The sequence below is a fragment of the Microcaecilia unicolor genome, unplaced genomic scaffold (genome assembly GCF_901765095.1).
Source record: "Microcaecilia unicolor unplaced genomic scaffold, aMicUni1.1, whole genome shotgun sequence".
Taxonomy (NCBI): Eukaryota; Metazoa; Chordata; class Amphibia; order Gymnophiona; family Siphonopidae; genus Microcaecilia; species Microcaecilia unicolor.
The window spans coordinates 243017-381897 of record NW_021963914.1 but is presented as its reverse complement, the minus strand read 5'-3'; the positions used below and the strand labels follow the sequence as shown (position 1 = coordinate 381897).

Sequence of the window (138881 nt, the reverse complement as noted above, 5' to 3'; positions counted from 1 at the left end):
ATGTCCAGCATTTCTTCTCTCTCCCCTCCTCTCCCCTGCATGCACCCATGTCCAGCAGTGACCCTCCTCTCCCCTGCCCTGTATGCACCCATGTCCAGCAGTGACCCTCCTCTCCCCTGCCCTGCATGCATCCATACCAAGCGACCCCCTCCATCCACCCATGCCCAGCAGTGACTACCTTTCCCCCCTGCCAACCCCTCCCGAGTTGTTTCGCAAATTCTTCTCCTCCCTCCCCGATCCCTCACCGCCTGCTTGTTTTTTGAATTCTTCGGGGCAGTCAGTCTTGCCTGCCTGCTTCCAGCGCTGACTGTGCTCCCTTGCCGATTCGCGCTTCAAAATTGCCGCCGACACTTTAGCCGAAGCCTCGCGAGGCCGCCTCTGGCAGTCTCGGTGGCCATTTTTAAAGCGCGAATCGGCAAGGGAGGACAGTCAGCGCTGGAAGCGGGCAGGCAAGACTGCCTGCACCGAAGAATTCAAAAAAACAAGCAGGCGGTGAGGCGGATCAGGAGGGAGGGAGGAGAGCCAGAGCTGGCTCGCTATTTTCAACAACCGGCTCGCAAGCCGGAAGAAAATTTAACAACCGGCTCTTGCGAGCCAGCTCCAGCACACAACTGTACTGTAACCACCTTTGAAGAGAAGCTGCAGCTTTGTGTTTTATACCAATAAATGCTTGTTAAAGTTAATGAAATTTTCTAGCCATTTACAGTGGTTTAATTATTTTCAGGTATAGGAGATGCCTGGCATCCCCTGTTAAGGCTTTTCTGGCCTTAAGATGAGAAATGCTATCCTTGGTGGTGGGGGTGTCATTTTTGCTGGCATATCCTTGTTAATGTATGATAAAATACCTGGGTGCAAAATATATGTATTTTCTGCCAGAGCAATAAAGAACCATACTGGACTTAAATTAAATCACAACAAGAGAGTTAATTCTCGCTAAGGCCTTTTGGTGTTATTTAGAAAGTTACATATATAATCTCCTTATCAATTTGTTACTCCCCTTTCCTTTTTATGGGCTGAAAGGATTTGATACATTTTTTTTCTTGTGGAGATTGCTTTCTTTCCTTGTTTTATGTTTTGTTTTAGCAAGTGTTAACTTGTACATTATTTTCTATGAATGCACCCCAGGCAACACTTGAGCACCTAAACTAGGGTTTTGATTATTAAGACAACAAACGTTTAATAGGTTTAATACCAGGATAGTGCAGGATAGTATGTGCTAGTTCTCTTCGGTTAGATCCGTTTTTTTTAATGAGAATTTTCCCAGGGAAGAACCGATGAGGAACAGTGTCGTTTTACACCTTTTAAAAAATTGTTCCAGAGAGTTTATATAAATGTAGAGCCAGAGATCGCTTTAATTTTCACAAATCAAAATATTTGTTTTATTTTTTGGGAGCTGAAGAAGACTGAAGGAAGCAGTTAGTGCGCTCTTTTCAACGTTATTAGCCCACATCTAGATCACAAACCACGGTTTCTCCACACTGTAAACTCTTCTTTTGAGATCCGAATGAGAATGTTTGTGGAAATGAAAGTCATTTTGTTATAAAAACATAATTTCGGGTGCTGAAGAAACACAGAGCTAGAAGAGCTGTAGACTAGTGACTGTAGTATGCAGGCATTGAGTGGGCAGCCAATCAGAAGGCGGCTGCTACTATAAATAAGAGGAAGAGCGGGGCGGTTCTAGTTCAGCAAGTGAAGTGAAGGAAACGCGGAGCTTTAGTAATTTGCTTTTTCTAGAAGTCCGACTCCTTTTATTTTGTTGTTAAAAAGGGAGAATGGCAGAAACGGCTCCAGCGGCAACAGCTGCACCAACGGCGGCTCCAGGCGCGGCCAAGAAAAAGGTGAAGAAGCCGGCTGGAGCGGCGAAAGCGCGCAAGTCATCATCGGGCCCCAGCGTCTCCGAGCTGATCGTGAAGGCCGTGTCAGCTTCAAAGGAGCGCAGCGGCATGTCCCTGGCTGCCCTGAAGAAGGCTCTGGCGGCGTCGGGCTACGACGTGGAGAAGAACAATAGTCGCTTGAAGCTGGCCGTCAAGAGCCTGGTGAGCAAGGGTAGCCTCCTGCAGACCAAGGGCAGCGGAGCTTCGGGCTCCTTCAAACTGAACAAGAAGAAGCCGGAGAGCACGAAGAAGAGCGCTCCCAAAAGCAAGAAACCGGCCGTGAAGAAGCCGAAAAAGGGGGCATCGGTGGGAGTGAAAAAGAGTCCGAAGAGAGCCAAGAAACCGTCAGCAGCCGCTACCAAGAAAGTAGCCAAGAGCCCCAAAAAGCCCAAAGCGGTTAAAGCCAAGAAAGTAGCTAAAAGCCCGGCTAAAGCAGTAAAACCGAAGGTGAAAAAAAGTCCAGCAAAGGCTGCGAAACCCAAAAAGGCCGGAAAGGGGGCGCCTAAGAAAAAGTGAAGCTTTCAAAATGTGTTCATTCTCATATAAACCCAAAGGCTCTTTTCAGAGCCACTACCACACAGATCAAAGAAAGAGTAAGATGAGTTTGGTTCTTATTAAATGACATGGAAAAGCCCAAAGCGGTTAAACCCAAGAAAGTGGCTAAGAGCCCGGCTAAAACTAAAGCAGTGAAACCGAAGATGAAAAAAAGCCCAGCAAAGGCTGCCAAAGCCAAAAAGGGGACACCTAAGAAAAAGTGAAGCTGTGCGTCTTTCTTGATTCTCTTATAAACCCAAAAGGCTCTTTTCAGAGCCACTACCACACAGATCAAAGAAAGAGTAAGATTCTTACTAAATGGCTTGGAAAAGCCTGCTTCTGCACAGTTATGTATTATAGAAGCGGAGCTTCGGTACACCAAAGGATATGCGTAGTCACCACCAAGTTGGTTTAATTCAGCAGAAGCAGGTACTCTCTGAATAAAAGTTACGCTCCTTTGGCCTTTTCTCTGCACAAAAAAAAAACCCATTGCCACAATTCAGTAGACGAGAACAGCCCAAGGGAGGGAGCAGGGCTTGTTCAATACTGTAGTTGGGAAGGGGGGGGGGGGGAAGAGAGATTGCAAGATGCTGCCTACAATCCTTAAACCTCCAACAGCCTGGAAATCGGGAGCTTAGTAACCATAGAGCAGACTGACTCGTCAGCTCTTTTTGTGTAGGGATGTGGTGGCTCTTAAAAGAGCCTTTTGGTTGTGTGTAGCTGGAGCATAGTGCTTTTTAAGCCCTCTCACCACGAATACGACGGGCCAGCTGGATATCTTTGGGCATGATGGTGACTCTCTTGGCGTGGATAGCGCACAGATTGGTATCCTCGAAGAGCCCCACCAGGTAAGCCTCGCTAGCCTCCTGCAGGGCCATGACAGCCGAGCTCTGGAAGCGCAAGTCGGTCTTGAAATCTTGCGCGATCTCTCGCACCAGGCGTTGGAAGGGCAGCTTGCGAATAAGTAACTCAGTAGACTTTTGGTAGCGGCGGATTTCCCGCAGCGCTACAGTACCCGGTCGATAGCGATGAGGCTTCTTCACACCGCCTGTGGCTGGGGCGCTTTTACGAGCGGCCTTGGTCGCCAACTACTTACGAGGAGCTTTTCCTCCAGTCGACTTACGGGCAGTCTGTTTAGTACGGGCCATGCTGGACACAAGCTCTTCTGAATGCTCTTCTGCTTTCAAAAGATACCAACCACTGTATAAAAGCAGATCGCACCGTTCTGCTCTTTTATAGGTTGCTCCATGGCTGCTGATAGGCTCCGAGAACCGTTAATGAAGGTATGAAAAGCCCGCCCTGTAGCGGGATTGGTGCTGTGCTTAGTGGTGCATCTCGCCCTTGTAGAACGCGGCTCAGAAACCATGGTTTGGGTTCACGTTTGGTATGCTTTTTGTTTTTAGTGAACCTGATAAAAGAGCGTCTTACTTAGTTTTTTTTTTTTTTTTTTTTTTTGGGGGGGGGGGGGGGTCGTTTTTGTTTCGTATTCTCCACATTCTTATATTAAGGTAACCATTTTGAAATCTTGTAAACGAATGAGTAGGCCGAACCCGAGGTTTGAAATTCCCGCCCTTTGCAGGGATCGGAAAGAATCTCTTCTCAGTTACCAGCCGCAAACCTGAATCCCGGGGACCAACATATGTTCAAACGTCTTGGGATGTTGCTGTTAAGTATGCTTACCGAAGGGATTTTTCTTATTTTAGGTCGTGGCGGGGAGGTGGTTGCACCTGGACATAAAAATGAAGTCTTGACAACTATCTTATTCGCTACAACAGTGTTAGAAGAGGGAATTGGTTGTTAAAATGTGCAAAAGTTGTGCACAGAAGCAAAGTCTGCCTTGTCTTCCCCTGATACCCTTTTTTTCCGGGCTCAGTTCTAAAACAGATAAGGAAGGCTCTACAAGCAAAATTCACAGACCCTATCTGCAAAAGTTGTGCACAGAAACCGTGTTTCTACGAAGTATACTTGGCATGCACCCTACTTTATTTGCACTGGCCCCATTCAGCTTTTGGCAAAAACTAGCCTTTGGACCAGCAGAAGCCAAGCTTGCCTTGTCTTCCCATGATACCCCTTTTTTTCCGGGCTCAGCTCTAAAACAGATAAGGAAGGCTCTACAAGCAAAATTCACAGAAAGGGACTTTCTGCTGGATAGCAAATCAAGGCTGTTAGATGGTAGGTATGACCCTATCTAGCCCATTATATGGGCTGAAGCCAGTAGGTGGAGATTGCCACCATTTTCGCTTCCCCAAAACAATAGCAAAAGATTACTAGAAATAAGGGGCTTCCTATATGTAGATATTTAATTTTTTATTTCATGATATTTATATCACCACAGCTTAAGATATTATTGTAGCTGGTAGAAACAGCAGTTATAAACTCTGTATTTTGTGCTCATTTTTCTACACTGTTCAATACAATACAGATAGCGAAATGTCATTGAGGATATCCTGTTTACTGATGGGTTCATCTTAACAATTGTTGTAATCTACCTTGGGAAGCCTGTATTATAAAGATGGAATATATGAAATGGAAGTAAAATTAAACTCTCCTTTCATTGGGACACATGGAATCACAACCACAGCTAATGAAAACTGAAACTAAAAACCAGAGTGTTCTTTTACAGTGGCTGACTTTGCTTCACAATCCAAGTCACAGCTGATTTCATAACTTCATGCCAAATTTAGGACTCCTTTTACAAAGCCATGATAGCGATTCTGGCATGTTAAATGCGACGAAGACCATAGGAATGAAGTGGGCTTCTTCACATTTCTGCCCTGGAATCACTAGTGTGGCTTTGAGAATGGAGCCCTGAAATTCCTGCTACAATTTTGTATCAAAGCAATGATTTGGAGCACTCTATTTAACAAACTATTGTGCGAGATTAAACCGGCATTACTTAAAAATAAATACAACCCCACCACCCCACAAGAATACAAAGAATAGCCCCACCCACCCTGGACTACTTTATAATCTCAGGTGGTATAGTCAGGGCAGGAGCGATTTTCCAGCTCCAGTAGACATTTTGAGTGCAGAGTCAGAATGGGCAGGAGTAAATGGGGATGACCCCTTCCCCAACAACACCCTTAGACTACCAGGGATTGTAAAATAGACCAAAGGGGCTTACAGATAACGGAGGGGGAGGATGAAGGGAGACAATCGGGACAAAGCATATATTTCCGGTCAGAACTGAAATTAACCGAAAATTAAAATAACACCTTAAATTGAATCCCTTGTCTCATTCACACCCCTGATGAAGCTCCTCCATAGACTCTTGTTTATCACTTTCATATACTCTTTGATCTTTTTGTTCACAACCCACTGCCCTTGGAATATCTTGTCATTCTCTTCTTATCTCCGTCCTGTCCTCATTTATAGGTGCCCCGTATCCCCCAGAGCCCTAAACATGACCTTTCACGGACACACTGCCTCTCCTAGCCCGACTATGCTGTTTCTCTATTCCTCTCCTTTTATGCACTGCTGCAATGTAGCACAATATCCCACCCATTGCACCTTGCTGGGACCACGGTAATAAACAAGCAAGGCAGATGCGCGAGACTGTGGGTCTCTACCTGCTGCTACTACCGTTTCCTGCGCCTGTCTTGCTTCCTTTGAGGTAAACCTCAGGGGCCTGCACAGTAAGCTGTAGTGGCAAGCAGAGACCAGCGGTACCTCACCTCAGGCTTGCTCATTTATTAGCGCAGACCCGGCGAGGTACAATAAGTGAAATGGGAAATCTGGAATAAGGGGAGAAAGAGAGTAATATTAGATTGAGGGAGGTGAGGGAGAGATAGACAGTGCAATACTGATGGGGAAACACTAGATGTGCTGGAGAGCAAGAGACAGAGGGACAGTACTGCACAGTAGGAGGGACAGAGGTGTATTTCTGGATGCGGTGGAATAGATTGGCATATGCAATTCTAAATGATTGAGTTGTGTGTGTGTGTGTGTGTGGGGGGGGGGGGGGGGGGGATGAAAACAGAGACATGAGCATTGCTGCATGCCAGAGGTTGAGAAACAGGTAATGTTGGATGGGCTGGCGAGAGGCTGCAGAGAGAGGAAATACTGCATAGGAGGGGAAGGGGGCAATGTTACCTGAGGAAAGAGAGATAGGCAGTATCAATGCTGAATGGTGGGGAGAGTAGAGAGGGGCAGGGAAGAAGACAGGGTCAGGGGAATCTCCATTGAAAAAAAGAGACAGATAAATAGGTAATGCTAGTTGATGGGGATAGGGTGGGGGAGAGAAGGACAGGGGATATATTGCATGGGGGGGGGGTGAGAGAGAAAGAGAGATAGGGCAATGCTTGATGTGCGGAGAGAGAGAGGGCAATACTGAATGGTGCACTATTCAGCATTGCTACTTCCTATCTCTCTTTACCCTTCATGGAGTATAGGAGCAGCACAAGGCCTCTACTGCATTTTGATCCCCCTTCTCCAGTGGGGCTTGGGGTGAAATGTCCTGCCTTTGTGCCCAATTGGGTGGCAGAAGGTGAAGAGGATTGTGGCAGAGGCAGTGGAAGGAAAAGAGATGAGTAGAGAAATTCCCAGTCTGTCAGCCACTAACTCCGCCTGCTGTGTACCATGAGTTCAACTGGCATCTCATCTATGTAATGTGATCAAGGCTGATGGGGTCTTTTTTTGCACATAATTTTCTGTGACGTGCTCTGGGCAAAGTAGTACACATTCATAAACCACCCTAGAGGGCTCCTTCCGCAGTAGGGGTGAATTAACAGAAGGTTTTGAGGTAAAGGGCCAGTGAACTCTCAACCTGATAGAAGAGAAGCCTACAAATCAGGAGAGTAAGTTGATCTTATGTAAACTCTACACTAGAGGGTATCACGTTTATACCTCTCATTCTCTGGATATTGGCACATTTTGGTTCAGACTTTTTAAAGTCATTTTCATCTACGCTGGGCCTCTACCACTTTGGAAGCTTGAAAGCTGGTCTGAAATGTGGTATGGAGATGCTACAGCTGGAAGAATCTCTTCAATCCCCTAAGGCGCGCCTCTAAAATCCAGCAGTAGGAAAATACTGTGACATTAACAATGTACATATGACACCCAGAGGCGGGGCTGGTGTTTGGGGGGCGGGGATAGTGCTGGGCAGACTTATAGGGTTTGTGCCCTGAAAAAGACAGGTACAAATCAAGGTAAGGTTTACACAAAAAGTAGCACATATGAGTTTATCTTGTTGGGCAGACTGGATGGACCGTGCAGGTATTTTTCTGCCGTCATCTACTATGTTACTTTGTATGAAAGGAAATTTTTAAAGAAAGCCTTAAATGTGATGAAGGATTTGTCTTCAGGTAGAAGCTTATGGAGTTGGTTCCATATAAGCTTTGCCAGGAAATAAAAAACACTCTGCTGTGTAGTAGCAAGCCATACCAACAATGGGGATGGAAAAACAAGGTGATGGTCATTGAGAGGGTCAGTACTGCAGAGGGAACAGTTCAGGAAGCCAAATAACTGGGGGAGTAATCACAAAAAGTCCTGAAAGAAGAAGAAGCTGGTACTGTAATCAAAAGACAATGGATAACCAAAGCAGACCAGCAAATAGGGAAGAGACACACTCAAATTTACAGGCACCTCATAAGAAACATAAGAATAACCACACTGGGTCAGACTAATCATCCATCTAGCCCAGTTTCCTGTTTCCAGCAGTAGGCAATCCAGGTCACAAGTATCTGGCAGAAACCCAAATAGTAGCATCATTCCATGAGACCAGTTCCAGGGCATGCAGTGGCTTCGCCATGTCTGTCTCAATACCAGACTATGGACCTTTCCTCCAAAAGTTGTCCAAAACTTTTTAAAACCCAGATATCTAGTTTTGCAAGTAGGTGAACATTAAGGCCTGTGGTTTACTGCACACAATACTGGTTGTGCTCTAAATCCGAACGTGACATTAGAGATATGCTTTCTTGGATTGCTGCACCCCCAGTTGCAGAGTCCTCTTGGCATTTAAATCGTGGCCTCCCTGCTCTGTGGAGTGTCTTTTGTGAGGCAAATTTGATATGATTGGCATTACCAATTTTTATTCCACATTTTTCCTGAAAGCAGATAATAGTCTGCTAATACCACATTTGAGAATATTGGAAAAATAAATCAGTTTAAAGCAGCAATGGGAAAAACAAGTAGAGAACAACAAAAGAAGTTTTAGTATGGAATGAGTGGAGACTGAGGAAGGGCAGGTTAGATGGTACTTTATATGTCCCTACTCGTCCTCATATTCCATGTAAATATCCTTCACGAGGCTTCTAATATAGCAACATTTTATGTGAACGGTATGTACACATAAAATAGACATACGGCATTGGATCAGTTAAGTTCATTTCTCTTCTTCTCACATGAAACCTTGAAGAAGTTGAAGAATGAACAAAGAGTCGGAGGCACGAATTGTGGGGGAGGGGAGGATTCAGCAGTCCCGCCTTTGTTTCAGGATTCAGTTCTCCATAAGGTCCGCTTCACCTCTATATTAGTGGCAGTTGGAAGTTTCTGTTTGTCATTTCTGTAGAGCTTTTCAGTTTGCAGGCTTAAAATGTCTGGTCGTGGTAAAGGTGGGAAGGGTTTAGGGAAAGGGGGTGCTAAGCGCCATAGAAAGGTGTTACGCGATAACATCCAAGGGATCACTAAGCCCGCTATCCGGCGCTTGGCTCGCCGAGGCGGAGTCAAGCGTATCTCCGGTCTCATCTACGAAGAGACTCGTGGGGTGCTGAAAGTTTTCTTGGAGAATGTTATCCGAGACGCCGTCACCTATACTGAGCACGCCAAGAGAAAGACAGTAACAGCTATGGATGTGGTGTATGCCCTGAAGCGCCAGGGCCGTACCTTGTATGGTTTCGGAGGCTAAAGGACCTGACTCTTATTTGAATCTATCCAACCAACCCAAAGGCTCTTTTAAGAGCCACCCACACATTCAGTAACAGAGCTGTGATGTTAGCTTTTTCTTTAAAAGCTGTTATATTCAGAGTGGGGTTTGGGAAAGTAAAAAACTCTTCCTCTTCAGCAATAAGGTAAAGGAGTAGTGCTAGTGTTAGCTTTTTCTTAATTTTGTCCGTATGTATGTTGAATAATTTTAGAACACAGTTACGATTTCATGTGTAGCCAGTTCTGAGGCCTAAAGGGAAAAGTTTGTTATATTTGTGGTGTGTGGGAAATATATCTTTTTTTGCTCTATAATAAAAGCTGTTAGAGAGTGGGGTGTGGGAAAGATATGTTTGGAAAGTGAAAAACTCGATCTCCTTTCCTCTTTAGCAATAAGGTAAAGGAGTAGTGCTAGTGTTGGGCCAGCTCTACTCGGTCGTGCAGCAAAATTTTAGCGCTTTAGATAGAGTAAATTGGGTGGCTCTGAAAAGAGCCTTTGGGTTGTGTGTGTGCGGAAGCTGTAGGCTGAGCCCGCCATTACTTGGAGCTGGTGTACTTGGTGACGGCCTTGGTACCCTCGGACACGGCGTGCTTGGCCAGCTCACCGGGTAGCAGCAGACGCACTGCGGTTTGAATTTCCCTGGAAGTGATGGTAGAGCGCTTGTTATAGTGAGCCAGGCGGGAGGCTTCTCCAGCGATGCGCTCAAAGATGTCATTCACGAAGGAATTCATGATATTCATGGCTTTGGATGAAATGCCGGTGTCGGGATGAACCTGCTTCAGCACTTTATACACATAGATAGCATAGCTCTCCTTCCTGCTTCTCTTGCGCTTTTTCCCGTCCTTTTTCTGGGTCTTGCTAACGGCTTTCTTCGATCCCTTTTTGGGCGCGGGAGCAGATTTGGCTGGTTCAGGCATGGCCACAAGCTCAAAGTCGCTATCTAAAATAGACAAAGCAAAGAATCGTACTAGTAGTGGAAAAGCTTGTTCGGATGGCAATTTATAGGGTCCCCATTCAAATTGCTGGCGCTGAGTTTCTCTCCTTGCTTTTTGGTCTAGACCAATGAAACGTCATCAGACCGCCTGGCAGCCCTGGGATTGGCCTATTTGCCTGCCCATTATGATAATAGCGGAGACAGGCAGGTTTCAGGACGGTTGGTTCTTAACCAATCGCGAAGGAGTGTAAGAAACAGTGGTAGAGAGTATAAAAGCGGTTCGATCTGTGAAAGTTTCAACTATTTCTTCTAAAAACTGATCGAAATGTCTGGACGTGGCAAGCAAGGGGGTAAAGCTCGGGCCAAGGCTAAGACTCGCTCGTCCCGAGCGGGGCTGCAGTTCCCCGTGGGGCGTGTGCACAGACTGCTGCGGAAAGGTAATTACGCTGAGCGTGTGGGCGCCGGCGCCCCAGTCTATCTGGCGGCAGTGCTGGAATATCTGACCGCCGAGATCCTCGAACTGGCTGGTAATGCTGCGCGCGATAACAAGAAGACCCGCATCATCCCCAGGCACTTGCAGCTGGCCATCCGCAACGACGAAGAGCTGAACAAACTGCTGGGGAGAGTCACCATCGCGCAGGGCGGCGTCCTGCCCAACATCCAGGCGGTGCTTCTGCCTAAGAAAACCGAGAGTCACAAGGCGGCCAAGAGCAAGTAAAGCTGCCCCGCAGAGAGGACGAAACCAGGAACCCAAAAGGCTCTTTTCAGAGCCACCTACTTTTTCTCGTAAAGTGCCAGATTTCAGCTGATTATTCTCTAGGTTAGGTATTCCCCTTAGAGGCTGGTGATAATAGCCCTGAGTACCTGACTAGGGGGAAAAGAAATCAATGATTTGAGAACACACGGAGTTTAAAAAAAAAAAAAAAAAAAAAAGGTATGCCGGGAGTTCTGAGACGACCAGTGAAGACAGAAAATTTGAAATAAAAGCTCCTAATACAGCTTTTGGACAGGTCCCCTCCGCGCTCTCCTAACTCCCAGCATTTTTAAGATCTCGACCTGGAAAGATTTTCTGACCAATCCCTGCACAGGGCGGCCTTTTCAAACTTTGCCACTTTTTCGCTCTGCATATATGAAACAACTGTGTGTGTGAGTGAGAGAGAGAGAGAATCCAGAGAACGAATGTACATGTGATGACATTTCAAACTGTGTGCAGAATTGCCTAATTACTCTGATCAAGGGATTAAAAGATATAGCATAGTGAGAGAAAACTTGCATTGGAAAATCATGTAATTTGATCTTCTGTGATCCAGCCAGCCTCCGGAATTTTAGGTCAAATGCCAATTCTCGCCAGACCCTCTTGACCCCATTGGGCACGTGTCCTTAAGGGGTGGGCTGTGGGGCAAGAATACTTAAGCAGCCCACTCTGTGGATCAGGGCTTTCCAGCTCCTTGAAGGAGGCTTGCCCACCCCCCCTCCTTTTGTCCTGGGCCTGGTTTCTGAACTGATGGGAAGGGTGTGGGTGTGTATGTGTTTAGGTGTGTGTGTGTGTGTGTGGGGTGGGGGGGGGGGGGTTAGGTTTGTCACAATGGGTGGACACCAGAGTTTATAGGGGTTGTGACTCATGAGCTACCAGTGATAACAAGAAGGGAGGTACAAGATATGTTTTATTATGGTGGGTCGCAAGACCCATTACCAGGCATGGGGTCCAATGCCTGCTCCAGGACTTTTGCTGTCAAGGTGGAGCTATGAAATTCAACTGGCAAGTTGAGAATCCAGTGTGTATGAATGTCTGTGTCATAATATTTTAAGTGTAGCTGGGGTTGCTACTATTCAAATTTTCTTGTTACCAATTTCTACAATTGGTAATAAATGAAACTGAGGCCAATTAGTGTGCTGAAGAAGAAAAGCTATGAGTGGGTGAGGGGTTCACGTTAACCTAAGGTGTGTAATAGTGGGGGTTACAGTAAACCGTAGGTAAGTCAGTCCCAGCTCCACAGGTTAAATACTTTATGGGAAGAGGTTGAAGGATCCCCACTGACCAAATAAGAGAACAATGGGAGGAGAAAGTTGCACCCTGAGAGACCTCACAAGCTCTGTATGTGATAACTCACAAGTGACGTCCCATATGAATGGTGGACTGCTCGGAGATGCAGAGATGGGAAAAGCGCGTGATGCCTTTTCATCGCTAAACCGGGAACTTATGCACTTTGCTGTTCATAACAGGGGCGTAGCCACGGGTCAGGCCCGCCTAGCAGCACAGCGATTCCGGAGGCTCCGGTCCCCATCATCATCCATTCCCCCGTGGTGCCGCAACTTTCACCCCATCTTCCCTCATCCTCGCAGGCCCGCCCAGCAGCGATTCCGATCGCAGGCAGCTCCTTCGGCTCGCACACGCTGCCTGCCAGCTGCCGCTCAAATCTCCTTGCAGCTACTAGCAGCGCTAACCCGGAAGCTCAGAGGAGAGGCATGAAAAGGTAAATAAATGAGATATTTTCCCATAATTCTTCTTCGCACAAAAAGTAGTAGTAACCACGATTGTGTAGACTAATGATGTGCATCAGACAAAGAGCTTTCAATGAACCATCTAGGCTGATGAACTGTCAGGTCGTCCAGTAGCAATCTGCTATGGGTCTGTCTTGTTTACTGACAAATTCTCTCTTATGGAGACAGCAGACCATAATTGGAGGTTTGACCCCCCAGAATTATGTAATAGCCAAATCCCTGACTAAGAAGAGGCTATTCAACACCATTTCTTGGTCACCAGAAGGTAAAGCGCTCTTTTCAGCTCCAAAGACCTGCATTGGTGACTGCTCCAGTACTGGCTAATGCTGAACTTCATCTTAAAACTCATGTGATATACACTTGCAGCTGAGATTATGCCATTAGAAAGTGCACTTGGGCAAACAAACCGATATGGAGAAGAGCATTCTGTTGTGTACCTGAGACACAAAATAGAGGTACCCTTGGTCGCTATTGAGAAAAGTGACTGTCCTTGATGCGACCAGACTGAAAAGCGTTTACCTGCTGGTCCTCCATAATCTTTATAAGGAAAGGACTATGCTTGGTGAGTCCAGTAAACCCTGCATCTCCCGTGAACTGCCTTTCTGTGCGACGAGGAGAGGATTTGCAAATTATGTACGAGTCCTAGGTGGGACTTTAAAGTGCCAGCACAAACAGGACAGACCATAGATCAGTAGGGAGATAAATGTATCCCCCCATCTCCTCCCCACCCAAGGTCATAAAACATGGTGCTAAAGCCGTACAGTTTAGCACTAGTATTTTCGCTCTTCAAAATTTGGTACGCGGTTAGCTGCCTATATTTGAATTCAGGTCTGAGGACTCCACCCTTTGCTGCTAGAATGTGAGACACTCATTTGTGGTTTTTCACATTTAGGGCTCTGTCTATTTTCAATTTCTTTCCTTTTTTTTTCTTTTGTGGTGGAGAGTTCTGGCTCTGACTCATTTCATCTAATAAACCTTTTTTGTGTGTGTTTATTTAAAAACAAAACAAAAAGGTTATGTCTAGGAAATTGATCCATTACGGCAAGGACACTTCATTAGAGGAGTCCATAAAAGGTACCCTAGGCATTTAAAACTCATTCAGAACCAAAAGAAACTATTAGTGTCGCTCTGTCCAAAACCTCAAAGATGTTTCTTATATTGCTGACAAAACAGCACAGAGAGGTTTCAAAGCACAAGGCAAAGTCCAAAAAACAAAAAATGCACCAAGAGCCTCCAAAATCGGGATAAATTCTTTAATTCCACAGCAAAGATCTAAATGGTACATCAATTTCCTACAGGGGTGGTTGGATATATGGTTTCTAATGATAAAGAACCAGCTGGAAAGCTTAGGTTCATCAATAAAGAGGAATTTATCCCAGCGTAACTGAAGCCGAATAGGGCCAGGAATCTGCTGACACATTTAGAGCCTCCGATCCAATCTGTCTAACTCCATCGATGTTCTTCTTGGCATTTCTTTCGAGAGAATATAGTAAAAGCAGTGATGAGGCTGTTCTTTCAAAATTCTGAGACTTTAACCAAACAAACACAAGAGCGTAGAATAAGGGCGATTGGCCAGTCTGGGACCCGCAGTCGATGGGGGTGGATTGGGGCGGTGTGAGCATCTCTTTATCTCTGACAACAGCCTAGGTGGATGCGGAGGTATCCGGCTTAAGACCTCGCTTGCCCAGGCAACTGGAAGAGTAGCATGTGTCAGGGATGGGATAGTATCGTTCAAGCTGGCAACACCCTCGAATAGCGGCTGTTTCATATATGCAGAGCGAAAAAGTGGCAAAGTTTGAAAAGGCCGCCCTGTGCAGGGATTGGTCAGAAAATCTTTCCAGGTCGAGACCTTAAAACTGCTGCCTGGAGTTAGGTTAGAGCGGAGGAGACCTCTCCAAAAGCTGCTGCTCTGTATTAGGAGCTTTTATTTCAATTTTTCTGTCTTCACTGGTCGTCTCAGAACTCCCGGCATACCTTTTTTTTTTTTTTTTTTTTAAACTCCGTGTGTTCTCAAATCATTGATTTCTTTTCCCCCTAGTCAGGTACTCAGGGCTATTATCACCAGCCTCTAAGGGTAATACCTAACCTAGAGAAACACTTAATAAAGGATTCCTTATTTTATTTTAAGGCGATACTCCGCTGAAATCTGGCTCTTTACGAGAAAAAGTAGGTGGCTCTGAAAAGAGCCTTTTGGGTTCCTGGTTTCGTCCTCTCTGCGGGACAGCTTTACTTGCTCTTGGCCGCCTTGTGACTCTCGGTTTTCTTAGGCAGAAGCACCGCCTGGATGTTGGGCAGCACGCCGCCTTGCGCGATAGTGACTCTCCCAAGCAGTTTGTTCAGCTCTTCGTCGTTGCGGATGGCCAGCTGCAAGTGCCTGGGGATGATGCGGGTCTTCTTGTTATCGCGCGCAGCATTACCAGCCAGTTCGAGGATCTCGGCGGTCAGATATTCCAGCACTGCCGCCAGATAGACTGGGGCGCCGGCGCCCACACGCTCAGCGTAGTTACCTTTCCGCAGCAGTCTGTGCACACGCCCCACGGGGAACTGCAGCCCCGCTCGGGACGAGCGAGTCTTAGCCTTAGCCCGAGCTTTACCCCCTTGCTTGCCACGTCCAGACATTTCGATCAGTTGTTTTTAGAAAAAATAGCTGAAGCTTTCACAGATCGAACCATTTTATACTCTCTACCACTGTTTCTTACACTCCTTCGCGATTGGTTAAGAACCAACCGTCCTGAAACCTGCCTGTCTCCGCTATTATCATAATGGGCAGGCAAATAGGCCAATCCCAGGGCTGCCAGGCGGTCTGATGACGTTTCATTGGTCTAGACCAAAAAGCAAGGAGAGAAACTCAGCGCCAGCAATTTGAATGGGGACCCTATAAATTGCCATCCGAACAAACTTTTCCACTAGTACGATCGATTCTGTGTTTTGTCCGTTTTAGATAGCGGCTTTGCTGAGCTTGTGGTCATGCCTGAACCAGCCAAATCTGCTCCCGCGCCCAAAAAGGGATCGAAGAAAGCCGTTAGCAAGACCCAGAAAAAGGACGGGAAAAAGCGCAAGAGAAGCAGGAAGGAGAGCTATGCTATCTATGTGTATAAAGTGCTGAAGCAGGTTCATCCCGACACCGGCATTTCATCCAAAGCCATGAATATCATGAATTCCTTCGTGAATGACATCTTTGAGCGCATCGCTGGAGAAGCCTCCCGCCTGGCTCACTATAACAAGCGCTCTACCATCACTTCCAGGGAAATTCAAACCGCAGTGCGTCTGCTGCTACCCGGTGAGCTGGCCAAGCACGCCGTGTCCGAGGGTACCAAGGCCGTCACCAAGTACACCAGCTCCAAGTAATGGCGGGCTCAGCCTACAGCTTCCGCACACACACAACCCAAAGGCTCTTTTCAGAGCCACCCAATTTACTCTATCTTAAAGCGCTAAAATTTTGCTGCACGACCGAGTAGAGCTGGCCCAACACTAGCACTACTCCTTTACCTTATTGCTAAAGAGGAAAGGAGATCGAGTTTTTCACTTTCCAAACATATCTTTCCCACACCCCACTCTCTAACAGCTTTTATTATAGAGCAAAAAAAAGAAATATTTCCCACACACCACACATATAACAAACTTTTCCCTTTAGGCCTCAGAACTGGCTACACATGAAATCGTAACTGTGTTCTAAAATTATTCAACATACATACGGACAAAATTAAGAAAAAGCTAACACTAGCACTACTCCTTTACCTTATTGCTGAAGAGGAAAGGAGTTTTTTACTTTCCCACACCCCACTCTGAATATAACAGCTTTTAAAGAAAAAGCTAACATCACAGCTCTGTTACTGAATGTGTGGGTGGCTCTTAAAAGAGCCTTTGGGTTGGTTGGATAGATTCAAATAAGAGTCAGGTCCTTTAGCCTCCGAAACCATACAGGGTACGGCCCTGGCGCTTCAGGGCATACACCACATCCATAGCTGTTACTGTCTTTCTCTTGGCGTGCTCAGTATAGGTGACGGCGTCTCGGATAACATTCTCCAAGAAAACCTTCAGCACCCCACGAGTCTCTTCGTAGATGAGACCGGAGATACGCTTGACTCCGCCTCGGCGAGCCAAGCGCCGGATAGCGGGCTTAGTGATCCCTTGGATGTTATCGCGTAACACCTTTCTATGGCGCTTAGCACCCCCTTTCCCTAAACCCTTCCCACCTTTACCACGACCAGACATTTTAAGCTCGCAAAGTGCAAACTGAAAAGCTCTACAGAAATAACAAGCAGAGACTTCTAACTGCCACTAATATAGAGGTGAAGCGGACCTTATGGAGAACTGGATCCTGAAACAAAGGCGGGACTGCTGAATCCTCCCCTCCCCCACAATTCGTGCCTCCGACTCTTTGTTCATTCTTCAACTTCTTCAAGGTTTCATGTGAGAAGAAGAGAAATGAACTTAACTGATCCAATGCCGTATGTCTATTTTATGTGTACATACCGTTCACATAAAATGTTGCTATATTAGAAGCCTCGTGAATGATATTTACATTGAATATGAGGACGAGTAGGGACATATAAAGTACCATCTAACCTGCCCTCCCTCAGTCTCCACTCATTCCATACGAAAACTTCTTTTGTTGTTCTCTACTTGTTTTTCCCATTGCTGCTTTAAACTGATTTATTTTTCCAGCATTCTCAAATGTGGTATTAGCAGACTATTATCTGCTTTCAGGAAAAATGTGGAATAAAAATTGGTAATGCCAATCATATCAAATTTGCCTCACAAAAGACACTCCACAGAGCAGGGAGGCCACGATTTAAATGCCAAGAGGACTCTGCAACTGGGGGTGCAGCAATCCAAGAAAGCATATCTCTAATGTCACTCTGGATTTAGAGCACAACCAGTATTGTGTGCAGTAAACAACAGGCCTTAATGTTCACCTACTTGCAAATCTAGATATCTGGGTTTAAAAAAGGTTTGGACAACTTTTGGAGGAAAAGTCCATAGTTTAGTATTGAGACAGACATGGCGAAGCCACTGCAAGCCCCGGAACTGGTCTCATGGAATGATGCTACTATTTGGGTTTCTGCCAGATACTTGTGACCTAGATTGCATACCACTGGAAACAGGAAACTGGGCTAGATGGATGATTAGTCTGACCCAGTGTGGCTATTCTTATGTTTTTTATGAGGTGCCTGTAAATTTGAGTGTGTCCCTTCCCTATTTGCTGGTCTGCTTTGGTTATCCATTGTCTTTTGATTACAGTACCAGCTTCTTCTTCTTTCAGGACTTTTTGTGATTACTCCCCCAGTTATTTGGCTTCCTTAACTGTTCCCTGTGCAGTACTGACCCTCTCAATGACCACCACCTTGTTCTTCCATCCCCATCGTTGGTATGGCTTGCTACTACACAGCAGAGTGTTTTTTATTTCCTGGCAACGCTTATATGGAACCAACTCCATAAGCCTCTACCTGAAGACAAATCCTTCATCACATTTAAGCCTTTCTTTAAACATTTCCTTTCATCTCTTTTCCTGCTACTGCCTCTGCCACAATCCTCTTCACCTTCTGCCACCCAATTGGGCACAAAGGCAGGACATTTCACCCCAAGCCCCACTGGAGAAGGGGGATCAAAATGCAGTAGAGGCCTTGTGCTGCTCCTATCCTCCATGAAGGATAAAGAGAAATATGAAGTAGCAATGCTGAATAGTGCACCATTCGGTATTGCCCTCTCTCTCCGCACATCAAGCATTGCCCTATCTCTCTTTCTCTCTCACCCCCCCCCCCATGCAATATATTCCCTCTCCTTCCCTCCCCCACCCCATCCCCATCAACTAGCATTACCTATTTATCTGTCTCTTTTTTTCAATGGAGATTCCCCTGACCCTGTCTTCTTCCCTGCCCCTCTCTATTCTCCCCACCATTCAGCATTGATACTGCCTATCTCTCTTTCCTCAGGTAACATTGCCCCCTTCCCCTCCTATGCAGTATTTCCTCTCTCTGCAGCCTCTCGCCAGCCCATCCAACATTACCTGTTTCTCAACCTCTGGCATGCAGCAATGCTCATGTCTCTGTTTTCGTCCCCCCCCCCCCCCCCCACAACTCAATCATTTAGAATTGCATATGCCAATCTATTCCACCGCATCCAGAAATACACCTCTGTCCCTCCTACTGTGCAGTACTGTCCCTCTGTCTCTTGCTCTCCAGCACATCTAGTGTTTCCCCATCAGTATTGCACTGTCTATCTCTCCCTCACCTCCCTCAATCTAATATTACTCTCTTTCTCCCCTTATTCCAGATTTCCCATTTCACTTATTGTACCTCGCCGGGTCTGCGCTAATAAATGAGCAAGGCTGAGGTGAGGTACCGCTGGTCTCTGCTTGCCGCTACAGCTTACTGTGCAGGCCCCTGAGGTTTACCTCAAAGGAAGCGAGACAGGCGCAGGAAACGGTAGTAGCAGCAGGTAGAGAGCCACAGTCTCACGCATCTGCCTTGCTTGTTTATTACCGTGGTCCCGGCAAGGTGCAACGGGTGGGATATTGTGCTACATTGCAGCAGTGCATAAAAGGGGAGGAATAGAGAAACAGCATGGTCGGGCTAGGAGAGGTAGTGTGTCTGTGAAAGGTCGCGGTTGGGGCTCTGGAGGATATGGGGCACCTATAAATGAGGACAGGACGGAGATAAGAAGAGAATGACAAGATATTCCAAGGGCAGTGGGTTGTGAACAAGAAGATCTAAGAGTATATGAAAGTGATAAACAAGAGTCTATGGAGGAGCTACATCAGGGGTGTGAATGAGACAAGGGATTCAAATTAAGGTGTTATTTTAATTTTTGGTTAATTTCAGTTCTGACCGGAAATATATGCTTTGTCCCGATTGTCTCCCTTCATCCTCCCCCTCCGTTATCTGTAAGCCCCTTTGGTCTATTTTACAATCCCTGGTAGTCTAAGGGTGTTGTTGGGGAAGGGGTCATCCCCATTTACTCCTGCCCATTCTGACTCTGCACTCAAAATGTCTACTGGAGCTGGAAAATCGCTCCTGCCCTGACTATACCACCTGAGATTGTAAGGTAGTCCAGGGTGGGTGGGGCTATTCTTTGTATTCTTGTCGGGTGGTGGGGTTGTACTTATTTTTAAGTAATGCAGGTTTAATCTCACACAATAGTTTATTTGTTAAATAGAGTGCTCCAAATCATTGCTTTGATACAAAATTGTAGCAGGAATTTCAGGGCTCCATTCTCAAAGCCACACTAGTGATTCCAGGGCAGAAATGTGACGAAGCCCACTTCATTCCTATGGTCTTCGTCACATTTAACGTAAAGGAATCACTATCATGGCTTTGTAAAAGGAGTCCTAAATTTGGCATGAAGTTATGAAATCAGCTGTGACTTGGATTGTGAAGCAAAGTCAGCCACTGCAAAAGAACACTCTGGTTTTTAGTTTCAGTTTTCATTAGCTGTGGTTGTGATTCCATGTGTCCCAATGAAAGGAGAGTTTTGTTTTACTTCCATTTCATTTCAGTATATTCCATCTTTATAATACCAGGCATCCCAAGGTAGATTACAACAACTGTTAAGATGAACCCATCAGTAAACAGGATATCCTCAATGACATTTTGCATCTGTATTGTATTGAACAGTATAGAAAAATGAGCACAAAATACAGAGTTTATAACTGCTGTTTCTACCAGCTACAATTGTGCTTTTTTTGTGCCGGTACGCAACGGTACGGCGTACCGGCACCTTTTTTTTTTTTGCTCCCCCCGCCCCGTGAGTCCATGTCCCGCACGCAGTGCCAGCCCCCATTTCCGGCCGCTGCTGCTTCTCCTGTTGAGCAGCAGCGGCCGCTACACAAAGAAAAAGATTTTAAAAATAACTTCAAACCTGGCTGAAACGCGGCACCCCGGCACTGTAGACAGCCATTAGGCATTGGCTGTTGCCCCGCAGCCGCTCCTCCTCTTGCCTCTACGTCACTGCGCTCCTCCGGGGTCTTCCTCCAGGGGCAGTGACGTAGAGGCAAGAGGAGGAGCGGTTGCGGGGCAACAGCCAATGCCTAATGGCTGTCTACAGTGCCGGGGTGCTGCATTTCAGCCAGGTTTCAATTTTTTTTTAATCTTCTTTTTCTTTGTGTAGCGGCCGCTGCTGCTCAACAACAGGAGAAGCAGCAGCGGCCGGAAATAGGGGCTGGTGCCGCGTGTGTCGCGTCTTCGCGCCGTTCGCGCCAAACATGGCAGGGAGAGGGAAACCAACAGAGGGAAGGATTGGGGAGAGAGAGAAAGAGGGAAAACAACAGAGGGAAGGATTGGGGAGAGAGACAAAGGGAAAACAACAGAGGGAAGGATTGGGGAGAGAGAGAAAGAGGGAAACCAACAGAGGGAAGGATTGGGGAGAGAGAGGGAAAACAATAGAGGGAAGGATTGGGGAGAGAGAGAAAGAGGGAAACCAACAGAGGGAAGGATTGGGGAAAGAGGGAAACCAACAGAGGGAAGGATTGGGGAGAGAGGGAAAGAGAGAAACCAACAGAGGGAAGGATTGGGGAAAGAGGGAAAACAACAGAGGGAAGGATTTGGGAGAGAGAGGGAAAACAACAGAGGGAAGGATTTGGGAGAGAGATGGAAAACAACAGAGGGAAGGATTGGGGAGAGAGAGGGAAAACAACAGAGGGAAGGATTGGGGAGAGAGAGGGAAAACAATAGAGGGAAGGATTGGGGAGAGAGAGAAAGAGGGAAACCAACAGAGGGAAGGATTGGGGAAAGAGAGAAAGAGGGAAAACAACAGAGGGAAGGATTTGGGAGAGAGAGGGAAAACAACAGAGGGAAGGATTGGGGAGAGAGAAAGAGGGAAACCAACAGAGGGAAGGATTGGGGAGAGAGGGAAACCAACAGAGGGAAGGATTGGGGAGAGAGGGAAAACAACAGAGGGAAGGATTGGGGAGAGAGAGAGAGAGAGAGAGGGAAAACAACAGAGGGAAGGATTGGGGGGAGAGAGAGAGAGAGAGAGAGAGAGGGAAAACAACAGAGGGAAGGATTGGGGAGGGAGAGAAAGAGGGAAAACAACAGGGAAGGATTGGGGAGAGAGAGGGAAAACAGATGGAAGGATGGGGATAGAGAGAGAGGGAAAACAGGGAAGGATTGGGGAGAGAGAGAAAGGGAAAACAACAGAGGGAAGGATTGGGGAGAGAGGGGAAAACAGATGGAAGGATGGGGAGAGAGGGAAAAACAGATGGAAGGATTGGGGAGAGAGGGAAAAACAGATGGAAGGATTGGGGAAAGAGAGAGGGAAAACAGATGGAAGGATGGGGAGAGAGAGGGGGAAAACAGATGGAAGGCTGGGGAGAGAGAGAGGGAAGATGCTGGATGGAAGAATGCAGAAAGAAATAGGGGAGACACTGGAAGGATGGGGAGAGAAAGCAGAGCTGCTGGATGGAAAAGGGGAATTGAGAAAGACTGGCGAATAAGAGGAAGGGGCATGGGGAGAACAAGGGTGAGGAAAAGATGAAAAGCCACAGGTAGATGAAGGAAATTAAAGAATGGATAGTAAGGTAAAATTATGTATAATCATACCTGATAATTTTCTTTCCATTAATCATAGCTGATCAATCCATAGACTGGTGGGTTGTGTCCATCTACCAGCAGGTGGAGATAGAGAGCAAACTTTTGCCTCCCTATATGTGGTCATGTGCTGCCGGAAACTCCTCAGTATGTCGATATCAAAGCTCCATCCGCAGGACTCAGCATTTAGAGAATTACACCCACGAAGGGACACTCTGCCCAGCTCACCACCGCCGAAACGGGGGAGGGGAATTAACCCAGCTCATCCCCACACAAGTGGGGGAGGGGAATCCGTCCAGCTCATCCCCGCGGAGCGGGGGAGGGACACCACACCCGCCGATGCGGGGGGATCTGGCTTATCCTGCAACCGCAACCGCGGGAGGAGCTGACTGACCCTAACACCGCCGAAGCGGGAGGGGTACAAAGCTGCCCTACAGCCGCACGAAGCGGGAGGGAGTGCCGGCAGAATTTATGTCTCAATCCAGCCCCGTAAAACGGAGGGGAGAGGAATGCAGCAGCTCACTAACACAAACTCGTCTCAACTCTTGAAGAATCCAAGTGAAAGAAGAACTTGAACACGAAGTCCTCCTGAAGTAACTGAAGGCTAAACTTGAACCTAAAATTCAACCAGAATATAAACAGTACAGATATCTGGGAGGGGCTATGGATTGATCAGCTATGATTAATGGAAAGAAAATTATCAGGTATGATTATACATAATTTTACCTTCCATATCATCAAGCTGATCAATCCATAGACTGGTGGGATGTACCGAAGCAGTACTCACCCAGGGCGGGACATAGAAATCCCTGACCTCAACACTGAAGCTCCAAACCGGGCCTCCGCCCGTGCAGCCACAGTCAAACGGTAATGCTTGGAGAATGTATGAGCCGAAGCCCAAGTTGCCGCCTTGCATATCTCTTCCAAGGAGACGGATCCGGCCTCTGCCATTGAGGCCGCCTCTCGTGGAGTGAGCCTTCAGCTGGATAGGCAGCACCTTCCCCGCGGCCACATAAGCCGCTGCAATGGCTTCCTTGACCCATCTTGCCACTGTAGGCTTAGCAGCCTGCAGACCCTTACGAGGACCTGCAAACAGGACAAACAGATGATCCGATTTCCGGAAATCATTGGTCACTTCCAAGTATCTGATGATGACTCGTCTCACATCCAGATATTTAAGAGCAGAGTACTCCTCTGGGTAGTCCTCCCTACGAAAGGAAGGGAGACAGAGCTGCTGATTCACATGGAAGCGAGAACCAATCTTGGGCAGGAAGGAAGGCACTGTGCGAATAGTCACTCCTGCCTCAGTGAACTGTAGAAAAGGCTCTCGACATGAGAGCGCCTGGAGCTCGGAAACTCTTCTGGCTGAAGTGATAGCCACCAAAAAGACTGCTTTCAACGTCAGGTCTTTCAGAGATGCCCTTGACAAGGGTTCAAACGGCGGCTTCTGCAATGCTCTTAGCACCAGGTTGAGATTCCACGCAGGCACCACTGAGTGCAGAGGAGGGCGCAGGTGATTAACCCCCTTGAGAAAGCGCACCACATCTGGCTGCGAAGCCAGGGAAGCACCCTTCAGGCGGCCCCTGAAGCAAGCCAGAGCCGCTACCTGGACCTTAAGGGAACTGAGCGACAGGCCTTTGTCCAGACCTTCTTGCAGGAACGCCAACACTGAAGAAATTGGAGCAGTGAAAGGAGAAAGAGAGCCTGCTTCACACCACGCTGCAAAGATACGCCAAACCCTGGCGTAAGCAGTAGAAGTAGAGCGCTTCCTCGCTCTCAGCATAGTGGCGATGACCTTGTCTGAGAAGCCCTTCTTCCTCAGACGCTGCCGCTCAATAGCCAGGCCGTAAGACCAAAGGGGGAGGGATCCTCCATCACCACGGGACCCTGATGTAACAGGCCCTGCTCCACTGGCAACCGCAGAGGATCGTCGACTGAGAGCCTGATCAAGTCCGCATACCAGGGACGCCTGGGCCAATCCGGACCCACCAGGATTATCCTGCCGGGATGCTTTGCCACCCGGTCTAGTACCCTGCCCAACATGGGCCAGGGCGGGAACACATAGAGAAGCTCTTGTGTCGGCCATTGTTGGAGAAGAGCATCTACTCCCAGGGATCGAGGGTCCCGTCCTCTGCTGAAGAAGCGCGGCACTTGGCAATTGGCCGATGACGCCATCAGATCTAGGCTCGGCTGGCCCCAGCGCTTCGTGATGTCCAAGAACGCCTGAGCAGATAGCTGCCACTCTCCGGGCTCCAAGGTATGGCGACTGAGAAAGTCCGCCTTGACATTCATGACTCCGGCAATGTGGGCCGCTGACAGCTGTTCCAGGTTCGCTTCCGCCCACTGGCATAGACTCATAGCTTCCTTGGCTAGAGGGGCGCTCTTGGTACCTCCCTGGCGGTTGACATAGGCCACAGCCGTGGCATTGTCCGACAGGACCCGTACAGGCTTCAACACCAGTACCGGGATGAACTCCAAAAGCGCCAACCGAATGGCTCTGAGTTCCAGGAGGTTGATAGACCACTTTGCCTCTGCAGGAGACCAGAGCCCCTGCGCTGTCCTTCCCAAGCAGTGGGCTCCCCAGCCCGATAACGAGGCGTCCGTCGTGACGACAATCCACTCTGGGGACACCAGAGGCATTCCCGCAGACAACTTGTCTGTCTGCATCCACCAGCTCAGCGCCTTGCGCACTGCTGGATCCAAGGGAAGACGCACCGCATAATCCTCCGACATCGGAGTCCAGCGCTGCAGCAGAGAGTGTTGTAGTGGTCTCATATGAGCCCTGGCCCAGGGCACTACTTCCATCGTGGCCGTCATAGAGCCCAACAGCTGCACATAGTCCCAAGCCCGAAGAGGAGAGGCTACTAGGAACTGGTCCACCTGAGCCTGAAGCTTGACAATCCGATTGTCTGGCAGGAACACTCTGCCCACTTGGGTGTCGAATCGAACTCCCAGATACTCCAGGGACTGAGTCGGGCGCAGCTGGCTCTTCTCCCAGTTGATGATCCATCCCAGGGAGCTCAAAAGAGCAACTACCCGGTCCACAGCTTTGCCGCACTCTGCATAAGAGGGGGCTCGGATCAACCAGTCGTCCAGATAAGGATGGACTTGTACTCCTTCCTTTCGCAGGAAGGCCGCTATGACCACCATTACCTTGGAAAAGGTCCGCGGAGCAGTAGCCAACCCGAACGGGAGGGCTCTGAACTGGAAGTGTCGGCCCAGGACTGCAAAACGCAGAACGCGTTGATGAGGAGGCCAGATGGGAATATGCAGGTACGCTTCCTTGATGTCCAAGGATGCCAGGTACTCCCCTGCCTTCACTGCCGCTATAACAGAGCGGAGAGTCTCCATGCGAAAGTGCCGCACTTTCAAGGCCCGATTGACCCCTTTGAGGTCGAGGATAGGCCGGACAGAACCTCCTTTCTTTGGTACCACAAAGTAAATGGAGTAACGCCCCTTGCCAAGCTGACTTTCTGGCACCGGAACGACCGCACCCAGGCGGATCAGATTGTCCAAAGTCTGCTGCACTGCCACAGCTTTGACCGGAGACTTGCAGGGAGAGAGTACAAACCCGTCTCTTAAGGGTCGGCAGAACTCTAGCTTGTAGCCGTCTCTGATGACTTCCAGCACCCAAGCGTCTGAAGTTATTGTGGTCCACTCGCCCAGAAACGAGGACAGCCGTCCTCCAATCTGCACTGGGGCGTGGACCAATACCCCGTCATTGGGTACGAGACCCTGGGGGAGGACCGGAGGGAGCACCTCCGGGACGGCGGTCTCTGCGAAAGGAATGCTGCTTGGGGGAGAAATTCCTCTTAAAGGAAGAGGGGGCAGAAGCACCCGACCTGCCCGGGCGGTACCGACGGGCTTCCTGAAACCGTCCTCTGGAGGTACCGGGACGAGCACTAGCCCGAGCCCTGATCTCCGGTAACTTCTTGCCCTTAGACGTACCGAGATCAGTCACGATTTTGTCCAGCTCGACCCCAAAGAGCAGCTTGCCTTTAAAAGGCAATCTAGCCAGGCGGGATTTTGAGGCGTGGTCAGCAGACCAATGTTTCAGCCAAAGCCACCGCCGCGCAGAGACAGTCTGAGCCATGCCTTTAGCTGAGGCTCTCAAGACATCATACAGCAAGTCTGCCAAATAGGCTAAGCCCGATTCCAGGGCTGGCCAATCATTCCTCAAGGAATGATCCGAGGGGGAAGCCCGCTGCACCATAGTCAGGCACGCCCTGGCCACATAGGAGCCGCAAACTGAGGCCTGCAAACTTAAAGCAGCCGCCTCAAAGGACGACCTTAAGGCCGCCTCCAATCTCCTGTCTTGGGCGTCCTTTAGGGCCGTGCCACCTTCCACCGACAATGCCGTTTTCTTAGTCACCGCAGTGATTAAAGAATCCACGGTAGGCCACAGATAGGCCTCACGTTCACTCACAGCCAAAGGATAGAGGCGGGACATAGCCCTAGCCACTTTAAGGCTCGCTTCTGGGACATCCCATTGAGCCGAAATTAAGGTGTGCATGGCATCATGCACGTGGAAGGTTCTAGGCGGGCGCTTCGTCCCCAGCATAATGGCAGAGCCAACAGGGGCTGAGGGAGAGACGTCCTCCGGAGAGGATACCTTCAAAGTGTCCATGGCCTGTAACAACAGGTTGGGCAAATCCTCCGGGCGAAAAAGCCGCGCTGCAGAGGGGTCATCCGCTCCATCCGAGCGGGGGTCCGTCTCCTCCAAGGAATCCGCAAAGGACCGTTGGGAGACCTCAGACACGCTGCCCTCATCTACATCGGAGGAGACAAATTCCTCCAAGGCCTGGGAATCAACCCGAGGGCGTTTACCTCTGGGAACCTCAACCTCTTTACCAGAGGAGGGAGCGGGGTCAGCGTTGTGCATGAGGAAGGCCCGATGCAGCAGCAAAACAAACTCGGGGGAGAAACCCCCCAGACTGTGTACTTCCGCAGCCTGAGCAACAGCCCTAGGCGCGCTCTCAACCGGCGCTCGCAACAGCGGGGGAGAGACATGCTGCGCATCCAAAATGGCGTCCGGCGCGAAACTCCGCGAAGGAGCCGCGCGGGAAGAACGGCTCTTAACTTTAGCCGCTTCTGTGCCGTCGCCCAAATTAAGGGCGTTCATGGCATTAATGTCTCCAACCTCAAGGGCGGCCCAAGAAGAAGCCGTCCGAGCCGCGTGGCCGGCCAAGATGGCGGAGGCGAGGAGCGGGGGATGGGCGTTTATGGCGGGAAAAACCGCCACGCCGGAGGAGGGACCGGGACATGCATTGGTCGCGAAACTGTCACCCACCAAGGGCGAATCCGGCTTGAAGACCCCCGCATCCCCTCTAGAAGCGCTCGAGCGACCCGGGGAGCGACCCTTTGCGCCCTCGCCCTCCGACGCCATGTGCCACGAGGAGAAGAATCGGGGAACCCCCGCCCGCTATAAAAAGGTAAAATTACCTGCTGTCCGCTCCGAGTTGTAACGACCTGGTGTCTCAGTGAGTAGCTGCAATAGACGCTTAAATAAACGTCGAAATAAACGCCTTTAAGGCCGTTCAAAATTTTTTTTTTTTTTAACGGAGCCAGCGGGAGGGGGGAGAAAAGGAGGGACCTGGCACCACCAGGTTTGCACTTGCTCAAAAGAGCCCTCAACCCCAGGCACTCAACAAAACCTAAAAATTAGGCTTGGAGGCCTAGCCAGAGCTGCTGCTGTGTGTGACCACCACCTGCTGAGATAGAGAACATACTGAGGAGTTTCCGGCAGCACATGACCACATATAGGGAGGCAAAAGTTTGCTCTCTATCTCCACCTGCTGGTAGATGGACACAACCCACCAGTCTATGGATTGATCAGCTTGATGATATGGAAGAATGAATTAAATCTGGACAGAGAGAGAGCCTGAAAAATATTGAAGAAAGCAAAGAAAAAGGAGACAAAAATGACAAATGGCACAGAAGAGTTAAGCGAAAAGAAAAGAAAGCAGAATCACAGACTGGGACCAATATGGAAAGAAAAACAGTCACCAGACAAAGGTAGAAAAAAATCATTTTATTTTCATTTTAGTGTTTGTAATTATGTCCAATTTGAGAATTTACATTGGCTGTCTTATTTTGCACTGGGTATACTGGAGCTGTAAGAGCTTACAGAGATTATTTATAATGAAAAAAATCACGTTATTTTTTTCTCCTATAGTACTATAATATTTTCAATGATGTCTGTTTATATGCGCCATGGCTGGTATAGGGGGTGTGGTTAATGTGGGTGTGGCTATCAGGGGTGGAGCCATATGTGGTGACCCCGCCCATAATGAGTACCGGCACCTTTTTTTCTACAAAAAAAGCACTGTATAAATATCATGAAATAAAAAATTACATATCTACATATAGGAAGCCCCTTATTTCTGGTAATCTTTTGCTATTGTTTCGGGGAAGCGAAAATGGTGGCAATCTCCACCTACTGGCTTCAGCCCATATAATGGGCTAGATAGGGTCATACCTACTGTCTAACATCCTTGACTTGCTATCCAGCAAAGTCCCTTTCTGTGAATTTTGCTTGTAGAGCCTTCCCTATCTGTTTTAGAGCTCAGCCCAGAAAAAAGGGGTATCAGGGGAAGATAAGGCAGGCTTGGCTTCTGCTGGACCAAAGGCTAGTTTTTGCCAAAAGCTGAATGGGGCCAGTGCAAATAAAGTAGGGTGCATGCCAAGTATACTTCGTAAAAACACGGTTTCTGTGCACAACTTTAAGGAGGCAAGCGAAGCGAATGCGGAGCAGCCGGACATAACATGGCGGCTGCCGCATGCTTGCCCCCTGGTCCGAATCGCCCCCCGCTTCCGGCTTCCCCGCCATCCCAGGTGACGTAGCGGGGTCACAGCGGGTGGGCTCCAGACATAGGTTAAAAGACTGCCGAGGGGGCCTGAGCGGGTCTTTTGAAGCAGACGGTACACAAGTTTTTCTTTTTGTTCGGTACATGGGCGTACAGCATCTTTGTTCTTTGTTTCCCCACGTGCAGTGAAGGCACCGGGAGTGAGACCAGCAGACTTCGATCGCAGCAGCTCAGCAAGTAAAGAATTTTACTTTCGTTTTCAGCTGAGCCCCGTGGCAGATCGGCAGGAAAAAGGTTTTCTTTTCCTTGCAGCTCAGCAAGTAAAGAATTTTACTTTTGTTTTCAGCTGAGCCCCGTGGCAGATCGGCAGGAAAAAGGTTTTCTTTTCCTTGCAGCTCAGCAAGTAAAGAATTTTACTTTCGTTTTCAACTGAGCCCCGTGGCAGGTCGGCAAGTAAGAGGTTTTCTTTTCCTTTTGAGTGTCTGGCTTTGTGCGCCCGTGCTAGACCTTAGACTCGCGTTTTTTGTTTAGTTTTGTTTTGTTCGAGTGTTTAGTCGACGGGCATTGCGCATTGCTGTTGGACTTTCTTTAGAGGAGCCCTCAGACTTTTCTGGACTTTCTTTAGAGGAGCCCTCAGACTTTTCATTGCACCATGCCTCGACGTGTGCAAGCTACTCAGCCACCCCCAAGTCGGGCAGAGGAGGGACTACCCGAGGCAGCAGTCACATCTCCCCGCATATCAACGAGACGCCGGAGGCACCCGGAGAGATACATTGATTTAGCTGACCTGCCCCTGCCACGTGCATCCGCGCCTGCTTTGCCACTACAACCTGCGGAGCTATCCTTCCCAGAACTGCCTGACCTGCACAGCACGGACAATGCTGCTTCAGCCTTGACATCTCCAGGCAGACGGGGGGGGGGTGGGGGGGGACACGGCGCAGAAGATGGTCCTTCTCCAACAGCAGTTCAGATGGGTCTCGGCGTACCGATCAGCATCCCCAAGTTCAGACCCCCCGCCTGCTTCAGGGTGCAAGATCCAGCAGATCCAGGAGCAACACAGGGAATCACAGATCAGCCGAGCGGCCCAGGAGCCAACGATCCCGCTCCCGTCCTAGACGGAGTAGATCACCGTCGTACTGCAGGCTCCGACACCACTGTGGATACCACCCAGCTTCACGCCTGTCACGGGGACGACCATTGCAGGTCACCTCCTGCTTGCTTTGCCCCCTGTGGACATGCACCTCATCGCGGACTCCTAACGACAGCTACCCAGTCTGAGGGAGACAAGGTGGCACATGGACCTACTGCAGACCCATGACTGATGACGCCCGTATGGTACGACACGACCCCCGGCGCACACCGGGCCGCGAGGCGGTGCAGGAAGTAGCGGGGACATCAAGCAGCCACCAGGTGGCCCCCGGAGTGACTCCCAGGGGCCGCACCCTATCTGATGGAGACAGCAACCTCCACTTAGCAACACGGAAGCACCGGGAGGTCAAACGGAGGAAGAAAGGTAAGAAACGTAGGCGATCTGGTCGCTCCAGTTCCACATCGTCTTCTGACTCCTCCTCCTCTTCTTCCTCGTTTTCTTCATCTTCTTCCTCTGTCTCCCCTACCGGAGACACTAACGCGCTCACCCACGGTGTCCCCACAGAGCGGCTATGGCAGAGAGTTCCCAAGTCCCTTCGAAAAAAGGTCATGCGTCGGAGGTATTTCGACATTTTCAAGCTGGTAGAGGACGGACGCAGGCGACATGCGAAGAAGCGAGCAAAAAGGGGCGACCTGTTACCAGACCACACCAGAGAGCTCCCACGGAACCTTGCGTGCTGTGTAATATCCTATGCACGCATGATGAGCATCGTGTACAGGAAGCAGCGTGATCAAATGGACCCCATGCTCTGTTACCTAGAAACAGTTTTAATCATCTACCGTGAACACGAGGGTTATGCCTGGTTAGCATATGACGAGCACTTTAGGGACAAGATGGAGGCAAACCCTAGGAAGGCTTGGGATAGACGACGGCGGCTTGTGGCTGCGGAATGTCCTCACACGACCCCACAACGCACCGAGGCATGCCCCCCAGCACAAAGCACCCATGGCAGGGAACAGGAATGGGAGGCCTACCACGCTTTCTCGAGAGGTCTGTTGGAAGTACACAAAGGCACCTGCAACATTCACGACTGCAAATTCAAGCACCTGTGTGCCACATGCGGAGCCCCGCACCCCCTTGCCGTTTGCCCAAGAAAACCAACACAAAGGCAAGGAGGCCAGCAAAAACCTTGAGCTATTCACCAGGGCCCCCACCCCCACCAGGCTGAATGCCATGATGCCTTGATTGGAGAGGTACCCCAAGCGGCAGGCCGCAACATTACTTTTGCAGATTTTATAGACCAATTCCCTCTTCTAACACTGCTGTAGAGAGTAAGATAGTTATCAAGACTTCATTTTTATGTCCAGGTGCAACCACCTCCCGGCCACGACCAAAAATGAGAAAAATCCCTTTGGTAAGCATACTTAACAGCAACATCCCAAGACATTTGAACATTTGTTGGTCCCGGGATTGGCTGGTAACTAAGAAGAGTTTCTTTCCGATCACTGCACAGGGGGGAATTTTAAACCTCGGGTTCGGTCTACTTATTCGTTTACAAGATTTCAAAATGGTTAACTTAATCTAAGAATGTGGAGAATATGAAACAAAAACGAACCCCCACCCCCTCCAAAACTAAGTAAGACACTTTTTTTTATCAGGTTCACTAAAAACAAAATGGATACCAAACGTGAACTCAAACCACGGTTTCGAGCCGTGTTCTACGAAGGCGGCCATTTTCTAGCAAGAGAAAGAGATGCGCCTCTATGTAAAGCACCAATCACGCCACAGGGCGGGCTTTTCATTCCTTCATTAACGGTTCTCGGAGCCTATCAGCAGCCATGGAGCAACCATAAAAGAGCAGAACGGGGCGTTGATTGGTATCTTTTCTGTTCTGGCGCTTTACCCAGTGGTATCTTTTTGAAAGCAGAAGAGAACTAAGAAGAGCTTGTGTCCAGCATGGCCCGTACTAAGCAGACTGCCCGTAAGTCTACTGGAGGAAAAGCTCCTCGTAAGCAGTTGGCGACCAAGGCCGCTCGTAAAAGCGCCCCAGCCACAGGCGGTGTGAAGAAGCCTCATCGCTATCGACCGGGTACTGTAGCGCTGCGGGAAATCCGCCGCTACCAAAAGTCTACTGAGTTACTTATTCGCAAGCTGCCCTTCCAACGCCTGGTGCGAGAGATCGCGCAAGATTTCAAGACCGACTTGCGCTTCCAGAGCTCGGCTGTCATGGCCCTGCAGGAGGCTAGCGAGGCTTACCTGGTGGGGCTCTTCGAGGATACCAATCTGTGCGCTATCCACGCCAAGAGAGTCACCATCATGCCCAAAGATATCCAGCTGGCCCGTCGTATTCGTGGCGAGAGGGCTTAAAAAGCATTCTACTCAAGCAACACACCCAAAAGGCTCTTTTAAGAGCCACCACATCCCTACACAAAAAGAGCTGACGAGTCAGTCTGCTCTATGGTTACTACTTAGCTCCCGATTTCCAGGCTGTTGAAGGCTTAAGGATTGTAGGCAGCATCTTGCAATCTCTCTTCACCGCTCTCTTCCCCCACCCCCTCCCAACTACAGTATTGAACAAGCCCTGCTCCCTCCCTTGGCCTCTTCTCGTCTACTGAATCGTGGTAACGCCGCCCCCCCAAACCGCTGTTCAGGCTGCATTATTGAAACACCCGTGTTCCCTTGCTCTGTTCTCGTCTGCTGAATTGTAGCAATGGGGATTTTTTTTTTTTTTTTTGCGCCCAGAAAAGGCCAAAGGAGTGCAACTTTTATTCAGAGCGTACCTGCTTCTGCTGAATTAAACCAACTTGCTGGCGGCTACGCCTATCCTTTGGTGAAGCTCTGGCTTCTATAATACATAACTGTGCAGAAGCAGGCTTTTCCATGCCATTTAATAAGAACCAAACTCATCTTACTCTTTCTTTGATCTGTGTGGTAGTGGCTCTGAAAAGAGCCTTTGGGTTTATATGAGAATGAACACATTTTGAAAGCTTCACTTTTTCTTAGGCGCCCCCTTTCCGGCCTTTTTGGCTTTGGGTTTCGCAGCCTTTGCTGGACTTTTTTTCACCTTCGGTTTCACTGCTTTAGCCGGGCTTTTAGCTACTTTCTTGGCTTTAACCGCTTTGGGCTTTTTGGGGCTCTTGGCTACTTTCTTGGTAGCGGCTGCTGACGGTTTCTTGGCTCTCTTCGGACTCTTTTTCACTCCCGCCGATGCCGCCTTTTTCGGCTTCTTCACGGCCGGTTTCTTGCTTTTGGGAGCGCTCTTCTTCGTGCTCTCCGGCTTCTTCTTGTTCAGTTTGAAGGAGCCCGAAGCTCCGCTGCCCTTGGTCTGCAGGAGGCTGCCCTTGCTCACCAGGCTCTTGACCGCCAGCTTCAAGCGACTATTGTTCTTCTCCACGTCGTAGCCCGACGCCGCCAGAGCCTTCTTCAGGGCAGCCAGGGACATGCCGCTGCGCTCCTTTGAAGCTGACACGGCCTTCACGATCAGCTCGGAGACGCTGGGGCCCGATGATGACTTGCGCGCTTTCGCCGCTCCAGTCGGCTTCTTCGCCTTTTTCTTGGCCGCGCCTGGAGGAGCCGCCGTTGGTGCAGCCGCTGGAGCCGTTTCTGCCATTCTCCCTTTTTAACAACAAAGGAGTCAGTCGGACTTCTAGTGCAGAGAAAAAGCAAATTACTAAAGCTCCGCGTTTCCTGCACTTCACTTGCTGAACTAGAACCGAACCGCCCCGCTCTTCCTCTTATTTATAGTAGCAGCCGCCCTCTGATTGGCTGCCCACTCAATGCCTGCTTTCTACAGACTCTAGTCTACGGCTCTTCTAGCCCTGTGTTTCTTCAGCACCCGAAATTATGTTTTTATGACAAAATGACTTTCATTTCCACAAACATTCTCATTCGGATCTCAAAAGAAGAGTTTACAGTGTGGAGAAACCGTGGTTTGTGATCTTGATGTGGGCTAATAAAGTTGAAAAGAGCGCACTAACTGCTTCCTTCAGTCTTCTTCAGCTCCCAAAGCCATAAAACAAACATTTTGATTTGTGAAAATTAAAGCGATCTCTGGCTCTACATTTATATAAACTCTCTGGAACAATTTTTTAAAAGGTGTAAAATGACACTGTTCCTCATGGGCTCTTCCCTAGGAAAATTCTCATTAAAAAAATCTGATCTAACTAAAGAGAACTAGCACATACTATTCTGCACTATCCTGGTATTGAACCTATTAAACGTTTGTTGTCTTAATAATCAAAATCCTAGTTTAGGTGTTCAAGTGTTGCCTGGGGTGCATTTATAGAAAATAATGTACAAGTTAACACTTGCTAAAGCAAAACATAAAACAAGGAAAGAAAACAATCTCCACAAGAAAAAAATGTATCAAATCCTTTCAGACCATAAAAAGGAAAGGGGAGTAACAAATTGATAAGGAGATTATATATGTAACTTTCTAAATAACACCAAAAGGCCTTAGCGAGAATTAACTCTCCTGTTGTGATTTAATTTAAGTCCAGTATGGTTCTTTATTGCTCTGGCAGAAAATACATATATTTTGCACCCAGGTATTTTATCATACATTAACAAGGATATGCCAGCAAAAATGACACCCCCCACCAGCGCCACCAAGGATAGCATTTCTCATCTTAATGCCAGAAAAGCCTTAACAGGGGATGCCAGGCATCTCCTATACCTGAAAATAATTAAACCACTGTAATTGGCTAGAAAACTTCATTAACTTTAACAAGCAGCCCTCAGGGTAGCAATCCACATTTGCATGACCTGCACGATGAAGGTAGCTCTGTGCATCGGGAGCCCTTGGGGCTTCTTAAGCAAGAATGAGCAAGCATTAATAGAAAGGTGAGAAAGGGTAGCAGCTGAGTCATAAAAGGGGGAAGGAATATGGGTATAGTATAGCCAATGATTTGTCAACCGTATGCATGCAAATCACACAGCAGGCAACCGGGTAATCCAGCCTCTGCCGCAGCACTTGAGGTGGAGACATGCGCGTGTTATAAAGTGAACAGTATCACAAAGAGCAGCAGTGGGATATGAAGCCGCCACCTTTGTACTGCAAGACTTGTGCTCTAACCAAAGATCACAAGGAGCAGCAGTGCGCTATGAACCCGCTACCTCTGAATTGCAAGACCGGTGCTCCAACCAAAGGTCACAAGGAGCAGCAGTGCGCTGTGAACCCGCTACCTCTGAATTGCAAGACCATTGCTCCAACCAAAGGGGACAGGAAGGAATACGGGTATAGCACGATTTGTCAACTGTATGCCTGTAAACCCACAGAAAGCAACCGGGTCACAGCAAGCCTCGGGCGTAGCACTTGAGGCGGAAACATGAGAGTGTTATAAAGTGTACGATATGAAAGGAACCCCTGCTAGAGATACACCTGTAAATTGGCCCAGATGTAGAGGTGGCTGAAGCAATAGGGAGGGGCTGCATGGGAAAATTTCTGGCATGCAGGAGAATTGCTCCCATGTTCCCATACCAGGCCGAAAGCATGGTGACCCTGGAGAAATACGTGGCAACGGAACATTTATCCAAGTACAGGAATTTATCCAAGTTGGTAATCAATACAGTTACTTCGACGCCCCAACCAGACCCCGAGGCACTGAAATTTATTGTGCCCATCTGGTGAGGAGCCGGCAGGTCGACAGACCTAAGGGCAGGGCCTAATGGCGCCGCATCTAACAAGAGCTCCTGAGCCTTGGGTGGTCACGGTCCTCACCGCGTCTTGGGGACCGCGAGCAAAGAGGGGCGGAAGAGGCAAGCGGCCGTCCTGGACCCTCCCCAAGCACGCGCAGGAGGTGAAGGCACCGGAAAAACAAAACGCAACTTCACTGGAAAGAGCAGGGGGATGAAAGTGCGAACTGAAGCAACTACTACTACTATTTAGCATTTCTATAGCGCTACAAGGCGTACGCAGCGCTGCACAAACATAGAAGAAAGACAGTCCCTGCTCCACCTCACGGTCTGCCACACACGAGGTGGCCCCCCCGGCCAGGCCATGACGGTGGACAAAGCGCGCGACCGGCCTGTGGCACGAGCAGGACGGGGCATGCTGGCCCCAGAGCCAGGTAGGATCGAGGGGCATGCTAGATGGCTGAAAAGGAGGGCTGCAAGGGGAGACCGCTAAAATGCACGACTCGAGACAAATCCACAAAGAAACAGCAAATGGCCGCAATGTACAAAAGCATTAGTGGGATTTGAGCTCACCACCTGAAAACGGGCAAAAGACGCCTGCGGAAACGGGTTGTCGACATACGCGCCCGCGAAGCCGGCCAAAGTGGACGGCATTGGGGAAAACGCCAAATGGCCAACCATGCGAAGAAACCGGCCAGTATAAAGGCGGCTGCGAAACCAGCTGAGCAGAATGGGTGATCGCAACCCCTCTTAACCAACATCTGACCTGATCCAATGCTGACCTGATCACGCGGCCAACGGAGAGCGCAGTGGTGGACACAGCCCGTGACCCACAACCATGTGGCAGGCCAGAAAAAGACCCGACCGCATGGCTGCAGGCAAGGAGCTTGCGGAGCCAGCTGTAGCCGCTGCAAATAAGTGCCCACAACCACGTTGCGGTCTCACGGGACTCCGGTTTTGGGGTGCGGGAGAACTGCGAGCAAATACAACAGGGCCGGATCACCCTGAAGGCTGACTTCGAACCTGCCACCTGAATCCGGCGCTGTTCAAGCCCCGACCCAGTGTCCGGTTACCAGAGGATTAGCAGCACTCACCTGCAGCGACCCAGGCACCGACAACCACGTGAAAGATCTAGTGAAAAGCACGGATCGGTTGAGAGGCATCGGAAGAGCCAGACTAGGCCGACCAACAACGACACGAGTCACATCTACCCGGTAGGGTCTATTCCTAAAGGAGGCACTCGTGCGATCGAGAGTCCAGCCGGAGGACTGAAAGGTCCAAAGCCATGCGATCTGACCGGACTTTTCAGGTCAGCTAAAAATTGGGGCTGAAAATTCCCGCACCGCTAACCGCCGACCAAGAGACTCCCATTGTCTCGTTGGCGACCCTTAAGCAGTGCGAGAGGGCGTCCCCTGAAGCCCTGCCCCTTCCAGCCACCCAGCCAATGACGGGTGAGGTTCTCCCCTACGTCATTCAGAGGGAAGCCGAAAGGGAAGGGTTGCTCGGTTCGGGGAGCTGCTGCGTGGCAGCCGCCATGTTATTGGCGGCTGCTCGGCATACTCCTCGCCGGCCTTCTTTACTGACTGTGTTATAAGAAATGATTTACTTGGGGAAAAGAGCACTAGAGCACTCGCTACTGTTTATAATTTAAGAGCAGGTGCTGTATTTATAAGTTTTAGGATATTAATTTCTCCACCAATCACCAAAGGTGATAATTGCAATAAATTAAATAAATTAAGTATATATAAAAGATACCATATACTCAGAACACAAAGAGACCATATTTTTAGCTTCAAAAAGGTTGAGTTAATATACAATTGCACACGAGAGGTAGGTTTTTTAAAGAGATCTTTACAGATAATCTGTGCTTAAGTAAGGTAAAGTAGAGTAGCAGGTCTAGATCAAAGTTATAACTTACAAAGCAGTCTGTTGCAAAGCATTTTGTGGTCCATTGAAGAGCCATGAGGCAGGTGGACTGCAGATCAGGAGCAAGGCATCTGGATTGGTGCTGAAGAGAGAATCTCCTGGAGGGAGAGTCTTGAAGAGAGAAGAGAGTCTCCTTCTTGGGGAAACAGCTTGTCCTTTTATACTCTTATTTTGCAGGGAAGCAGGCCATGTGCATCTGGTTTCCTGGTTTCCACACGACCCTTGGGCATTTGCAAAGCATTGTGGTATCTTGGTCTCATGTCTTATGACATCACAAGACTTGCTGTCTGGATTTTACTGACAAATGGTTTATTGTAGTGCAGGGTTTGCCCCTGCTTGAATCTCTGTGATCGATATTCTGATAAGATTTGTCTGGGGCGGCCAGCAGGTGTACTTTGTTTTTAGTAGCTGTATTTCATATCTTTCCCACCTGCTTGTCTCCTTGCCTCTACTGGATACCTTTTATATTTGTTGTGTTGATCAGCCAGGCTTTTTTGATCAGAGGAAGAGAGTCAATTTAGCCTTGAGGCAGTCTCTTACTTGAGGAGTCTTTTGTTAAAGGGGGAAGTGAGGTCAGTAGTACTTTTGTCTTTTAAATGTCTTTTAAATATTCCCCAAAGGGAGAGGGAAGAGGGCTTTTGGAATGAAAGCCAGTTCTGCTGCAGTGTCAAATATATATTTTTTAAAAGCTGCACAAATATATTGGTGTATATATAGGTATCTGATCCAACACAACATCATGCTACACATTTAATTCTGATGATTGGCTTATACCATAACAACTGGACCAGGGAAAATCCACAGTGCCAGGAATAGCATCATAGAATGTTGCATGTCTGGAAGCTGGCCAGGTGCCCTTGGAGGGACTGGTCACAGTCGTGGACAGGATGCTGGGCTCGATGCCCCCCTTGGTCTTTCCCATTTTGGCATTACTTATGTACTTATGACTGTCTACCAACCACTATTTTATATTGCAGGGTGAAATGTTGGACACTCGGAAACACATGGTGGGATTGGCCGCCGTCATAGACAGGATGCTGGGCTCGATGGCCCCTTGGTCTTTACCAGTCAGTGTGGCATTACTTATGTACTTACAACTATCTACCAACCACTATTTTATTTGCAGGGTGAGATGTTGGACACGCAGCAACACATGGCGGGATTGGCCGCCGTAGTGGAAAGGGTGCTGGACTCGATGGCCCCTCGGTCTTTCCCAGTGTAGCAGTACTTATGTACTTATGATTATCTACCAACCACTATTTTACATTGCAGGGATAGATGTTGGACACTCAGTAACACATGGTGGGATTGGCCGCCAGTTGTGGCCAGGATGCTGGTACTTATGACTGTCTACCAACCACTACTTTATATTGCAGGGTGAGAAGTTGGACACGCGGCAAAAATTGGGCGGCTCTCGGACCGTACGGCGTAAACTCGGCCTGAACACTGAAGGCGAAGGAGTAAGAACACACGAGACGGGAGTCAGAGGGACATAATGGGCCCAGGGCTATCCCCGTATCCCAGTAATCCAACGCCGGCAGGCCCAGAAAGAAAGTGAATCGGAAAATCGGCATGTGACGCACGATCGGGCAGAAGAGATCTGCCCAGGGTTCTTTCAAAGAGATGGGCCCATCTTATCTGCCAGTCGGAATGACCTGTTGCAGAATGTGCTAGACCCTGTTAATTGGCACAACTGGCCGCAGCGGTGGTGGGGGGGCCCGGGGCAAGCTGTGCTACCCCGGGCTGGTGGCGGGGTACCCAAGCCTGATGGTATAAGCTAGGCAGCTGGGGTAGCAGCGCTTACGGTTGAGCTCCCTTGCTGTGCGGCGGGGAGCTCTGTTTACGATTGGTCAGTCTTGCTATGACGGCGGACTGGGTTTGGATAATGAGCCAGAGGCTGGATCGGCTTGGGTATACCCAGGGTTATGATGTTTTGTATATAAATAAAGCTGCGGCCGAGTTGTGCCATGTTAAATAAATAGGTTACAATTGTGTCATAGCAAAGTGATACAGAAGGAATGTCCAGGGATATTCCCAGTGGTGTGATACGGTGAGGTAGCTGAGATAAGAATGCCTGGGGCGAGTCTTTATTCCCTACACAGTGATACACTGAGATAGGTTGGAAATGCCAGAGGGTGAAGGGTTGGCGGTTTTTTTCGCCACTATAGCATTTTCACAGGACTCCGGAGTCCCAACGTGGGGGGGTACTTTTTCGATCGAGAGTTTTCCTGAGGGTGATTTATCTGGATTAAGTTAAGTATATTGCAGAGGGTTTTCCTCAACACTGTTTAAAATCTACTTAATCTATTTAAAGCTGTATGACAATTGAACTTCAGGTGCCCTTCCCATTAGGGGGCTCATCTAGATAGTCCTTTACTGACTTAGGTCAGTTTTTTAGTGGTAGTTTGGTTTATGGTGTCCGTTTGAATTTATAATTACAATATAGTTTGAGAGAGGTAGTGAGTTTTTTATCCCATACGGTTTTCTCATGTAGCATGAGTTTTTGCGTTGGGGTTTTTTTCTCTTTCCTCTCTCAAACAGAACCTATGATATTATCCTACTCCTATTTATGCAAGTGATTGTGAATACTTTTGTATGGTTCCTTGCTAGGAGATTTGAGGTTCCTTTTGTTAAAACTTAATTGTTTCAAGGGGTGAATTAATTTGTTTTTTCACCAATTTGAAGGGACACCTCCATACTATCGCTATATATTATAGTCAAACTCCTCTTATTAGGTTGATATGTTAAATAAATACCATGTGTCATGTCATTATTGTATGATTATTGTTATATCAAAGAACCTATAGGCCCGAGGGGTCTCGGCTGCCTATGTTATGGGGAACTGGATCCTGAAACAAAGGCGGGACTGCTGAATCCTCCCCTCCCCCACAATTCGTTCCTCCCACTCGGTGTTCATTCTTCAACTTCTTCAAGGTTTCATGTGAGAGGAAGAGAAATGAACCAAGCTGATCCTATGCCGTATGTATATTTTATGTGTACATACGTTCACATAAAATGTTGCTATATTCGAAGCCTCGTGAAGGATATTTAAATGGAATATGAGGATGAGTAGGGACATATAAAGTACCATCCGTGGGAATGAGGGGAAGCTGAACCAGAGCTGGATCATACCTGCTCCTCGGAGGCATGCTGATTGCCCACCTTCACACTCTAGAGTCGAAGGCTGGCTAATGTTGCAACTTTGGGAGGAGGGGTACCCAAGCTAGAAGCACCTTCAAAGGAGGCCCTTTGAAGTAGGCCTTAACATTCACCAGATGGTCAGTGTTAGATCTATGCTCTCAAGTGCAGACCTGGGGGTTCAGGTTTCTTTATTTGCCCTTGCGACCAGGCAAGGTATTTTGGCTAATCCGTGATTAATGTTTTATTGCTCGGAGAAGATACTGTAACCACCTTTGAAGAGAAGCTGCAGCTTTGTGTTTTATACCAATAAATGCTTGTTAAAGTTAATGAAGTTTTATAGCCAATTACAGTGGTTTAATTATTTTCAGGTATAGGAGATGCCTGGCATCCCCTGTTAAGGCTTTTCTGGCCTTAAGATGAGAAATGCTATCCTTGGTGGCGCTGGTGGGGGGGGTGTCATTTTTGCTGGCATATCCTTGTTTATGTATGATAAAATACCTGGGTGCAAAATATATGTATTTTCTGCCAGAGCAATAAAGAACCATACTGGACTTAAATTAGATCACAACAGGAGAGTTAATTCTCGCTAAGGCCTTTTGGTGTTATTTGGAAAGTTACATATATCCTTATCACTTTGTTACTCCCCTTTCCTTTTTATGGTCTGAAAGGACTTGATACATTTTTTTTCTTGTGGAGATTGTTTTCTTTCCTTGTTTTATGTTTTGCTTTAGCAAGAGTTAACTTGTACATTATTCTTTATGAATGCACCCCAGGCAACACTTGAGCACCTAAACTAGGGTTTTGATTATTAAGAGGGGCATAATCGAAAGATCGTCCAAATACGAATTAGGACGTTCTTACGAAAGCGTCCAAAAATAGACATGTAAAACCGAAAAATAGTATGTGCATTTTTCGATAAACGATTATCCCTGTAGCAAAACAATCAAATGAGGAGTGCATAAGCGTGACAAAATTGGGCGCCCTAACACGGTCGATTATTGCAGGTGCAAACGACCAAATCAGAAAGTGTGTAAAAGAATGCACATAGGTGTACCGCAAGTACAGTACATGTTGTTCTGGCCATCTTACTGGAAAATATGAGGAACGCGTATATGTGTCAACTACAGAAATATCATGCTGCTCCACCCATACTTTCATCATATGTGCCCATCTGCATGTCCGGATCTGCATGCACTGTACACCTACTGAACATGCAGCTATATGCATATTGTGTATATGTGAAAAGGGTCGGGTGGGGTGCGTCATACTCATGTATATAAGGCACGTTCCACACACATAACCAGGCATGTGCACGTCAAAGACATCTATGCTTACGAGGGCGTCCACATGCTGATAGGGGCCATATATGGAATGGTCATCCATATATGGAGCTGTGCATGAAACGACGTCCCTCACGCAAGGTCGTCTATATAAGGCACTTGTTTTCCAACACGTGGAAAAATGGCGCAGCGACGGGAGCCGAACTTCGGGCAGGAGGAGAGCCTTTTGCTGGTGCGCCTGTGCCTAAGGCACCGGCACAGGCTCTTTGTACAACACCACCACCTGCCCCCCAGGCTCCAGGCCATGCGAGCCTGGTCCCGCATCAGGGACAGGCTGGAAAGGTAAGGTTATGGGCCAACCCCCCTCCCCTCCTGTACCTACACATATAACAGCTCCGTCATCAATGTTACCACCAGTAACTGGAGTGTCCATGCAAGGATAATGAGTAATATAGGAACATGCACAATCACTAATAAATTGTATGTTATTGAAACGACGACCATTCCCACATCCCTACAAGAATGTATTTCGTTAGTTATGTATGTCTTGCCTGTGAAGGCCACATTTTCCAACCCCTCTTTGCAGCCTCTATGTGGCTTACAACGCATCCGAATAGTGGAAACATGAGACCAATGAAACGTATACCATACTTTATAACATGGTCATGATAACACATATAAAGTAGTTTAACAAGCATACATTATAATGTATACAAACGGTACTTTCTGGCCTCATGCCCACCTCTCTGGCATCATCTGCATAGGAACCAACTCGGTGGCTGCTGTGGGTGCTTGACCACCCCCAATATAAAATAAATGCCTTGTATGTATGGAGGGAGGGGTAATCTCCACTGGGGGTTCCACCCCCCAAAATGGTAAAAAGGTGGCTCCTATGATTCAGTACCAATGGAGGTGGTCCCCCCCCCCCCCCAACACTGTTGACCCTCTCTCTCTGGTATTTGAATAGCTAATGAATGTGTGCAGAGGACAAAAAGGACCATCCCCCCCTGACCCCTGCTCTACAAACTTATATCTTACAGACGCTTTGGAGTGCACCGGGACCTGGAGTCCCTCAGGAGGCGGTTCCGCCGTGTGAGGCGTGAGAGGCCCAACCTCATCCGGGCGGTGCGAAGGCACCTCAGGGCTCGCCGTAAGTATTCAAAAACAGGACACCTGTACAGATTTGTAAATACACTTCTTGAATAATGCGAATGTGTTGTACAATATCAATTCCCATGTGCCTAATAGCCAACTAGTAAGTAATAACATATCTGTCCCAGATCAAGGATGCAGGTTGCAGGGGTTCTCCCATGAGTGTGGCTGCAACTTCCGACCATCCCCCCGAGATGAATGAGATGATATGCCTCACTTTACTATTCCCCTTTCTGTGGTGGCTGATTAGTGTGTCCTGGTAGACCTGCCTGAGGCCCTACTTTTACTGCATGTCATGGCCTAACTCACATAAAAGTTTTGTGCTCAACACCCTTCCCACTGCCCCCCCCCCCAATAAATCCTACAACAACTGCTCATCAACCCCTCGTTGCATCTCACAATGCAAACATGCTGGTCAGCAATGAATTTGGTATGGCAACATGTCCTGTGCGGTGTGTGTCAGAGGAGGTTCCAGGGTTCTTTGTCATGTCATCTGATGCAGCTCATTCCCCATGGGCATAGGCTACGCCTTACCACACCCTGCCCCATCCCCTGCCTCACGCCACCCAGCTACTGCACTATGCAAGCCATGTTGTATGCGCTGATCTCAATCACACTCCTTTTACATACACAGGGCTCCACCACCAGCAAGCCGAGCGGGCAGATGAGGAGGGCCACCACCTCCAGGAGGAGGAGGAGCAGGAGCAGGAAAGCCACGAGGAGGATGAGGAGGCGGCGGCGCCTGCACAGGAGGCGGAGGAGGAGGAGTCGTCGGGCTCGGAGGAGGGGGTCCTCATCATAGATGAGGACTATATGGAGGCCCCCTCCCCACCTGTACCAGCAGCAGAGCTCTCTCCCTCCCCTCGGCCATCCACATCCCCTGCGGCAGCACCATCACCTGCCTCACCGCCTTCCCCTGGGTCTGCTCCGTCCCCTGGGCCTGCTCCAAGCTCTGGGCCTGCTCCAGCCCGTGGGCCACCTCCAGCAGCCCTAGGCACAGGTGCCATGATGCGCCTCCTGCAGCAGCTGGTAGATGGCCAGCAGCAGCTAGTAGTTGGCCAGCACCAGCTGCTGCTGGAGGTGAGAGCCCTACGGCAGGACAATGAGCAGTTCCAGGGCCCACTAAGGGTACTGCTGGGCCTGCTCATTGCCCTGCTACAGAGGGCCTTAGTCAGAGGGCATGCCCGCCCTTGACTTAAATTGGGGGGGGGGGGGGGATTGTTGGGAGTGTGGGGAGTGGGTGGGGGAGGGAATTATTGGGGTTCTGTGTGTGGGGGGCAGGGAATTGTTGGGGTTCTGTGTGTGGGGGGGAATTGGGGTTGTGGGGAGTTGTGGGGGGGAGGAGGGCATTGTTGGGGGTTGTTTTGTAGGGGTGGGGGTGGGGGGTAAAATAAATGTTTTTGTTACACTTTAACTATCAGGGTGTGTTTGTCTCCCTTGTGCATTACATATAAGCAAATGGTGCTGTTGAGTTGAGAGGAAGGAGGCAGCAATATGCATAGCATTAAATGTGCTGTGTGAATGAGAAAGTTGATGTATGTCTGAGAATGTTGGTCATACAGAAGGCCACCTGTTCATGCCAACCTGCATGGCCATATGTGCAGGGGGGTTGGGCCGGGGAGCCTGGATGGATATTTGTGTTCATGAATACAAATGGCCAGCCAGCCTCTCTCTCTCCCTCCCTCCACCATACTGACCCACAACACAGAGTGCCATCAATAAGAGATTAATAGTGTAGCACGTGTGATCTGCCAAGTAGACACTTCTACATAACCCCAGGTAGCACATACACAGTGTTTGCTGTCTGATGGTCACACATCCTTACCCACAAGCCACATTGGTGGGGGGGCCCAAGAAGGACCTACAAACAGCTGGCTCATATTTTCACATTCAATACATCAGCTATGGTATATAATGCTAAGGGGAAACAATGGGAAACCCAATAGATGGATGGTTACTTCATCACAGTTGCAATGTAATACTTGTGTTAGAGAAAGGCAGAAATAAAAATGGTGCTCATTATTTGCAGGTGTGATCACACTTTCTCCAGTAGTAGATCAAGGTGTGTTACATTCAGGTATTCTGGGTTTGTGTTAAAGTTTGTCCCTGAAGTGACTTGCCTTAGGTGGGATTTGAACCAGCAACCTTATGATTATAAGGCTGGTGCTCTAACCACTAGACCACAGCAGCCACCAGGCTTTAGCCACCTGCAGGTACTTTGGGTTGGGACCTGTACACACAACCCTCTCCCTCAACACCATGTCTTAAGGCCTCAGTGGCAGTACCTGTAGCCACCTTGAGCATTTTGTCCAGGCTACCGATTAAAAAAAATGTTCATGTTCCCTACTACCTATGGAGGAATTTAGGAAGGTGTTCCATAATGTCCTAAACACATCCATTGCATAAATCATTCTCCCCTCCCCCTCCTATGGACCTTGAGAATGGGTGGCCACGTCATAAATGGGGACTGGGGTATACCACATAAACAAGGAAGATGGAACCTACCGGGAACCAATACAGCAGTTCCAACAGCTGGCCCACACCACTGAGGACCTGCCAACCCCACAGTACAGTGCACAGGAACCTGGTGAAAAGAGAGCTACCTAAGATCTGACTCCAGACTATATACAGTGAATGCACACTCCTTGACTATGAGCACAAAGAGAAGAGGTGGCAGACAAATGAGAGCTTACCATGAACGTCTGTTTCAAGACTGTGTAGTGCGCCTTTTATCTTCTGGAACATTAGCTGCACATCTCCCTGATTGAAATGACCCTTACCGAGGGGTGCTTGATTTGGGGCGAGTGTAGCAAATTCGTCGCCCCCATAGACTGCCTGCTACAACCAGGCAGAGAGAATGGGAGAAAGGAAGGGAGCATCAGGAGATGTGGAAAAGAGGAAACGGAAGGCATGGTGGCTGAGGGCCAGCAATAATCCCCCCCCCCCCTAAATACACAGGTGTACCCAAGCATACATTGCTAAACACAAACCTTAATATAAGTGAGGGTAAAACCCTGTAAATGATTATTACGAACAACCGGCAAGGTCTCAGTGCAGGAAATGGCAGGTTAAATGGCAATGAAGAAAGGGAAGGCAGGTGGAGACGCCCATACTTATCTACTCATAATCAAAATCATGTGCTCCTAATCGCTATCTCAGCTGGGCACGCTTAGGAATTATGTGTATAATTGAAAAACAAACGCCCATATCAAAAACGCCTATTCCCCTGTCTCAATGGGCGTTCTTGGCGACTATATAAACGCCCACTCCGTATTTTCGAAAACCCCATTGGTACAATGCCGCCGCGTCTGCCCCTGACCCGGAAGGGTAATTTTTCCGAAGGTGAGGTGGAGCTCCTGGTGCAGGAGATACAACAGCGGCACTGGAGTCTGTTTGCTCCCACAGGGCAGAGGCTGGCTGCAACCACGAAGCAGCGGGAATGGGAGGCAGTACGGGACAGCCTGAATGCTGTGTACCATTCTGGGAGAGACGTGGAGGATTGCAAGAGAAAGTGGCGGAAGCTGAGGAGGGATGTCAGGAGGAAGGCGGGGGCCAATCCCCCAGGACATGACACAGCCAACCTCACCCCCATGGAGCTGATGGTGCACTCCCTCCTACCCCAGGAGGGCATCCACGGGATTGGCTCCCTCGACACCTCGGCCCAGGCTGAGGACTCAGGTAGGTGTTTCATTATGCAGTTGGGGTATCTGTTGTGCTGCAGTACACTTGTGTTATAGAAGTTGGGGCCAGGGGGAGGGAGGTGAGGAGTGGGGGGCAGGAGGAGGGAGGTGGGGGGGGGAGTGTCTCTGGCTGTCTTTATGTACATTAACAGGCCACCTTTATGATGGTGTTGTGACCTGGTAACCCCTACTCACTAGCTCTGTACCCTTACTCCCTATCCCTACCGTTGTCATTGGGTTTCCTCTTACTTGTCCTGTGTGCGCATCTTAATTGAATTGTAAGCTCTATTTGAGTAGTGGTAGTGTTCATGTGTGTTATAGGAGCAGACTGGGTGGGTGCTGTGGGTGTGTGAGCACCCCCAATATTGAGGAAAGATCATGTAGCTGTGCAGGGAGGAGTTTTGTGCACTGGGCTTAGCACCCCCAATAATACTTTACAGTTGGTTCCTTTGGGTGTGTGCATGTTACTACTGTGGCACAACTTTGGGGGTCTTCCTTCCCTACTACTCCCTCCTATTTTCCCATCAACAAACTGTGCCTAGTTCCTTCTGTGACCTCTGTGCTCTACTGAGTGTGGGCCACATGCATTCAACTGAAGGAGCCTGTAATGGGGGTCATAAAGCAGTTCTATGCAGTCTACCAAGTCAGTAGTAACACAACACATGCTGAAATGTTGTTCAATTTAACAATTATACAACAAACAGCTTGTCCACAACGTTGTGAGTGGTGTCCTTCTCTTGGCTGATCGTCCACCACCTCTACCCAGCTGCCTGTGGGGCTCTCTCTTTCGCACCCGTGTCAATTCCATTCCTCCTCACCATCTCTTTGCTGGGTCATCAGGTTGGGGGACATGCCAATGTATATGAATGCTGAAAGACAAAAGTGGGTTATTTGCACCAACACTATTCCTCACTCTTGTGCTATACTACTACTACTACTACTACTATTTAGCATTTCTATAGCGCTACAAGGCATACGCAGCGCTGCACCTATACAGGTGATGACTCAGAGGAGGCTGGCCCTAGTGGCCTGCAAGGCCAACGCCCTACACCAGCAGTCCAACCTCAACCTCCACAGCCTGCAGCACCAGCAGTCCAGCCTCCACCACCTGCACCAGCTGTCCAGCCTCTGCCTCCACCACCACCTGCACCAGTCCAGCCTCTGCCTCCACCACCACCTGCACCAGTCCAGCCTCTGCCTCCACCACCTGCAGCAGCAGAACCTGCAGTACAGGCACATCCTCCACCAGCACCATCAACAGAGGCCGCACCTCCAGCACCGGATGACTTTGGTGAGGAGGAGGAGGAGGGGCCAGCTCCTTGCCAGAGGCCATCCAGCCAAAGGAGGCAACTCCTGCAGCTGGCCACGGAATTACTACGCCACAACGTGCGCTTGGAGGAGTACCGGCAGCAGAAACTAGAGCTGCAGCGCCAAGCACTGGAGGCACAGCAGCAAGCCCACCAAGAACTCCTCCAGGCGCAACGCAAAGGCCACCAGGAGGTGCTCCAGCAACTCAAACGGCTGGAGCAGAGCATCCAACACCTGCGCCCTCAGGGCACAGCACCTACTCCAGCTGGAGCAGGGCCTGCCATCAACTTCCTCCTCCACTGACCACCAACCACCAGCTAAGAGGTGGGCGTTGCGATCGTCCGCCTCCACACCCTCTCCTGCAGCACCCACTGTTGGATTATTTGTAGTAAATAATTAGCAGATTTTAGTACACACAGCTTCAGCTTTAGAAATGTTAATTTCTTTCTTCATCTCTCTCTCATTCACCCCTGAATAATTCACTGCTGAGTCACTTTAAAGTTGAAGTAACAAAACATCTGTTTACTCACAGTTTGTAGTTAGATTATAATCAGACAGGCTTATATATACATATTACTATACATTTGTCTTATCAGCTCCTTCCATGTGCTTAGATGGTAATGGATGCTCACACCACCATAGATCCTCTCAGGTTAGGAGAGATCATGAGCTCCATGTGCTCCATGTGCTGCATGTGCTGCATCTGCTGCATCTAACCCCCACAGGAAGTTGCATAGCTGTGTGACCTCTCTAAGTAATTCACATCAGAGGTCACAGAGTAATCACAGAGAAATAATAGGTGACAGGCAATGCATGTAAAATACAATTCATTCCAACAAACCCCTTCTCATGCATAACTGTCATGCAATTATTTATTCATACAAAGTCCAAGCTTTATACGCAGATTCACAAAATGTTCTCTGGGTAACGGTTTGGTCATGATGTCAGCTGTCATCTCACTGGTGTGACAATAGTATAGACTGATGACCCCTTCTTTCGCCAACTCTCGCACGTTGTGGTATTTCGTTGCGATGTGCTTGGTGCGTGACTGAACCTTGTCATTCTGTGACAGTCGGATGCAGCTCTGATTATCTTCCATTATCTGGATTGGTCTCTGTTCAGCTATTCCGAAATCCAGCAAAAGTTTTTCAATCCACATCAGTTCTCTGCACGCTTCCGATACGGCCACATATTCAGCTTCTGTAGAAGACAAACTCACAATACTTTGTTTATGACTGGCCCATGAAATGTGTACATTTCCATACATAAACACATATCCACTTGTGGATTTATAATCAGAATGATCCCCTGCCCAATCTGAATCACAGTAACATATTAGTTTTGGATTACTATTGGCTGAAATCTTTAATTTACAATCAATGGTACCCTTTAAATACCTTACCATCCTTTTAACTGCAGTCCAATCTGATTTGGTAGGTGAGCTGACCCTTCTGCTCAAAATTCCTACTGCATTTGCTATATCAGCCCTGTATGTGGTAGCTAGATATAAAAGCTTACCTATGGCTGATCTATATTGGATGTTATCTGGTAAAGGTTCTCTTACTGTTTCATCCTTCAGAAAATCAGTGATCATGGGAGTGCTTACAACTTGGGCATCTTGCATACCTAAACTTTCAATAAGCTCATTTATTTTCTGCTTCTGGCTTAGAAGATAAGAACCATCATTTTGTTTCTCAATTTCTATACCAAGATAGTATGACACATTACCAAGTTCTTTTATCTCAACATTGAGGTTTAAACACTTTACAATGTCCTTGTACTCTTGCTCACTTTTGCTTGCAATGAGCAGATCATCAACAAAAGCTAAAATGTATGCATATTGTCCATTTCTGCACCTAGTGTACAAACATTTATCTGCTTCACCTTGCTTAAATCCTAAATTTGTCAATATTTCATGCAATTTTTCATTCCAACATTTTGCACTTTGCTTTAATCCATAAAGACCTTTGTTTAATTTACACACTAGCTGTCTTTGTTTTGTATTTATGAAACCTGTTGGCTGTTCCATGTACAAGTCTTCAGTTATTTCTCCATGAAGAAATGCTGTTTTCACATCAATGTGGTTGACTTGCATGCCTTTTGAGACTGCAATGCTCAGAAGTGTTCTGATTGTCGTGTGTTTCACTACAGGTGCAAACACTTCATCAAAATCTTCTCCATATTTTTGAAGATATCCCTTTGCGACTAATCTGGCTTTATACCTTTCCACTTTTCCTTGTGCATTCCTTTTTAACTTGAATACCCATTTGCATCCTATAGCTTTCTTGCCAGGAGGTAATTTTGTAAGAATCCAAGTATTATTTTTATCCAATGCATCAATTTCTTCTTGTGCAGCTTTACGCCATTCAGCAGCTTCTTCTGCTGGCATTTTCTCAATCTCATCCCATGTTAAGGGCTCTTGAGCTTCTGCTGACTTTGTTAGGTAAGACAGTCTTGGGGGTGGAACACCTTTGTTTTCCCTGGATGAGCGTCTGACTACAGGTTGGTCTGACCTTTCCGCATCCTCTAAATCTGAGAGTCCTTCTCCAATTGATTCCCCTTCTCCAACTGTACTGTCTTCTTCAATGATCCTTTCTGTGTCTGCTTCCTCTGCCTGTTCCTCGTTAGATACAGATGAGTTGCTTTCAGACATCTGCCTTGGTATGGCATTTATATACACTGGCATGTCTATTATTGTTCTAGTTTCATATTCTGGATGATAAGGCTCATCTGGGATAATCCAGCCTTTATCAACCCTTTTGTTTTCATCAAAATATGTAACATGTCTTATGCCAACAATGCCAGTTTTCAGATTCAAAATTCTATATCCTTTGTGTCCTGGAGCATAGCCAACTAAAATGCCCCTTTCTGTTGTGGAATCCAGCTTATGCCTTCTTTGCTTTGGTACGTGAGCATATGCTGTACTTCCAAATGTTCTTATGTGTGACAGGTTTGGCTTCCTACCATGCCATGTCTCATGTGGTGTGCGCTCAGCGCCTTTAGTTGGCATTCTGTTTTGTAGGTACACTGCTGTGAGAATGGCTTCCCCCCATAGTCTTTTAGGGAGATTGCTATCTGACAGCATACATCTGGTCATTTCCACAAGTGACCTAAATTTTCTCTCTGCAACAGAATTTTGCTCTGGTGTATAAGCTACTGTTGTGATATGTTGAATGCCTTCTTGTTCTAGAAATGTGCGCATGCTTTGTGAAGTGAACTCACCACCATTGTCGGTCTGAAGAACCTTTGGTTTTCTTTCAAATTTATTGCTCACCATGGCTACGTATTTCTTCAGCATGTCTGTGACTTGACTTTTTTCTTTCAGCAAATAGGCCACACAATATCTAGAGAAATCATCCAAGAATATTAGCACAAATCTGTTATTTCCCAATGATGGGATATTAAACGGTCCACATAAGTCACTGTGTATTAAGTCCAGCACTTTATTACTCCTATTTCCTGTGTATGCAGGAAATGAGGGTCTCACACCTTTTTGAGTAACACAGTCTATGCATTTCTCCATTTTACCAGCATCTGCACTTATCTGAATGCCGGTGGCTAGTTGCTTACTGTAAAGATCCTGGATCACCTTAAAATCACGATGTCCCAGGCGACGGTGCCAGATTTCCAGACTACATTTACCATCATTCTTCCTTACTTGCGCCATATGTGAGGCTTCACCTGAAATGTTCAGCTTATAAACATCATTATGCATAAAAGCTTCAGCATACACTTCATCATTTTTAGAGATTGTGCACTTACTGTTTTCAAAATGAATCACAAATCCCTTCTTATCTAATGTAGATACACTAAGCATATTGCAAACTGCTTGGGGAATATACAAGACATCACTTACAGGAATTTCTTTAACTTCGTTAGACACTTTGCATTTTAAGAATCCAATACCTTTTGCTTGGATCTTAGCAGTCCCTGCGTTTGCAGTTTTAAGAATACCTTCCTCTGGACACATTTCCTGAAAGAAATCCTTAGAATTGGTTAAATGGCATGTGCTCCCTGAATCCAAAATCCAAGTACTTTCATTTGAATTATTATTTACCATAGTCAAAGATTTTTCTGCCATTAGAAAGCCCTTGTGTTTATCTTTGTCCTTCATACATTTCCTGGTTTGAAAATTCTTTAGTTCCATTGGCTTAGGTGAGCTAGAGGGAGTGTTTTGTGTTTCCTTACACCATTTAGATACATGTCCCTCCTTTCCACATGAGTAGCAAATCAGCTTGCCCTTGGGTGGAGTTTTCCCATAGCTCCGCCTTCCTCTGTTCTTTGCCAAGAAATTTGTTTCATTTCTCTCTGACTGACTTTGAGAACACATCTCCTCAGAATCATTTATTATGCATTCCTGCCTTAGTTTTGATGTTGCCTGTTCAAAAGATTGCCCTTCAATGGCCTCATTTACAGACCTAAAAACATCAAACTTCTTTGATAGTGAGGTAAAAAGAAATGCTCTTTTCAATGCATCACACATAGGAATTCCAGAAAGTTCTAACTTTTGAAATGAAGACATAAGATGCATAATGTGATCATTACATTTACTTTTATCCCTTAATTTGGTTTCATTCAACTCTGCCAACCAAATTGGTTGCTGCTTTGCATATGTAGTTGCATACATAGTTCTCAGTTTATATAAAATGTCCTTTGGTGTATCTTTTCCCTCCACTAATATGGCTTGTTTCTCTGAGAGAGCTTCCAAAAGCATGCACTTCACATAATAGTTTGCATTGTCCCATTCAGCCATATTTTCAGCTGTTCTGTCTTGGTCTAAGCATATATTTAATCTTTTTGCTCGAAGGAGACATATGAATCTTAGTTCCCACTTCTGATAATTAAACTCAGTTAATCTAGGCACCTTGAGAGAATAGAAAAATGGTGAATTTCTTCCCTCAGCCATTTTCTTAGCCTTCTGTCTGCTGTGTGGGGGGAGAGAGAGACAGACTGAATCTTTCCTTTAAAACTTAAGAGAAAAATGTGGCCTTTTTTTCTGCCTGGTAATATTTCTCTTCTTTTTCAATTCCTGGCCCCTGGGCCCATAACCCTTTTGTTGGATTATTTGTAGTAAATAATTAGCAGATTTTAGTACACACAGCTTCAGCTTTAGAAATGTTAATTTCTTTCTTCATCTCTCTCTCATTCACCCCTGAATAATTCACTGCTGAGTCACTTTAAAGTTGAAGTAACAAAACATCTGTTTACTCACAGTTTGTAGTTAGATTATAATCAGACAGGCTTATATATACATATTACTATACATTTGTCTTATCAGCTCCTTCCATGTGCTTAGATGGTAATGGATGCTCACACCACCATAGATCCTCTCAGGTTAGGAGAGATCATGAGCTCCATGTGCTCCATGTGCTGCATGTGCTGCATCTGCTGCATCTAACCCCCACAGGAAGTTGCATAGCTGTGTGACCTCTCTAAGTAATTCACATCAGAGGTCACAGAGTAATCACAGAGAAATAATAGGTGACAGGCAATGCATGTAAAATACAATTCATTCCAACACCCACCAAATCTGCTCCCATTCTGGGTCCTGTGGCCAGACTAGAACCAACAAGGTGGCTGGATTTCCACGGTGCAGCCGAAGCCGCAGGCTGCCGTGGGGATACGGAGGAGGACACTGGGAGCAGCACCTCAGAAGAGGGTGAACAGACTTCCCGTGCAGCACCAGCTGCAAAGGAAGGGCGTGGGAGGGGTAGGAGGGGACGGGGGAAGGGAAGGGGAAAGTGATGGGACATGCTGTAGGGTGAGGGTTGGTGGGAGGGGGGGTGGGTATGGGAGGGGGGTGGTGGTGGTGGTGGTGGTGGTGGGGTTGAACACAGTAACACATGCACTTAATGTAAATAAATAAATGTACACTTACTTTCACCTAAATCTTGTTTCAATGAGTCTTTGTCTTACTCTTACGCCAAGCTAGTAGGCATTGAGCTCTGCTCTGTGGGCTGGGGGTGGAGGGGGCTCCTTTTCCAGCTCATCTGGGGCCTCTTCTGGTGGTGGCTTTGGCTCCTCTGGGAGAGGCTGTCCTCTGCGCTGGGCCAAATTGTGTAACATGCAGCACGCCACAAAGATCTTGGCCACCTTTTCTGGACTGTAGAGCAGCTCTCCTCCAGACCGGTCCAGACAGCGGAAGCGGTTTTTCAAGAAACCAAAGGTGCGCTCAATGATCCCCCGGGTGCTGCGATGTCTCCTGTTGTAGGTTTCTTCTGCCCCTGGTTGTGGGTGGATCAGGGGGGTCATGAGCCATGTCCTCTGCGGGTAGCCTCGGTTACCTTTGGAGAAAAGCAGAATGAGATAGATGAGTGTGTATTGCTTGGAGCAGGTACAGGGGGGGGGGCGGGGGGATTTGGATAGTGGGTTGTGGAGTGAGGTGGAGGAAGCCAGGGCGGAGGGTTGCCCAGTGGAGGAGGTATAGTATGGGTACATGCATGTTGCACTTACCTAGTAGCCATCCACTAATGAACTCCCCTCGCTCGAACCCGCGGAAGATGCCCGAGTGCTGTAGGATGTAGGCATCGTGGGTGGAGCCGGGGTACCTGGCACACACGTCTAATATCTCCCCCTGGGCATCACATACAACTTGCATGTTAATAGAATGAAATGCCTTCCTATTTCTGTAGGTGGCTTCGTGTGCCTGGGAGGGTCTGAGGGCTACGTGTGTGCAGTCTATCACACCAATGACCGAGGGGAATCTAGCAAGAGCATAGAAGGCAGCCATGTTATTGTGCAGGGCCTGGGGGGTGGTGGGGAAAGTGATGTAGTGTGAGGTGTGAGTTATAAAGGCATCCAGGAACTGGGTGAGACAGTGTGAAATAGAAGCCTGGGTGAGGCCTGTGTTAGCAGCTAATAGGGATTGAAAACTGCCAGTGGCCAGGACAGAGAGAGAGGAAGTGATTTTGAGGTGGGCAGGGATGGGGTTATTCCTACGTGTCTGGGGCTGAAGGAGGGGTTTCAGCTGCTCACACAGCTGACGAATGGTGGCCCTATCAAACCTGAACCTTGTTAGACACTGCTGGTCAGTGAGTTGTAGGAAGGTGGTGCGGGGCCTAAACACTCGGGGCCGTGAATACCTCCTGCGGTGGGTGGCCTCTTCGTGTAGCATGCATGCCACAAGTGCATTAAGTGCATCCATATCCCCACCACCAGTGCAATTATTAGGACTAGTAGTCAAACACCAACACACACAGATCTGTCACTTCCAGCCACCACGCCCTTGTAAATAAACCACGGTTTTGAGTGATATTTTATATAAAAATTATATTATCTGCAACTTTGACAAAGTGATGTGTTCCGTTGATATTTTGTAAACAATTTATATTATCTGCCGTTTTGATAAAGTTATGTGTTTTAACCTATGTCCTCTGTGTCATGCATACCATAATGATTGTGTTGGGGGTTCTGACAGACATACGGTGAATGAAACGGCAGTGTGCTCCGCTTCCTTGATAATAATTATTTTTGAAACTTATGTGTCTCGCGCCGGCAGCAATCGCCGCGCGAATGTGCTGGGTCCATGTTGTTTCTGGTTGGCTGCGTACAAGTGTGACGTCAAAATCGTGCGCTTGAATATAACGAAGGTGCTCGCGTTTGTGTCACACATTGCAGTGGCAAGCAATCTGGCTTTTAGGGCGACGGCCAATGAAACTGGCAGCGTGCTGCGCTTCCTATTTTCTAAACTTATGTGTGTAGCGTCGCCAGCAAGCACCGCGCGAATGTGCAGGGTCTGTGTTACACGCGAGACAGGGTTGCTTGGCGGCGCATATGTATGACGTACACAGTGCACGCAGGAAACGAACGGTGGATCCTCTTTTGGGCTGTTTGGTGTACCGCTGGAATAAGGAAATGGATGGTGGTTTTTTCCTGGCACAGTTGGACTTTTGCCCTGACATGATTTATGATCACGTCACTGACAGGCAGGGACAGGATCAAAGGGGACCAGATGTTGAACAGCTTCCCCCCCTGTTCCCTCGCCGGCTGCCAAGGCCACGTGTGTTTCGAACACGGCTGGTGTTAGATCAGATATCGGACAGGAAAATCATAGATGACTACCGCCTATCAAGAACAGCCATTTATGAGCTATATCAGGAAATTAGAGAGGATATTGATCCTACCACTGCAAGATCTCACGCAGTACCTGGCATAGTCAAGCTGCTGACTGTTCTGCAGTTCCTTGCAACAGGGACATTCCAGCATGTATTAGGGGGTAACAGTGGCGTTGACCAGTCCACTGTTTCACGACATCTTACACAGGTACAACTCTTTTTTTGCAATTGCCAGTCCCCCAGCCACTGCAAACCACCACTGTGTTCCCTTTCCCACCTCCTATGTAACCCTACCTCCCAAAAATGTTTTTTTCCATTACTGCATTGCCAAACAAACACCTTTGACATATATGTTTCAGGTTCTGCGCGCACTTAAAAAGTGCGTCCGTAAGCACATTGCTTTCCCAATGGGGGTAGAGGAGCATAGGAAGATCAAGACCGGATTTTTCAAGATAGCTGGTATGCCTAACGTCCTGGGAGCTATTGACTGCACACATGTTGCCTTCACCCCGCCGTCCGATCAAGAGATGCAATACCGCAACCGCAAGATGGGATACTCGTTGAATGTGTAGGCGGTCTGCGATGCGAACCTTAAGATCCTGGATGTTGTGACACATTATCCTGGGAGCTGTCATGACTCCTACATTTTGTCTAACAGTGCGCTGGGAAGGAAGTTTGCCGAGGGGCGGATTGCCCAAGGATGGCTTCTCGGTAAGTGCCCGTTTTTGATAATAGACACGTCAGCGGTTCAGGGTGGTTGCATTTTCAAGGTTGCATGGCTGTGTCTCGACTACTTTCGCTATAACCCTGATTCTGATGAGTGCACTTTGCAAAAGTAAAGTGACCTCTTTCACCAGGACATGTTAGGGCACATCCCCAAATATGCAGAAAAAAAAAAAAATTTAACCATGATTGCAATTTATTGTTGTCTCCCTGCTGGGGATGCAGGTTATGGATCAAAAACATGGCTACTTAAACCTATACCGATCCCCCGTTCTGATGCTGAGAAGCGCTACAACGAGTCACACATCTCAACAAGATGTACGATCGAGCGTACTTTTGGAGTACTGAAGAGCAGGTTTTGCTGTTTGCACATTTCCGGTGGATCCCTTCAATATTCCCCAGAGAAGGTTGCTGATATAGTGCTTGTATGCTGTATGCTTCATAACTTAGCGCTGAGGCATAACCTTGACATTGACATCCTGAAGTTGACATAACCCCCTTGGCCACAGGATCAGACGTAAGCAGGGGGAATGCTGTGCGCAGGCAGGTGATCAGGGAATGGTTTTCGCAACCCCGTGAGGCAGTGTAGCCATGTTACAGTTATATGCTTTAACAAACAGTTTGCATATGTGCAGAGCTGTCAAGCTACACCTCCAAGGCGGATAACATCAAGGTATCGTAGAACCGCATCCTTGAGCGTCATCGAACCGGGTGGTAATCATTTAAATGTTTTAAATGTTGGTGGACAGGTCACACATGCCCTTCCCTGCACGTTTTAAAAACTGAAAGTAATCTTCCCGCCGTGAAGGTGTAACATGTCAGCGCCGAATAAGCATAGCCCTTGCAGCCCTGTGCAAATGTTTTTTGGTTGTTATTGTTAGGTAATGCCACCGATAACATGAACAGTTGCACGATAACAATAAAATCTGTTTCAATCAGTATCATGTGTCGATTCAGAGAGTACCGTGTGCTCGAGGCAATACTTGGAATAAAATCCCATTTTTTGTTGAGGAGCAAGAAGAAAGCTATTATGTCTTTCTCACAACCTACATTAAACCCTCCGTTCATGGCCTCTACTGATATGTGGTTAACAAATGTACCCTTTTTTGTTGTACTTGCCCATTTATTCAAGGTCCACGGACTGTCAGCATGTGACCATTTTAATTTGTACATAAGCTTTTAAATATGGAGGAAAATAATACCTTCAAATGATTAAGCTTTGATTCTTTATTACAACATACGTCAAAAAAGAAAAATCGTGTCCATAAGATGTTACGTACACATACATGGCCTGGAAGCCAAGCACAGAAAATGGTTACATAATTCAAACAACCAATTCCAACAATACCAAATAATACCTTCAAATGAATAAGCTTTGATTATTTATTACAGCATACGTAAAAAAAGAAAAATCGTGTCCATAAGATGTTACGTACACATACATGGCCTGGAAGCCAAGCACAGAAAATGCTAATTCCAACATATTACAAATGAGGCTGAACACATGCACCGGCAAGCAGGTAGACTGTGTGTCCTCTAGATGTGTTCTTTGCGCTGGAACACAGGATGCTGCTGTTTCTCTGCATCTATGTGAAAATAAAAGTAATGTTGAGAATTCTTATTTTTCAGTGTGTGCTAATGGGGAGGTTCAGAAGGGGGATGGGAACACCAGTATCGCCCAGGTAATGCACAACAAACACAGAGTAGAACAAAGTTAAAACGTAAGCAATGCATTCTTCCACATTGTTTTGGAGTACATATCTCTACACCTCAAGGACAGAGCTGTGGTAGCCGTGTCATGGTATCGATAGAAATGGAACAAAATAATAGATGCCAACATGAAACTCACCATGCATAGTATGCCCGCCAAACGTGGGAGGAACAAGAGGGTCTCCTGCTGTTCTGTGGCTGCTAGGGAAATCCAAAACAAAACTTGCAATGTAAAACACAAACGTAAAAGTTACACATTATGATACCAAACCCTTCCAGTTTGGACAGTAGAAATTGTATAACAAAGCAGTGAAACATACGTTGGCAAACATTCTATTCCAGTATATCTGTATGCCATACTTACAAATGAGAGGGTGGCTGCCACACAGGGGTGGTAAAGGGGGTTGTCCTGATGTCCCGTTGTCCTGTCCGTGGTGTACTGTGGCACAGCCTGTGTTAAGAAAACAGAATTGAACAGTCAAGTAAATGTGGCCCTCCACCGAGGTATATATACTATACGGGCCGGCGAACAGCAAACACATCGTAACGCGTGACACTTACTCATGAAAGAGGTCCCTCGAGACAATGGTTTGCCCTGTGGCGGCTGCAAAAAGGAAACACAACAATACGTGGGACAGTGAATAAAAAATACAATGGCAGAAACAGAAGAAGCACCTAAAATGTCTACGTACTTTCAAGAGGTGTACTACTGGTATGAGCTGTATGAGCGGCGTGAGTCATGTTGTACAAGGAAGGGAGCGTAGAAGGAACACTTGTTGTCCTTGCTGTAGGACATGAAGTATATGTAACATTTGTGCGCATGCATGTGTAGGATTTGACAGGATTTCACAAGCAGCACCAATACTTACCTGAATGAGAATGGTTTATAGCCCAGGGCAGGCCCGACGTAGAGGCTGAAATGATATAAGGGAAAAAGAAGAGACACATTAGATGGACACATAGTAACCGGGGTGCTGTAGAATATACATCAGAGGCAAACGTATTGTTTTTTTGGGGGGGAATACACGAGGAAAATATACCACCAGCAGCGCGGTAAATGCATGCAGAGTCATCATGCGATATGTCAAGCTCCTTCCCCCCCGAGCTCCTGCCGATACTGCTGGGCAGACTCTCTCATGCGCAGCTCACGCAGATGGGTGTTGTTTTGTTCCATAAGGGCGTTGTTTTGTTCCATAACGGCATACATTTTCTCTAAGAGGGCAATGGTCTTCTCTGATTGGGCGTTGGTGCTCTCCAACACCTTCTGCACCTGCGCACATATTGCGTTAGAGGAATGCTGGAGACCCTCTGCCGCTTTTCCTAGCAGAGAATGTATCCCGTCATTCCACTTGCCCTGCATCTCCCACAAATGACGACGAGCCTGCCATTCTTCCATGGGTGTTCTGCGCGGACGTCCCGTGGGCATCTGATTAGCGGCAGATAGGGGGGTGGCATGACCATCCAGGGGGGGGTGTGACATCAAGTAGGTCTAGTGTGACAGTTTCATCGTCATCCACCTCATCTCCCCCCTGTGTCGGTGTCAACAAACAAACACCTAAAAAATAGAAAAGGGAGAACTGCAACGAAGTTACACAAACGTTCTCATCTTCCCACAACATACAATCAGAAGAAAGTACACACGTGATTCCTCTTCATCGTGTTGCGTGGGACATGGTGTTGCAGGCCCTGTTGAAAATGTAAAAGTTCCCGGCACCGGACGTCGTGTGGCACATGGTGTTGCTGAGGGGAGATATGATAGAAGTTTAAAACCTATGGTGTAATTGGCCATGTAGGATTCAATCGCCTTAAAAAGCCAAAAAAAGAAAAGGAAACAACCAGCACAAAAATTGATAGGACACAACATGCAGTACGGACACAATACTTACGCGGAACCACGTCACTACTAGCCGAGGAAGGGGAAGAGGTGACCCGCCTTGTTCCTGGCTGAGCAATGCCGAAAGAACAGGAAGGTGCAGAGGGGGGTTGGCTTCTCGCACACACTGTAATACAGGGAACAAAAGAACACACGCTCAATGGCCCTCGGTGTCTCCCACTATGGCAATAGTTATATACCTATTTTTCTTTCCAGCACACCAGCTGGACATCACAGCACAACTCACCACTGTCTGTGTCCTCTGGCGTGGGGCCTGATAATGCGGACTCCTCCAGAGGTACACCTGTAAACGTAGACAGAGACGAGGTTGACCCAAACAGTCCACAACGGAAGTTGTCACGCACACACATATCCCATTGCTTGCGCAACATTATACATACTCACCTTCCAGCACACCACTGGCATCCTCCGACGTGTCGCCACCAGCAGGAAGTCCGACAACCTGCGCCTGACCAAGGGTGGACAACACAGCATCCTCCAGGGGGGTCAGCTCCACATCACATGGAGGACCACCCCCTGTACCCCTTGCATGTTCCCACTTCCGCTGTGCCTTCACTTTCACCACGCCCCTGTAGTCGTGCCAACGGTGCCTACATTGCTGTACACTGCGCACACCGAGAGCATTCACCTCTGCCACGATGTTCCGCCATATCTTGTTCTTTTGTCCAACCGTCAGCCTGCCCTTCTTAAAAAGCCTCCCAAATTCGGCACATACACCACGAACCAACACCTCCAGCTCTTCTTCCGTAAATTTTGGAGCACGCTTCCGCTTACCATGCCCCTCACTGCCAACTGTCTCCTGTTCCTCACGGTCGCCACGAGACATTATCCTCCATTGCTTCCAGAGACATAAAATTTTGGAGAAGTTAAGAGCTTGAAATTGAACACTTATCAACCCGCCACCACCCTGCCACACCGATTGAAATGAGAACTGGAAACCAGAAAGGTGAAAACAACAAAAAGGGAGCCACACACCACATCCACACACCACACACACACCGAAAATGATAAATCGGAGTACCTAACAGCAATAGGATGACATGAAAATCACATTGGTAAACAACCATACGCTCATGTGAACTTCTTACCCAAATATTAACACGTGTAAGAAACAGAATGAAAAAGCAAGGTGGCACACAAATAACACCTAAAAAAAAAGTTTAAAACAGAAGGAGGAAAAGACGTTAAAAACTGTTAAATGGGATGAACAGCAGAATTTTTGCTAACAACATTTCACACTTACAGATTGAAAATCTCAATCTCAGGAAAAGCTGCGTGAAATCAGCTCCACTAGTACTCGGCAGGAACCTGTGATTAAAAAAAAACAGTGCAGCGACTTGATTCTTTTACACTGTCGACGCACGCCTATGACATCACAGGCGTGCGACAGCCACGCCTACAACACACGCTTTCCGAATGGACCAGTGCGCATGCGTTCCGTATGCTGCTACGGCACATTAGCAAAACTTTCGGGAATCAGGGTTTGCAATACCGCACCAAACTTTTTGGGGCTGTGTTTTTGGAGCATGCTTCGTTATTTGAGATTCGGTAAAGGTTTTTACGTTTCTGATTTTTTTTTACGTTTGCTTGATGCATCTACCCCAGAGGGACAGTACTGCACAGTAGGAGGGAGAGAGGTGTATTTCTGGATGCTGTGAAATAGATAGGCATATGCAATTCTAAATGATTGAGTTGTGGAATGGGGGGGTGGGTGGGAACGAAAACAGAGACATGAGCACTGCTGCATGCCAGAGGTTGAGAAACAGGTAATGTTGGATGGGCTGGGGAGAGACTGCAGAGAGAGGAAATACTGCATAGGAGGGGAAGGGGGCAATGTTACCTGAGGAAAGAGAAAGGCAGTATCAATGCTGAATGGTGGGGAGAGTAGAGAGGGGAAGGGAAGAAGACAGGGTCAGGGGAATCTCCATGGAAAAAAAGAGACAGATAAATAGGTAATGCTAGTTGATGGGGATGGGGTGGGGGAGGGAAGGAGAAGGGATATATTGCATGGGGGGGGGGGGGGGGTGAGAAAGAAAGAGAGATAGGGCAATGCTTGATGTGCACAGAGAGAGGGCAATACCGAATGGTGCACTATTCAGCATTGCTACTTCCTATCTCTCTTTACCCTTCATGGAGGATAGGAGCAGCACAAGGCCTCTACTGCATTTTGATCCCCCTTCTCCAGTGGGGCTTGGGATGAAATGTCCTGCCTTTGTGCCCAATTGGGTGGCAGAAGGTGAAGAGGATTGTGGCAGAGGCAGTGGCAGGAAAAGAGATGAAAGGAAATTTTTAAAGAAAGGCTTAAATGTGATGAAGGATTTGTCTTCAGGTAGAGGCTTATGGAGTTGCAGTGGCGTACCAAGGGGGGGGGGGGCGGGGGGCGGTCCGCCCTGGGTGTCAGTGGGTGGGGGGTGCTCCATTGCTGACTGCAGTCAGCCCTCATCTCCTCTCCATCCTGTGCCTTTAAAAAAAATTTGAAAAGCAGCATGGCAGGCAGCGCTTCGCGTCTGCCCTGCCTGCTTGTAAAAGAAAGCGCCGGCAAACCTCCTCATCGACGTCGCGTCGGGTCTTCCCTCACTGGGTCCCGCCCTCGAGGGGGCGGGACCCAGTGAGAGAAGACCTGACACGACGTCGACGAGGAGATTTGCCGCTTTCTTTTACAAGCAGGCAGGGCAGACGCGAAGCGCTGCCTGCCATGCTGCTTTTCAAATTTTTCTTAAAGCCCCGGATGGAGGCAGGAGATGAGGGCTGTCGTCGAAGGTGGTAGGTGGGTCGAGTTGGGGGGGGGCTTAGATGGGCGAGGAGGACTGGGGAGGAGGGTTTCAGATGGGAGAAGGGGACTGGAGAGGGGGGCCTCAGATGGGAGAAGAGGGGAGAAGGGGACTGGGCTGGGGAGAAGGGGGATGGGGTCTCAGATGGGAGAAGGGGACGTGGGGAGGGGGGTCTCAGATGGGAGAAGAGGACTGGGCTGGGGAGAAAGGGATGGGGGTCTCAGATGGGAGAAGGGGACGGGGAGGGGGGTGTCAGATGGGAGAAGGGGACGTGGGGAGGGGAGGGGGTCTCAGATGGGAGAAGAGGGGAGAAGGGGACTGGGGTGGGGAGGGGGATCTCAGATGGGAGAAGAGGGGAGAAGGGGGGTGGGGAAGGGGCCATGCGAGAAAATGGGAACCATGCCTGGGGCTGGTGGGAAAATGGGTCGGGCTGAAAAGGGGTCCCTAATGCAAGGCATGTGGATGAAGGGGGCTGGAACTGGGGGCTGAAAAGGAGGGTAGGTGGGATAAGGGGGCTAGTACTGGAACTGAGGGCTGAAAAGGGGCAGGGGCTGAAGCTGGGGGGACTGGGGGCTGAAAAGGGGACAGGGAGAAGTGGCTGGGGCTGAAGCTTGGGACTGGTGAGAGAAAAGGGCTGGGGCTGAAACTGCGGACTGGTGGGATAGTGGGGCTGAAAAGGGGGAGCAAGTGGGAGATGTGGGCTGGGGCTAGAACTAGGGGCAGGTGGGATAAGAGGGCTGGAACTGGGGACTGAAAAAAGGGGCAGAGAGAGAGAGAGAGAGAGAGAGAGGGGACAGACGATGGATGGATGGATGGATGGGGGGAGAGGGAGGGCAGACCCTGGATGGATGGGGGGGGGGGGGAGGGAGGGCAGAAAGTGAATGGAAGGGGGAGAGAGAGGGCAGACAGTGAATGGAAGGGGCAGGGAGAGAGGGCAGACATTGGATGGAGGGGACAGCAGAGAGGGCAGACACTGGATGGCAGAGAAAGAACGAAGACAGATGCTGGATGGAAGGAAGACAGTGAAAAGAAGATGAGGAAAGCAGAAACCAGAGACAACAAACTGTAAATAAAATATATATTTTTGTTTTTTTTTTTGCTTTAGGATAAAGTAGTATTGTAGCTGTGTTAATAAATGTTTATAATAGAACATGTAAATAAGGTAATCTTTTTATTGGACTGATTTTAATACATTTTTGACTAACTTTCGGAGAACAAAACCCCCCTCCTCAGGTCAGGTTAGGACACTGTAACACACTATACTGTATTGACCTGAGGAAGAAGGTGTTGGCCTCTGACAGCTAAATGTATTAGTCCAATAAAATGGTATTTTATTTTCTATATTTGTTTTATTTCTATTTGTTAATTTGTAAAGTGGTGATTGGTATTTGTTAGTTTTTTTCCAAATTTACATCTGCTGTCTTTATATTTTGCACAGTACTAGGGGACATTTTCTGTTTCTGTGGTGTTGCATTGTATGCAGAGTCTGGCATCTTGGGGGTTCAGTTTAATTTTTGACTAAATAGAAAGTTTATGAATCTCTGCTTAAAACTCACCTCTTCAATGCTGCCTTCGGCGCCTAACCGCTTGAGAAATATAGAATGCCCCAATCTATCCACCCTATCAGATTAACTGTTCACTTGTCCTCTAGATTGTACACTTGTCTTTAGATTATTCTCTTGTCTTTTAGATTGTAAGCTCTTTGAGCAGGGACTTGTTTGTGCATTTTGTGCCACGCCTCCAGAGTCTAATCACGGCTGGGCACTACTCACACAAATGCAATCTCCTCGACCACGGCACCTTAAAAGAACCAGACAACTGGTAGCACTACTTAGACTGCAACAAAGACAAAAAGAGACCAAGGAAGCGCTTCCTGGGTTTAACACAGGTTTATTTAATTATCCAGAGATTAGGATAAAAAAAATAAGAAAATATTCAAGTATAGTCTAGTATAGAAAAGAGGAGAAAAAACATGAAAGGACAATGGAAATGATCAGGTCAGGCTCTCCATCCCCTGGCATGGGGCAGAGTGCACTAGACACTGACCAACTTCTTATCTGGCAAAGACATAATATATAGAGTTTCTTTTCCCTTACAAGACAAAAAGGGAGCACAAGGGGGAGGGGTTGTCACACCCCCTTAGTTAGCACCTTACAGTCAGTCAGGATCTCCTGTCATAAGTACATAAGTACATAAGTAGTGCCATACTGGGAAAGACCAAAGGTCCATCTAGCCCAGCATCCTGTCACCGACAGTGGCCAATCCAGGTCAAGGGCACCTGGCACGCTCCCCAAACGTAAAAACATTCCAGACAAGTTATACCTAAAAATGCGGAATTTTTCCAAGTCCATTTAATAGCGGTCTATGGACTTGTCCTTTAGGAATCTATCTAACCCCTTTTTAAACTCCGTCAAGCTAACCGCCCGTACCACGTTCTCCGGCAACGAATTCCAGAGTCTAATTACACGTTGGGTGAAGAAAAATTTTCTCCGATTCGTTTTAAATTTACCACACTGTAGCTTCAACTCATGCCCTCTAGTCCTAGTATTTTTGGATAGCGTGAACAGTCGCTTCACATCCACCCGATCCATTCCACTCATTATTTTATACACTTCTATCATATCTCCCCTCAGCCGTCTCTTCTCCAAGCTAAAAAGCCCTAGCCTTCTCAGCCTCTCTTCATAGGAAAGTCGTCCCATCTGTCAATAAAGAAATACATAGCATCTGTTTTGAGAAAAACATCTGGTCTGTTTGTCCATCTTTACAGCTTTTCTCAAACAAGGATATATTTCTCAGAACCTATGATCTAACTACTGCTTCCTTATAGAGGTAGGTGTTAGATTTCTTTCTTGCCAGTTTATGTCATGTTGCTGCCTGTCATAAAACCTCTACCACTTGGTTCCACAGTGTTTGTTTCTCAGAGAGAGACACAGTGTTTGATCTCTTCTGCAAGGTGTTTACCTGCTATGTCTCCACATAGTTGAAAAGAAGGTAATTCTCTCCTGGGTTGAAGAAGCCTTACTTCCAAGGGGCATGGGAAAAGAATTCTGTCACCTGAATTTCCCTGAGACCAGTCACACTTAATGGGTGAGATTGGGGGCAATTCAGCTTTACAATTCACCTGGCTTGGCAAGAGGGGGGAGGTAAAGTGTAATTGCTATTCCAGCAAGCTCTGTTTCTCATGATTTGGAAGGAGAGAAGCCTTCATTCCTCTCTGTCCAATATGAGAAAATTAATTCTGTATATTAAATATTTGGAGGCCTTCCACCTCTATATTAAATATTTGGAGGCCTTCCACCTCCTACAACAGACTGTCCTTCTATGTTTAAATTGTACAGCGCTGCGTAACCCTAGCAGCGCTTTAGAAATGTTAGTAGTAGTAGTAGTATGATTACTTGTTCTATAGTGGGTTAGGGTGTATCTGTGTTTGTGAAAAAGATATGACTTTCAGTTGGCATTGATTGTGCAGGATTGACGATCTGTACTATCTGTCTGGTTTCGTTTTACAATAGGTGAATTGATGTTCTAGTGCTCACTGTAGTGTTTAAGATTTTTTTTTCCATGTGTGACTCATAGAAATGACTGCTTATGGTATGGTAGAATTGCTCTATAGGTCCTGAGTGTTTTGTATTCTCGGTATGCCTAGTAATGGATTTTGGAGGGGGGGTGTTAAAAAATGACCGACCCCAGGTGTCAACTACCCTAGGTACGCCACTGTGGAGTTGGTTCCATATAAGCATTGCCAGGAAATAAAAAACACTCTGCTGTGTAGTAGCAAGCCGTACCAACGATGGGGATGGAAGAACAAGGAAGAACAGTTAAGGAAGCCAAATAACTGGGGGAGTAATCACGAAAAGTCCTGAAAGTAGAAGAAGCTTGTACTGTAATCAAAAGACAATGGATAACCAAAGCAGAGCAGCAAATAGGGAAGAGATGCACTCAAATTTACAGGCACCTCATAAGAAACAAAAGAATAGCCATACTGGGTCAGACTAATCATCCATCTAGCCCAGTTTCCTGTTTCCAGCAGTAGGCAATCCAGGTCACAAGTACCTGGCAGAAACATAAATAGTAGCATCATTCCATGAGACCAGTTCCAGGGCTTGCAGTGGCTTCCCCATGTCTGTCTCAATACTAGACTATGGACTTTTCCTCCAAAAGTTGTCCAAACCTTTTTTAAACCCAGATATCTAGTTCTGCAAGTAAGTGAACATTAAGGCCTGTGGTTTACTGCACACAATACTGGTTGTGCTCTAAATCCGGACGTGACATTAGAGTTATGCTTTCTTGCATTGCTGCACCCCCAGTTGCAGAGTCGTCTTGGAATTTAAATCGTGGCCTCCCTGCTCTCTGGAGTGTCCTTTGTGAGGCAAATTTGATATGATTGGTATTACCAATTTTTGTTCCACATTTTTCCTGAAAGCAGATAAATAGTCTGCTAATACCACACTTGAGAATACTGGAAAAATAAATCAGTTTAAAGCAGTAATGGGAAAAACAAGTAGAGAACAAAAGAAGTTTTAGTATGGAATGAGTGGAGACTGGGGAAGGGCAGGTTAGATGGTACTTTATATGTCCCTACTTCTCCTCATATCCCATGTAAATATCCTTCACGAGGCTTCCAATATACCAACATTTTATGTGAACGGTATGTACACATAAAATATACATCCCGCATAGGATCAGTTAAGTTCATTTCTCTTCCTCTCACATGAAACCTTAAAAAAGTTGAAGAATAAACACCGAGTGGGAGGAACGAATTGTGGGGGAGGGGAGGATTCAGCAGTCCCGCTTTTGTTTCAGAATCCAGTTCTCCATAAGGTCCGCTTGACGTCTATATTAGTTGGACATCTCTCTTTTTGTTATTCTGTAGAGCTTTTCACTTTACAGGCTAAAAATGTCTGGTCGTGGTAAAGGTGGGAAGGGTTTAGGGAAAGGGGGCGCTAAGCGGCATAGGAAGGTGTTACGCGATAACATCCAGGGGATCACAAAGCCCGCTATCCGGCGCTTGGCTCGCCGAGGCGGAGTCAAGCGTATCTCCGGTCTCATCTACGAAGAGACTCGTGGGGTGCTGAAAGTTTTCTTGGAGAATGTTATCCGAGACGCCGTCACCTATACTGAGCACGCCAAGAGAAAGACAGTAACAGCTATGGATGTGGTGTATGCCCTGAAGCGCCAGGGCCGTACCCTGTATGGTTTCGGAGGCTAAAGGACCTGACTCTTATTTGAATCTATCCAACCAACTCAAAGGCTCTTTTAAGAGCCACCCACACTTTCAATAACAGAGCTGTGATATTAGCTTTTTCTTTATTTTGTCCGTATGTATGAAGAATTTTAGAACACGGTAGTTACGATAGCCAGTTCTGCGGCCAAAAGGGAAGGTTGTTATATTTCCGAGTGTGTTTGTGTGTGGGAAAGACTCCTTTTTAACTCTGTAATATCTCCTTTCCTCTTCAGCAATAAGGTAAAGGAGTAGTGGTAGTGTTGGGCCAGCCTTACTCGTGCAGCAAAATTTTAGCACTTTAGGTGGAGCAAGTTGGGTGGCTCTGAAAAGAGCCTTTGGGTTGTGTGTGCGGAAGCTGTAGGCTGAGCCCGCCATTACTTGGAGCTGGTGTACTTGGTGACGGCCTTGGTACCCTCGGACACGGCGTGCTTGGCCAGCTCACCGGGTAGCAGCAGACGCACTGCGGTTTGAATTTCCCTGGAAGTGATGGTAGAGCGCTTGTTATAGTGAGCCAGGCGGGAGGCTTCTCCAGCGATGCGCTCAAAGATGTCATTCACGAAGGAATTCATGATGTTCATGGCTTTGGATGAAATGCCGGTGTCGGGATGAACCTGCTTCAGCACTTTATACACATAGATAGCGTAGCTCTCCTTCCTGCTTCTCTTGCGCTTTTTGCCGTCCTTTTTCTGGGTCTTGCTAACTGCTTTCTTCGATCCCTTTTTGGGCGCGGGAGCAGATTTGGCTGGTTCAGGCATGGCCACAAGCTCAAAGTCGCTATCTAAAATAGACAAAGCAAAGAATCGTACTAGACTAGTAGTGGAAAAGCTTGTTCGGATGGCAATTTATAGGGTCCCCATTCAAATTGCTGGCGCTGAGTTTCTCTCCTTGCTTTTTGGTCTAGACCAATGAAACGTCATCAGACCGCCTGGCAGCCCTGGGATTGGCCTATTTGCCTGCCCATTATGATAATAGCGGAGACAGGCAGGTTTCAGGACGGTCGGTTCTTAACCAATCGCGAAGGAGTGTAAGAAACAGTGGTAGAGAGTATAAAAGCGGTTCGATCTGTGAAAGTTTCAACTATTTCTTCTAAAAACTGATCGAAATGTCTGGACGTGGCAAGCAAGGGGGTAAAGCTCGGGCCAAGGCTAAGACTCGCTCGTCCCGAGCGGGGCTGCAGTTCCCCGTAGGTCGCGTGCACAGACTGCTGCGGAAAGGTAATTACGCTGAGCGTGTGGGCGCCGGCGCCCCAGTCTATCTGGCGGCAGTGCTGGAATATCTGACCGCCGAGATCCTCGAACTGGCTGGTAATGCTGCGCGCGATAACAAGAAGACCCGCATCATCCCCAGGCACTTGCAGCTGGCCATCCGCAACGACGAAGAGCTGAACAAACTGCTGGGGAGAGTCACCATCGCGCAGGGCGGCGTCCTGCCCAACATCCAGGCGGTTCTTCTGCCAAAGAAAACCGAGAGTCACAAGGCGGCCAAGAGCAAGTAAAGCTGTCCCGCAGAGAGGACGAAACCAGGAACCCAAAAGGCTCTTTTCAGAGCCACCTACTTTTTCTCGTAAAGAGCCAGATTTCAGCGGAGTATCGCCTTTAAATAAAATCAGGAATCCTTTATTAAGTGTTTCTCTAGGTTAGGTATTTCCCCTTAGAGGCTGGTGATAATAGCCCTGAGTACCTGACTAGTGAGCTTTTCGTTTTAATGAGATAATTCCTTGGCGCGACAGGGACAGCTAATAAAATAGGCGGGAAAAGAAATCAATGATTGGAAAACACATGGAGTTTAAAAAAAGAAAAGGTATGCCGGGAATTCTGAGACGACCAGTGAAGACAGAAAAATTGAAATAAAAGCTCCTAATGCAGAGCAGCAGCTTTTGGACAGGTCCCCTCTCTACTAACTCCCGGCAGCAGATTATGGAGGACCAGCAGGTAAAAGCTTTTCAGTCTGGTCGCATCAAGGTCAGTCACTTTTCTCAATAGCAACCAAGGGTACCTCTGTTGAGGAATTTGTGTCTCAGGTACACAACAGAATGCTCTTCTCCTTATCGGTTTGTTTGCCCAAGTGCAATTCTAATGGCATAATCTGAGCTGTAAGTGAGTATCACGAGTTTTAAGATGAAGTTCAGCATTTGCCAGTACTGGAGCAGTCACCAATGCAGGTCTTTGGAGCTGAAAAGAGCGCTTTACCTTCTGGTGACCAAGAGGATAGCTTCTTCTTAGTCAGGGATTTGGCTATTACATAATTCTGGGGGTCAAACCTCAATTATGGTCTGCTGTCTCCATAAGAGAGAATTTGTCATTAAACAAGACAAAGATCCATAGCAGATTGCTTCTGGACGACCTGACAGTTCATCAGCGTAGATGGTTCATTGAAAGCTCTTTGTCTGATGCACATCATTAGTCTACACAAAAGTGGCTACTATTACCTCTTGTGGGAAGAAGAATTATGGGGAAAATATCTCATTTATTTTCCTTTTCATGCACTTCTCAGTCTCGGCAAACCCTCAATGAGCTGTATAATTAAATGCTTTGTGATTGTCCAAATCTACATTATGAACAGCAAAGTGCATAAGTTCCCGGTTTAGCGATGAAAAGGCATCAGGCGCTTTTCCCATCTCTGCATCTCCGAGCAGCCCACCATTCATATGGGACGTCACTTGTGAGTTATCACATACAGAGCTTGTGAGGTCTCTCAGAGTGCAACTTTCTCCTCCCATTGTTCTCTTATTAGGTCAGTGGGGATCCTTCAACCTCTTGCCATAAAGTATTTAACCAGTGGAGCTGGGACTGACTTACCTATGTCTTACTGTAACCCCCACTCCAAGAACCTACTATTACACACCTTAGGTTAAAGTGAACCCCTCACCCTCTCATAGCTTTCCTTCTTCAGCACACTAATTGGCAGTAAACAGTAGTCCTCAGTTTCATTTATTACCAATTGTAGAAATTGGTAAGAAGAAAATTTGAACAGTAGCAACCCCAGCTACACTTAAAATATTATGGCACAAACATTCATACACACTGGATTCTCAACTTGCCAGTCTTGAATTTCATAGCTCCACCTTGACAGCAAAAGTCCTGGAGCAGGCATTGGACCCATGCCCGGTAACCAGGTCTTGCAACCCACCATAATAAAACATATCTTGAATCTCACTTCTTGCTATGACTCGTACCTCACGAGTCACAACCCCTATAAACTCTGGTGTCCACCCACTGTGACAACCCTAACCCCCCCATACCTAAACACATACACACACACCCACACCCTTCCCATCAGTTCAGAAACCAGGCCCAGGACAAAAGGAGGGAGGGGGGGTGGGCAAGCCTCCTTCAAGGCGCTGGAAAGCCCTGATCCACAGAGTGAGCTGCTTAAGTATTCTTGCCCCACAGCCCACCCCTCAAGGACACGTGCCCAATGGGGTCAAGAGGGTCTGGCGAGAATTGGCATTTGACCTAAAATTCCGGAGGCTGGCTTGATCACAGAAGCAGAAACCCAAACCAAATACCCTCAGCTGTATTTTTCTTGGACACCAGCCTGGGCAACCACTAAAAGATAACTACAAACAAAACAAACAATCTTGGCATGTTAGCAACTGTTTATTCTTACAAAATTAGCAGCAAAGCAGAAACTAGTTCCTTAGCAATAATAAGCAGGGGCAAATTGGATACATAAGCAAAAGGGAAAAACAGCAAGTGAGGCAGGTACTAAGCCTCTGGCTCCCCAGAGACCCAGGACTGTCAGTGCCCTCCCTCGCCTTTCAGATCTGGCACTTATATAGAGTTTCTCAGCCCCAAAACATAAAGAACTGGTTTTTCAAGAATGCATCATCTAGGATATGTCATTGCTTTGGCATAATTGCCAAAAGGTACATAAAACGATTGCAGTTCCTTAAAAGATACATTTCAGTCCTTTTGTTAATTAAACACATCCTCAGTAAAGGAACCCTTATCTCACTTCAAAGGGTCAAGGTCCAGTTCTCACAGAGTCCCCACACTCAATATGTCTTTTCCTCCTTTGCTTTAAGGCCAAACAGGAATCCTGTGGCCACTTCCCCATGTCCATCTCCTTGCTGCCTTCAAATGGCAATTAGTTCTCAACAGATGAAAACCTGCTGCATTCAAATAGTCTCCAAATGGCCTCTTTGAACACACTTATCCAAAACAGTGAATTGCAAGATTGCCTTTCAAATACATGGTCGGAAGAGGGGTAGAAGGGGGCTGCTTGTTTTTGTAATCCACAGAAGAACAAATGTCTCCACGATCTGTACATTAGGGTTTTTCCTTTAGGAAGCCGTCCAAACCTTTTTTTAAACTCCACTAAGCTAACCGCCTTTACTACATTCTCTGGCAACGAATTCGGAAGTTTAATTACAAGATGAGTGAAGAAATATTTTCTCCGATTCGTTTTAAATGTACTACATTGTAGCTTCAACGCATGCCCCCTAGTCCTCATATTTTTGGAAAGCGTAAACAGACACTTAGCATCTACCCGTTCAACTCCACTCATTATTTTATAGACCTCTATCATATCTCACCTCAGCCGCCTTTTCTCCAAGCTGAAGAGCCCTAGCCGCTTTAGCCTTTCCTCATAGGGAAATCGTCCCATCCACTCTATCATTTTTGTTGCCATTCTCTGCACCTTTTCTAATTCCACTATATATTTCTTGAGATGCTGCGACCAGAATTGAACACAATATTACAGGTGCGGTCGCACCATGGAGCGATACAAAGGTATTATAATATATTTTTCACTCCTTTCCTAATAGTACCCAACAATCTATTTGCTTTCTAAGCCGCAGCAGCACACTGAGCAGAAGGTTTCAAGGTATCATCAACGACGACACCTAGATCCCTTTCTTGGTCCGTGACTCCTAACGTGGAACCTTGCATGATGAAACTATAATTCAGGTTCCTCTTTCCCACATGCATCACTTTGCAATTGCTCACATTAAACGTCATCTGCCATTTAGACACCCAGTCTCTTAAGGTCTTCTTGTAATTTTTCACAATCCTCCCGCGATTTAAGAACTTTGAATAACTTTGTGTCATCAGCAAATTTAATTACCTCACTAGTTACTCCCATCTCTAGGTCATTTATAAATATGTTAAAAAACAGCGGTCCCAGCACAGAGCCCTGGGGAACCCCACTAACTACCCTTCTCCATTGGGAATACTGACCATTTAACCCTACTCTCTGTTTTCTATCTTTTAACCAGTTTTTAATCTACAATACTACCTCCCAGTGTCTTTGCAAGGGCGGCTGCCACCCGGGGCGGTTCGCCGCTGTGCACACACCCCTCGGCGCATCAACACCCCCCTGGGTGCAGCACGACACCCCCCTCGGTGCATCGATACCCCCCCCTTGGCGCATCAACACCCTCCCCCCCCTCCCAGAGTGCATTCTTACCTGCTGGGAGCTGCGTCGGTTCCGCTGGTTCCCTGCTCTCTCTGCCCCAGAACAGGAAGTAACCTGTTCCGGGGCAGAGGGAGCTGGGAACCAGCGGAGCCGACACCCTCCCCCCAGTGGCGTGCACCCGGTGTGCACCACCCCTCCCACTCCACTGCTACCTCCTATCCCATGCCTCCAATTTCCTCTGGAGTCTTTTATGAGGTGCTTTGTCAAACGCCTTCTGAAAATCCAGATAAACAATATCAACCGGCTCACCTTTAGCCACGTGTTTGTTCACCCCTTCAAAGAAATGTAGTAGATTGGTGAGGCAAGGTTTCCCTTCACTAAATCCAGGTTGACTTTGTCTCATAAGCACATAAGCAGCGCCACGCTGGGAAAAGACCAAAGGTCCATCAAGCCCAGCACTCTGTCTCCGATAGCGGACAATCCAGGGCCCAAGATCAATGGACTTTTCCTTCATTAATCCATGCTTTTGAATATGTTCTGTAATTTTGTTCTTAATAATAGTCTCTACCATTTTGCCTGGCAACGACATCAGACTCACCGGTCTATAATTTCCTGGATCCCTTCTGGAACCTTTTTAAAAAATCGGCGTTACATTGACCACCCTCCAATCTTCCGTTACCACGCTCAATTTTAAGGATAAATTACATATTACTAACAATAGCTCCGTAAGCTCATTTTTCAGTTCTATCAGTACTCTGGGATGAATACCATCCGGTCCAGGAAATTTGCTACTCTTCAGTTTGTAGAAATGCCCCGTTACATCCTCCAGGTTTACAGAGAATTCATTAAGTTTCTCCAACTCGTCAGCTTCGAACACCATCTCTGGCACCGGTATCCCACCCAAATCTTCCTCGGTGAAGACCGAAGCAAAGAATTCATTTAATTTCTCCGCTACGGCTTTGTCTTATCTGATCGCCCCTTTTACTCCTTGCTCATCTAGCGGTCAATTTTGTTACATTTCATTCAGGTTTCTGGAGTCAAATTACATGATTTTCCAATGCAAGTTTTCTCTCACTAAACCACATCTTTTAATCCCTTGATCAGAGTAATTAGGCAATTCTGCACACAGTTTGAAATGTCATCACATGTAAATTAGTAGATGACGGCAGAAAAAGACCTGCACGGTCCATCCAGTCTGCCCAACAAGATAAACTCATATGTGTATACCTTACCTTGATTTGTACCTGTCTTTTTCAGGGCACAGATCCTAAAAGTCTGCCCAGCACTATCCCCGCCTCCCAATCACCAGCCCCGCCTCCCACCACCTACTCTGGCACAGACCCTATAAGTCTGCCCAGCACTATTCCCCGCCTCCCAACCACCAGTCCCGCCTCCCACCACTGGCTCTGGCACAGACGTCTGCCCACCACTATCCTCGCCTCCCAACCACCAACCCCTCCTCTTCCCACCGGCTCCGCCACCCAATTTCGGCTAAGCTTCTGAGGATCCATTCCTTCTGCACAGGATTCCTTTATGTATATCCCACGCATGTTTGAATTCCGTTACCGTTTTCATCTCCACCACCTCCCGTGGGAAGGCATTCCAAGCATCCACCACTCTCTCTGTGAAAAAAATACTTCCTGACATCTTTTTTTGAGTCTGCCCCCCTTCAATCTCATTTCATGTCCTCTCGTTCTACCGCCTTCCCATCTCTGGAAAAGATTTGTTTGTGGATTAACACCTTTCAAATATTTAAAGGTCAGCAAGTCTCTCCTCATACGTCTTGGAAAGCAAATCTCATACCAATCTCGTAGCTTTTCTTTGCACCGCTTCAATTTTTTTTTACATCCTTAGCAACCGTCTCCAGAACTGAACACGATACTCCAGATGAGGCCTCACCAATTACTTGTACAGGGGCATCAACACTTCCTTTCTTCTGCTGGTCACACCTCGCAGCCTAGCAACCTTCTAGCTACATCCAGTACATTCATTCGTTCTCTGGATTCTCACTCACACGCAGATATGTTAAGTATCGTTCAAGCTGGCAACACTCTCGAATAGCTGCTGTGCTGTTTCATATATGCTGAGCGAAAAAGTGGCAACGTTTGAAAAGGCCGCCCTGTTCAGGGATTGGTCAGAAAAGTTTCCCGGTCGAGACCTTAAAACTGCTGCCGGGAGTTAGGAGAGAAGGGACCTGTCCAAAAGCTGCTGCTCTGTATTAGGAGCTTTTATTTCAATTTTTCTGTCTTCACTGGTCGTCTCAGAACTCCCGGCATACCTTTTTTTTTTTTTTTTTAAACTCCATGTGTTCTCAAATCATTGATTTCTTTTGCCGCCTATTTTATTAGCTGTCTTTGTCGCGCCAAGGAATTATCTCATTAAAACGAAAAGCTCACTAGTCAGGTACTCAGGGCTATTATCACCAGCCTCTAAGGGACACAAATTCCTCAACAGAGGTACACTTGGTTGCTATTGAGAAAAGTGACTGTCCTTGATGCGACCAGACTGAAAAGCGTTTATCTGCTGGTCCTCCATAATCTTTTAAGGAAAGGACTATCCTCGGTGAGTCCAGTAAACCCTGCATATCCCGTGACCTGCCTTTCTGTGCGACGAGGAGAGGATTTGCAAATTATCTATGAGTCCTAGGTGTGATTTTAAAGTGCTACAAATCTACCCCCTCATCTCCTCACCACCCACGGTCATAGAACATGGTGCTAAAGCCGTACAGTTTAGCCCAAGTATTTTCGCTCTTCAAAATTTGGTACGTGGTTAGCTGCCTATATTTGAATTCAGGTCTGAGGACTCCACCCTTTGCTGCTAGAATGTGAGACACTCATTTGTGGTTTTTCACATTTAAGGCTCTATTTTCAATTTCTTTCCTTTTTTTCTTTTGTGTTTTCAATTTCTTTCCTTTTTTTCTTTTGTGGTGGAGAGTTCTGGCTCTGACTCATTTCATCTAATAAACCTTTTTTGTGTGTTTATTTAAAAACAAAACAAAAAGGTTGTGTCTAGGAAATTGATCCATTACGGCAAAGACACTGCATTAGAGGAGTCCATAAAAAGGTACCCTAGGCATTTAAAACTCATTCAGAACAAAAAGATATTAGTGTCGCTCTGTCCAAAACCTCAAAGATGTTTCTTATATTGCTGACAAAACAGCACAGAGAGGTTTCAAAGCACAAGGCACAGTCCAAAAAACAAAACAAAAAAAGCACAAACAGCCTCCAAAATCGGGACAAATGCTTTAATTCCACAGCAAAGATCTAAATGGTACATCAATTTCCTACAGGGGTGGTTGGATATATGGTTTCTAATGATAAAGAACCAGCTGGACAGCTTAGGCTCATAAATAAAGAGGAATTTATCCCAGCGTAACTGAAACCGAATAGGGCCAGGAATCTGCTGACACATTTAGAGCCTCCGATCCAATCTGTCTAACTCCATCGATGTTCTTCTTGGCATTTCTTTCGAGAGAATATAGTAAAAGCAGTGATGAGGCTGTTCTTTCAAAATTCTGAGACTTTCCGGGGCCCGCAAAGGATGGGGGTGGATTGGGGCGCTGTGAGCAGCTCCTTATTTCTGACAACAGCCTGGGTGGCTGCGGAGGCATCCGGCTTAAGACTTCGCTTGCCCAGGCCGCTGGAACTGGAAGATTAGCATATGTCACTGGGGTGGGATAGTATCGTTTAAGCTGGCAACACCCTCGAATAGCGGTTGTTTCATATATACAGAGCGAAAAAGTGGCAACGTTTGAAAAGCCCGCCCCGTGCAGGGATTGGTCAGAAAATCTTTCCCGGGCGAGAGTTAGGAGAGAGCGGAGAGGGGACCAGTCCAAAAGCTGCTGCTCTCTATTAGGAGCTTTTATTTCAAATTTTCTGTCTTCACTGGTCGTTTCAGAATTCCCGGCATACTTTTTTTTTTTTAAAACTCCATGTGTTTTCCAAGCATTGATTTCTTTTCCCGCGTATTTTATTAGCTGTCCTTGTCGCGCCAAGGAATTTTCTCATTAAAACGAAAAGCTCACTAGTCAGGTACTCAGGGCTATTATCACCAGCCTCTAAGAGGAAATACCTAACCTAGAGAAACATTTAATAAAGGATTCCTGATTTTATTTAAAGGCGATACTCCGCTGAAATCTGGCTCTTTACGAGAAAAAGTAGGTGGCTCTGAAAAGAGCCTTTTGGGTTCCTGGTTTCGTCCTCTCTGCGGGACAGCTTTACTTGCTCTTGGCCGCCTTGTGACTCTCGGTTTTCTTAGGCAGAAGCACCGCCTGGATGTTGGGCAGGACGCCGCCCTGCGCGATGGTGACTCTCCCCAGCAGTTTGTTCAGCTCTTCGTCGTTGCGGATGGCCAGCTGCAAGTGCCTGGGGATGATGCGGGTCTTCTTGTTATCGCGCGCAGCATTACCAGCCAGTTCGAGGATCTCGGCGGTCAGATATTCCAGCACTGCCGCCAGATAGACTGGGGCGCCGGCGCCCACACGCTCAGCGTAATTACCTTTCCGCAGCAGTCTGTGCACGCGACCTACGGGGAACTGCAGCCCCGCTCGGGACGAGCGAGTCTTAGCCTTGGCCCGAGCTTTACCCCCTTGCTTGCCACGTCCAGACATTTCGATCAGTTTTTAGAAGAAATAGTTGAAACTTTCACAGATCGAACCGCTTTTATACTCTCTACCACTGTTTCTTACACTCCTTCGCGATTGGTTAAGAACCGACCGTCCTGAAACCTGCCTGTCTCCGCTATTATCATAATGGGCAGGCAAATAGGCCAATCCCAGGGCTGCCAGGCGGTCTGATGACGTTTCATTGGTCTAGACCAAAAAGCAAGGAGAGAAACTCAGCGCCAGCAATTTGAATGGGGACCCTATAAATTGCCATCCGAACAAGCTTTTCCACTACTAGTCTAGTACGATTCTTTGCTTTGTCTATTTTAGATAGCGACTTTGAGCTTGTGGCCATGCCTGAACCAGCCAAATCTGCTCCCGCGCCCAAAAAGGGATCGAAAAAAGCAGTTAGCAAGACCCAGAAAAAGGACGGCAAAAAGCGCAAGAGAAGCAGGAAGGAGAGCTACGCTATCTATGTGTATAAAGTGCTGAAGCAGGTTCATCCCGACACCGGCATTTCATCCAAAGCCATGAACATCATGAATTCCTTCGTGAATGACATCTTTGAGCGCATCGCTGGAGAAGCCTCCCGCCTGGCTCACTATAACAAGCGCTCTACCATCACTTCCAGGGAAATTCAAACCGCAGTGCGTCTGCTGCTACCCGGTGAGCTGGCCAAGCACGCCGTGTCCGAGGGTACCAAGGCCGTCACCAAGTACACCAGCTCCAAGTAATGGCGGGCTCAGCCTACAGCTTCCGCACACACAACCCAAAGGCTCTTTTCAGAGCCACCCAACTTGCTCCACCTAAAGTGCTAAAATTTTGCTGCACGAGTAGGGCTGGCTCAACACTACCACTACTCCTTTACCTTATTGCTGAAGAGGAAAGGAGATCGAGTTTTTCACTTTCCAAATACTTTCCCACACCCCACTCTCAATATAAGTTTTTATTACAGAGTAAAAAAGGAGTCTTTCCCACACACAAACACACTCAGAAATATAACAACCTTCCCTTTTGGACGCAGAACTGGCTATCGTAACTACCGTGTTCTAAAATACATACGGACAAAATAAAGAAAAAGCTAACATCACAGCTCCGTTATTGAAAGTGTGGGTGGCTCTTAAAAGAACCTTTGAGTTGGTTGGATAGATTCAAATAAGGATCGGTCCTTTAGCCTCCGAAACCATACAGGGTACGGCCCTGGCGCTTCAGGGCATACACCACATCCATAGCTGTTACTGTCTTTCTCTTGGCGTGCTCAGTATAGGTGACGGCGTCTCTGATAACATTCTCCAAGAAAACCTTCAGCACCCCACGAGTCTCTTCGTAGATGAGACCGGAGATACGCTTGACTCCGCCTCGGCGAGCCAAGCGCCGGATAGCGGGCTTTGTGATTCCCTGGATGTTATCGCGTAACACCTTTCTATGGCGCTTAGCGCCCCCTTTCCCTAAACCCTTCCCACCTTTACCACGACCGGACATTTTTAGCCTGTAAAGTGAAAAGCTCTACAGAATAACGAAAAGAGAGACGTCCAACTAATATAGACGTCAAGCGGACCTTATGGAGAACTGGATTCTGAAACAAAAGCGGGACTGCTGAATCCTCCCCTCCCCCACAATTCGTTCCTCCCACTCGGTGTTCATTCTTCAACTTTTTTAAGGTTTCATGTGAGAGGAAGAGAAATGAACTTAACTGATCCTATGCGGGATGTATATTTTATGTGTACATACCGTTCACATAAATTGTTGCTATATTCGAAGCCTCGTGAAGGATATTTACATGGGATATGAGGAGGAGTAGGGACATATAAAGTACCATCTAACCTGCCCTTCCCCAGTCTCCACTCATTCCATACTAAAACTTCTTTTGTTCTCTACTTGTTTTTCCCATTACTGCTTTAAACTGATTTATTTTTCCAGTATTCTCAAATGTGGTATTAGCAGACTATTATCTGCTTTCAGGAAAAATGTGGAACAAAAATTGGTAATACCAATCATATCAAATTTGCCTCACAAAGGACACTCCAGAGAGCAGGGAGGCCACGATTTAAATTCTAAGACACTCTGCAACTGGGGGTGCAGCAATGCAAGAAAGCATAACTCTAATGTCAAGTCCGGATTTAGAGCACAACCAGTATTGTGTGCAGTAAACCACAGGCCTTAATGTTCACTTACTTGCAGAACTAGATATCTGGGTTTAAAAAAGGATTGGACAACTTTTGGAGGAAAAGTCCATAGTCTAGTATTGAGACAGACATGGCAAAGCCACTGCAGGCCCTGGAACTGGTCTCATGGAATGATGCTACTATTTATGTTTTGTTACATTTGTACCCTGCACTTTCCCACTCATGGCAGGCTCAATGCGGCAGGCAATGGAGGGTTAAGTGACTTGCCCAGAGTCACAAGGAGCTGCCTGTGCCGGGAATCAAACTCAGTTCCCCAGGACCAAAGTCCACCACTCTAACCACTAGGCCACTCCTGCCAGGTACTTGTGACCTGGATTGCCTACTGCTTGAAACAGGAAACTGGGCTAGATGGATGATTAGTCTGACCCAGTATGGCTATTCCAGTGGCGTAGCCAGACTGCCAGTTTTGGATGGGCCTGAACCTAAAGTGGGTGGGCACAAAATTTTCTCTCTACCCCCCCTTCCCCAGCAAAATGTAGTCACACTAATCAGATGCATTTGTAACACAGGGGTAAAGTGCTGCTTTTCAGTGCATCAGGTTTCAGAAAATAATTTATTTAATAGCCTAACACCCTTTTCAATGAGCTTTCAGAGGCCAAAACCTCCTGCCTCAGGTCAGTATAATGCTGTTATGGTATCCTCTCCTGACCTAAGGAAGGAAGTATTGGTCTCTGAAACTTTATTAACACAGGTACCATATTACTTTATCCTAAATTAAAAATAATTTTCTTTACCTTTGTTGTATGGCCATTTACTTTTTCTCATTGTGTTTCTCCCAGTCTCTAGATTCTGCTTTCCTTCGTCTTTCTCTTGCCAGGGTTTCCTGTCCATTCGTCACCTATGGCTTTTCATCTTTTCCTCACCCTTGATCTCCACATGCCCCTTCCTCTTATTCTCCAGTCTTTCCCTACTCTGTCCTCTCCCTCTTTCCATCCAGCAGCTCCCCTCTTTCTCTCCCCTCTTTCTTTTGCATCCAGCGTCTCCTTTTTCTCCCTACCCTTCCATCCAGTGTCTTCCCTCTTTCTCTCCTTATCCTTCCACTCATCTACCCTCTCTCCTGATCCTTCCATCTAGTGTCTCTATCTCCCCTCTCCTTCTATCCAGTGTCTATCTCTCTACCCTTTTCTGTTCAGTCTCCTCCCTCTCTCCACATCCTTCTAGTTTCTCTGCTTTTTCTCTGCATCCTTTCATCCATCTCCCCTCTTTCTCTCCCTATTATCCCATGTCCAGCAGCTCTCTTCCCCACTAGTCCCTTCTTCCTCGTCTTCCCTTGTCCAGCAGCTCTCCAGCCCCTTTCCCCTCTTCCTCCCATGTCCAGTAGCTCTCTCCCTTCCAGCCAGTCCCTTCCTCTCCCTCCCATGTCCCAGCAGCTTTCTCCCTTCCCTCCAGTCCCTTCTTCCTCTCCCTCCCATGTCCCAGTAGCTCTCTCCCTTCCCTCCAGTCCCTTCTTCCTCTCCCTCCCATGTCCAGTAGCTCTCTCCCTTCCTTCCAACCAACCAGCACCTGTCCCTTCCCACTCTCCATTCAGTAACTGTCTCTTCCAAATCTTCCTCCTCCCCTTCTTTCTGACTCTTTCTTTCAGGATCCCATCCAGCCCCTCTCTTCCTCCTTCCAACCAGCACGTGTCCCTTCCCTTTCTCACTCTGACCCTCCCATCCAGCTCCTGTCCCCTCTGCCATCTTCCCCTTTCCTTCCAGCATCTGACCTCTTTCCCTTCCCCTCCCTCTGACACCCCACTGCTGCTAATGCTCCATCTTAAGCACCTCGCGTCTGCTGCTCTGTCTGCCCTGCTCTGCCTGCACTCAGCTGTAAGCGATTTGCTCGTTGGCCCTTCCTTCACCGTGTCCCCGCCTCGCGGAAATAGGAAGTTACATCAGAGGGCGGGACACGGTGAAGGAAGGGCCGACGCGCAAATCGCTTTACAGCTGCAGCAGCGCAGAGCAGGGTAGAGAGAGCAGCTAACGCGAGACGCTTCACCGTAAGATTCGTCTTTTAAGGTTGGGTTCCGTGTGGTCTGCTCCTCAACGGAGCTGCGACGCCGGCGGGGCGGATTGCCCCGCCTTGGTACGATGATGTTGGGGCGGGCCTGGAGGGAAAGTGGGTGGGCCTGGGCCCATCCAGGCCCACCCGTGGCTACGCCCCTAGGCTATTCTTTTGTTTCTTATGAGGTGCCTGTAAATTTGAGTGCATCTCTTCCCTATTTGCTGCTCTGCTTTGGTTATCTATTGTCTTTTGATTACAGTACCAGCTTCTTCTTCTTTCAGGACTTTTCGTGATTACTTCCCCAGTTATTTGGCTTCCTTAACTGTTCCCTCTGCAGTACTGACCCTCTCAATGACCATCACCTTGTTCTTCCATCCCCATCGTTGGTACGGCTTGCTACTACACAGCAGAGTGTTTTTTATTTCCTGGCAACGCTTATATGGAACCAACTCCACAGTGGCGTACCTAGGGTAGTTGACACACGGGGTCGGTCTTTTTTTAACACCCCCCCTCCAAAATCCAGTACTAGGCATACCGAGAATACAAAACACTCAGGACCTATAGAGCAATTCTACCATACCATAAGCAGTCATTTCTATGAGTCACACATGGAAAAAAAAATCTTAAACACTACAGTGAGCACTAGAACATCAATTCACCTATTGTAAAACGAAACCAGACAGATAGTACAGATCGTCAATCCTGCACAATCAATGCCAACTGAAAGTCTAGTCTTTTTCACAAACACAGATACACCCTAATCCACTATAGAACAAGTAATCATACTACTACTACTACTAACATTTCTAAAGCGCTACTAGGGTTACGCAGCGCTGTACAATTTAAACATAGAAGGACAGTCCCTGCTCAAAGAGCTTACAATCTAAAAGACAAGAGAACAATCTAAAGACAAGTGTACAATCTAGAGGACAAGTGAACAGTTAATCTGATAGGGTGGATAGATTGGGGCATTCTATATTTCTCAAGCGGTTAGGCGCCGAAGGCAGCATTGAAGAGGTGACTTTTAAGCAGAGATTCATAAACTTTCTATTTAGTCAAAAATTAAACTGAACCCCCAAGATGCCAGACTCTGCATACAATGCAACACCACAGAAACAGAAAATGTCCCCTAGTACTGTGCAAAATATAAAGACAGCAGATGTAAATTTGGAAAAAAAAAACTAACAAATACCAATCACCACTTTACAAATTAACAAATAGAAATAAAACAAATATAGAAAATAAAATACCATTTTATTGGACTAATACATTTAGCTGTCAGAGGCCAACACCTTCTTCCTCAGGTCAATACAGTATAGTGTGTTACAGTGTCCTAACCTGACCTGAGGAGGGGGGTTTTGTTCTCCGAAAGTTAGTCAAAAATGTATTAAAATCAGTCCAATAAAAAGATTACCTTATTTACATGTTCTATTATAAACATTTATTAACACAGCTACAATACTACTTTATCCTAAAGCAAAAAAAAACCCACAAAAATATATATTTTATTTACAGTTTGTTGTCTCTGGTTTCTGCTTTCCTCATCTTCTTTTCACTGTCTTCCTTCCATCCAGCATCTGTCTTCGTTCTTTCTCTGCCATCCAGTGTCTGCCCCTCAAGGGCGGGACCCAGTGAGGGAAGACCCGACGCGACGTCGACGAGGAGGTTTGCCAGCGCTTTCTTTTACAAGCAGGCAGGGCAGACGCGAAGCGCTGCCTGCCATGCTGCTTTTCAAATTTTTTTTAAAGGCACAGGATGGAGAGGAGATGAGGGCTGACTGCAGTCAGCAATGGAGCACCCCCCACCCACTGACACCCGGGGGGGAACGCCCCCCCCCCTTGGTACGCCACTGCAACTCCATAAGCCTCTACCTGAAGACAAATCCTTCATCACATTTAAGCCTTTCTTTAAAAATTTCCTTTCATCTCTTTTCCTGCCACTGCCTCTGCCACAATCCTCTTCACCTTCTCCCACCCAATTGGGCACAAAGGCAGGACATTTCACCCCAAGCCCCACTGGAGAAGGGGGATCAAAATGCAGTAGAGGCCTTGTGCTGCTCCTATCCTCCATGAAGGGTAAAGAGAGATAGGAAGTAGCAATGCTGAATAGTGCACCATTCGGTATTGCCCTCTCTCTGTGCACATCAAGCATTGCCCTATCTCTCTTTCTTTCTCACCCCCCCCCCCCCATGCAATATATCCCCTCTCCTTCCCTCCCCCACCCCATCCCCATCAACTAGCATTACCTATTTATCTGTCTCTTTTTTCCCATGGAGATTCCCCTGACCCTGTCTTCTTCCCTTCCCCTCTCTACTCTCCCCACCATTCAGCATTGATACTGCCTTTCTCTTTCCTCAGGTAACATTGCCCCCTTCCCCTCCTATGCAGTATTTCCTCTCTCTGCAGTCTCTCCCCAGCCCATCCAACATTACCTGTTTCTCAACCTCTGGCATGCAGCAGTGCTCATGTCTCTGTTTTCGTTCCCACCCACCCCCCCATTCCACAACTCAATCATTTAGAATTGCATATGCCTATCTATTTCACAGCATCCAGAAATACACCTCTCTCCCTCCTACTGTGCAGTACTGTCCCTCTGGGGTAGATGCATCAAGCAAACGTAAAAAAAAATCAGAAACTTAAAAACCTTTACCGAATCTCAAATAACGAAGCATGCTCCAAAAACACAGCCCCAAAAAGTTTGGTGCGGTATTGCAAACCCTGATTCCCGAATGTTTTGCTAATGTGCCGTAGCAGCATACGGAACGCATGCGCACTGGTCCATTCGGAAAGCGTGTGTTGTAGGCGTGGCTGTCGCACGCCTGTGATGTCATAGGCGTGCGTCGACAGTGTAAAAGAATCAAGTCGCTGCACTGTTTTTTTTTAATCACAGGTTCCTGCCGAGTACTAGTGGAGCTGATTTCACGCAGCTTTTCCTGAGATTGAGATTTTCAATCTGTAAGTGTGAAATGTTGTTAGCAAAAATTCTGCTGTTCATCCCATTTAACAGTTTTTAACGTCTTTTCCTCCTTCTGTTTTAAACTTTTTTTTTAGGTGTTATTTGTGTGCCACCTTGCTTCTTCATTCTGTTTCTTACACGTGTTAATATTTGGGTAAGAAGTTCACATGAGCGTATGGTTGTTTACCAATGTGATTTTCATGTCATCCTATTGCTGTTAGGTACTCCGATTTATCCTTTTCGGTGTGTGTGTGGTGTGTGGATGTGGTGTGTGGCTCCCTTTTTGTTGTTTTCACCTTTCTGGTTTCCAGTTCTCATTTCAATCGGTGTGGCAGGGTGGTGGCGGGTTGATAAGTGTTCAATTTCAAGCTCTTAACTTCTCCAAAATTTTATGTCTCTGGAAGCAATGGAGGATAATGTCTCGTGGCGTGAGGAACAGGAGACAGTTGGCAGTGAGGGGCATGGTAAGCGGAAGCGTGCTCCAAAATTTACGGAAGAAGAGCTGGAGGTGTTGGTTCGTGGTGTATGTGCCGAATTTGGGAGGCTTTTTAAGAAGGGCAGGCTGACGGTTGGACAAAAGAACAAGATATGGCGGAACATCGTGGCAGAGGTGAATGCTCTCAGTGTGCGTGTGCGCAGTGTACAGCAATGTAGGCACCGCTGGCACGACTTCAGGGGCATGGTGAAAGTGTAGGCACAGCGGAAGTGGGAACATGCAAGGGGTACAGGGGGTGGTCCTCCATGTGATGTGGAGCTGACCCCCCTGGAGGATGCTGTGTTGTCCACCCTTGGTCAGGCGCAGGTTGTCGGACTTCCTGCTGGTGGCGACACGTCGGAGGATGCCAGTGGTGTGCTGGAAGGTGAGTATGTATAATGTTGCGCAAGCAATGGGATATGTGTGTGCGTGACAACTTCCGTTGTGGACTGTTTGGGTCAACCTCGTCTCTGTCTACGTTTACAGGTGTACCTCTGGAGGAGTCCGCATTATCAGGCCCCACGCCAGAGGACACAGACAGTGGTGAGTTGTGCTGTGATGTCCAGCTGGTGTGCTGGAAAGAAAAATAGGTACATAACTATTGCCATAGTGGGAGACACCGAGGGCCATTGAGCGTGTGTTCTTTTGTTCCCTGTATTACAGTGTGTGCGAGAAGCCAACCCCCCTCTGCACCTTCCTGTTCTTTCGGCATTGCTCAGCCGGGAACAAGGCGGGTCACCTCTTCCCCTTCCTCGGCTAGTAGTGACGTGGTTCCGCGTAAGTATTGTGTCCGTACTGCATGTTGTGTCCTATCAATTTTTGTGCTGGTTGTTTCCTTTTCTTTTTTTGGCTTTTTAAGGCGATTGAAGCCTACATGGCCAATTACACCATAGGTTTTAAACTTCTATCATATCTCCCCTCAGCAACACCATGTGCCACACGACGTCCGGTGCCGGGAACTTTTACATTTTCAACATTTTCAACAGGGCCTGCAACACCATGTCCCACGCAACACGATGAAGAGGAATCACGTGTGTACTTTCTTCTGATTGTATGTTGTGGGAAGATGAGAACGTTTGTGTAACTTCGTTGCAGTTCTCCCTTTTCTATTTTTTAGGTGTTTGTTTGTTGACACCGACACAGGGGGGAGATGAGGTGGATGACGATGAAACTGTCACACTAGACCTACTTGATGTCACACCCCCCCTGGATGGTCATGCCACCCCCCTATCTGCCGCTATGCAGATGCCCACAGGGCCGTCCGCGCAGAACACCCATGGAAGAATGGCAGGCTCGTCGTCATTTGTGGGAGATGCAGGGCAAGTGGAATGACGGGATACATTCTCTGCTAGGAAAAGCGGCAGAGGGTCTCCAGCATTCCTCTAACGCAATATGTGCGCAGGTGCAGAAGGTGATGGAGAGCACCAACGCCCAATCAGAGAAGACCATTGCCCTCTTAGAGAAAATGTATGCCGTTATGGAACAAAACAACGCCCTTATGGAACAAAACAACACCCATCTGCATGAGCTGCGCATGAGAGAGTCTGCCCAGCAGTATCGGCAAGAGCTCGGGAGGAAAGAGCTTGACATATCGCATGATGACTCTGCATGCATTTACCGCGCTGCTGGTGGTATATTTTCCTCGTGTATTCCCCCCCCAAAAAACAATACGTTTGCCTCTGATGTATATTCTACAGCACCCCGGTTACTATGTGTCCATCTAATGTGTCTCTTCTTTTTCCCTTATATCATTTCAGCCTCTACGTCGGGCCTGCCCTGGGCTATAAACCATTCTCATTCAGGTAAGTATTGGTGCTGCTTGTGAAATCCTGTCAAATCCTACACATGCATGCGCACAAATGTTACATATACTTCATGTCCTACAGCAAGGACAACAAGTGTTCCTTCTACGCTCCCTTCCTTGTACAACATGACTCACGCGGCTCATACAGCTCATACCAGTAGTACACCTCTTGAAAGTACGTAGACATTTTAGGTGCTTCTTCTGTTTCTGCCATTGCATTTTTTATTCACTGTCCCACGTATTGTTGTGTTTCCTTTTTGCAGCCGCCACAGGGCAAACCATTGTCTCGAGGGACCTCTTTCATGAGTAAGTGTCACGCGTTACGATGTGTTTGCTGTTCGCCGGCCCGTATAGTATATATACCTCGGTGGAGGGCCACATTTACTTGACTGTTCAATTCTGTTTTCTTAACACAGGCTGTGCCACAGTACACCACGGACAGGACAACGGGACATCAGGACAACCCCCTTTACCACCCCTGTGTGGCAGCCACCCTCTCATTTGTAAGTATGGCATACAGATATACTGGAATAGAATGTTTGCCAACGTATGTTTCACTGCTTTGTTATACAATTTCTACTGTCCAAACTGGAAGGGTTTGGTATCATAATGTGTAACTTTTACGTTTGTGTTTTACATTGCAAGTTTTGTTTTGGATTTCCCTAGCAGCCACAGAACAGCAGGAGACCCTCTTGTTCCTCCCACGTTTGGCGGGCATACTATGCATGGTGAGTTTCATGTTGGCATCTATTATTTTGTTCCATTTCTATCGATACCATGACACGGCTACCACAGCTCTGTCCTTGAGGTGTAGAGATATGTACTCCAAAACAATGTGGAAGAATGCATTGCTTACGTTTTAACTTTGTTCTACTCTGTGTTTGTTGTGCATTACCTGGGCGATACTGGTGTTCCCATCCCCCTTCTGAACCTCCCCATTAGCACACACTGAAAAATAAGAATTCTCAACATTACTTTTATTTTCACATAGATGCAGAGAAACAGCAGCATCCTGTGTTCCAGCGCAAAGAACACATCTAGAGGACACACAGTCTACCTGCTTGCCGGTGCATGTGTTCAGCCTCATTTGTAATATGTTGGAATTAGCATTTTCTGTGCTTGGCTTCCAGGCCATGTATGTGTACGTAACATCTTATGGACACGATTTTTCTTTTTTTACGTATGCTGTAATAAATAATCAAAGCTTATTCATTTGAAGGTATTATTTGGTATTGTTGGAATTGGTTGTTTGAATTATGTAACCATTTTCTGTGCTTGGCTTCCAGGCCATGTATGTGTACGTAACATCTTATGGACACGATTTTTCTTTTTTGACGTATGTTGTAATAAAGAATCAAAGCTTAATCATTTGAAGGTATTATTTTCCTCCATATTTAAAAGCTTATGTACAAATTAAAATGGTCACATGCTGACAGTCCGTGGACCTTGAATAAATGGGCAAGTACAACAAAAAAGGGTACATTTGTTAACCACATATCAGTAGAGGCCATGAACGGAGGGTTTAATGTAGGTTGTGAGAAAGACATAATAGCTTTCTTCTTGCTCCTCAACAAAAAATGGGATTTTATTCCAAGTATTGCCTCGAGCACACGGTACTCTCTGAATCGACACATGATACTGATTGAAACAGATTTTATTGTTATCGTGCAACTGTTCATGTTATCGGTGGCATTACCTAACAATAACAACCAAAAAACATTTGCACAGGGCTGCAAGGGCTATGCTTATTCGGCGCTGACATGTTACACCTTCACGGCGGGAAGATTACTTTCAGTTTTTAAAACGTGCAGGGAAGGGCATGTGTGACCTGTCCACCAACATTTAAAACATTTAAATGATTACCACCCGGTTCGATGACGCTCAAGGATGCGGTTCTACGATACCTTGATGTTATCCGCCTTGGAGGTGTAGCTTGACAGCTCTGCACATATGCAAACTGTTTGTTAAAGCATATAACTGTAACATGGCTACACTGCCTCACGGGGTTGCGAAAACCATTCCCTGATCACCTGCCTGCGCACAGCATTCCCCCTGCTTACGTCTGATCCTGTGGCCAAGGGGGTTATGTCAACTTCAGGAGGGACTACAATGTCGATGTCAATGTCAAGGTTATGCCTCAGCGCTAAGTTATGAAGCATACAGCATACAAGCACTATATCAGCAACCTTCTCTGGGGAATATTGAAGGGATCCACCGGAAATGTGCAAACAGCAAAACCTGCTCTTCAGTACTCCAAAAGTACGCTCGATCGTACATCTTGTTGAGATGTGTGACTCGTTGTAGCGCTTCTCAGCATCAGAACGGGGGATCGGTATAGGTTTAAGTAGCCATGTTTTTGATCCATAACCTGCATCCCCAGCAGGGAGACAACAATAAATTGCAATCATGGTTAAATTTTTTTTTTTTTCTGCATATTTGGGGATGTGCCCTAACATGTCCTGGTGAAAGAGGTCACTTTACTTTTGCAAAGTGCACTCATCAGAATCAGGGCTATAGCGAAAGTAGTCGAGACACAGCCATGCAACCTTGAAAATGCAACCACCCTGAACCGCTGACGTGTCTATTATCAAAAACGGGCACTTACCGAGAAGCCATCCTTGGGCAATCCGCCCCTCGGCAAACTTCCTTCCCAGCGCACTGTTAGACAAAATGTAGGAGTCATGACAGCTCCCAGGATAATGTGTCACAACATCCAGGATCTTAAGGTTCGCATCGCAGACCGCCTACACATTCAACGAGTATCCCATCTTGCGGTTGCGGTATTGCATCTCTTGATCGGACGGCGGGGTGAAGGCAACATGTGTGCAGTCAATAGCTCCCAGGACGTTAGGCATACCAGCTATCTTGAAAAATCCGGTCTTGATCTTCCTATGCTCCTCTACCCCCATTGGGAAAGCAATGTGCTTACGGACGCACTTTTTAAGTGCGCGCAGAACCTGAAACATATATGTCAAAGGTGTTTGTTTGGCAATGCAGTAATGGAAAAAAACATTTTTGGGAGGTAGGGTTACATAGGAGGTGGGAAAGGGAACACAGTGGTGGTGTGCAGTGGCTGGGGGACTGGCAATTGCAAAAAAAGAGTTGTACCTGTGTAAGATGTCGTGAAACAGTGGACTGGTCAACGCCACTGTTACCCCCTAATACATGCTGGAATGTCCCTGTTGCAAGGAACTGCAGAACAGTCAGCAGCTTGACTATGCCAGGTACTGCGTGAGATCTTGCAGTGGTAGGATCAATATCCTCTCTAATTTCCTGATATAGCTCATAAATGGCTGTTCTTGATAGGCGGTAGTCATCTATGATTTTCCTGTCCGATATCTGATCTAACACCAGCCGTGTTCGAAACACACGTGGCCTTGGCAGCCGGCGAGGGAACAGGGGGGGAAGCTGTTCAACATCTGGTCCCCTTTGATCCTGTCCCTGCCTGTCAGTGACGTGATCATAAATCATGTCAGGGCAAAAGTCCAACTGTGCCAGGAAAAAACCACCATCCATTTCCTTATTCCAGCGGTACACCAAACAGCCCAAAAGAGGATCCACCGTTCGTTTCCTGCGTGCACTGTGTACGTCATACATATGCGCCGCCAAGCAACCCTGTCTCGCGTGTAACACAGACCCTGCACATTCGCGCGGTGCTTGCTGGCGACGCTACACACATAAGTTTAGAAAATAGGAAGCGCAGCACGCTGCCAGTTTCATTGGCCGTCGCCCTAAAAGCCAGATTGCTTGCCACTGCAATGTGTGACACAAACGCGAGCACCTTCGTTATATTCAAGCGCACGATTTTGACGTCACACTTGTACGCAGCCAACCAGAAACAACATGGACCCAGCACATTCGCGCGGCGATTGCTGCCGGCGCGAGACACATAAGTTTCAAAAATAATTATTATCAAGGAAGTGGAGCACACTGCCGTTTCATTCACCGTATGTCTGTCAGAACCCCCAACACAATCATTATGGTATGCATGACACAGAGGACATAGGTTAAAACACATAACCAGGGGCAGAAGAAACCTACAACAGGAGACATCGCAGCACCCGGGGGATCATTGAGCGCACCTTTGGTTTCTTGAAAAACCGCTTCCGCTGTCTGGACCGGTCTGGAGGAGAGCTGCTCTACAGTCCAGAAAAGGTGGCCAAGATCTTTGTGGCGTGCTGCATGTTACACAATTTGGCCCAGCGCAGAGGACAGCCTCTCCCAGAGGAGCCAAAGCCACCACCAGAAGAGGCCCCAGATGAGCTGGAAAAGGAGCCCCCTCCACCCCCAGCCCACAGAGCAGAGCTCAATGCCTACTAGCTTGGCGTAAGAGTAAGACAAAGACTCATTGAAACAAGATTTAGGTGAAAGTAAGTGTACATTTATTTATTTACATTAAGTGCATGTGTTACTGTGTTCAACCCCACCACCACCACCACCACCACCACCCCCCTCCCATACCCACCCCCCCTCCCACCAACCCTCACCCTACAGCATGTCCCATCACTTTCCCCTTCCCTTCCCCCGTCCCCTCCTACCCCTCCCACGCCCTTCCTTTGCAGCTGGTGCTGCACGGGAAGTCTGTTCACCCTCTTCTGAGGTGCTGCTCCCAGTGTCCTCCTCCGTATCCCCACGGCAGCCTGCGGCTTCGGCTGCACCGTGGAAATCCAGCCACCTTGTTGGTTCTAGTCTGGCCACAGGACCCAGAATGGGAGCAGATTTGGTGGGTGCTGCAGGAGAGGGTGTGGAGGCGGACGATCGCAACGCCCACCTCTTAGCTGGTGGTTGGTGGTCAGTGGAGGAGGAAGTTGATGGCAGGCCCTGCTCCAGCTGGAGTAGGTGCTGTGCCCTGAGGGCGCAGGTGTTGGATGCTCTGCTCCAGCCGTTTGAGTTGCTGGAGCACCTCCTGGTGGCCTTTGCGTTGCGCCTGGAGGAGTTCTTGGTGGGCTTGCTGCTGTGCCTCCAGTGCTTGGCGCTGCAGCTCTAGTTTCTGCTGCCGGTACTCCTCCAAGCGCACGTTGTGGCGTAGTAATTCCGTGGCCAGCTGCAGGAGTTGCCTCCTTTGGCTGGATGGCCTCTGGCAAGGAGCTGGCCCCTCCTCCTCACCAAAGTCATCCGGTGCTGGAGGTGCGGCCTCTGTTGGTGGTGCTGGTGGAGGATGTGCCTGTACTGCAGGTTCTGCTGCTGCAGGTGGTGGAGGCAGAGGCTGGACTGGTGCAGGTGGTGGTGGAGGCAGAGGCTGGACTGGTGCAGGTGGTGGTGGAGGCAGAGGCTGGACAGCTGGTGCAGGTGGTGGAGGCTGGACTGCTGGTGCTGCAGGCTGTGGAGGTTGAGGTTGGACTGCTGGTGTAGGGCGTTGGCCTTGCAGGCCACTAGGGCCAGCCTCCTCTGAGTCATCACCTGTATAGGTGCAGCGCTGCGTATGCCTTGTAGCGCTATAGAAATGCTAAATAGTAGTAGTAGTAGTAGTAGTATAGCACAAGAGTGAGGAATAGTGTTGGTGCAAATAACCCACTTTTGTCTTTCAGCATTCATATACATTGGCATGTCCCCCAACCTGATGACCCAGGAAAGAGATGGTGAGGAGGAATGGAATTGACACGGGTGCGAAAGAGAGAGCCCCACAGGCAGCTGGGTAGAGGTGGTGGACGATCAGCCAAGAGAAGGACACCACTCACAACGTTGTGGACAAGCTGTTTGTTGTATAATTGTTAAATTGAACAACATTTCAGCATGTGTTGTGTTACTACTGACTTGGTAGACTGCATAGAACTGCTTTATGACCCCCATTACAGGCTCCTTCAGTTGAATGCATGTGGCCCACACTCAGTAGAGCACAGAGGTCACAGAAGGAACTAGGCACAGTTTGTTGATGGGAAAATAGGAGGGAGTAGTAGGGAAGGAAGGCCCCCAAAGTTGTGCCACAGTAGTAACATGCACACACCCAAAGGAACCAACTGTAAAGTATTATTGGGGGTGCTAAGCCCAGTGCACAAAACTCCTCCCTGCACAGCTACATGATCTTTCCTCAATATTGGGGGTGCTCACACACCCACAGCACCCACCCAGTCTGCTCCTATAACACACATGAACACTACCACTACTCAAATAGAGCTTACAATTCAATTAAGATGCGCACACAGGACAAGTAAGAGGAAACCCAATGACAACGGTAGGGATAGGGAGTAAGGGTACAGAGCTAGTGAGTAGGGGTTACCAGGTCACAACACCATCATAAAGGTGGCCTGTTAATGTACATAAAGACAGCCAGAGACACTCCCCCCCACCACCTCCCTCCTCCTGCCCCCCACTCCTCACCTCCCTCCCCCTGGCCCCAACTTCTATAACACAAGTGTACTGCAGCACAACAGATACCCCAACTGCATAATGAAACACCTACCTGAGTCCTCAGCCTGGGCCGAGGTGTCGAGGGAGCCAATCCCGTGGATGCCCTCCTGGGGTAGGAGGGAGTGCACCATCAGCTCCATGGGGGTGAGGTTGGCTGTGTCATGTCCTGGGGGATTGGCCCCCGCCTTCCTCCTGACATCCCTCCTCAGCTTCCGCCACTTTCTCTTGCAATCCTCCACGTCTCTCCCAGAATGGTACACAGCATTCAGGCTGTCCCGTACTGCCTCCCATTCCCGCTGCTTCGTGGTTGCAGCCAGCCTCTGCCCTGTGGGAGCAAACAGACTCCAGTGCCGCTGTTGTATCTCCTGCACCAGGAGCTCCACCTCACCTTCGGAAAAATTACCCTTCCGGGTCAGGGGCAGACGCGGCGGCATTGTACCAATGGGGTTTTCGAAAATACGGAGTGGGCGTTTATATAGTCGCCAAGAACGCCCATTGAGACAGGGGAATAGGCGTTTTTGATATGGGCGTTTGTTTTTCAATTATACACATAATTCCTAAGCGTGCCCAGCTGAGATAGCGATTAGGAGCACATGATTTTGATTATGAGTAGATAAGTATGGGCGTCTCCACCTGCCTTCCCTTTCTTCATTGCCATTTAACCTGCCATTTCCTGCACTGAGACCTTGCCGGTTGTTCGTAATAATCATTTACAGGGTTTTACCCTCACTTATATTAAGGTTTGTGTTTAGCAATGTATGCTTGGGTACACCTGTGTATTTAGGGGGGGGGGGGATTATTGCTGGCCCTCAGCCACCATGCCTTCCGTTTCCTCTTTTCCACATCTCCTGATGCTCCCTTCCTTTCTCCCATTCTCTCTGCCTGGTTGTAGCAGGCAGTCTATGGGGGCGACGAATTTGCTACACTCGCCCCAAATCAAGCACCCCTCGGTAAGGGTCATTTCAATCAGGGAGATGTGCAGCTAATGTTCCAGAAGATAAAAGGCGCACTACACAGTCTTGAAACAGACGTTCATGGTAAGCTCTCATTTGTCTGCCACCTCTTCTCTTTGTGCTCATAGTCAAGGAGTGTGCATTCACTGTATGTAGTCTGGAGTCAGATCTTAGGTAGCTCTCTTTTCACCAGGTTCCTGTGCACTGTACTGTGGGGTTGGCAGGTCCTCAGTGGTGTGGGCCAGCTGTTGGAACTGCTGTATTGGTTCCCGGTAGGTTCCATCTTCCTTGTTTATGTGGTATACCCCAGTCCCCATTTATGACGTGGCCACCCATTCTCAAGGTCCATAGGAGGGGGAGGGGAGAATGATTTATGCAATGGATGTGTTTAGGACATTATGGAACACCTTCCTAAATTCCTCCATAGGTAGTAGGGAACATGAACATTTTTTTTAATCGGTAGCCTGGACAAAATGCTCAAGGTGGCTACAGGTACTGCCACTGAGGCCTTAAGACATGGTGTTGAGGGAGAGGGTTGTGTGTACAGGTCCCAACCCAAAGTACCTGCAGGTGGCTAAAGCCTGGTGGCTGCTGTGGTCTAGTGGTTAGAGCACCAGCCTTATAATCATAAGGTTGCTGGTTCAAATCCCACCTAAGGCAAGTCACTTCAGGGACAAACTTTAACACAAACCCAGAATACCTGAATGTAACACACCTTGATCTACTACTGGAGAAAGTGTGATCACACCTGCAAATAATGAGCACCATTTTTATTTCTGCCTTTCTCTAACACAAGTATTACATTGCAACTGTGATGAAGTAACCATCCATCTATTGGGTTTCCCATTGTTTCCCCTTAGCATTATATACCATAGCTGATGTATTGAATGTGAAAATATGAGCCAGCTGTTTGTAGGTCCTTCTTGGGCCCCCCCACCAATGTGGCTTGTGGGTAAGGATGTGTGACCATCAGACAGCAAACACTGTGTATGTGCTACCTGGGGTTATGTGGAAGTGTCTACTTGGCAGATCACACGTGCTACACTATTAATCTCTTATTGATGGCACTCTGTGTTGTGGGTCAGTATGGTGGAGGGAGGGAGAGAGAGAGGCTGGCTGGCCATTTGTATTCATGAACACAAATATCCATCCAGGCTCCCCGGCCCAACCCCCCTGCACATATGGCCATGCAGGTTGGCATGAACAGGTGGCCTTCTGTATGACCAACATTCTCAGACATACATCAACTTTCTCATTCACACAGCACATTTAATGCTATGCATATTGCTGCCTCCTTCCTCTCAACTCAACAGCACCATTTGCTTATATGTAATGCACAAGGGAGACAAACACACCCTGATAGTTAAAGTGTAACAAAAACATTTATTTTACCCCCCACCCCCACCCCTACAAAACAACCCCCAACAATGCCCTCCTCCCCCCCACAACTCCCCACAACCCCAATTCCCCCCCACACACAGAACCCCAACAATTCCCTGCCCCCCACACACAGAACCCCAATAATTCCCTCCCCCACCCACTCCCCACACTCCCAACAATCCCCCCCCCCCCCAATTTAAGTCAAGGGCGGGCATGCCCTCTGACTAAGGCCCTCTGTAGCAGGGCAATGAGCAGGCCCAGCAGTACCCTTAGTGGGCCCTGGAACTGCTCATTGTCCTGCCGTAGGGCTCTCACCTCCAGCAGCAGCTGGTGCTGGCCAACTACTAGCTGCTGCTGGCCATCTACCAGCTGCTGCAGGAGGCGCATCATGGCACCTGTGCCTAGGGCTGCTGGAGGTGGCCCACGGGCTGGAGCAGGCCCAGAGCTTGGAGCAGGCCCAGGGGACGGAGCAGACCCAGGGGAAGGCGGTGAGGCAGGTGATGGTGCTGCCGCAGGGGATGTGGATGGCCGAGGGGAGGGAGAGAGCTCTGCTGCTGGTACAGGTGGGGAGGGGGCCTCCATATAGTCCTCATCTATGATGAGGACCCCCTCCTCCGAGCCCGACGACTCCTCCTCCTCCGCCTCCTGTGCAGGCGCCGCCGCCTCCTCATCCTCCTCGTGGCTTTCCTGCTCCTGCTCCTCCTCCTCCTGGAGGTGGTGGCCCTCCTCATCTGCCCGCTCGGCTTGCTGGTGGTGGAGCCCTGTGTATGTAAAAGGAGTGTGATTGAGATCAGCGCATACAACATGGCTTGCATAGTGCAGTAGCTGGGTGGCGTGAGGCAGGGGATGGGGCAGGGTGTGGTAAGGCGTAGCCTATGCCCATGGGGAATGAGCTGCATCAGATGACATGACAAAGAACCCTGGAACCTCCTCTGACACACACCGCACAGGACATGTTGCCATACCAAATTCATTGCTGACCAGCATGTTTGCATTGTGAGATGCAACGAGGGGTTGATGAGCAGTTGTTGTAGGATTTATTGGGGGGGGGGGGGCAGTGGGAAGGGTGTTGAGCACAAAACTTTTATGTGAGTTAGGCCATGACATGCAGTAAAAGTAGGGCCTCAGGCAGGTCTACCAGGACACACTAATCAGCCACCACAGAAAGGGGAATAGTAAAGTGAGGCATATCATCTCATTCATCTCGGGGGGATGGTCGGAAGTTGCAGCCACACTCATGGGAGAACCCCTGCAACCTGCATCCTTGATCTGGGACAGATATGTTATTACTTACTAGTTGGCTATTAGGCACATGGGAATTGATATTGTACAACACATTCGCATTATTCAAGAAGTGTATTTACAAATCTGTACAGGTGTCCTGTTTTTGAATACTTACGGCGAGCCCTGAGGTGCCTTCGCACCGCCCGGATGAGGTTGGGCCTCTCACGCCTCACACGGCGGAACCGCCTCCTGAGGGACTCCAGGTCCCGGTGCACTCCAAAGCGTCTGTAAGATATAAGTTTGTAGAGCAGGGGTCAGGGGGGGATGGTCCTTTTTGTCCTCTGCACACATTCATTAGCTATTCAAATACCAGAGAGAGAGGGTCAACAGTGTTGGGGGGGGGGGGGACCACCTCCATTGGTACTGAATCATAGGAGCCACCTTTTTACCATTTTGGGGGGTGGAACCCCCAGTGGAGATTACCCCTCCCTCCATACATACAAGGCATTTATTTTATATTGGGGGTGGTCAAGCACCCACAGCAGCCACCGAGTTGGTTCCTATGCAGATGATGCCAGAGAGGTGGGCATGAGGCCAGAAAGTACCGTTTGTATACATTATAATGTATGCTTGTTAAACTACTTTATATGTGTTATCATGACCATGTTATAAAGTATGGTATACGTTTCATTGGTCTCATGTTTCCACTATTCGGATGCGTTGTAAGCCACATAGAGGCTGCAAAGAGGGGTTGGAAAATGTGGCCTTCACAGGCAAGACATACATAACTAACGAAATACATTCTTGTAGGGATGTGGGAATGGTCGTCGTTTCAATAACATACAATTTATTAGTGATTGTGCATGTTCCTATATTACTCATTATCCTTGCATGGACACTCCAGTTACTGGTGGTAACATTGATGACGGAGCTGTTATATGTGTAGGTACAGGAGGGGAGGGGGGTTGGCCCATAACCTTACCTTTCCAGCCTGTCCCTGATGCGGGACCAGGCTCGCATGGCCTGGAGCCTGGGGGGCAGGTGGTGGTGTTGTACAAAGAGCCTGTGCCGGTGCCTTAGGCACAGGCGCACCAGCAAAAGGCTCTCCTCCTGCCCGAAGTTCGGCTCCCGTCGCTGCGCCATTTTTCCACGTGTTGGAAAACAAGTGCCTTATATAGACGACCTTGCGTGAGGGACGTCGTTTCATGCACAGCTCCATATATGGATGACCATTCCATATATGGCCCCTATCAGCATGTGGACGCCCTCGTAAGCATAGATGTCTTTGACGTGCACATGCCTGGTTATGTGTGTGGAACGTGCCTTATATAGATGAGTATGACGCACCCCACCCGACCCTTTTCACATATACACAATATGCATATAGCTGCATGTTCAGTAGGTGTACAGTGCATGCAGATCCGGACATGCAGATGGGCACATATGATGAAAGTATGGGTGGAGCAGCATGATATTTCTGTAGTTGACACATATACGCGTTCCTCATATTTTCCAGTAAGATGGCCAGAACAACATGTACTGTACTTGCGGTACACCTATGTGCATTCTTTTACACACTTTCTGATTTGTTCGTTTGCACCTGCAATAATCGACCGTGTTAGGGCGCCCAATTTTGTCACGCTTATGCACTCCTCATTTGATTGTTTTGCTACAGGGATAATCGTTTATCGAAAAATGCACATACTATTTTTCGGTTTTACATGTCTATTTTTGGACGCTTTCGTAAGAACGTCCTAATTCGTATTTGGACGATCTTTCGATTATGCCCCTCTTAATAATCAAAACCCTAGTTTAGGTGCTCAAGTGTTGCCTGGGGTGCATTCATAAAGAATAATGTACAAGTTAACTCTTGCTAAAGCAAAACATAAAACAAGGAAAGAAAACAATCTCCACAAGAAAAAAAATGTATCAAGTCCTTTCAGACCATAAAAAGGAAAGGGGAGTAACAAAGTGATAAGGATATATGTAACTTTCCAAATAACACCAAAAGGCCTTAGCGAGAATTAACTCTCCTGTTGTGATCTAATTTAAGTCCAGTATGGTTCTTTATTGCTCTGGCAGAAAATACATATATTTTGCACCCAGGTATTTTATCATACATAAACAAGGATATGCCAGCAAAAATGACACCCCCCACCAGCGCCACCAAGGATAGCATTTCTCATCTTAAGGCCAGAAAAGCCTTAACAGGGGATGCCAGGCATCTCCTATACCTGAAAATAATTAAACCACTGTAATTGGCTAGAAAACTTCATTAACTTTAACAAGCATTTATTGGTATAAAACACAAAGCTGCAGCTTCTCTTCAAAGGTGGTTACAGTATCTTCTCCGAGCAATAAAACATTAATCACGGATTAGCCAAAATACCTTGCCTGGTCGCAAGGGCAAATAAAGAAACCTGAACCCCCAGGTCTGCACTTGAGAGCATAGATCTAACACTGACCATCTGGTGAATGTTAAGGCCTACTTCAAAGGGCCTCCTTTGAAGGTGCTTCTAGCTTGGGTACCCCTCCTCCCAAAGTTGCAACATTAGCCAGCCTTCGACTCTAGAGTGTGAAGGTGGGCAATCAGCATGCCTCCGAGGAGCAGGTATGATCCAGCTCTGGTTCAGCTTCCCCTCATTCCCACGGATGGTACTTTATATGTCCCTACTCATCCTCATATTCCATTTAAATATCCTTCACGAGGCTTCGAATATAGCAACATTTTATGTGAACGTATGTACACATAAAATATACATACGGCATAGGATCAGCTTGGTTCATTTCTCTTCCTCTCACATGAAACCTTGAAGAAGTTGAAGAATGAACACCGAGTGGGAGGAACGAATTGTGGGGGAGGGGAGGATTCAGCAGTCCCGCCTTTGTTTCAGGATCCAGTTCCCCATAACATAGGCAGCCGAGACCCTTCGGGCCTATAGGTTCTTTGATATAACAATAATCATACAATAATGACATGACACATGGTATTTATTTAACATATCAACCTAATAAGAGGAGTTTGACTATAATATATAGCGATAGTATGGAGGTGTCCCTTCAAATTGGTGAAAAAACAAATTAATTCACCCCTTGAAACAATTAAGTTTTAACAAAAGGAACCTCAAATCTCCTAGCAAGGAACCATACAAAAGTATTCACAATCACTTGCATAAATAGGAGTAGGATAATATCATAGGTTCTGTTTGAGAGAGGAAAGAGAAAAAAACCCCAACGCAAAAACTCATGCTACATGAGAAAACCGTATGGGATAAAAAACTCACTACCTCTCTCAAACTATATTGTAATTATAAATTCAAACGGACACCACAAACCAAACTACCACTAAAAAACTGACCTAAGTCAGTAAAGGACTATCTAGATGAGCCCCCTAATGGGAAGGGCACCTGAAGTTCAATTGTCATACAGCTTTAAATAGATTAAGTAGATTTTAAACAGTGTTGAGGAAAACCCTCTGCAATATACTTAACTTAATCCAGATAAATCACCCTCAGGAAAACTCTCGATCGAAAAAGTACCCCCCCCACGTTGGGACTCCGGAGTCCTGTGAAAATGCTATAGTGGCGAAAAAAACCGCCAACCCTTCACCCTCTGGCATTTCCAACCTATCTCAGTGTATCACTGTGTAGGGAATAAAGACTCGCCCCAGGCATTCTTATCTCAGCTACCTCACCGTATCACACCACTGGGAATATCCCTGGACATTCCTTCTGTATCACTTTGCTATGACACAATTGTAACCTATTTATTTAACATGGCACAACTCGGCCGCAGCTTTATTTATATACAAAACATCATAACCATGGGTATACCCAAGCCGATCCAGCCTCTGGCTCATTATCCAAACCCAGTTCGCCGTCATAGCAAGACTGACCAATCGTAAACAGAGCTCCCCGCCGCACAGCAAGGGAGCTCAACCGTAAGCGCTGCTACCCCAGCTGCCTAGCTTATACCATCAGGCTTGGGTACCCCGCCACCAGCCCGGGGTAGCACAGCTTGCCCCGGGCCCCCCCACCACCGCTGCGGCCAGTTGTGCCAATTAACAGGGTCTAGCACATTCTGCAACAGGTCATTCCGACTGGCAGATAAGATGGGCCCATCTCTTTGAAAGAACCCTGGGCAGATCTCTTCTGCCCGATCGTGCGTCACATGCCGATTTTCCGATTCACTTTCTTTCTGGGCCTGCCGGCGTTGGATTACTGGGATACGGGGATAGCCCTGGGCCCATTATGTCCCTCTGACTCCCGTCTCGTGTGTTCTTACTCCTTCGCCTTCAGTGTTCAGGCCGAGTTTACACCGTACGGTCCGAGAGCCGCCCAATTTTTGCCGCGTGTCCAACTTCTCACCCTGCAATATAAAGTAGTGGTTGGTAGACAGTCATAAGTACCAGCATCCTGGCCACAACTGGCGGCCAATCCCACCATGTGTTACTGAGTGTCCAACATCTATCCCTGCAATGTAAAATAGTGGTTGGTAGATAATCATAAGTACATAAGTACTGCTACACTGGGAAAGACCGAGGGGCCATCGAGTCCAGCACCCTTTCCACTACGGCGGCCAATCCCGCCATGTGTTGCTGCGTGTCCAACATCTCACCCTGCAAATAAAATAGTGGTTGGTAGATAGTTGTAAGTACATAAGTAATGCCACACTGACTGGTAAAGACCAAGGGGCCATCGAGCCCAGCATCCTGTCTATGACGGCGGCCAATCCCACCATGTGTTTCCGAGTGTCCAACATTTCACCCTGCAATATAAAATAGTGGTTGGTAGACAGTCATAAGTACATAAGTAATGCCAAAATGGGAAAGACCAAGGGGGGCATCGAGCCCAGCATCCTGTCCACGACTGTGACCAGTCCCTCCAAGGGCACCTGGCCAGCTTCCAGACATGCAACATTCTATGATGCTATTCCTGGCACTGTGGATTTTCCCTGGTCCAGTTGTTATGGTATAAGCCAATCATCAGAATTAAATGTGTAGCATGATGTTGTGTTGGATCAGATACCTATATATACACCAATATATTTGTGCAGCTTTTAAAAAATATATATTTGACACTGCAGCAGAACTGGCTTTCATTCCAAAAGCCCTCTTCCCTCTCCCTTTGGGGAATATTTAAAAGACATTTAAAAGACAAAAGTACTACTGACCTCACTTCCCCCTTTAACAAAAGACTCCTCAAGTAAGAGACTGCCTCAAGGCTAAATTGACTCTCTTCCTCTGATCAAAAAAGCCTGGCTGATCAACACAACAAATATAAAAGGTATCCAGTAGAGGCAAGGAGACAAGCAGGTGGGAAAGATATGAAATACAGCTACTAAAAACAAAGTACACCTGCTGGCCGCCCCAGACAAATCTTATCAGAATATCTATCACAGAGATTCAAGCAGGGGCAAACCCTGCACTACAATAAACCATTTGTCAGTAAAATCCAGACAGCAAGTCTTGTGATGTCATAAGACATGAGACCAAGATACCACAATGCTTTGCAAATGCCCAAGGGTCGTGTGGAAACCAGGAAACCAGATGCACATGGCCTGCTTCCCTGCAAAATAAGAGTATAAAAGGACAAGCTGTTTCCCCAAGAAGGAGACTCTCTTCTCTCTTCAAGACTCTCCCTCCAGGAGATTCTCTCTTCAGCACCAATCCAGATGCCTTGCTCCTGATCTGCAGTCCACCTGCCTCATGGCTCTTCAATGGACCACAAAATGCTTTGCAACAGACTGCTTTGTAAGTTATAACTTTGATCTAGACCTGCTACTCTACTTTACCTTACTTAAGCACAGATTATCTGTAAAGATCTCTTTAAAAAACCTACCTCTCGTGTGCAATTGTATATTAAATCAACCTTTTTGAAGCTAAAAATATGGTCTCTTTGTGTTCTGAGTATATGGTATCTTTTATATATACTTAATTTATTTAATTTATTGCAATTATCACCTTTGGTGATTGGTGGAGAAATTAATATCCTAAAACTTATAAATACAGCACCTGCTCTTAAATTATAAACAGTAGCGAGTGCTCTAGTGCTCTTTTCCCCAAGTAAATCATTTCTTATAACACAGTCAGTAAAGAAGGCCGGCGAGGAGTATGCCGAGCAGCCGCCAATAACATGGCGGCTGCCACGCAGCAGCTCCCCGAACCGAGCAACCCTTCCCTTCCGGCTTCCCTCTGAATGACGTAGGGGAGAACCTCACCCGTCATTGGCTGGGTGGCTGGAAGGGGCAGGGCTTCAGGGGACGCCCTCTCGCACTGCTTAAGGGTCGCCAATGAGACAATGGGAGTCTCTTGGTCGGCGGTTAGCGGTGCGGGAATTTTCAGCCCCAATTTTTAGCTGACCTGAAAAGTCCGGTCAGATCGCATGGCTTTGGACCTTTCAGTCCTCCGGCTGGACTCTCGATCGCACGAGTGCCTCCTTTAGGAATAGACCCTACCGGGTAGATGTGACTCGTGTCGTTGTTGGTCGGCCTAGTCTGGCTCTTCCGATGCCTCTCAACCGATCCGTGCTTTTCACTAGATCTTTCACGTGGTTGTCGGTGCCTGGGTCGCTGCAGGTGAGTGCTGCTAATCCTCTGGTAACCGGACACTGGGTCGGGGCTTGAACAGCGCCGGATTCAGGTGGCAGGTTCGAAGTCAGCCTTCAGGGTGATCCGGCCCTGTTGTATTTGCTCGCAGTTCTCCCGCACCCCAAAACCGGAGTCCCGTGAGACCGCAACGTGGTTGTGGGCACTTATTTGCAGCGGCTACAGCTGGCTCCGCAAGCTCCTTGCCTGCAGCCATGCGGTCGGGTCTTTTTCTGGCCTGCCACATGGTTGTGGGTCACGGGCTGTGTCCACCACTGCGCTCTCCGTTGGCCGCGTGATCAGGTCAGCATTGGATCAGGTCAGATGTTGGTTAAGAGGGGTTGCGATCACCCATTCTGCTCAGCTGGTTTCGCAGCCGCCTTTATACTGGCCGGTTTCTTCGCATGGTTGGCCATTTGGCGTTTTCCCCAATGCCGTCCACTTTGGCCGGCTTCGCGGGCGCGTATGTCGACAACCCGTTTCCGCAGGCGTCTTTTGCCCGTTTTCAGGTGGTGAGCTCAAATCCCACTAATGCTTTTGTACATTGCGGCCATTTGCTGTTTCTTTGTGGATTTGTCTCGAGTCGTGCATTTTAGCGGTCTCCCCTTGCAGCCCTCCTTTTCAGCCATCTAGCATGCCCCTCGATCCTACCTGGCTCTGGGGCCAGCATGCCCCGTCCTGCTCGTGCCACAGGCCGGCCGCGCGCTTTGTCCACCGTCAGGGCCTGGCCGGGGGGGCCACCTCGTGTGTGGCAGACCGTGAGGTGGAGCAGGGACTGTCTTTCTTCTATGTTTGTGCAGCGCTGCGTACGCCTTGTAGCGCTATAGAAATGCTAAATAGTAGTAGTAGTTGCTTCAGTTCGCGCTTTCATCCCCCTGCTCTTTCCAGTGAAGTTGCGTTTTGTTTTTCCGGTGCCTTCACCTCCTGCGCGTGCTTGGGGAGGGTCCAGGATGGCCGCTCGCCTCTTCCGCCCCTCTTTGCTCGCGGTCCCCAAGACGCGGTGAGGACCGTGACCACCCAAGGCTCAGGAGCTCTTGTTGGATGTGGCGCCATTAGGCCCTGCCCTTAGGTCTGTCGACCTGCCGGCTCCTCACCAGATGGCCACAATAAATTTCAGTTCCTCGGGGTCTGGTTGGGGCGTCAAAGTAACTGTATTGATTACCAACTTGGATAAATTTCTGTACTTGGATAAATGTTCCGTTGCCACGTATTTCTCCAGGGTCACCATGCTTTCGGCCTGGTATGGGAACATGGGAGCAATTCTCCTGCATGCCAGAAATTTTCCCATGCAGCCCCTCCCTATTGCTTCAGCCACCTCTACATCTGGGCCAATTTACAGGTGTATCTCTAGCATGGGTTCCTTTCATATCGTACACTTTATAACACTCTCATGTTTCCGCCTCAAGTGCTACGCCCGAGGCTTGCTGTGACCCGGTTGCTTTCTGTGGGTTTACAGGCATACAGTTGACAAATCGTGCTATACCCGTATTCCTTCCTGTCCCCTTTGGTTGGAGCAATGGTCTTGCAATTCAGAGGTAGCGGGTTCACAGCGCACTGCTGCTCCTTGTGACCTTTGGTTGGAGCACCGGTCTTGCAATTCAGAGGTAGCGGGTTCATAGCGCACTGCTGCTCCTTGTGATCTTTGGTTAGAGCACAAGTCTTGCAGTACAAAGGTGGCGGCTTCATATCCCACTGCTGCTCTTTGTGATACTGTTCACTTTATAACACGCGCATGTCTCCACCTCAAGTGCTGCGGCAGAGGCTGGATTACCCGGTTGCCTGCTGTGTGATTTGCATGCATACGGTTGACAAATCATTGGCTATACCCATATTCCTTCCCCCTTTTATGACTCAGCTGCTACCCTTTCTCACCTTTCTGTTAATGCTTGCTCATTCTTGCTTAAGAAGCCCCAAGGGCTCCCGATGCACAGAGCTACCTTCATCGTGCAGGTCATGCAAATGTGGATTGCTACCGTGAGGGCTGCTTGTTAAAGTTAATGAAGTTTTCTAGCCAATTACAGTGGTTTAATTATTTTCAGGTATAGGAGATGCCTGGCATCCCCTGTTAAGGCTTTTCTGGCCTTAAGATGAGAAATGCTATCCTTGGTGGCGCTGGTGGGGGGTGTCATTTTTGCTGGCATATCCTTGTTAATGTATGATAAAATACCTGGGTGCAAAATATATGTATTTTCTGCCAGAGCAATAAAGAACCATACTGGACTTAAATTAAATCACAACAGGAGAGTTAATTCTCGCTAAGGCCTTTTGGTGTTATTTAGAAAGTTACATATATAATCTCCTTATCAATTTGTTACTCTTCTTTCCTTTTTATGGTCTGAAAGGATTTGATACATTTTTTTCTTGTGGAGATTGTTTTCTTTCCTTGTTTTATGTTTTGCTTTAGCAAGTGTTAACTTGTACATTATTTTCTATAAATGCACCCCTGGCAACACTTGAGCACCTAAACTAGGATTTTGATTATTAAGACAACAAACGTTTAATAGGTTCAATACCAGGATAGTGCAGAATAGTATGTGCTAGTTCTCTTTAGTTAGATCAGGTTTTTTTAAATGAGAATTTTCCTAGGGAAGAGCCGATGAGGAACAGTGTCATTTTACACCTTTTAAAAAATTGTTCCAGAGAGTTTATATAAATGTAGAGCCAGAGATCGCTTTAATTTTCACAAATCAAAATGTTTGTTTTATGGCTTTGGGAGCTGAAGAAGACTGAAGGAAGCAGTTAGTGAGCTCTTTTCAACTTTATTAGCCCACATCTAGATCACAAACCACGGTTTCTCCACACTGTAAACTCTTCTTTTGAGATCCGAATGAGAATGTTTGTGGAAATGAAAGTCATTTTGTCATAAAAACATAATTTCGGGTGCTGAAGAAACACAGGGCTAGAAGAGCCGTAGACTAGAGTCTGTAGAAAGCAGGCATTGAGTGGGCAGCCAATCAGAGGGCGGCTGCTACTATAAATAAGAGGAAGAGCGGGGCGGTTCTAGTTCAGCAAGTGAAGTGAAGGAAACGCGGAGCTTTAGTAATTTGCTTTTTCTCTGCACTAGAAGTCCGACTGACTCCTTTGTTGTTAAAAAGGGAGAATGGCAGAAACGGCTCCAGCGGCTGCACCACCAACGGCGGCTCCTCCAGGCGCGGCCAAGAAAAAGGCGAAGAAGCCGACTGGAGCGGCGAAAGCGCGCAAGTCATCATCGGGCCCCAGCGTCTCAGAGCTGATCGTGAAGGCCGTGTCAGCTTCAAAGGAGCGCAGTGGCATGTCCCTGGCTGCCCTGAAGAAGGCTCTGGCGGCGTCGGGCTACGACGTGGAGAAGAACAATAGTCGCTTGAAGCTGGCGGTCAAGAGCCTGGTGAGCAAGGGCAGCCTCCTGCAGACCAAGGGCAGCGGAGCTTCGGGCTCCTTCAAACTGAACAAGAAGCAGCCGGAGAGCAAGAAGAAGAGCGCTCCCAAAAGCAAGAAACCGGCCGTGAAGAAGCCGAAAAAGGCGGCATCGGCGGGAGTGAAAAAGAGTCCGAAGAGAGCCAAGAAACCGTCAGCAGCCGCTACCAAGAAAGTAGCCAAGAGCCCCAAAAAGCCCAAAGCGGTTAAAGCCAAGAAAGTAGCTAAAAGCCCGGCTAAAGCAGTGAAACCGAAGGTGAAAAAAAGTCCAGCAAAGGCTGCGAAACCCAAAGCCAAAAAGGCCGGAAAGGGGGCGCCTAAGAAAAAGTGAAGCTTTCAAAATTTGTTCATTCTCATATAAACCCAAAGGCTCTTTTCAGAGCCACTACCACACAGATCAAAAAGAGTAAGATGAGTTTGGTTCTTATTAAATGACATGGAAAAGCCTGCTTCTGCACAGTTATGTATTATAGAAGCCACAGCTTTACCAAAGGATAGGCGTAGCCGCCAGCAAGTTGGTTTAATTCAGCAGAAGCAGGTACGCTCTGAATAAAAGTTGCACTCCTTTGGCCTTTTCTGGGCGCAAAAAAAAAAAAAAATCCCCATTGCTACAATTCAGCAGACGAGAACAGAGCAAGGGAACACGGGTGTTTCAATAATGCAGCCTGAACAGCGGTTTGGGGGGGGGGGGGGGGCGGCGTTACCACGATTCAGTAGACGAGAAGAGGCCAAGGGAGGGAGCAGGGCTTGTTCAATACTGTAGTTGGGAGGGGGTGGGGGAAGAGAGCGGTGAAGAGAGACTGCAAGATGCTGCCTACAATCCTTAAGCCTTCAACAGCCTGGAAATCGGGAGCTAAGTAGTAACCATAGAGCAGACTGACTCGTCAGCTCTTTTTGTGTAGGGATGTGGTGGCTCTTAAAAGAGCCTTTTGGTTGTGTGTAGCTGGAGCATAATGCTTTTTAAGCCCTCTCACCACGAATACGACGGGCCAGCTGGATATCTTTGGGCATGATGGTGACTCTCTTGGCGTGGATAGCGCACAGATTGGTATCCTCGAAGAGCCCCACCAGGTAAGCCTCGCTAGCCTCCTGCAGGGCCATGACAGCCGAGCTCTGGAAGCGCAAGTCGGTCTTGAAATCTTGCGCGATCTCTCGCACCAGGCGTTGGAAGGGCAGCTTGCGAATAAGCAACTCAGTAGACTTTTGGTAGCGGCGGATTTCCCGCAGCGCTACAGTACCCGGTCGATAGCGATGAGGCTTCTTCACACCGCCTGTGGCTGGGGCGCTTTTACGAGCGGCCTTGGTCGCCAACTGCTTACGAGGAGCTTTTCCTCCAGTAGACTTACGGGCAGTCTGCTTAGTACGGGCCATGCTGGACACAAGCTCTTCTTAGTTCTCTTCTGCTTTCAAAAAGATACCACTGGGTAAAGCGCCAGAACAGAAAAGATACCAATCAACGCCCCGTTCTGCTCTTTTATGGTTGCTCCATGGCTGCTGATAGGCTCCGAGAACCGTTAATGAAGGAATGAAAAGCCCGCCCTGTGGCGTGATTGGTGCTTTACATAGAGGCGCATCTCTTTCTCTTGCTAGAAAATGGCCGCCTTCGTAGAACACGGCTCGAAACCGTGGTTTGAGTTCACGTTTGGTATCCATTTTGTTTTTAGTGAACCTGAAAAAAAAAGTGTCTTACTTAGTTTTGGAGGGGGTGGGGGTTCGTTTTTGTTTCGTATTCTCCACATTCTTAGATTAAGTTAACCATTTTGAAATCTTGTAAACGAATGAGTAGACCGAACCCGAGGTTTAAAATTCCCGCCCTGTGCAGTGATCGGAAAGAAACTCTTCTTAGTTACCAGCCAATCCCGGGACCAACAAATGTTCAAATGTCTTGGGATGCTGCTGTTAAGTATGCTTACCAAAGGGATTTTTCTCATTTTTGGTCGTGGCCGGGAGGTGGTTGCACCTGGACATAAAAATGAAGTCTTGATAACTATCTTATTCTCTACAGCAGTGTTAGAAGAGGGAATTGGTCTTTAAAATCTGCAAAAGTTATGTTGCGGCCTGCCGCTTGGGGTACTTCTCCAATCAAGGCATCATGGCATTCAGCCTGGTGGGGGTGGGGGCCCTGGTGAATAGCTCAAGGTTTTTGCTGGCCTCCTTGCCTTTGTGCTGGTTTTCTTGGGCAAACGGCAAGGGGGTGCGGGGCTCCGCATGTGGCACACAGGTGCTTGAATTTGCAGTCGTGAATGTTGCAGGTGCCTTTGTTGTACTTCCAACAGACCTCTCGAGAAAGCGTGGTAGGCCTCCCATGCCTGTTCCCTGCCATGGGTGCTTTGTGCTGGGGGGCATGCCTCGGTGCGTTGTGGGGTCGCGTGAGGACATTCCGCAGCCACAAGCCGCCGTTGTCTATCCCAAGCCTTCCTAGGGTTTGCCTCCATCTTGTCCCTAAAGTGCTCGTCATACGCTAACCAGGCATAACCCTCGTGTTCACGGTAGATGATTAAAACTGTTTCTAGGTAACAGAGCATGGGGTCCATTTGATCACGCTGCTTCCTGTACACGATGCTCATCATGCGTGCATAGGATATTACACAGCATGCAAGGTTCCGTGGGAGCTCTCTGGTGTGGTCTGGTAACAGTTCGCCCCTTTTTGCTCGCTTCTTCGCATGTCGCCTGCGTCCGTCCTCTACCAGCTTGAAAATGTCGAAATACCTCCGACGCATGACCTTTTTTCGAAGGGACTTGGGAACTCTCTGCCATAGCCGCTCTGTGGGGACACCGTGGGTGAGGGGCGTTAGTGTCTCCAGTAGGGGAGACAGAGGAAGAAGATGAAGAAAACGAGGAAGAAGAGGAGGAGGAGTCAGAAGACGATGTGGAACTGGAGCGACCAGATCGCCTATGTTTCTTACCTTTCTTCCTCCGTTTGACCTCCAGGTGCTTCCGTGTTGCTAAGTGGAGGTTGCTGTCTCCATCAGATAGGGTGCGGCCCCTGGGAGTCACTCCGGGGGCCACCTGGTGGCTGCTTGATGTCCCCGCTACTTCCTGCATCGCCTCGCGGCCCGGTGTGCGCCGGGGGTCGTGTCGTACCATACGGGCGTCATCAGTCATGGGTCTGCAGTGGGGTGAAGCTGTAGGTCCATGTGCCACCTTGTCTCCCTCAGACTGGGTAGCTGTCGTTGGGAGTCTGCGATGAGGCGCATGTCCACAGGGGGCAAAGCAAGCAGGAGGTGACCTGCAATGGTCGTCCCCGTGACAGGCGTGAAGCTCATGCCTGTCGTGCGCTGGGTGGTATCCACAGTGGTGTCGGAGCCTGCAGTACGACAGTGATCTACTCCGTCTAGGATGGGAGCGGGATCGTTGGCTCCTGGGCCGCTCGGCTGATCTGTGACTCCCTGTGTTGCTCCTGGATCTGCTGGATCTTGCAACCTGAAGCAGGCGGGGGGTCTGAACTTGCGGATGCTGATCGGTACGCCGAGACCCATCTGAACTGCTGTTGGAGAAGGACCATCTTCTGCACCGTGTGTCCCCCCCCCCTCCCCCCCCGTCTGCCTGGAGATGTCAAGGCTGAAGCAGCATTGTCCGTGCTGTGCAGGTCAGGCAGTTCTGGGAAGGATGGCTCCGCAGGTTGTAGTGGCAAAGCAGGCGGTCGACCGCGGGCCTCTGTAGCTGCAGGCGCGGATGCACGTGGCAGGGGCAGGTCAGCTGAATCAATGTATCTCTCCGGGTGCCTCCGGCGTCTCGTTGATATGCGGGGAGATGTGACTGCTGCCTCGGGTAGTCCCTCCTCTGCCCGACTTGGGGGTGGCTGAGTAGCTTGCACACGTCGAGGCATGGTGCAATGAAAAGTCTGAGGGCTCCTCTAAAGAAAGTCCAACAGCAATGCGCAATGCCCGTCGACTAAACACTCGAACAAAACAAAACTAAACAAAAAACGCGAGTCTAAGGTCTAGCACGGGCGCAAAAAGCCAGACACTCAAAAGGAAAAGAAAACCTCTTACTTGCCGACCTGCCACGGGGCTCAGTTGAAAACGAAAGTAAAATTCTTTACTTGCTGAGCTGCAAGGAAAAGAAAACCTTTTTCCTGCCGATCTGCCACGGGGCTCAGCTGAAAACGAAAGTAAAATTCTTTACTTGCTGAGCTGCAAGGAAAAGAAAACCTTTTTCCTGCCGATCTGCCACGGGGCTCAGCTGAAAACGAAAGTAAAATTCTTTACTTGCTGAGCTGCAAGGAAAAGAAAACCTTTTTCCTGCCGATCTGCCACGGGGCTCAGCTGAAAACGAAAGTAAAATTCTTTACTTGCTGAGCTGCTGCGATCATAGTCTGCTGGTCTCACTCCCGGTGCCTTCACTGCACGTGGGGAAACAAAGAACAAAGATGCTGTACGCCCATGTACCGAACAAAAAGAAAAACTTGTGTACCGTCTGCTTCAAAAGACCCGCTCAGGCCCCCTCGGCAGTCTTTTAACCTATGTCTGGAGCCCACCCGCTGTGACCCCGCTACGTCACCTGGGATGGCGGGGAAGCCGGAAGCGGGGGGCGATTCGGACCAGGGGGCAAGCATGCGGCAGCCGCCATGTTATGTCCGGCTGCTCCGCATTCGCTTCGCTTGCCTCCTTAAAGTTGTGCACAGAAACCGTGTTTTTACGAAGTATACTTGGCATGCACCCTACTTTATTTGCACTGGCCCCATTCAGCTTTTGGCAAAAACTAGCCTTTGGTCCAGCAGAAGCCAAGCCTGCCTTATCTTCCCCTGATACCCCTTTTTTCTGGGCTGAGCTCTAAAACAGATAGGGAAGGCTCTACAAGCAAAATTCACAGAAAGGGACTTTGCTGGATAGCAAGTCAAGGATGTTAGACAGTAGGTATGACCCTATCTAGCCCATTATATGGGCTGAAGCCAGTAGTTGGAGATTGCCACCATTTTCGCTTCCCCGAAACAATAGCAAAAGATTACCAGAAATAAGGGGCTTCCTATATGTAGATATGTAATTTTTTATTTCATTATATTTATATCAGCACAGCTTAAGATATTATTGTAGCTGGTAGAAACAGCAGTTATAAACTCTGTATTTTGTGCTCATTTTTCTATACTGTTCAATACAATACAGATGCGAAATGTCATTGAGGATATCCTGTTTACTGATGGGTTCATCTTAACAGTTGTTGTAATCTACCTTGGGATGCCTGGTATTATAAAGATGGAATATACTGAAATGAAATGGAAGTAAAACAAAACTCTCCTTTCATTGGGACACATGGAATCACAACCACAGCTAATGAAAACTGAAACTAAAAACCAGAGTGTTCTTTTGCAGTGGCTGACTTTGCTTCACAATCCAAGTCACAGCTGATTTCATAACTTCATGCCAAATTTAGGACTCCTTTTACAAAGCCATGATAGTGATTCCTTTACGTTAAATGTGACGAAGACCATAGAAATGAAGTGGGCTTCGTCACATTTCTGCCCTGGAATCACTAGTGTGGCTTTGAGAATGGAGCCCTGAAATTCCTGCTACAATTTTGTATCAAAGCAATGATTTGGAGCACTCTATTTAACAAATAAACTATTGTGTGAGATTAAACCTGCATTACTTAAAAATAAGTACAACCCCACCACCCGACAAGAATACAAAGAATAGCCCCACCCACCCTGGACTACCTTACAATCTCAGGTGGTACAGTCAGGGCAGGAGCGATTTTCTAGCTCCAGTATACATTTTGAGTGCAGAGTCAGAATGGGCAGGAGTAAATGGGGATGACCCCTTCCCCAACAACACCCTTAGACTACCAGGGATTGTAAAATAGACCAAAGGGGCTTACAGATAACGGAGGGGGAGGATGAAGGGAGACAATCGGGACAAAGCATATATTTCCGGTCAGAACTGAAATTAACCAAAAATTAAAATAACACCTTAATTTGAATCCCTTGTCTCATTCACACCCCTGATGTAGCTCCTCCATAGACTCTTGTTTATCACTTTCATATACTCTTAGATCTTCTTGTTCACAACCCACTGCCCTTGGAATATCTTGTCATTCTCTTCTTATCTCCGTCCTGTCCTCATTTATAGGTGCTCCGTATCCTCCAGAGCCCCAACCACGACCTTTCACAGACACACTACCTCTCCTAGCCCGACCATGCTGTTTCTCTATTCCTCCCCTTTTATGCACTGCTGCAATGTAGCACAATATCCCACCCGTTGCACCTTGCCGGGACCACGGTAATAAACAAGCAAGGCAGATGCGTGAGACTGTGGCTCTCTACCTGCTGCTACTACCGTTTCCTGCGCCTGTCTCGCTTCCTTTGAGGTAAACCTCAGGGGCCTGCACAGTAAGCTGTAGCGGCAAGCAGAGACCAGCGGTACCTCACCTCAGCCTTGCTCATTTATTAGCGCAGACCCGGCGAGGTACAATAAGTGAAATGGGAAATCTGGAATAAGGGGAGAAAGAGAGTAATATTAGATTGAGGGGGGTGAGGGAGAGATAGACAGTGCAATACTGATGGGGAAACACTAGATGTGCTGAAGAGCAAGAGACAGAGGGACAGTACTGCACAGTAGGAGGGACAGAGGTGTATTTCTGGATGCGGTGGAATAGATTGGCATATGCAATTCTAAATGATTGAGTTGGGGGGGGGGGGGGCAGGACGAAAACAGAGACATGAGCAGTGCTGCATGCCAGAGGTTGAGAAACAGGTAATGTTCGATGGGCTAGGGAGAGACTGCAGAGAGAGGAAATACTGCATAGGAGGGGAAGGGGGCAATGTTACCTGAGGAAAGAGAGAAAGGCAGTATCAATGCTGAATGGTGGGGAGAGTAGAGAGGGGAAGGGAAGAAGACAGGGTCAGGGGAATCTCCATTGAAAAAAAGAGAGATAAATAGGTAATGCTAGTTGATGGGGATGGGGTGAAGGGAGGGAAGGAGAGGGGATATATTGCATGGGGGGGGGGGGGAGAGAGAGAAAAAGAGATAGGGCAATGCTTGATGTGCGGAGAGAGAGGGCAATACCGAATGGTGCACTATTCAGCATTGCTACTTCATATCTCTCTTTATCCTTCATGGAGGATAGGAGCAGCACAAGGCCTCTACAGCATTTTGATCCCCCTTCTCCAGTGGGGCTTGGGGTGAAATGTCCTGCCTTTGTGCCCAATTGGGTGGCAGAAGGTGAAGAGGATTGTGGCAGAGGCAGTAGCAGGAAAAGAGATGAAAGGAAATGTTTAAAGAAAGGTTTAAATGTGATGAAGGATTTGTCTTCAGGTAGAGGCTTATGGAGTTGGTTCCATATAAGCGTTGCCAGGAAATAAAAAACACTCTGCTGTGTAGTAGCAAGCCATACCAACGATAGGGATGGAAGAACAAGGTGGTGGTCATTGAGAGGGTCAGTACTGCAGAGGGAACAGTTAAGGAAGCCAAATAACTGGGGGAGTAATCACAAAAAGTCCTGAAAGAAGAAGAAGCTGGTACTGTAATCAAAAGACAATGGATAACCAAAGCAGACCAGCAAATAAGGAAGGGACACACTCAAATTTACAGGCACCTCATAAAAAACATAAGAATAGCCACACTGGGTCAGACTAATCATCCATCTAGCCCAGTTTCCTGTTTCCAGTGGTATGCAATCTAGGTCACAAGTATCTGGCAGAAACCCAAATAGTAGCCTCATTCCATGAGACCAGTTCCGGGGCTTGCAGTGGCTTCGCCATGTCTGTCTCAATACTAAACTATGGACTTTTCCTCCAAAAGTTGTCCAAACCTTTTTTAAACCCAGATATCTAGATTTGCAAGTAGGTGAACATTAAGGCCTGTGGTTTACTGCACACAATACTGGTTGTGCTCTAAATCCAGAGTGACATTAGAGATATGCTTTCTTGGATTGCTGCACCCCCAGTTGCAGAGTCCTCTTGGCATTTAAATCCTGGCCTCCCTGCTCTGTGGAGTGTCCTTTGTGAGGCAAATTTGATATGATTGGCATTACCAATTTTTATTCCACATTTTTCCTGAAAGCAGATAATAGTCTGCTAATACCACATTTGAGAATGCTGGAAAAATAAATCAGTTTAAAGCAGCAATGGGAAAAACAAGTAGAGAACAACAAAAGAAGTTTTCGTATGGAATGAGTGGAGACTGAGGGAGGGCAGGTTAGATGGTACTTTATATGTCCCTACTCGTCCTCATATTCAATGTAAATATCCTTCACGAGGCTTCTAATATAGAAACATTTTATGTGAACGGTATGTACACATAAAATAGACATACGGCATTGGATCAGTTAAGTTCATTTCTCTTCTTCTCACATGAAACCTTGAAGAAGTTGAAGAATGAACAAAGAGTCGGAGGCACGAATTGTGGGGGAGGATTCCGCAGTCCCGCCTTTGTTTCAGGACCCAGTTCTCCATAAGGTCCGCTTCACCTCTATATTAGTGGCAGTTGGAAATCTCTGTTTGTCATTTCTGTAGAGCTTTTCAGTTTGCAGGGTTAAAATGTCTGGTCGTGGTAAAGGTGGGAAGGGTTTAGGGAAAGGGGGCGCTAAGCGACATAGGAAGGTGTTACGCGATAACATCCAGGGGATCACAAAGCCCGCTATTCGGCGCCTGGCTCGCCGAGGTGGAGTCAAGCGTATTTCCGGCCTCATCTACGAAGAGACTCGCGGTGTGCTGAAGGTTTTCTTGGAGAATGTTATTCGAGACGCCGTCACCTATACTGAGCACGCCAAGAGAAAGACAGTAACAGCTATGGATGTGGTGTATGCCCTGAAGCGCCAGGGCCGTACCCTGTATGGTTTCGGAGGCTAAAGGACCTGACTCTTATTTGAATCTATCCAACCAACCCAAAGGCTCTTTTAAGAGCCACCCACACATTCAGTAACAGAGCTGTGATGTTAGCTTTTTCTTTAAAAGCTGTTATATTCAGAGTGGGGTGTGGGAAAGTAAAAAACTCCTTTCCTGTTAAGCAATAAGGTAAAGGAGTAGTGCTAGTGTTAGCTTTTTCTTAATTTTGTCCGTATGTATGTTGAATAATTTTAGAACAGTTACGATTTCATGTGTAGCTAGTTCTGAGGCCTAAAGGGAAAAGTTTGTTATATTTGTGGTGTGTGGGAAATATATCTTTTTTTGCTCTATAATAAAAGCTGTTAGAGAGTGGGGTGTGGGAAAGATATGTTTGGAAAGTGAAAAACTCGATCTCCTTTCCTCTTTAGCAATAAGGTAAAGGAGTAGTGCTAGTGTTGGGCCAGCTCTACTCGGAGTCGTGCAGCAAAATTTTAGCGCTTTAGATAGAGTAAATTGGGTGGCTCTGAAAAGAGCCTTTGGGTTGTGTGTGTGCGGAAGCTGTAGGCTGAGCCCGCCATTACTTGGAGCTGGTGTACTTGGTGACGGCCTTGGTACCCTCGGACACGGCGTGCTTGGCCAGCTCACCGGGTAGCAGCAGACGCACTGCGGTTTGAATTTCCCTGGAAGTGATGGTAGACCGCTTGTTATAGTGAGCCAGGCGGGAGGCTTCTCCAGCGATGCGCTCAAAGATGTCATTCACGAAGGAATTCATGATATTCATGGCTTTGGATGAAATGCCGGTGTCGGGATGAACCTGCTTCAGTACTTTATACACGTAGATAGCGTAACTCTCCTTCCTGCTTCTCTTGCGCTTTTTGCCGTCCTTTTTCTGGGTCTTGCTAACGGCTTTCTTCGATCCCTTTTTGGGCGCGGGAGCAGATTTGGCTGGTTCAGGCATGACCACAAGCTCAGCAAAGTTGCTATCTAAAATGGACAAAGCACAGAATCGATCGTACTAGTGGAAAAGCTTGTTCGGATGGCAATTTATAGGGTCCCCATTCAAATTGCTGGCGCTGAGTTTCTCTCCTTGCTTTTGGTGTAGACCAATGAAACGTCATCAGACCGCCTGGCAGCCCTGGGATTGGCCTATTTGCCTGCCTATTATGATAATAGCGGAGACAGGCAGGTTTCAGGACGGTCGGTTCTTACCAATCGCGAAGGAGTGTAAGAAACAGTGGTAGAGAGTATAAAAGCGGTTCGATCTGTGAAAGCTTCAGCTATTTTTTCTAAAAACAACTGATCGAAATGTCTGGACGTGGCAAGCAAGGGGGTAAAGCTCGGGCCAAGGCTAAGACTCGCTCGTCCCGAGCGGGGCTGCAGTTCCCCGTAGGTCGCGTGCACAGACTGCTGCGGAAAGGTAATTACGCTGAGCGTGTGGGCGCCGGCGCCCCAGTCTATCTGGCGGCAGTGCTGGAATATCTTACCGCCGAGATCCTCGAACTGGCTGGTAATGCTGCGCGCGATAACAAGAAGACCCGCATCATCCCCAGGCACTTGCAGCTGGCCATCCGCAACGACGAAGAGCTGAACAAACTGCTGGGGAGAGTCACCATCGCGCAGGGCGGCGTCCTGCCCAACATCCAGGCGGTGCTTCTGCCTAAGAAAACCGAGAGTCACAAGGCGGCCAAGAGCAAGTAAAGCTGTCCCGCAGAGAGGACGAAACCAGGAACCCAAAAGGCTCTTTTCAGAGCCACCTACTTTTTCTCGTAAAGAGCCAGATTTCAGCGGAGTATCGCCTTAAAATAAAATAAGGAATCCTTTATTGTGTTTCTCTAGGTTAGGTATTCCCCTTAGAGGCTGGTGATAATAGCCCTGAGTACCTGACTAGGGGGAAAAGAAATCAATGATTTGAGAACACACGGAGTTTAAAAAAAAAAGGTATGCCGGGAGTTCTGAGACGACCAGTGAAGACAGAAAAATTGAAATAAAAGCTCCTAATACAGAGCAGCAGCTTTTGGAGAGGTCTCTCTCCTCCGCTCTAACCTAACTCCAGGCAGCAGTTTTAAGGTCTCGACCTGGAAAGATTTTCTGACCAATCCCTGCACAGGGCGGCCTTTTCAAACTTTGCCACTTTTTCGCTCTGCATATATGAAACAGCCGCTATTCGAGGGTGTTGCCAGCTTGAACGATACTATCCCATCCCTGACACATGCTACTCTTCCAGTTGCCTGGGCAAGCGAGGTCTTAAGCCGGATACCTCCGCATCCACCTAGGCTGTTGTCAGAGATAAAGAGATGCTCACACCGCCCCAATCCACCCCCATCGACTGCGGGTCCCAGACTGGCCAATCGCCCTTATTCTACGCTCTTGTGTTTGTTTGGTTAAAGTCTCAGAATTTTGAAAGAACAGCCTCATCACTGCTTTTACTATATTCTCTCGAAAGAAATGCCAAGAAGAACATCGATGGAGTTAGACAGATTGGATCGGAGGCTCTAAATGTGTCAGCAGATTCCTGGCCCTATTCGGCTTCAGTTACGCTGGGATAAATTCCTCTTTATTGATGAACCTAAGCTTTCCAGCTGGTTCTTTATCATTAGAAACCATATATCCAACCACCCCTGTAGGAAATTGATGTACCATTTAGATCTTTGCTGTGGAATTAAAGAATTTGTCCCGATTTTGGAGGCTCTTGGTGCATTTTTTGTTTTTTGGACTGTGCCTTGTGCTTTGAAACCTCTGTGCTGTTTTGTCAGCAATATAAGAAACATCTTTGAGGTTTTGGACAGAGCGACACTAATAGTTTCTTTTGGTTCTGAATGAGTTTTAAATGCCTAGAGTACCTTTTATGGACTCCTCTAATGAAGTGTCTTTGCCGTAATGGATCAATTTCCTAGACATAACCTTTTTGTTTTGTTTTTAAATAAACACACACAAAAAAGGTTTATTAGATGAAATGAGTCAGAGCCAGAACTCTCCACCACAAAAGAAAAAAAAGGAAAGAAATTGAAAATAGACAGAGCCTTAAATGTGAAAACCCACAAATGAGTGTCTCACATTCTAGCAGCAAAGGGTGGAGTCCTCAGACCTGAATTCAAATATAGGCAGCTAACCGCGTACCAAATTTTGAAGAGCGAAAATACTAGTGCTAAACTGTACGGCTTTAGCACCATGTTTTATGACCTTGGGTGGGGAGGAGATGGGGGGATACATTTATCTCCCTACTGATCTATGGTCTGTCCTGTTTGTGCTGGCACTTTAAAGTCCCACCTAGGACTCATACATAATTTGCAAATCCTCTCCTCGTCGCACAGAAAGGCAGTTCACGGGAGATGCAGGGTTTACTGGACTCACCAAGGATAGTCCTTTCCTTATAAAGATTATGGAGGACCAGCAGGTAAACGCTTTTCAGTCTGGTCGCATCAAGGACAGTCACTTTTCTCAATAGCGACCAAGGGTACCTCTATTTTGTGTCTCAGGTACACAACAGAATGCTCTTCTCCTTATCGGTTTGTTTGCCCAAGTGCACTTCTAATGGCATAATCTCAGCTGCAAGTGTGTATCACATGAGTTTTAAGATGAAGTTCAGCATTAGCCAGTACTGGAGCAGTCACCAATGCAGGTCTTTGGAGCTGAAAAGAGCGCTTTACCTTCTGGTGACCAAGAAATGGTGTTGAATAGCCTCTTCTTAGTCAGGGATTTGGCTATTACATAATTCTGGGGGGTCAAACCTCCAATTATGGTCTGCTGTCTCCATAAGGGAGAATTTGTCAGTAAACAAGACAAAGACCCATAGCAGATTGCTACTGGACGACCTGACAGTTCATCAGCCTAGATGGTTCATTGAAAGCTCTTTGTCTGATGCACATCATTAGTCTACACAATCGTGGTTACTACTACTTTTTGTGCGAAGAAGAATTACCGGAAAAATAACTCATTTATTTACCTTTTCATGCACTTCTCATTGAAAGCTCTTTGTCTACACAATCGTGGTTACTACTACCTTTTGTGGGAAGAAGAATTATGGGAAAATATCTCATTTATTTACCTTTTCATGCACTTCTCAGTCTCGGCAAACCCTCAATGAGCTGTATAATTAAATGCTTTGTGATTGTCCAAATCTACATTATGAACCAGTGGCGTAGCCAGACAGCCAGTTTTGGGTGGGCCTGAGCCCAAAGTGGGTGGGCACAAAATTTTCTCTGCTCCACCCTACCTCCACCTCAAAATATAAATACTTTAGCTAATGAGGATCCTCAAGCTCAGTCAGCTGAAGACTTTCTCTGAAGGTGGCCAGAACTCTCTTTTACCAAGCTTGGCAGGCAGCAGCAATGACACTAAGCCACTGATGCCAGCACCCCACACATGCTTAGCTGTCGATGGCTAAAGGATGCTGTTGCCAGAGCTTGGTAGAAGGGAGTTCTGGCCGCCTTTGAATAGTAGCAACCCCAGCTACACTTAAAATATTATGACACAGACATTCATACACACTGGATTCTCAACTTGCCAGTCTTGAATTTCATAGCTCCACCTTGACAGCAAAAGTCCTGGAGCAGGCATTGGACCCCATGCCTGGTAATGGGTCTTGCGACCCACCATAATAAAACATATCTTGTACCTCCCTTATTGTTATCACTGGTAGCTCATGAGTCACAACCCCTATAAACTCGGGTGTCCACCCATTGTGACAACCCTAACCCCCCCCCCTCCCCACACACACACACACACACACACACCTAAACACATACACACCCACACCCTTCCCATCAGTTCAGAAACCAGGCCCAGGACAAAAGGAGGGAGGGGGGGGGGGTGGGCAAGCCTACTTCAAGGAGCTGAAAAGCCCTGATCCACAGAGTGGGCTGCTTAAGTATTCTTGCCCCACAGCCCACCCCTCGACACGTGCCCAATGGGGTCAAGAGGGTCTGGCGAGAATTGGCATTTGACCTAAAATTCCGGAGGCTGGCTTGATCACAGAAGATCAAATTACATGATTTTCCAATGCAAGTTTTCTCTCACTATGCTATATCTTTTAATCCCTTGATCAGAGTAATTAGGCAATTCTGCACACAGTTTGAAATGTCATCACATGTACATTCGTTCTCTGGATTCTCTCTCTCTCTCTCACTCACACACACACAGCTGTTTCATATATGCAGAGCGAAAAAGTGGCAAAGTTTGAAAAGGCCGCCCTGTGCAGGGATTGGTCAGAAAATCTTTCCAGGTCGAGATCTTAAAAATGCTGGGAGTTAGGAGAGCGCGGGGGGACCTGTCCAAAAGCTGTATTAGGAGCTTTTATTTCAAATTTTCTGTCTTCACTGGTCGTCTCAGAACTCCCGGCATACCTTTTTTTTTTTTTTTTAAACTCCGTGTGTTCTCAAATCATTGATTTCTTTTCCCCCTAGTCAGGTACTCAGGGCTATTATCACCAGCCTCTAAGGGGAATACCTAACCTAGAGAAACACTTAATAAAGGATTCCTTATTTTATTTTAAGGCGATACTCCACTGAAATCTGGCTCTTTACGAGAAAAAGTAGGTGGCTCTGAAAAGAGCCTTTTTGGGTTCCTGGTTTCGTCCTCTCTGCGGGACAGCTTTACTTGCTCTTGGCCGCCTTGTGACTCTCGGTTTTCTTAGGCAGAAGCACCGCCTGGATGTTGGGCAGGACGCCGCCCTGCGCGATGGTGACTCTCCCCAGCAGTTTGTTCAGCTCTTCGTCGTTGCGGATGGCCAGCTGCAAGTGCCTGGGGATGATGCGGGTCTTCTTGTTATCGCGCGCAGCATTACCAGCCAGTTCGAGGATCTCGGCGGTCAGATATTCCAGCACTGCCGCCAGATAGACTGGGGCGCCGGCGCCCACACGCTCAGCGTAATTACCTTTCCGCAGCAGTCTGTGCACACGCCCCTACGGGGAACTGCAGCCCCGCTCGGGACGAGCGAGTCTTAGCCTTGGCCCGAGCTTTACCCCCTTGCTTGCCACGTCCAGACATTTCGATCAGTTGTTTTTAGAAAAAATAGCTGAAGCTTTCACAGATCGAACCGCTTTTATACTCTCTACCACTGTTTCTTACACTCCTTCGCGATTGGTTAAGAACCGACCGTCCTGAAACCTGCCTGTCTCCGCTATTATCATAATGGGCAGGCAAATAGGCCAATCCCAGGGCTGCCAGGCGGTCTGATGACGTTTCATTGGTCTAGACCAAAAAGCAAGGAGAGAAACTCAGCGCCAGCAATTTGAATGGGGACCCTATAAATTGCCATCCGAACAAGCTTTTCCACTACTAGTACGATTCTTTGCTTTGTCTATTTTAGATAGCGACTTTGAGCTTGTGGCCATGCCTGAACCAGCCAAATCTGCTCCCGCGCCCAAAAAGGGATCGAAAAAAGCAGTTAGCAAGACCCAGAAAAAGGACGGCAAAAAGCGCAAGAGAAGCAGGAAGGAGAGCTACGCTATCTATGTGTATAAAGTGCTGAAGCAGGTTCATCCCGACACCGGCATTTCATCCAAAGCCATGAACATCATGAATTCCTTCGTGAATGACATCTTTGAGCGCATCGCTGGAGAAGCCTCCCGCCTGGCTCACTATAACAAGTGGTCTACCATCACTTCCAGGGAAATTCAAACCGCAGTGCGTCTGCTGCTACCTGGTGAGCTGGCCAAGCACGCCGTGTCCGAGGGTACCAAGGCCGTCACCAAGTACACCAGCTCCAAGTAATGGCGGGCTCAGCCTACAGCTTCCGCACACACAACCCAAAGGCTCTTTTCAGAGCCACCCAACTTGCTCCACCTAAAGTGCTAAAATTTTGCTGCACGAGTACGACTGGCCCAACACTACCACAACTACCGTGTTCTAAAATTCTTCATACATACGGACAAAATAAAGATAAAGCTAATATCACAGCTCTGTTATTGAAAGTGTGGGTGGCTCTTAAAAGAGCCTTTGAGTTGGTTGGATAGATTCAAATAAGGATCGGTCCTTAAGCCTCCGAAACCATACAGGGTACGGCCCTGGCGCTTCAGGGCATACACCACATCCATAGCTGTTACTGTCTTTCTCTTGGCGTGCTCAGTATAGGTGACGGCGTCTCTGATAACATTCTCCAAGAAAACCTTCAGCACCCCACGAGTCTCTTCGTAGATGAGACCGGAGATACGCTTGACTCCGCCTCGGCGAGCCAAGCGCCGGATAGCGGGCTTTGTGATCCCCTGGATGTTATCGCGTAACACCTTTCTATGGCGCTTAGCGCCCCCTTTCCCTAAACCCTTCCCACCTTTACCACGACCGGACATTTTTAGCCTGTAAAGTGAAAAGCTCTACAGAATAACGAAAAGAGAGACGTCCAACTAATATAGACGTTAAGCGGACCTTATGGAGAACTGGATTCTGAAACAAAAGCGGGACTGCTGAATCCTCCCCTCCCCCACAATTCGTTCCTCCCACTAGGTGTTCATTCTTCAACTTTTATAAGGAAGAGAAATGAACTTAACTGATCCTATGCGGGATGTATATTTTATGTGTACATACCGTTCACATAAAATGTTGCTATATTGGAAGCCTCGTGAAGGATATTTACATGGGATATGAGGAGGAGTAGGGACATATAAAGTACCATCTAACCTGCCCTTCCCCAGTCTCCACTCATTCCATACTAAAACTTCTTTTGTTGTTCTCTACTTGTTTTTCCCATTGCTGCTTTAAACTGATTTATTTTTCCAGTATTCTCAAATGTGGTATTAGCAGACTATTTATCTGCTTTCAGGAAAAATGTGGAACAAAAATTGGTAATACCAATCATATCAAATTTGCTTCACAAAGGACACTCCAGAGAGCAGGGAGGCCACGATTTAAATTCCAAGACGACTCTGCAACTGGGGGTGCAGCAATGCAAGAAAGCATAACTCTAATGTCACGTCCGGATTTAGAGCAGAACCAGTATTGTGTGCAGTAAACCACAGGCCTTAATGTTCACTTACTTGCAGAACTAGATATCTGGGTTTAAAAAAGGTTTGGACAACTTTTGGAGGAAAAGTCCATAGTCTGCTATAGAGACAGACATGGGGAAGCCACTGCAAGCCCTGGAACTGGTCTCATGGAATGATGCTACTATTTATGTTTCTGCCAGGTACTTGTGACCTGGATTGCTTACTGCTGGAAACAGGAAACTGGGCTAGATGGATGATTAGTCTGACCCAGTATGGCTATTCTTTTGTTTCTTATGAGGTGCCTGTCACGTCTGTGGCCGTGACCACCCTCATACTTACCCTATTTCTGGGAGTCAGTGGCTGTGCTGGCTTCTGCTTGTCTCTGTGTCTGTCTCTGTCTTAGTTTCTCTCTGGCTCTGTGTGCTGATTGCCCTACTGAATCTCACCTGTGTGGGCTTTGCCTCTTCCAAGATGGCTGCCGCCTCTTCGTCTCTGCCAGTATCCAAGATGGCTCCCGCTGTTACTTTCTATGGGATGCCTGCTCTGAGTGTCAAGCCTCTGTTTGGTTGCAAGGTGATTGCTGCACCTGTGGCTCTGGTGTTGAGGGGCTTTATTAGTGACTTGGAAACTACAGTCCTGGCCTTTGCATTGCCATTTCCTCCGCAGTGCCTTAGGTCCCGAGGTTAGTGTGCTGTTAGCACCGTTTGCTTTCCTTGTCTTTTGCTCTGTGGGTTTTCTGCCCTTCTGTGTTTATTGTTCTGTGGGCTTCCAGCCCTTCTGTGTTATTTGCTCTGTGGGTCTCCTACCCTTCTGTGGGTTTTCAGCCCTTCTGTGTTTATCGCTTGTGGGTTTCCAGCCCTTCTGTGTTTATAGCTCTGTAGGGTTTCAGCCCTTCTGTGTTTATTGCTCTGTGGGTCTCCTACCCTTCTGTGGGTTTTCAGCCCTTCTGTGTTTATCGCTTGTGGGTTTCCAGCCCTTCTGTGTTTATGGCTCTGTAGGGTTTCAGCCCTTCTGTGTTTATTGCTCTGTGGGTCTCCTACCCTTCTGTGGGTTTTCAGCCCTTCTGTGTTTATCGCTTGTAGGGTTTCAGCCCTTCTGTGTTTATTGCTCTATGGGTTTCCTACCCTTCTGTGTCTAGCTCTGCTAGTTCTCTGTGTTTGTTTCCTGTGTATGACTTGTTAGCTTGGGCACAGCTTTGTTGTTAGCTGGTGTATAGCTTTACTAAGTCTTCTGAGTTTGCTCTGTGTCTGTTTCCAGTGCATGACTTGTTAGCTTGGGCACAGCTTTGTTGTTAGCTGGGGTATAGCTTTACTAAGTCTCCTGAGTTTGCTCTGTGTATGTTTCCAGTGCATGACTTGTTAGCTTGGGCACAGCTTTGTTGTTAGCTGGTGTATAGCTTTTCTAAGTCTCCTGAGTTTGCTCTGTGTATGTTCCTGTGTATGACTGGTTGCCTGGGTATAGCGTTCCTATTAGCCTGGGTACAGTCTACTAGTCATTGTGTTGATTCCTGCTGACTGCCAGAACCCGGACAGTTCCTGCTTGTCTGCCTTGCCTTCTCCTAGGTGCCGGGGGGCACTCCTGGATCTTCATTCCTGCTGTTCCTGTAAGTCCTACCGGCTGCCAGAACCTGAGGGCTCAACCCGAGGGGGAAGGCAGTCAAGTGTAGGTGAAGCCTAGGTCCAGGGTGTTCCAGTTCCGCTCCAGTGTGTTCCAGTCCAGCGGGTTTCACTCCTGTATGTTCCTGTCCAGTGGGGCCACTCCAGTGTGTCCAGTCCAGCGGGCCCCACTCCAGTGCGCACCTGTCCGGTGCGTTCCAGTTCCGAGTGTTCCAGTGTAGAACTCCAGTCCGGAGTTCCGGTCCAGTCTTGTCTTATCTCTACCTTGTAGGTGATCTTGCCTGCCACTGCCGCTCCACAGTAGTGGTCCAAGGACTCACGAAACCAGTGCTCCCGGGGAAGAAGCCTGACAGTGTGCCAAGGTCCTCGTGCACGCGACAGAATGCAAAGGCCATGAGTCCGGCAAGGTCATCCGCCCAGCGGGGACTACCATCCATGTCCGAGTTCCTCACGAACCATCCGGAGGTAGTCCTTAATTTGTGGTCCGATCCCTATATCAACCCAATTTTTTCTGTGAATCGTTTTTTGATCCTCCGCGACTACCGGAAGAAACTTTTGTCTGATCCAACCCTGAGAGATACTTTGGAGGCGGCAGCTGAGCGAAAGCGTCTCCAGAGGTGTAGGGTCCGTCATAGCCCAGTTTCGGATATTGATCCGTTGACTCAGCTTTATGAATACCGCTACAGACTCCTCGAGGAGCCAGCCCTGCGGGATACTCCAGAAGCGGAGGCTGAACGAATACGCTGTGGAAGGCCCATGCTTGGGGCTTCCCAGCGGGTGGTACAGAACAATCGGGGTGCCCCTCGCAGTTCAGCTCCGGTTCGGGATGTCAAGTCCAGCCAAGCTCCTAAGCCGGTCCGAGGGGTACTTCCTACCAAGCCCCTGACCCCAGTTCAAGTAGCGCGGCCGCTTAAGAGCCTGAGTCCAGTCCAGGGGATGCTTCATACTGAACCTCCAATTCAAGTCCAAGTAACGATGCCACTTAAGGCTCCGAGGCCAGTCCGAGGGAGGCTTTCGATGGAGCCTCAGATTCCTATGCAAGTGGCGCTCCAGGTCGAGCCTCCAGTCCTCGTTCAAGTGGCACGCCCTTTGAAGTCTCCGAGTCCAGTCCGAGGGAAGCCTTCGATGGAGCCTCAGATTCCTGTGCAAGTGGCGCTTCGGGTCCAGTCTCTGGTTCTTGTTCAAGTGACCCGTCCAGTCAAGCCACTGAGTCCAGTTCGAGGGGGGCTTCTAACCAAGCCTCCGATGCCAGTCCACAGGGTGGTTCAGGTGGCACCTCCGCTTCCAGTCCAGAGGGCACCTCCTATCAAGCTCCTAAGGCCAGTTCGAGTGGTGCTTCAGACCGAGCCTCAGTTAAAGTCCAGTTCGCGGGGCGCTCCCAGCCAAGCTCCTGAGTCCAGTTTGAGGGGCCCTGCCAGTCAAGACTCTGATTCCAGTCCGGGTCCCAGTCCCGGTTCAACTTCTGTTCCAAGTTCCAGTTCCAGCCAAGAGGCTGACCCTGCTCCGAGCTCCAGTTCCAGCCAAGATGCTGAGCCAGTTCCAAGTTTCAGTTCCGGCCAAGATGCTGACCCTGCTCCGAGCTCCAGTTCCAGCCAAGATGCTGAGTCCGTTCCAAGTTCCACTTCCAGTCAAGATGCTGAGTCTGGACCGAGTTGCAAGTCCAGTCAAGATGCTGAATCTGCATCGAGTGCAGAGGTCAGCCAAGATATTGAGTCTGCTCTTGAAGATGAGATGACGTTCCAAGAGGACTGTGATAGACCTTGTTTTGATTCAGCCTGGGAGAAGACCTCCGAAGCAATAGCTGAGAGAAGGTGTGTTCAACGGCTTGGGGCCCGGAGAAACCCATTTTCTGCATTTCAGCCGGCTAGCATGCTCTGGGGATACCAGGGCCGTCTCCTCTTGAACCCTGCTCGGCGGATGCTGCCTGAAGCTAATGCTAGAGAGACGTCCCAGTCCGGCCAGAGGGGTGTGTCCAGCCCTGCAGCTGAATCAGTTCCAAGTTCCAGTTCCAGCCAAGATGCTGAGTCTGTTCCAAGTTCCAGTTCCAGCCAAGATGCTGACCCTGCTCCTAGCTCCAGTTCCAGCCAAGATGCTGAGTCTGTTCCAAGTTCCAGTTGCAGCCAAGATGCTGACCCTGCTCCGAGCTCCAGTCCTAGCCAGGATGCTGAGTCCGTTCCAAGTTCCACTTCCAGCCAAGATGCTGACCCTGCCCCGAGCTCCAGTTCCGGCCAAGATGCTGAGTCCGTTCCTAGTTCCACTTCCAGCCAAAATGCTGAGCCTGCTCTGAGTTCCAGTTCCAGTCAAGCTCCTGACGCACGCCTGGGTTCCAGTCCCGGTGTGCTTCTTGACTCTAGTCCGGGTCCCAGTCCCGGTTTGCTTCCTGAGTTCAGTCTGGGTTCCCTCAGAGGAGGGTTCCTTTTGAACATGGTTCCTCTTGATGCATCCAAGTTCCTGAGTTGGCCCAGCGGTGATTGGAAGGAGCCTCCTGTTGACAAGTTCCGCTCCTGTCTGCCAGTTTTGAACTTCTTTGTGACTTCCAGTCCAGTGATCCATGTCTGGGGGTTGAAACCGATCAGAAGGTTTCACCACAGTTACCCCTGGACACCTGATCTCCTCAGGGAGACCGAGAGGGGGGTCTTGAGGAGGGGGTACTGTCACGTCTGTGGCCGTGACCACCCTCATACTTACCCTATTTCTGGGAGTCAGTGGCTGTGCTGGCTTCTGCTTGTCTCTGTGTCTGTCTCTGTCTTAGTTTCTCTCTGGCTCTGTGTGCTGATTGCCCTACTGAATCTCACCTGTGTGGGCTTTGCCTCTTCCAAGATGGCTGCCGCCTCTTCGTCTCTGCCAGTATCCAAGATGGCTCCCGCTGTTACTTTCTATGGGATGCCTGCTCTGAGTGTCAAGCCTCTGTTTGGTTGCAAGGTGATTGCTGCACCTGTGGCTCTGGTGTTGAGGGGCTTTATTAGTGACTTGGAAACTACAGTCCTGGCCTTTGCATTGCCATTTCCTCCGCAGTGCCTTAGGTCCCGAGGTTAGTGTGCTGTTAGCACCGTTTGCTTTCCTTGTCTTTTGCTCTGTGGGTTTTCTGCCCTTCTGTGTTTATTGTTCTGTGGGCTTCCAGCCCTTCTGTGTTATTTGCTCTGTGGGTCTCCTACCCTTCTGTGGGTTTTCAGCCCTTCTGTGTTTATCGCTTGTGGGTTTCCAGCCCTTCTGTGTTTATAGCTCTGTAGGGTTTCAGCCCTTCTGTGTTTATTGCTCTGTGGGTCTCCTACCCTTCTGTGGGTTTTCAGCCCTTCTGTGTTTATCGCTTGTGGGTTTCCAGCCCTTCTGTGTTTATGGCTCTGTAGGGTTTCAGCCCTTCTGTGTTTATTGCTCTGTGGGTCTCCTACCCTTCTGTGGGTTTTCAGCCCTTCTGTGTTTATCGCTTGTAGGGTTTCAGCCCTTCTGTGTTTATTGCTCTATGGGTTTCCTACCCTTCTGTGTCTAGCTCTGCTAGTTCTCTGTGTTTGTTTCCTGTGTATGACTTGTTAGCTTGGGCACAGCTTTGTTGTTAGCTGGTGTATAGCTTTACTAAGTCTTCTGAGTTTGCTCTGTGTCTGTTTCCAGTGCATGACTTGTTAGCTTGGGCACAGCTTTGTTGTTAGCTGGGGTATAGCTTTACTAAGTCTCCTGAGTTTGCTCTGTGTATGTTTCCAGTGCATGACTTGTTAGCTTGGGCACAGCTTTGTTGTTAGCTGGTGTATAGCTTTTCTAAGTCTCCTGAGTTTGCTCTGTGTATGTTCCTGTGTATGACTGGTTGCCTGGGTATAGCGTTCCTATTAGCCTGGGTACAGTCTACTAGTCATTGTGTTGATTCCTGCTGACTGCCAGAACCCGGACAGTTCCTGCTTGTCTGCCTTGCCTTCTCCTAGGTGCCGGGGGGCACTCCTGGATCTTCATTCCTGCTGTTCCTGTAAGTCCTACCGGCTGCCAGAACCTGAGGGCTCAACCCGAGGGGGAAGGCAGTCAAGTGTAGGTGAAGCCTAGGTCCAGGGTGTTCCAGTTCCGCTCCAGTGTGTTCCAGTCCAGCGGGTTTCACTCCTGTATGTTCCTGTCCAGTGGGGCCACTCCAGTGTGTCCAGTCCAGCGGGCCCCACTCCAGTGCGCACCTGTCCGGTGCGTTCCAGTTCCGAGTGTTCCAGTGTAGAACTCCAGTCCGGAGTTCCGGTCCAGTCTTGTCTTATCTCTACCTTGTAGGTGATCTTGCCTGCCACTGCCGCTCCACGGTAGTGGTCCAAGGACTCACGAAACCAGTGCTCCCGGGGAAGAAGCCTGACAGTGTGCCAAGGTCCTCGTGCACGCGACAGTGCCTGTAAATTTGAGTGTGTCTCTTCCCTATTTGCTGGTCTACTTTGGTTATCCATTGTCTTTTGATTACAGTACAAGCTTCTTCTACTTTCAGGACTTTTCGTGATTACTCCCCCAGTTATTTGGCTTCCTTAACAGTTCCCTCTACAGTACTGACCCTCTCAATGACCACCACCTTGTTCTTCCATCCCCATCCTTGGTACGGATTGCTACTACACAGCAGAGTGTTTTTTTTATTTCCTGGCAACGCTTATATGGAACCAACTCCATAAGCCTCTACCTGAAGACAAATCCATCACATTTAAGCCTTTCTTTAAAATTTTCCTTTCATCTCTTTTCCTGCCACTGCCTCTATCCTCTTCACCTTCTGCCACCCAATTGGGCACAAAGGCAGGACATTTCACCCCAAGCCGCACTGGAGAAGGGGGATCAAAATGCGGTAGAGGCCTTGTGCTGCTCCTATCCTCCATGAAGGGTAAAGAGAGATAGGAAGTAGCAATGCTGACTAGTGCACCATTCGGTATTGCCCTCTCTCTTTACTCTCCCTCCGCACATCAAGCATTGCCCTAGCTCTCTTTTTCTCTCACCCCCCCCCCAATGAAATATTTCTTCCCCCACCCCGCCAACTAGCATTTCCTATTATCTGTCTCTTTTTCCCTGGAGAGACCCCTGACCCTGTCTTCTTCCCTTCCACTCCCTACTCTCCCCACTATTCAGCATTGATACTGCCTATCTCTTTCACCAGGTAACATTGCCCCCTCCCCCTCCTATGCAGTATTTCCTCTCTCTGCAGTCTCTCCCCAGCCCATCCAACATTACCTGTTTCTCATCCTCTGGCATGCAGCAGTGCTCATGTCTCTGTTTTCGTCCCCCCCCCCCCCCCCCCCCCATAACTCAATCATTTAGAATTGCATATGCCAATCTATTCCACCTCATCCAGAAATACACCTCTGTCCCTCCTACTGTGCAGTACTGTCCCTCTGTCTCTTGCTCTCCAGCACATCTAGTGTTTCCCCATCAGTATTGCACTGTCTATCTCTCCCTCACCCTCCTCAATCTAATATTACTCTCTTTCTCCCCTTAGTCCAGAATTCCTATTTCACTTATTGTACCTCCCCGGGTCTGCGCTAATAAATGTGCAAGGCTGAGGTGAGGTGCAAGGCTGAGGTGAGGTGAGGTGTAGAAGGAACGAGGGAACGAGAATGAGGGAAAAAGGAGGTATAGAAGGAACAAGGGAACGAGAAAGAGGGAAAAAGGAGGTGTAGAAGGAACGAGGGAATGAGAAAGAGGGAAAAAGGAGGTATAGAAGGAACAAGGGAACGAGAAAGAGGGAAAAAGGAGGTGTAGAAGGAACGAGGGAATGAGAAAGAGGGAAAAAGGAGGTGTAGAAGGAACGAGGGAACGAGAAAGAGGGAAAAAGGAGGCGTAGAAGGAACGAGGGAACAAGAAAGAGGGAAAAAGGAGGTGTAGAAGGAACGAGGGAACGAGAAAGAGCGATAAAGGAGGTATAGAAGGAACGAGGGAACAAGAGGGGGAAAAAGGAGGTGTAGAAGGAACGAGGGAAAGAGAATGAGGGGAAAAGGAGGTATAGAAGGAACAAGGGAACGAGAAAGAGGGAAAAAGGAGGTGTAGAAGGAACGAGGGAATGAGAAAGAGGGAAAAAGGAGGTGTAGAAGGAACGAGGGAACGAGAAAGAGGGAAAAAGGAGGTATAGAAGTCCCAAAATTGTGAGAGCTCAACTTAAGAGCACTTAACTTAAGAGCACTTAAATCTAACAGCACTTAACTTAAGAGCACTTAACTTAAGAGCACTTAACTGAACAAGGGAACGAGAAAGAGCGAAAAAGGAGGTGTAAAAGGAACGAGGGAACGAGCACTTAACTTAAGAGCACTTAAATCTAAGAGCACTTAACTTAAGATCACAACTTAAGAGCACTTAACCTAAGAGCACTTAACTTAAGAGCACTTAACTGAACAAGGGAACGAGAAAGAGCGAAAAAGGAGGTGTAGAAGTCCCAAAATTGTGAGAGCACTTAACTTGAGAGAGCTCAACCTAAGAGCACTTAACTTAAGAGCACTTAACTGAACAAGGGAACGAGAAAGAGTGAAAAAGGAGGTATAGAAGGAACGAGGGAACGAGAAAGCGGGAAAAAGGAGGTATAGAAGGAACAAGGGAACGAGAAAGAGGGAAAAAGGAGGTGTAGAAGGAAAGAGGGAACGAGAAAGAGGGAAAAAGGAGGTGTAGAAGGAACGAGGGAACGAGAAAGAGGGAAAAAGGAGGTATAGAAGGAACAAGGGAACGAGAAAGAGGGAAAAAGGAGGTGTAGAAGGAAAGAGGGAACGAGAAAGAGGGAAAAAGGAGGTATAGAAGGAACGAGGGAACGAGAAAGAGGGAAAAAGGAGGTGTAGAAGGAACAAGGGAACGAGAAAGAGTGAAAAGGAGGTATAGAAGGAACGAGGGAATGAGAAAGAGGGAAAAAGGAGGTGTAGAAGGAACGAGGGAACGAGAAAGAGTGAAAAAGGAGGTGTAGAAGGAACTAGGGAACGAGAAAGAGGGAAAAAGGAGGTATAGAAGTCCCAAAATTGTGAGAGCTCAACTTAAGAGCACTTAACTTAAGAGCACTTAAATCTAACAGCACTTAACTTAAGAGCACTTAACATAAGAGCACTTAACTGAACAAGGGAATGGGAAAGAGCGAAAAAGGAGGTGTAAAAGGAACGAGGGAACGAGCACTTAAACTTAAGAGCACTTAGCTTGAGAGAGCTCAACATAAGAGCACTTAACTAAAGAGCACTTAAATCTAAGATCACAACTTAAGAGCACTTAACTTAAGAGCACTTAAATCTAACAGCACTTAACTAAAGAGCACTTAACTTAAGAGCACAACTGAACAAGGGAACGAGAAAGAGCGAAAAAGGAGGTGTAGAAGGAACGAGGGAACGAGCACTTAAACTTAAGATCACTTAACTTAAGGAGGAATAGAAAGAACGAGGGAACGAGAAAGAGGGAAAAGGAGGTGTAGAAGGAACGAGGGAACGAGAAAGAGGGAAAAAAGAGGTGTAGAAGGAACGAGGGAACGAGAAAGAGCGATAAAGGAGGTATAGAAGGAATGAGGGAACGAGAAAGAGGGAAAAAGGAGGTATAGAAGGAACGAGGGAACGAGAAAGAGGGAAAAAGGAGGTATAGAAGGAACAAGGGAACGAGAAAGAGTGAAAAAGGAGGTGTAGAAGGAACGAGGGAACAAGAAAGAGGGAAAAAGGAGGTGTAGAAGGAACGAGGGAACGAGAAAGAGCGATAAAGGAGGTATAGAAGGAACGAGGGAACGAGAGGGGGAAAAAGGAGGTATAGAAGGAACAAGGGAACGAAAAAGAGGGAATAGGGACGTGTAGAAGGAACGAGGGAACGAGCACTGAAACTTAAGAGCACTTAACTTAAGGAGGAATAGAAAGAACGAGGGAACGAGAAAGAGGGAAAAAGGAGGTGTAGAAGGAACGAGGGAACGAGAAAGAGGGAAAAAGGAGGTATAGGTCCCAAAATTGTGAGAGCTCAACTTAAGAGCACTTAACTTAAGAGCACTTAAATCTAACAGCACTTAACTTAAGAGCACTTAACTTAAGAGCACTTAACTGAACAAGGGAACGAGAAAGAGCGAAAAAGGAGGTGTAGAAGGAACGAGGGAACGAGCACTAAAACTTAAGAGCAGTTAACTTAAGGAGAAATAGAAAGAACGAGGGAACGAGAAAGAGGGAAAAAGGAGGTGTAGAAGGAACGAGGGAACGAGAAAGAGGGAAAAAGGAGGTATAGAAGTCCCAAAATTGTGAGAGCTCAACTTAAGAGCACTTAACTTAAGAGCACTTAAATCTAACAGCACTTAACTTAAGAGCACTTAACTGAACAAGGGAACGAGAAAGAGCGAAAAAGGAGGTGTAAAAGGAACGAGGGAACGAGCACTTAAACTTAAGAGCACTTAGCTTGAGAGAGCTCAACATAAGAGCACTTAACTTAAGAGCACTTAAATCTAAGAGCACTTAACTTAAGATCACAACTTAAGAGCACTTAACCTAAGAGCACTTAACTTAAGAGCACTTAACTGAACAAGGGAACGAGAAAGAGCGAAAAAGGAGGTGTAGAAGTCCCAAAATTGTGAGAGCACTTAACTTGAGAGAGCTCAACCTAAGAGCACTTAACTTAAGAGCACTTAACTTGAGATAGCTCAACCTAAGAGCACTTAACTTAAGAGCACTTAAATCTAAGAGCACTTAAGAGCACTTAACTGAACAAGGGAACGAGAAAGAGTGAAAAACGAGGTATAGAAGGAACGAGGGAACAAGAAAGAGGGAAAAAGGAGGTATAGAAGGAACAAGGGAAAGAGAAAGAGGGAAAAAGGAGGTGTAGAAGGAAAGAGGGAACGAGAAAGAGGGAAAAAGGAGGTGTAGAAGGAACGAGGGAATGAGAAAGAGCGATAAAGGAGGTGTAGAAGGAACGAGGGAACGAGAAAGAGCGATAAAGGAGGTATAGAAGGAACGAGGGAACGAGAAAGAGGGAAAAAGGAGGTATAGAAGGAACAAGGGAACGAGAAAGAGGGAAAAAGGAGGTGTAGAAGGAAAGAGGGAACGAGAAAGAGGGAAAAAGGAGGTGTAGAAGGAACAAGGGAACGAGAAAGAGTGAAAAAGGCGGTATAGAAGGAACGAGGGAATGAGAAAGAGGGAAAAAGGAGGTGTAGAAGGAACGAGGGAACGAGAAAGAGGGAAAAAGGAGTGTAGAATGAACTAGGGAACGAGAAAGAGGGAAAAAGGAGGTATAGAAGTCCCAAAATTGTGAGAGCTCAACTTAAGAGCACTTAACTTAAGAGCACTTAATTGAACAAGGGAATGGGAAAGAGGGAAAAAGGAGGTGTAGAAGGAAAGAGGGAACGAGAAAGAGGGAAAAGGAGGTGTAGAAGGAACGAGGGAACGAGAAAGAGCGATAAAAGGAGGTATAGAAGGAATGAGGGAACGGAAAGAGGGAAAAGGAGGTATAGAAGGACGAGGGGAACGAGAAAGAGGGAAAAAGGAGGTATAGAAGGAACAATGGGAACGAGAAACGAGTGAAAAGGAGGTGAGAAGGACGAGGGAACAAGAAAGAGGGAAAAAGGAGGTGTAGAATGAACGAGGGAACGAGAAGAGCGAATAAATGAGGTATAGAAGGAACGATGGGAACGAGAAAGAGGGAAAAAGGAGGTATAGAAGGAACAAGGGAACGAGAAAGAGTGAAAAAGGAGGTGTAGAAGGAACGAGGGAACAAGAAAGAGGGAAAAAAGGAGGTGTAGAAGGAACGAGGGAACGAGAAAGAGCGAAAAAGGAGGTATAGAAGGAACGAGGGAACGAGAGGGGGAAAAAGGAGGTATAGAAGGAACAAGGGAACGAAAAAGAGGGAATAGGGACGTGTAGAAGGAACGAGGGAACGAGCACTTAAACTTAAGAGCACTTAACTTAAGGAGGAATAGAAAGAACGAGGGAACGAGAAAGAGGGAAAAAGGAGGTATAGAAGTCCCAAAATTGTGAGAGCTCAACTTAAGAGCACTTAACTTAAGAGCACTTAAATCTAACAGCACTTAACTTAAGAGCACTTAACTTAAGAGCACTTAACTGAACAAGGGAACGAGAAAGAGCGAAAAAGGAGGTGTAGAAGGAACGAGGGAACGAGCACTTAAACTTAAGAGCAGTTAACTTAAGGAGAAATAGAAAGAACGAGGGAACGAGAAAGAGGGAAAAAGGAGGTGTAGAAGGAACGAGGGAACGAGAAAGAGGGAAAAAGGAGGTATAGAAGTCCCAAAATTGTGAGAGCTCAACTTAAGAGCACTTAACTTAAGAGCACTTAAATCTAACAGCACTTAACTTAAGAGCACTTAACTGAACAAGGGAACGAGAAAGAGCGAAAAAGGAGGTGTAAAAGGAACGAGGGAACGAGCACTTAAACTTAAGAGCACTTAGCTTGAGAGAGCTCAACATAAGAGCACTTAACTTAAGAGCACTTAAATCTAAGAGCACTTAACTTAAGATCACAACTTAAGAGCACTTAACCTAAGAGCACTTAACTTAAGAGCACTTAACTGAACAAGGGAACGAGAAAGAGCGAAAAAGGAGGTGTAGAAGTCCCAATATTGTGAGAGCACTTAACTTGAGAGAGCTCAACCTAAGAGCACTTAACTTGAGATAGCTCAACCTAAGAGCACTTAACTTAAGAGCACTTAACTTGAAAGAGCTCAACCTAAGAGCACTTAACTTAAGAGCACTTAAATCTAAGAGCACTTAAGAGCACTTAACTGAACAAGGGAACGAGAAAGAGTGAAAAACGAGGTATAGAAGGAACGAGGGAACGAGAAAGAGGGAAAAAGGAGGTATTGAAGGAACAAGGGAAAGAGAAAGAGGGAAAAAGGAGGTGTAGAAGGAAAGAGGGAACGAGACAGAGGGAAAAAGGAGGTGTAGAAGGAACGAGGGAATGAGAAAGAGCGATAAAGGAGGTGTAGAAGGAACGAGGGAACGAGAAAGAGCGATAAAGGAGGTATAGAAGGAACGAGGGAACGAGAAAGAGGGAAAAAGGAGGTATAGAAGGAACAAGGGAACGAGAAAGAGGGAAAAAGGAGGTGTAGAAGGAACAAGGGAACGAGAAAGAGTGAAAAAGGAGGTATAGAAGGAAAGAGGGAACGAGAAAGAGGGAAAAAGGAGGTGTAGAAGGAACAAGGGAACGAGAAAGAGTGAAAAAGGAGGTATAGAAGGAACGAGGGAATGAGAAAGAGGGAAAAAGGAGGTGTAGAAGGACCGAGGGAACGAGAAAGAGTGAAAAAGGAGGTGTAGAAGGAACTAGGGAACGAGAAAGAGGGAAAAAGGAGGTATAGAAGTCCCAAAATTGTGAGAGCTCAACTTAAGAGCACTTAACTTAAGAGCACTTAACTGAACAAGGGAATGGGAAAGAGCGAAAAAGGAGGTGTAGAAGGAACGAGGGAACGAGCACTTAAACTTAAGATCACTTAACTTAAGGAGGAATAGAAAGAACGAGGGAACGAGAAAGAGGGGAAAAGGAGGTGTAGAAGGAACGAGGGAACGAGAAAGAGGGAAAAAAGAGGTGTAGAAAGAACGAGGGAACGAGAAAGAGGGAAAAAGGAGGTATAGAAGGAACGAGGGAAAGAGAAAGAGGGAAAAAGGAGGTGTAGAATGAAAGAGGGAACGAGAAAGAGGGAAAAAGGAGGTGTAGAAGGAACGAGGGAACGAGAAAGAGCGATAAAGGAGGTATAGAAGGAATGAGGGAACGAGAAAGAGGGAAAAAGGAGGTATAGAAGGAACAAGGGAACGAGAAAGAGTGAAAAAGGAGGTGTAGAAGGAACGAGGGAACAAGAAAGAGGGAAAAAGGAGGTGTAGAAGGAACGAGGGAACGAGAAAGAGCGATAAAGGAGGTATAGAAGGAACGAGGGAACGAGAGGGGGAAAAAGGAGGTATAGAAGGAACAAGGGAACGAAAAAGAGGGAATAGGGACGTGTAGAAGGAACGAAGGAACGAGCACTTAAACTTAAGAGCACTTAACTTAAGGAGGAATAGAAAGAACGAGGGAACGAGAAAGAGGGAAAAGGAGGTGTAGAAGGAACGAGGGAACGAGAAAGAGGGAAAAAGGAGGTATAGAAGTCCCAAAATTGTGAGAGCTCAACTTAAGAGCACTTAACTTAAGAGCACTTAAATCTAACAGCACTTAACTTAAGAGCACTTAACTGAACAAGGGAACGAGAAAGAGCGAAAAAGGAGGTGTAAAAGGAACGAGGGAACGAGCACTTAAACTTAAGAGCACTTAGCTTGAGAGAGCTCAACATAAGAGCACTTAACTTAAGAGCACTTAAATCTAAGAGCACTTAACTTAAGATCACAACTTAAGAGCACTTAACCTAAGAGCACTTAACTTAAGAGCACTTAACTGAACAAGGGAACGAGAAAGAGCGAAAAAGGAGGTGTAGAAGGAACGAGGGAACGAGCACTAAAACTTAAGAGCAGTTAACTTAAGGAGAAATAGAAAGAACGAGGGAACGAGAAAGAGGGAAAAAGGAGGTGTAGAAGGAACGAGGGAACGAGAAAGAGGGAAAAAGGAGGTATAGAAGTCCCAAAATTGTGAGAGCTCAACTTAAGAGCACTTAACTTAAGAGCACTTAAATCTAACAGCACTTAACTTAAGAGCACTTAACTGAACAAGGGAACGAGAAAGAGCGAAAAAGGAGGTGTAAAAGGAACGAGGGAACGAGCACTTAAACTTAAGAGCACTTAGCTTGAGAGAGCTCAACATAAGAGCACTTAACTTAAGAGCACTTAAATCTAAGAGCACTTAACTTAAGATCACAACTTAA

General features: G+C 47.6%; 19 protein-coding genes and 2 pseudogenes across 19 annotated transcripts; 11 read left to right on the top strand and 10 right to left on the bottom strand.

Moving 5' to 3' along the window:
* The first annotated feature begins 1772 nt into the window (after positions 1 to 1772).
* On the top strand, positions 1773 to 2460 carry LOC115459716 (histone H1.3-like). The gene has a single exon (XM_030189519.1). It carries the CDS (start codon positions 1773 to 1775, stop codon positions 2388 to 2390), a length of 618 nt encoding a protein of 205 aa, XP_030045379.1. The 3' UTR covers positions 2391 to 2460.
* Positions 2461 to 3145: 685 nt separating this feature from the next.
* Positions 3146 to 3556, bottom strand: LOC115459721 (annotated as a pseudogene).
* Positions 3557 to 8940: 5384 nt separating this feature from the next.
* On the top strand, positions 8941 to 9252 carry LOC115459746 (histone H4). The gene has a single exon (XM_030189546.1). The coding sequence runs from the start codon at positions 8941 to 8943 to the stop codon at positions 9250 to 9252; it is 312 nt and encodes a 103-aa protein (XP_030045406.1).
* Positions 9253 to 9797: 545 nt separating this feature from the next.
* Positions 9798 to 10208, bottom strand: LOC115459731 (histone H2B type 2-E). Its single transcript, XM_030189533.1, has one exon. The coding sequence runs from the start codon at positions 10182 to 10184 to the stop codon at positions 9804 to 9806; it is 381 nt and encodes a 126-aa protein (XP_030045393.1). The 5' UTR covers positions 10185 to 10208; the 3' UTR covers positions 9798 to 9803.
* A 265-nt stretch (positions 10209 to 10473) lies between these two features.
* Positions 10474 to 10919, top strand: LOC115459725 (histone H2A type 1-E-like). Its single transcript, XM_030189526.1, has one exon. The coding sequence runs from the start codon at positions 10527 to 10529 to the stop codon at positions 10917 to 10919; it is 393 nt and encodes a 130-aa protein (XP_030045386.1). The 5' UTR covers positions 10474 to 10526.
* A 3958-nt stretch (positions 10920 to 14877) lies between these two features.
* LOC115459728 (histone H2A type 1-E-like) lies at positions 14878 to 15322 on the bottom strand. The gene has a single exon (XM_030189529.1). It carries the CDS (start codon positions 15320 to 15322, stop codon positions 14930 to 14932), a length of 393 nt encoding a protein of 130 aa, XP_030045389.1. The 3' UTR covers positions 14878 to 14929.
* A 342-nt stretch (positions 15323 to 15664) lies between these two features.
* LOC115459748 (histone H2B type 2-E) lies at positions 15665 to 16057 on the top strand. Its single transcript, XM_030189549.1, has one exon. It carries the CDS (start codon positions 15671 to 15673, stop codon positions 16049 to 16051), a length of 381 nt encoding a protein of 126 aa, XP_030045409.1. The 5' UTR covers positions 15665 to 15670; the 3' UTR covers positions 16052 to 16057.
* Positions 16058 to 16579: 522 nt separating this feature from the next.
* On the bottom strand, positions 16580 to 16918 carry LOC115459740 (histone H4). The gene has a single exon (XM_030189541.1). It carries the CDS (start codon positions 16916 to 16918, stop codon positions 16607 to 16609), a length of 312 nt encoding a protein of 103 aa, XP_030045401.1. The 3' UTR covers positions 16580 to 16606.
* Positions 16919 to 32034: 15116 nt separating this feature from the next.
* On the top strand, positions 32035 to 32559 carry LOC115459718 (histone H3). Its single transcript, XM_030189521.1, has one exon. It carries the CDS (start codon positions 32083 to 32085, stop codon positions 32491 to 32493), a length of 411 nt encoding a protein of 136 aa, XP_030045381.1. The 5' UTR covers positions 32035 to 32082; the 3' UTR covers positions 32494 to 32559.
* Positions 32560 to 32885: 326 nt separating this feature from the next.
* On the bottom strand, positions 32886 to 33808 carry LOC115459713 (histone H1-like). The gene has a single exon (XM_030189517.1). The coding sequence runs from the start codon at positions 33734 to 33736 to the stop codon at positions 33116 to 33118; it is 621 nt and encodes a 206-aa protein (XP_030045377.1). The 5' UTR covers positions 33737 to 33808; the 3' UTR covers positions 32886 to 33115.
* Positions 33809 to 68296: 34488 nt separating this feature from the next.
* LOC115459742 (histone H4) lies at positions 68297 to 68633 on the top strand. Its single transcript, XM_030189543.1, has one exon. The coding sequence runs from the start codon at positions 68297 to 68299 to the stop codon at positions 68606 to 68608; it is 312 nt and encodes a 103-aa protein (XP_030045403.1). The 3' UTR covers positions 68609 to 68633.
* A 357-nt stretch (positions 68634 to 68990) lies between these two features.
* On the bottom strand, positions 68991 to 69379 carry LOC115459735 (histone H2B type 2-E). Its single transcript, XM_030189537.1, has one exon. The coding sequence runs from the start codon at positions 69376 to 69378 to the stop codon at positions 68998 to 69000; it is 381 nt and encodes a 126-aa protein (XP_030045397.1). The 5' UTR covers position 69379; the 3' UTR covers positions 68991 to 68997.
* A 341-nt stretch (positions 69380 to 69720) lies between these two features.
* LOC115459724 (histone H2A type 1-E-like) lies at positions 69721 to 70227 on the top strand. The gene has a single exon (XM_030189525.1). It carries the CDS (start codon positions 69726 to 69728, stop codon positions 70116 to 70118), a length of 393 nt encoding a protein of 130 aa, XP_030045385.1. The 5' UTR covers positions 69721 to 69725; the 3' UTR covers positions 70119 to 70227.
* A 7885-nt stretch (positions 70228 to 78112) lies between these two features.
* LOC115459723 (histone H2A type 1-E-like) lies at positions 78113 to 78595 on the bottom strand. Its single transcript, XM_030189524.1, has one exon. It carries the CDS (start codon positions 78588 to 78590, stop codon positions 78198 to 78200), a length of 393 nt encoding a protein of 130 aa, XP_030045384.1. The 5' UTR covers positions 78591 to 78595; the 3' UTR covers positions 78113 to 78197.
* Positions 78596 to 78913: 318 nt separating this feature from the next.
* Positions 78914 to 79338, top strand: LOC115459732 (histone H2B type 2-E). Its single transcript, XM_030189534.1, has one exon. It carries the CDS (start codon positions 78938 to 78940, stop codon positions 79316 to 79318), a length of 381 nt encoding a protein of 126 aa, XP_030045394.1. The 5' UTR covers positions 78914 to 78937; the 3' UTR covers positions 79319 to 79338.
* A 416-nt stretch (positions 79339 to 79754) lies between these two features.
* On the bottom strand, positions 79755 to 80066 carry LOC115459745 (histone H4). The gene has a single exon (XM_030189545.1). The coding sequence runs from the start codon at positions 80064 to 80066 to the stop codon at positions 79755 to 79757; it is 312 nt and encodes a 103-aa protein (XP_030045405.1).
* Positions 80067 to 107505: 27439 nt separating this feature from the next.
* Positions 107506 to 108375, top strand: LOC115459712 (histone H1-like). The gene has a single exon (XM_030189516.1). It carries the CDS (start codon positions 107578 to 107580, stop codon positions 108199 to 108201), a length of 624 nt encoding a protein of 207 aa, XP_030045376.1. The 5' UTR covers positions 107506 to 107577; the 3' UTR covers positions 108202 to 108375.
* A 7971-nt stretch (positions 108376 to 116346) lies between these two features.
* On the top strand, positions 116347 to 116687 carry LOC115459738 (histone H4). Its single transcript, XM_030189539.1, has one exon. It carries the CDS (start codon positions 116347 to 116349, stop codon positions 116656 to 116658), a length of 312 nt encoding a protein of 103 aa, XP_030045399.1. The 3' UTR covers positions 116659 to 116687.
* Positions 116688 to 117205: 518 nt separating this feature from the next.
* LOC115459747 (histone H2B type 2-E) lies at positions 117206 to 117598 on the bottom strand. Its single transcript, XM_030189547.1, has one exon. The coding sequence runs from the start codon at positions 117590 to 117592 to the stop codon at positions 117212 to 117214; it is 381 nt and encodes a 126-aa protein (XP_030045407.1). The 5' UTR covers positions 117593 to 117598; the 3' UTR covers positions 117206 to 117211.
* A 338-nt stretch (positions 117599 to 117936) lies between these two features.
* LOC115459729 (histone H2A type 1-E-like) lies at positions 117937 to 118384 on the top strand. The gene has a single exon (XM_030189530.1). It carries the CDS (start codon positions 117940 to 117942, stop codon positions 118330 to 118332), a length of 393 nt encoding a protein of 130 aa, XP_030045390.1. The 5' UTR covers positions 117937 to 117939; the 3' UTR covers positions 118333 to 118384.
* Positions 118385 to 122206: 3822 nt separating this feature from the next.
* On the bottom strand, positions 122207 to 122619 carry LOC115459722 (annotated as a pseudogene).
* Positions 122620 to 138881: the final 16262 nt, after the last annotated feature.

Bases quoted from the DNA above. Each gene is read 5' to 3' on its own strand.
- LOC115459729 (XM_030189530.1), top strand. From the start codon at position 117,940: ATGTCTGGACGTGGCAAGCAAGGGGGTAAAGCTCGGGCCAAGGCTAAG.
- LOC115459732 (XM_030189534.1), top strand. From the start codon at position 78,938: ATGCCTGAACCAGCCAAATCTGCTCCCGCGCCCAAAAAGGGATCGAAA.
- LOC115459713 (XM_030189517.1), bottom strand. From the start codon at position 33,736: ATGGCAGAAACGGCTCCAGCGGCTGCACCAACGGCGGCTCCTCCAGGC.
- LOC115459745 (XM_030189545.1), bottom strand. From the start codon at position 80,066: ATGTCCGGTCGTGGTAAAGGTGGGAAGGGTTTAGGGAAAGGGGGCGCT.
- LOC115459735 (XM_030189537.1), bottom strand. From the start codon at position 69,378: ATGCCTGAACCAGCCAAATCTGCTCCCGCGCCCAAAAAGGGATCGAAG.
- LOC115459740 (XM_030189541.1), bottom strand. From the start codon at position 16,918: ATGTCTGGTCGTGGTAAAGGTGGGAAGGGTTTAGGGAAAGGGGGTGCT.
- LOC115459747 (XM_030189547.1), bottom strand. From the start codon at position 117,592: ATGCCTGAACCAGCCAAATCTGCTCCCGCGCCCAAAAAGGGATCGAAG.
- LOC115459728 (XM_030189529.1), bottom strand. From the start codon at position 15,322: ATGTCTGGACGTGGCAAGCAAGGGGGTAAAGCTCGGGCTAAGGCTAAG.
- LOC115459725 (XM_030189526.1), top strand. From the start codon at position 10,527: ATGTCTGGACGTGGCAAGCAAGGGGGTAAAGCTCGGGCCAAGGCTAAG.
- LOC115459748 (XM_030189549.1), top strand. From the start codon at position 15,671: ATGCCTGAACCAGCCAAATCTGCTCCCGCGCCCAAAAAGGGATCGAAG.
- LOC115459738 (XM_030189539.1), top strand. From the start codon at position 116,347: ATGTCTGGTCGTGGTAAAGGTGGGAAGGGTTTAGGGAAAGGGGGCGCT.
- LOC115459724 (XM_030189525.1), top strand. From the start codon at position 69,726: ATGTCTGGACGTGGCAAGCAAGGGGGTAAAGCTCGGGCCAAGGCTAAG.
- LOC115459718 (XM_030189521.1), top strand. From the start codon at position 32,083: ATGGCCCGTACTAAGCAGACTGCCCGTAAGTCTACTGGAGGAAAAGCT.
- LOC115459723 (XM_030189524.1), bottom strand. From the start codon at position 78,590: ATGTCTGGACGTGGCAAGCAAGGGGGTAAAGCTCGGGCCAAGGCTAAG.
- LOC115459742 (XM_030189543.1), top strand. From the start codon at position 68,297: ATGTCTGGTCGTGGTAAAGGTGGGAAGGGTTTAGGGAAAGGGGGCGCT.
- LOC115459716 (XM_030189519.1), top strand. From the start codon at position 1,773: ATGGCAGAAACGGCTCCAGCGGCAACAGCTGCACCAACGGCGGCTCCA.
- LOC115459746 (XM_030189546.1), top strand. From the start codon at position 8,941: ATGTCTGGTCGTGGTAAAGGTGGGAAGGGTTTAGGGAAAGGGGGTGCT.
- LOC115459712 (XM_030189516.1), top strand. From the start codon at position 107,578: ATGGCAGAAACGGCTCCAGCGGCTGCACCACCAACGGCGGCTCCTCCA.
- LOC115459731 (XM_030189533.1), bottom strand. From the start codon at position 10,184: ATGCCTGAACCAGCCAAATCTGCTCCCGCGCCCAAAAAGGGATCGAAG.